The 144179-nt window shown below is 43.7% G+C and overlaps 2 protein-coding genes across 5 annotated transcripts; one reads left to right on the top strand and one right to left on the bottom strand.

Moving 5' to 3' along the window:
- Window positions 1-13891: 13891 nt before the first annotated feature.
- On the bottom strand, window positions 13892-82443 carry NGLY1 (N-glycanase 1). 3 transcript variants are annotated; one of them, XM_034760801.1, is made up of 12 exons: window positions 81828-82031; window positions 80614-80728; window positions 74687-74929; window positions 56704-56866; window positions 39697-39916; window positions 38443-38564; window positions 36648-36793; window positions 35534-35644; window positions 30043-30207; window positions 28515-28703; window positions 21399-21576; window positions 13892-14697 (listed from the first exon to the last, which is right to left on the bottom strand). In XM_034760801.1, the coding sequence occupies exons 1-12, from the start codon at window positions 81953-81955 to the stop codon at window positions 14690-14692; spliced, it is 1788 nt and encodes a 595-aa protein (XP_034616692.1). In that variant the 5' UTR covers window positions 81956-82031; the 3' UTR covers window positions 13892-14689. The 3 variants fall into 3 exon arrangements, with proteins under 3 accessions (XP_034616692.1, XP_034616693.1, XP_034616691.1); XM_034760802.1 differs by lacking the exons at window positions 13892-14697; window positions 81828-82031 and adding exons at window positions 19679-20900; window positions 82422-82443; XM_034760800.1 differs by lacking the exon at window positions 13892-14697 and adding an exon at window positions 19679-20900 and having other exon boundaries at window positions 81828-82030.
- Window positions 82444-85420: 2977 nt separating this feature from the next.
- OXSM (3-oxoacyl-ACP synthase, mitochondrial) lies at window positions 85421-93486 on the top strand. Of its 2 annotated transcripts, none has more exons than XM_034760803.1 (3): window positions 85421-85553; window positions 88361-89377; window positions 92158-93486. In XM_034760803.1, the coding sequence occupies exons 2-3, from the start codon at window positions 88392-88394 to the stop codon at window positions 92558-92560; spliced, it is 1389 nt and encodes a 462-aa protein (XP_034616694.1). In that variant the 5' UTR covers window positions 85421-85553; window positions 88361-88391; the 3' UTR covers window positions 92561-93486. The 2 variants fall into 2 exon arrangements, with proteins under 2 accessions (XP_034616694.1, XP_034616695.1); XM_034760804.1 differs by lacking the exon at window positions 85421-85553 and adding an exon at window positions 85794-86048.
- The last annotated feature ends 50693 nt before the right edge of the window (window positions 93487-144179 follow it).

Consider the following 144179-nt stretch of genomic DNA (forward strand, 5'->3'; position numbering starts at 1 on the left):
AAAACAGATTTATTTGGGTTTAGACCCCATTGGGAGTTGAGCATATGAGTGCTAGAGACAAGCACACTTCTGTGAGCTGTTTTCAGGTAAACTTGCAGCTTTGGGGCAAGTGATTCAGACCCTGGGTCTGTGTTGGAGCAGACAGGAGTGTCTGGTTCAGCAAGACAGGGTGCTGGAGTCCTGAGCTGGCAGGGAAAACAGAAGCAGGGGTAGTCTTTGCACATCAGGTGGCAGCTCCCAACGGGGTTTCTGTGATCCAACCCGTCACAATCTACCTTGGATGAAAGATGACTTCCAAGGTAGAGGAAATGATCGACATTCTCCAGTGCCACTCCATTGAGTCAGTCAGAATATATTCACATAATTGGTAAATAACAGGTCTAATTTTATTTGATGAATGACAATACTGTGAAATGATGGTTGCTTATTGTATCTTTATTGTCTTAACTCTGAATGGAATTTAGAGAACACACCCGTTATGTGCTTCAGACAAACTAGAAAGTTTATTTATAAGCGGAAGTTTCAGGAAAGAATATCATATTTGTGAGCATTGTTTTCTAGATGACTGCAGTTGTTTAACTCTTCACTGAATAATAATTTATATTAAGCAAACAAGATCTGGAAATGGCTGAATGTTAAACAGTTAAGAACACGCTGCCATTAATCACTTTTTATACCGTTAAACATTCCTAGCCTCCTGAGTTTTGATACTGTGTCAGTCCTAGTTACCGTACCACTCTCCTGACAGTTATATGTCAACTCAGATGACTGTCATATGCTGTTCTTGGGATGTTTCTTCTTTGTACTAATTCCGACCATAATTACTGGGTGGAAAAGATTAAGTGTCTAAGCCAAGGGTTTTGTTTTAGGTTTTGTTCAGTTTTAGTCTGAATGCTAGATCACCCTCGATCCAGATTGACTGCCAGAAGCATCCCTCCCTCTGCCACTCACAAAGAATGTTGACTCCTCAACAGTCACCTATTGTTTTGGGAATGTTACCTATAGCTTCTCTTCTTATCTATAAAAGGCAGATAAACTACTCCTTTAATCCTTAAAGTTAAGTATATGCTTCAGTGTTTTGTTGAATTTGGGCCTATGTCACTTTGCACTACCAGCAATTACCATTATACTTAGTGGATTTACTTCAAGTTATGTTATTATAAAAGATGCATAGCTATTTTCTTCAAAATAGATTGCCAAATGTACCACCTCTGCAGGATAGTCCCAGAATGTTTCACTCCATTCAGAAGTCCTGGTTTGGTAAGAACTCATGGAATTGAGTTATTCTAAATATAATGTCCAGTGAGAAATGAGAGAGGCTTCTCTGAGCTGCCAGTCTTCCACCAGGATCTCCTCCAGACCTGGAGCTGGTCTCAGCGACCAGGTCCATGGCGGCCGCCAGGGAGGGACGGGGAAAAGATCTTACGGAGCCCACAATCCCCAGCTCGGTGTTCAGGCGGAGTCCCTATAGGTGTGCCAGAGGTTGGTCTTGACAGGTACCACCAGCTTCGGAGATCTCCTGGACTATGACCGGAGGGACTGTACGGACTCCTAGCTACTCGGACAGAGCATGGGGCTCTCCATCCTTCTTGTCCCCTGGCGCATACTCCAGGAGGTGAGGGCAGCCTTGCTGACTGCTTCTTGGGCCTTCCTCAAGGTACTTCCTGTCCACCCCTTACCCCTGGCTCTCTGAACCTTGCCATTGGTCCCCTGCCCTGTGAATTCCCCCCCGGCCATCCCTCTGCATCACCCTAGCCTGCTGTGTGACTTCCTCCTATTGGGGGAGGGGGTGATTTTCATGAGCTTACGCTGTACAGTTCTCTGTGCAGTGCAAGACAATACAATTTTGGGTTTACACTACAGAGGGGGTGTGCACTTGAGTGCTGAGAAATTCCCGATCTCAGTCTTCCCACACAGAGCTGATCTCAATGTCTGTGTCTTTCTGCAACTGGGTGTGGCCCTAACCTGGGTGTGTGTTGAAGGAAGCTTGAGGGCCTGGCTTAGCAGGACAGTGTAAGGGAGCCCAGGCTGATGGAACAGGCGGGCTCAGTGGTACCCCAGTACATCAGGTGCATCCTGGAGTGGGGGGTAACCAGTCACAGGCATAACAAAAACATGGATGTTTTCATCACTTCCCATGTAAACTTTTTAGAATAGTTGAAGTTAACTACTATATTTTTAAAGCACAGATTAAGATTTAACTCTTTAAGGCTTTTAAAACTGGCAACATTGCATGGAACTAACATACAGCACAATACCCACATATAAATGCACCAGTCCATCCACACTAAATGCAAGAGGTAGTCTCAGTATCTCTTTAAAGGCCTCTAGAAACTGACTAAGCTATCCTCATGGTATTATCTGGAATGCTTACAGAACCTGTTGAACAACCCCATCTCTCTGGCACAGTTACATCCCTGGAGGCAACATCACACTTCTCATCAATCATGTGAGATCCCTATATGAACAACATGAAAAATAACTATGTTTACTAGGAGTAGCACAGACTAAGGGCAGCTTGCCAGACTATCCAGACCTTTTTACTGGTCATGGAGTGCACTAATGCCTAACTGATAGCTAGCTATCAGCTATGATCCAAGAACCACTCAATACCAGCTGGCCAGGGGGTTACAAAAATATCCTGATTCCAGTATGCACATTCTGGTTCACCAAAGAATGTCATGTGATGGGGCGCTGCCTCCTACCAGTTCTGGGGATTAGCTCTGCCAGGCCAATACCCCTTCCTGCAGTTGCTCTCTGTCCCTCCCTTTGTCGCTCTCAGTCCACAGTCCCTCTCTTGCTCCAGGTTCCTCTTTGTGACTCAGCCCTCTGGGGTACCAAAGTCTTCCAGCACAAATTGTCCTAGGCAGTCCTCTCTCCACTGCGTGGTCTGTGCCACATCCCCAGTGTCTGGTAGGGGAACTCAGTCCCATCCTGTACTCTAGGTTCCATCTCAGGGGCCCACCCATCAGCAGCTAAGGTCTGCCCTATCCCATACTTCACTGCTTTTTCCCCTGAGCCTTTCCTGGCTCTCCCTGTTCTCTGGATTTGCCAGCCCAAATTCCCTCTTCCCAGGGAGTAATGGTAGACCACTTGCCTCCAAACACACCTCTCTTCTACCAAGAGCAACTGCAGTATACTTCCCTACAGTCTCTCTCAGCTCCTGGACTTTACACAAGTCCCTCCTGTTCCTGTCCAGCTGAGCCTCTCTAATTAATCCCTGCTCCCTGGCTCCTCCTCCAGGTGCAGCCCAGGAAGTTAATTAGCCCACCTCACCACTTTAACCCCATCACAGATGTCTTAAATGAAAACCAAGGGCATACTGATCATTACTATCATTGTGAAATACATGTACAGATGCTACGTAAGGAGTTTATATATAAATAAAATATACAAACACACATATATGTTATCAAGGCAGACTTGACAAACAGGTTTTCTGTCAGAGATGGATGTTTATTCACCAGTCTCTCTGCTTAAATGTAAATTAAGTATTGTCCCATACACAGTGGGTCTCCCATTAACATCTAAACTGAATGCAGATGAAGGATTATAAGAATCTTAGATAGAAATAGGTAGAGAAACATAGTATGGGAAAAGAACCTTACCTTGAGATACACATCAAAAATTTGCTGGAGTATATTTGGGGAACAAAGAAGACATCTTGGAAGTAAACAGGCAGTGCATTTATGTTCATGAAAATAGGACCACAACCAGCTTTGGTTGAAGACACTGTTAAAGGTTTTGGGTGAGATAAACTTTATTAGACAGGAGGTAAGTCTAAAGAATAAAGGAAGAGAGGAGCCATCATGAAGAATCCCCTAGCTATTAGTCTCTAGAAAGCATGCTATGATTTTGTTTTATATGTGATCTTTTGTTTCCATTACCCTTACTCACTATCTCTTGAATCTTTGATAATAAACTTTGTTTTTTCACTATAAATATATCTCAGTGCTGTGATATTAAGCTAGGTGTTCATCCTAAATTGAATCATACAAGCTGGTGTGTTCTCTATTCCCTTGGGGACAGCAGACCTGGTATTTTTGTGATGGTTCAGTGGATAAGTGGCTGGACACTACAGGGGAATGCTTCAAAGGGGTTCACGGACTCAGCTGCACCTACTGTTAACCTGCAAGACACAATAAGGGCTAACATAGCCCAGAGGAAAATGCTTGGGTGGCTCACAGGCTGGTGGTGCCAGGGAGCTGACTCCCAATTAGGCACAAGCAAATCTCCCTCATGCTGGAGGCAAGGGGGTGTAAGGAACTGCCTCTGACAATCAGGCCTAGTGGTTGGAGTACAGGTCCCAGGTGGGCATAGGGTTGGGTCTGAGCTATGGCTGGTCCTAAAATTGAGATCTGGGGGCAGGCCAGGGTCAAAACCAAGATCAGAGTCTGTAGACAAACAAGAATTAGAAATGTAGTCAGAGTCCAGGTGCAGGCCAGAGGTTAAAGCTGAGTGGTCACAGTGCAAAGACAAGACAAGCTGATATAAAAGCCGGAGTCCAGATACACACTGAAGATTGAAACCAGATAGTCAGAGTGCAAAGATGGGAGGGGGGGACACACATAGGCCCCACAGTAGCAGAGCACCTCCTTGGCCAACATCCTCCTCCTGGTAAGATGGATGGCCACCTTGGCCAGTGCCAGGAGGAGGTTGACAAAGAGATTTTGCAACTTCATGGGGCCACAAATGGGGTGTGCAAATATCGGGAGGTGTGGGGAGAAGTGCAGCCAGAACCTGAGGAGAAGATTCTGGAGAAGCTGGAAAAGGGGCTGCAACCTGGTGTATGCCAGGGTCTCCCTCATGCCACAGAAGGAGCAAGTGTCGGGGGGAGGGGGGGGAAGGGAAACTGTGCCAGGTAGATAATGCACAGATTTTTGCCCCCCAGTTATGAATTGCACAAACTGGTTTAGAGAAAACAAAACCAAGTTTATTAACTACAAAGGATAGATTGTAAGTGATTATAAGGGTTAGCAAACTGATCAAAGTAGATTACTTAGCAAATAAAGCGAACATGCAAACTAAACTTAATACACTAAAGAAGCTGGCTACAAGATGTAATTTCTTACCTAAATGTTGTTTTAAGCAGGTTGCAGAGTTTCTGGAAGACAAACTGCTCTTGCTTGCAGCTTAGAACTCCAGCTATTCCTTTCACAGGCCAGACACCTTCTAGCCTGGGTCCAGTCTTTTCTTCCCCAGATCAGCCTTAGGTGTTTTCAGCAGTCATCTTGGGTGGGGATTCAGTGAAGAACTGACCCTGATTAACTCACTCCCCAGCCTTAAATAGGATTTACATATGGCGGGAATTCTTTGTTTCCCCGTTTGATCCCCACCCCCTACTAGTAGAAAAATACTAGCAGTCCAAGATGGAGTCCAGTACCAGGTGACATGATCACATGACTTTGCAGTGGCAAAGCAGCCATAAGTCCTCAGGAAGACCTCCCTGGATGTGGGAGATTAGCATATTCAAAGTCCTATTGCTCTCCCTAATGGCCCATCCAAACTGATTGCATTCTATCTGGTGGGCGTTCGTCAGATGTAAACCCACTTGTAATTGTTACATAGTCAATATTCCTAACTTTAGATACAAAAATGATACATACATACAAATAGGATAATCGTATTCAGTAAATCATAACCTTTCCAATGATACCTCACATGACCCATCTTGCATAAAATACAACTTAGTTATGTCATATTCATATCACAACAATATCTCTATGAAGAATATTGGGCATAGTGTCACAATGCCTACTAGGAAACAATAGAAAAGTTAGAATTTTGGGGGGGAAGAAGAATGGGTGGGTCATTGAGTGGGATGAAATGAGTTAGCTAGAGGGTGGACTCAGCTGTCATTAGATGTTGAAGAGGGAAGTGAGTGAAGTTGTGGAATAGGTGAGAGGAAGAGGGCTTGGTTCAATAGAATATAGACTTTTCTGGAAGGTGAGCAAGGCATCTGATTATATAAAACTGTCTAGTTCATCTTACTTTTCCCTGGTTAGTGTTGGATTCATTAGATTTTCTCACTTTCACATTTACTACAGTGCAAGTGGATGATAAATACTGCAAATGGGTGATGACTGTTTAATGACTCCCAGACATCAGTGAATGAACTAGAATTTGCCACAAATGAGTTTTCCATTCGTATAATATTAGTATTACCATAGCATCTAGGTAGGGTGACCAGAGGGCAAGTGTGAAAAATCAGGACGAGGTGGGGGGGTATATAAGGTGCCTATATAAGAAAAACCCCCAAAATCGGGACATCTGGTCACCCTATATCTAGGAGTCCTATTCATGGACCAAGACTCAAGTGCACTAGGCACTGTATAAATACAGAACAAAAAGATGGTCCCTGCCTCAAGTAGTTTACAATCTAAGTATAAGACAAGAGATAGCAGATGGCTGCAGATAGAGGAGTACAAATACACAGTGAGACAATGGATCACCATGACAGGCAATGGTCTCAGCACACCAGCAGCCTACACCTCTGTAAATGTTGCTCCGGTTGTGATTTAATGTGCAATTCTTGCAATATACTAGTTCTAATTTTTCTTTAAAATAGCTCAACTTATGCTACATGTTCTGTATCAGCACGTGTCGCACACTGAATTATGTTATTTCCTTTCCTTTCCCCTCCACCTACCCTATCTGTAGAATGATTTTTTAAATTTCTTTGAATCTGACTCACTCCTGTTTATTACCATATACATTGCCTGTGTGTCCCGTGGGAAGGTGGACTTTGTGCTGGTGTTTTGGCACTGAATATTCACAAATGGCTGAGCTACATATGATTTCCTTATGATCTGTTACCGATACTGCATGAAAAGCAAATGCAATAAAATACAAAAACTTTATAAAACATAGACAAAATTGCCTCTGGCCAGTGTTTCTTTCTGTTTAGTTGTTGTTGTTTTTTTTTTTCTGTTTTCAATCATGTTTTTTTGGGTCTGGGCAAATAATACAAGCAAAGCTTGTTATCCTCTGAAGGGTATTTATGCCAGGGTAGGCTGAATGCCTGTTCCTTTGCCTCATTTTGTCATTCAATAATTCCTTATTTATTAATAAAGAATTATAATATTATAAGACAGACACACCGTAAGTATCGCATTTTAAAAAGCGTCCTGGCAACAAGAATTTTTTCAAGTAGACTATTACTGTCTAGTGGTAGGAGATCAGGTAGCAAAGGAGCTACATGTGGGAAAACAAAGTTCTGAACAGCTTGTGATTTATATGACAAAGATACACTTCTGCTTTTGCTATAAAGCAAGGGAATTGAGAACTGAAGAGGGACTACATGTTCTTTCCCTAAAGAATTCAGAATCTGTGATAGGCATCAAAATTCTAACTGTGAAATATAGGAGTAAAATATAGATAGTAACAGCAAGTATGGCAAATCCCAAGGGGAGGTGGCCTCCTATTGGATCGGGCACCACCCACATGGATCTCTGCCAGTGCTTAAGTGGTCTGTCTTGATATTCAGTTTATGTCCATCACTGGCAATCTTATCGGGCCACCAAAGCTTTTGATGCCTATGGGATAGCAAGCCATGTAGCTACATTCCCTGGTATGCATGCCCTGGAATCTGTTGGTCTTCCTTTCTAATAATATATCAATACTAAGAAAGCTGCCAAAACTGAACTACTGCTGTTGGAGGCAGTTGCTGGATTTGGCTTTGAATATCCTAGTTTCTGAGCTTGTCCAGCCACCTGATATGGAGCAGCTGACAAAGATGGCAAGAATAAAAAATGTTAATCTAGTGTTCTTCAGCCTTCCTCAGCATTCATATTTTATTCCTAGGGGAATTCTGTGATTGACAAATTTAAATTCTGCTCCAAAAAAAGTAAAAATTCTGCACACAATATTTTAAAATTCTTCAAATATTTTATTTGTCAAAATAACACACTATAATCATGCTGGTTTCAATTATTTTGGTAATTTAAATAAACTACAATACAATGGATGGAGAATGAGAATGGGGCGCATTAGAGGAAATCCCCAAACCTCCTTTGTCTGATAGTAATGTAGCTAGGTTTGACCTTTATTTCTAGTTACGGCTGCATATATTTGTTGACTAATATGTTCAGGGTTACAACATAGGCAACTGAAAAGCAAGTGAGGGTTGGTGAATCAAAGTCACAATTTATATTGGCTACTGATGGTCTCCAGAAAGGTCAGTAGCAAACAGATCATGGAGCATATTTTGATAGGAAATGTTTTCAGTCCAATAATTTAGACCAGTGATAATCACTAAAGCACCATAAACATTTATAAGTCATACTGTCCTTACAATAAGACTCCTTTACACCACTGTGGCAATATAAAGGAGCTTTAAAACCTTTACACCTGTTTTACACCCCACGGGGATTCACAAAAACAATGGGAACAATTCACTAAGCAGGCAGGCTGCTACATTCTTCTCTGCCTGAGGGGAAAGAGCCTGCCCCATACCTACCTGCTCAGCCACACCCAAAAGCCCTGCCCCTCCATGCCAAGCATGCTGCAATAGCATGCAAGAGGGACAGAATGGCTTTCTCTCACACACATGACTGCCCAGCCCCACCCCCACCAGTGATTTACGTCTCTACCAGCTGCTCCAGGCACCCATATTGATGGGCCTGAGCTGACAGGGAGGGGTGCGTGACCACTCTTTAGGCTTCCCTTTGCTTCCCCATCAGAAGTCATTTTTCTGTGGAGTAGCAAAGAAATCTGTAGGGAACATGAATTCTGTGCCTGTGCAGTGATGCAGAATTCCCCCAGCAGTGATATTTTCAGTACTGTACAGTGGAGGTGGTATAACCATGGTTCTGTAGATTCACAGCAAGTAGGTAGTAAAAAACCAATCCTGAAGTCCTTACTCAGAAACTCCCATTAAAATATGATCCTTAGGTTTTGATCCTTGGTGAATGGTCAAATACTTTTACATTGAATTACTGATTTCAGTCACAATAGCTTTTCATACCAAAAAACGTAAAAAGTCATTGGGCTTGAACTGTTTCATTTATATGTATAGTGGTTTTCTTTGTAGGGTGCCATGACATTAACTTCCTTTCCTGCCTGAGAGAGTTGGAGTACTGACTTACTTTGCTGAACAAAAATCGGTTGTCATGTCAGTTTGCCATTCGATTTTCAACAACTTTTGAATGTAATCAGCTACAGGAAACAGTCCCCCAACCTCTTTTTCTCTGATATTTCTTTTGGGAATTCCAGTCTGTCATTTTACGTTTTGTTTACTCATGCTAGAGCTGCATAAACCATTACTACCCTTATGGGAGTTGCTCTACAAAGACGTAGGCAGCAAATTCTCAACAAACAAAACACTCAAACCAAAAACACTTTAGAACATCTTTAGTAACATACATAAAACAACACAGTTTATTTTCATACTAGATGGCATAATCTACAATGGGCATTATGTGAGGTGTGCCTCCTTGTGGCTGGATCTGGGAATTAGCTTATGCTACATCGGGCACCCCTTTCTAGTAGTTGCATGCACTGTCACCCTTCTCTCTGTGTGATGCAGGGTGTGCCCTCATAATGACTTGGCCCTCCAGACAGGTCACTATACAGTCCCCTCCTTCTAAGATAAAGTCCCACTGGATAAGCTGTCCAATGCTGTTTCAGGCAGTCTGTTGTTCTGACTGCAGATCCTGTGTCACTTTCCCAGTAACTGACAGGGGAACCCAGGCCTGCCTGCTACTTCAGGTTCCAGCAAGGGAGTTTGCTCAGTCTCAGTTGTTGTGCGTTGGGCTCCTTCCTACCCCACAGCTGTCTCCTTGACTATCTCTGGGTTTACCACTTGTGCTTCCTCCATCCCCCCATACCTACTGCATCCTCTAGGCCTTTTGTAAGACTCCCTATTCCAGGGCAGGACCCCAGGGCTTAACTCTCTCTCGGTCTTCCTCATTGTCCCTGGCCAACTCCCTTGCCCTCTAGGGTTTGATTGTAGATCTCCCTGGAACTTCTTCCTTCTCGCTTTTATACTCCCCCAGCTGGGCTTCATCTGCAGTTAGTGTTTATCAATCCCTGGATTCCCTCCAGGTGTAGCATATAAGATTAATTGGCCCCCTTTGACTCATATTAACCTGAGTTGTGGGGTGTTCAACTCACTACTTTTTCTGTAAAAAGAAGAATAGGAGTACTTGTGGCACCTTAGAGACTAACAAATTTATTAGAGCATAAGCTTTCGTGGACTACAGCCCACTTCTTCGGATGCATATAGAATGGAACATATATTGAGGAGATATATATACACACATACAGAGAGCATAAACAGGTGGGAGTTGTCTTACCAACTCTGAGAGGCCAATTAATTAAGAGAAAAAAAACTTTTGAAGTGATAATCAAGCTAGCCCAGTACAGACAGTTTGATAATAAGTGTGAGAGTACTTACAAGGGGAGACAGAGTCAATGTTTGTAATGGCCCAGCCATTCCCAGTCCTTATTCAAACCGGAGTTGATTGTGTCTAGTTTGCATATCAATTCTAGCTCAGCAGTCTCTCTTTGGAGTCTGTTTTTGAAGTTTTTCTGTTGTAATATAGTCACCCGCAGGTCTGTCACTGAATGTTCTCCCACTGGTTTTTGAGTATTTTGATTCCTGATGTCAGATTTGTGTCCATTAATTCTTTTGCGTAGAGACTGTCCGGTTTGGCCAATGTACATGGCAGAGGGGCATTGCTGGCACATGATGGCATATATCACATTGGTAGATGTGCAGGTGAATGAGCCCCTGATGGTATGGCTGATGTGATTAGGTCCTATGATGATGTCACTTGAATAGATATGTGGACAGAGTTGGCATCGGGGTTTGTTATAAGGATAGGTTCCTGGGTTAGTGGTTTTGTTCAGTGATGTGTGGTTGCTGGTGAGTATTTGCTTTAGGTTGGGGGGTTGTCTGTAAGCGAGGACAGGTCTGTCTCCCAAGATCTGTGAGAGTAAAGGATCATCTTTCAGGATAGGTTGTAGATCTCTGACGATGCGCTGGAGAGGTTTTAGTTGGGGGCTGAAGGTGACAGCTAGTGGTGTTCTGTTATTTTCTTTGTTGGGCCTGTCTTGTAGGAGGTGACTTCTGGGTACTCGTCTGGCTCTGTCAATCTGTTTTTTCACTTCAGCAGGTGGGTATTGTAGTTTTAAGAATGCTTGATAGAGATCTTGTAGGTGCTTGTCTCTATCCGAGGGATTGGAGCAAATGCGGTTATATCTTAGAGCTTGGCTGTAGACAATGGATTGTGTGGTGTGTCCTGGATGGAAGCTGGAGGCATGTAGGTAAGTGTAGCGGTCAGTAGGTTTCCGGTATAGGGTGGTATTGATGTGACCATCGCTTATTAGCACAGTAGTGTCCAGGAAATGGACCGCTTGTGTGGATTGATCTAGGCTGAGGTTGATGGTGGGATGGAAATTATTGAAATCATGGTGAAATTCCTCAAGGGCTTCTTTTCCATGGGTCCAGATGATGAAGATGTCATCAATGTAGCGCAAGTAGAGTAGGGGCGTTAGGGGACGAGAGCTAAGGAAGCTCTAAGATATAACCGCATTTGCTCCAATCCCTCGGATTGCGGTGTAAATTTTAATGAGCACCACCATATTGCCAGGAGCGGCGCCAGGGTTTTTGTTGCCCTAGGTGGCAGCGCTCCTTCTCTGAACATTCAGGGGGCCCCTGGTCTTCGGCGGCGGGGATCCTTCCGCTCCACATCTTTGGGGCACTTCAGCGGCAGGTCCTGGAGCGAGTGAAGGACCTGCCGCCGAAGACCCGGAGGGGAAGGACCCCCCGCCGCCAAATTTCCACCGAGGGCGGCAAAATGCCGCCCCCCAAATCCTGCCACCCTAGGCAATTGCATAGGGTTGCCTAGTGGAAGTGCCGGCCCTGCGTATTGTGCACCAACAGCCCTGTATAGACCCTGTTGGCATGCACTAAAAACACCTTAGTGTGTGTTAAAGGATCCACAGAGGCCAATTAGTGCACAACATTCTAGTGTGAATTAAAAATGTATGCCCCAGCTAGTGTGGACTAAGACACAGGTTTTTTTTCCTACATGGTGCCGTTCTCTGATTTCTGTTCATTGTCAAATACCTTTCTATTTGCTGAAAGACAAAAAGTTCAATCTAAATGATACATACCAGGATGCAATCCAGACTAATGTGTAGCTGTGTCACCCCTGCCCTGTCACTTGGGGTGCCCTTTACAATGCCTTGCTACTGTAGCCTACAACCTGGACTCCTCATAGCCTCCACCATGTAAGTCACTCCCAACTGTGACTGTGTATGCTGCAGTCAGCCAGCCAGACCTCGGCTCTTACCAGCCTACAAGATTACCACAGGGTGACCACAACACACTCCTAGTCCCAGATTTCCCCCCAGAAATGTATGTCCTGTACTGCCCAGCCCTCTCCTGGACAGTATAACTATATTAAGTCCATTATTCCTTTAAGGGAGTAATATGCATACAACTTGTTACCCAGACACTCTAACTTGAACACACTGGATTAGATAAAACCATAAAGTTTATTTACTACAAAAAGAGAGATTTTAAGTGAGTACAAATAATGAGGCATAAAAGTCAGAACTGGTTACAAGCGAAACAAAGATAAAATGCTTACTTGTGCCTCACCTAACTATATTGGATTCAAAGCAAAGTTTCTACATGCTTTCAGCAGTCTTACTGACCAAACTCTTTAGGTCAGAACCCCTCCCCTAGAGTCCAACGACCGCTTTCTTTGTCTCTTTAGGGGCAGTGAATGCGATGGGTAGGGAGAGAGAAAGGGGTATCTGCCCCTTCTTTTGTAGTCCTGTCACCCCTCTGAGAAGCATTTTCAGCTTGAAGCATGACGACAGGCAGTCTATGTGGAAGGGAACTCCATGCTGTTTCTTTGCTAAGATGTAGATTTTTGCTTCTACCCCCTTTCCTGACAAAGAATGGCCACATAGCAGGTAATGGCCCATCAGCGTTGTTTATACCTGGCTGAGGCATCAGCTTGCCCTTTGTCTCTGAGGAAATGGTTTAGCCACTCCCCAGACTTATCTGAAAAACATACTTTTAGTCATGATTTCAGCTTATTTTTATAATTTCAAATATAATGCTGCTACATGCATTTTATCATGATATTACTGGTCAGCAAATTGAGTCTTTAAATGATACCTGACAAGACATGGCTTGTACAAAAATTTTTACAATCGTGTATAGGGTGTGAATACTGGTATATTCTGGCACACCAAGCTTCACCAATGACCGGTAACTTGGAGCTGGGTAAAATCTCCACTGGGTTTCTTTCTGCATCACTGATCTCACTACGGTTCCCATATATCATGGAGATGATGTGCTTCAGTCAGCATGGCAAACTGTACAATAAATAACAGTGTGATCATTGGAAGGACTCCAGGAAAAGTTGTTTTGTGTTTATAACTTCTGACTCAGCATGTTTGAGAAAGAACTTGGTCACCCTTCCGTAACATGCCAACTCTTATAGTTGCACAGCTGCATCACTGAGTGAACCTAATTGTCAGATACCTGGCTTTTAACTTTGTGGCTTCTTTGGTGTTAAGATTTTTCATCTCTGAGTCATGACATCCATGTACTGGTGTGTGTAGCTGGTGAATTAAAGGCTACATTCACCTCTCATTGTGCATGCATAACTCCTTACCTTTTAATGAAGAATATTAACATAAGGACGGCTATACTGGGTCAGACTAAAGGTCCATCTAGCCCAGTATCCTGTCTTCCGACAGTGGCCAATGCCAGGTGCTTCAGAGGGAATGAACAGAACAGGTAATCATCAAGTGAACCATTCCTTGTTGCCCATTTCCCAGCTTCTGGCAAACAGAGGCTTGGGACACCATCCCTGCCCATCCTAGCTAATAGCCATTGATGGATCTATTCTCCATGAATTTATCTAGTTCTTTTTTGAACCCTGTTATAGTCTTGGCCTTCACAACATCCTCTGGCTAGGAGTTCCACAGGTTGACAGTGCAGTGTGAGAAAATTTGAGAATTTAAGGGAGTCTAGGGTAGCATCTCAAATTTGATGTTTTGTTTGGTTGTATATTGTATTTTGTTGTCTGTAATAAGAAGTCACCACAGTGTGAGAACTAGACCATGTCGTTCAGAGGCTAGGTCATCAGATCAGTTTCTGCTGCTGCTGCTGCCACTAACATGCTGGGTGAATTTGCGTAAATCACTTCTACACGTGCCTCACCTTCCTCATCTTTAAAATAGGGGTGATACTTACCCGCATTTGTAAAGTGCTAGATGAGAGTTGATGGTGTTCCTTTTATTATCTGTCTAGTTAGCATACAATCCCTGTTCCATCATTTTGAGTGCAGGCGTTAAGTAAAGATATTGTGATTTGGTTTCTGCCAAGTCAACAATGACTATTTTTATTCTCTCAACCTCACCCACAGTTTAGACCCTTTGCTCCTAACCCTATTATAATATGAGGCTGTACAATTCCAATATGGAAGCTGGTCCACATTAATGATCTACTAATACATTAACTGAACATCTGTCAGGAGACAGTAACATTGCCACAAATGAGGGCGGGGAGGGAGATGGGGGACTCTTGGTAGCTGACTGTCCTCATCACTGGCCTTCAAGGGAATTTCCATTGGTTTTCATTTCATGTTGTCAGAACTCTGCTGATGGGTGTTTCCAGGTTTCAGCGAGGGTACATACAGTCTGAGTGCCTGTTTTCATGTCATTGTACTGAGGAGACAAACATAGTTTATTTTCAGTGTTCTGTATTTCCTGATGTTCAGAATTTGGAGTGTATTTCATTCTGAACCAATGTGTGGAAAAAGCTTTTACTGTTGCCTAATATGTAAAGGCAACAAAACATCATTCAGGATCAGCAGGGATCATTTCCACTTTAGAGGACCGCCTGCTTCTCTATGTGAGCATTTAAGGATACATCTACGTGACAAATTTACATCAGAATAATTACATCTCTCAGGGGTGTGAAAAATCCACACCCCTGAGTGACATAGTTATACTGACCTAACCTCCAGTGTAGAACAGCGCTATTTCAACAGAAGCATGTCTCCCATCAACATAGCTACCGTGGAGGTGGATTAACCACACCAACGGGAGAAGGTCTCCTTCTGGGTGATTGGGGAACAAAATTGCAGATGAAATTCAATATTGATATGTGCAAATGAATGTACAGTGGAAAAAATAATCCCAGCTATACATACAAAATGATGGAGTCTAAATGAGCTGTTAACACTCAAGAGAGTCATTGTGGACAGTCCTCTGAAAAATATGCAGTGGCAGTCAAAAAAGCTAATAGAATGTTAGGAACCATTAGGAAAGGCATAGATAGTAAATCAGAAAATATCATAATGCCCCTATTTAAATTCATGGTACACCCACACCTTGAATACCGCATGCAGTTCTAGTCACCCCATCTCAAAAAAGATATATTAGAACTGGAAAAGGTACAGGGAAGGGCAACAAAAATGATTAGGGGTATAGAACAGCTAGGAGAGATAAACAAGATTTAGGCTGTCCATCTTAGAAAAGAGACAACTAAGGGTGGATGATATAGAAGTCTACAAAATCATGCATGGTATGGAGAAAGTGAATAAGGAAGTGTTATTTACCCCTTCACATAACACAAGAACCAGGGGTCAGCCAATGAAATAATAGGCAGTGTGTTTAAAACAAACAAAAAGAAGTACCTCTTCACACAATGCACAGACAACCTAAATACAAGTGGGTTCAAAAAATAATTAAATAACCTCATAGAGGATAGGTCCATCAATGGCTATTAGTTGACATGGTCAGGGATGCAACCTTCAACTGACAGAAGCAGGTGCTGGATGACAAGAAATGGATCACTGAAAATTGCCCTGTTCTGTTCATTCCCTCTGAAGCATCTGGTTCTGGCCACTGTCGGAGGCTGGCTAGATGGACCATTGGTCTGACCCACTGTGGCGATTCTTATCTTCTTATTGCCTGCAATGGGCTCCCTTCACATACAGTGCCCCTGGCAAGTAGAGCCCTGCAAATCTGCGGATATCCACATTGGTGGATGTGGATATCTGTGGACCATGATTTCAGATCATGGATCAGATGCGGATATCCTAGGAACTTACAGCAATGCAAGATATTACTTTTTGTTATTTCTTTGGTGGCCACAAGTGACTGGTAATTCCACAGCCCAACCTTGTTAATATTGTATTTTAACACAAAAAGACATATTATGATCAGCTATAAAGAGATATGTCATACCAATAAGGCAAATACTATCCAAGAGAGAGGGACTTTCTATTCAGGTTGCTCATGTAAGTCTTTGAGTAGCAATGGCATTTAAAATTATGTTTCAAGTGTTAATTTGGCTATTTTTGTGCTTATCAGAAGAACCTGTTCGAAAACATTACTTTTGTTACATTTCCATGATGCTTTGAAGGCAGTGTAGGTACGCCATGTAGCTATATATTCATTTTTGTATACAATTACATAGAGTCTGTAATAGGTTGAGGTCCTACATATATTATGATTTGGCCTTGCAGCACTGGAACCTGTATTTTTTTTTCTCTTCACACCCCAAACTCTTAAAAAGCCATGTAAACGGTGATTTCCATCTACACATGGCCTAACAATTTCCCCATTTAACTCAATCAAGAACACACACCACAGTCGTCACAAATTAATACCCATACTTTTGAAGCACTTCATAGCATGGAACCTTTTTACCTTACAATATTTTAAGTCCACTCTAGCATAAGGTTTTGTCAAGGAATCATTGATGAAAGAAAGCAAGTACTGTCACAGGAAGAAAATGGCATTTAAGTAAAAAAAATATTGCCTTTTTAATAAAAATTGGTCTGCACTGAAATGGAGATCAGAAAAAGAGGTCATTTAAAAGAATGTATTTGCTAAAGAGTTCAACCTATTCTACCTTACAAAGGGTACTTCAGGGACACAAGAGGGAGTTCAATATACACCTCTACCCCGATATAACGCGACCTGATATAACATGAATTCTGATATAATGCGGTAAAGCAGTGCTCCGGAGAGGCGGGGCTACGCACTCTGCCGGATCAAAGCAAGTTCTATATAACGCGGTTTCACCTATAACGCGGTAAGATTTTTTGGCTCCCAAGGACAGCGTTATTTCGAGGTAGAGGTGTAACTTTTGTATTTTACTTGTATTTAATCTTTGGGTTTTCCTCATCAAGTCTTTCCTAAAATAAGTATTTCTACTGATTGCTATTGCTATAATCAAAATGAAAGTAATACTTGAGTTGCAAATGTATTGTTGATTAACGAGGACGACAATATTTTAAATCTCCTCACTTCATTCAAACATTTTAATAGTGCACATTAAAGGCTGCATTGCTTTGAGTGGATGACTCCCTCCATAGCCACTGTTTTTAACCTGAGATGGTCTGGCCAACCCAGAGTCCAAAATTGTGTGTGAAAACTGAGCAGGCATTACTTTCATCTTACTAATATTAAATCTGATCCACTATCTGCTTACCCAATTACCAAATATGGTTACGGTTTTCTGGAATTCCTAATAACCCTCTTTTCAGTAACCTAATTATCTATATCTATAGATATAAAATATAATAATAAAATTTAGGATATTGAAAAGAGAGGACTGTGTATCAATTTCTGACTTGCAATAACAACCCTATCAAGGCAGCAAAGATTATAAAGTAGTAAGAGTTTTATTATCCAGTATCACTAGATAGTCTTTTCTTGCTTATTGACTTCTAGTAGAATATATGGCATGAACATTTTCTTTACTTGTTTTATCCTCAAATCTCATAATTAAGATCTGGTAGAAACTGACTAAATTTACATGGTTACAACACTGCAAACAATTTTGCCAATTAATTTTTGCACTAGGTGAGTCTTCACATTAATTTTTCTGTAAAAATAAGTATATGTTTGGGGTTTTTTAAGAGCTCCAAAATTTAAATTAGGTTGTGAAATCCACATCTAGCTATACATTTATTATTGAGATTATTCAAAAATTTTCACAGAAATACCCAGGCAGCCATTTTGGCTAACAATCACAATGATATCAATCTTAATTGATGGGGAGAAGGCTACTCCTCTTACTAATGCCCCTTGAGAAAAAGCTATGTTAAATGTGGACTAAATGCAGGGCTAAGAAGCAATAGGTTCCAAGTTCAGAGTTACTAACTCCTGTGATTGCAAGTCTCTTTAAGGTTGTTTAAAAACAATTCATGACATCAGGGAAAGCTGAGGATTTTCTTGTAACTCAACATTAACTCCCAGTGTGTGCCCTTTGTGAGTGACACTGCACTGCTCTTGCTCACCAGGGGAATGGAGACCTGCAGAGGAGTATGCAGTCTTCTGCGGATTATGTCTGCCTCCATAGATGAAGGAGGTTGTGAGGCTTTGCTCCCTCCAAAATACACTTGGTCCTCCAAACCCATTCTGTTATGGGTCTGTTTTATAGGAAACTGTGATTTTTGGTTTGCCTGAGCATCATCCTGCAGTAAAGGAATTTTTCTGCTTTTTATTAGTTAGTGATGTAGGGATGCTTCATCACTTCTATATCACCAGTCATCTTTTGTGTTACAAAACACTGCAAACCCTTTTCAATCCTCCTTATAATAAGCCCTGATTCAGTGCCATTAAAGTCAATGGGAGCTTTGCCATTGACTTCAGTGGGAGTTGAAGCCCATAATTTATAGAGAAATGGTCTTGTAACATGTCCACAAACATAATCAATTTATTTCCCCTCTTTACTGTGTACTGATAAGATCCTCATTGCTACTAGTTTTCCTCATAGCTTTGTAATTCTTGCTACTTCGCTGTTCAAGCAGAATGTAGAATATTCTACTCTCCGTTTATTCCTTCTTCTTTTGAGTATTTTCAATTGATTCTACTTGATAATTAGTTCTTTCGAAGTCTCCTATCTTCTGTACAAACCCTTTTTCTACATGGACTATTTCCTTACCCTTTAGCTCTGTCTTATACTTTATTCCTCAGTATTAGAACTTTTTGATTTTTTTTTTCTTTGAAGCTACAGGTTAATCAAGGCATGATGTCACATTGTACTAGGTGTGCTTGGGAGTATATGTGTGTATATTAATATTGTTCTGTTAGGTGCAATTCTGTGCATTTCACTTGTGTTGAGTTGCTCAAGTGTTCTCTACATAGGGAGTGCAGAGTATCTCTTCATAATCACCCACAAATGACCAGTTTAAATCCTGAAGTCTCTTCTTAGTTTGCATAACTACACAGGTAATAAGGTAGTCCATCACTTTTTAAAATCCCAACATAGTCCTTCAGATGTTTGTTTGATTGTGTGTTTGGGGAGGGAGAGGAGAAGGAGACAGAGTTACACAATTTCTTAATAGTTCATGGAGGCTGTTGAAATCAAGCAATCAATCTCCAGTGGCTCCTTATACTGCATCCACGGCACTCCCAGCCCACAACAGGCCATGGAGCTAGACCAGGATTGAAAATCGAAGTTTGATCTCCTGAATTATAGTGTTGGTTGTGTTTGGGGCAAAAAGTTAAAAACTGAATTCTATGGTCTGAAAATTTTTATGCATCAAGGGGGGAAAAAAGCACCTCATGTGGGGCATAGCTCAGTGGTTTGAGCATTGGCCTGCTAAACCCAGGGTTGTGAGCTCAATCCTTGAGGGGGCCATTTAGTGATCTGGGGCAAAAATCTGTCTGGGGCTTGGTCCTGCTTTGAGCAGGGGGTTGGACTAGATGACCTCCTGAAGTCCCTTCCAACCCTGATATTCTATGATTCTACTTCTAGCACCAAATCTGGTGCATGTGACTCAGACTGACACAAGATAATAGCTTCTTAAAAAGTGATTATGATCTATCAGCTCAATAAGCAACTTAATAAAAAGGGGAATAAATATGGATTTATACAGTATAAAATATGTATAACAAACTAGGCATTTTCCAGGATAAAAATTATGTGTTTTTACTCAATTTTAAATTTCTATTTTACATGATAGACCATAACAGAATTTCTAGGTACATGTTGAACATGACTTTCACATAAATGTATTACCCAGTATACTATTATACTCCAAAATATGTTTATTACTTAGACCAATACACACATATATCTAGGCCATCTTTAAAAACTGCCTTAATAGTTATCCAAAGCTCCTTTTCTGGTGTATCATGTAAAATAATATTGTATCTTTTAAAATGCCTAAATAGTATGTAGATTTAACCACAGGAGATGTTAGGGGCTAATATTATCCTTTATACAAGTCTTTTAAAATTAAAACAACATAACACATGCTGCCTACCAGACAACTAAGTGCAAATTTTAACTCCAAATAACAGCAGAGATTGTGAAACAAACCAGCCCCCAAATTCAAAGTTAAAACTGCTGTATGTTCCTCACTCAGTTTTGCTTTCCCATCATTATTTCCCCCTCTCACTATGAAGCAAGTTTAGGATGGAGCATCAGTTGTAACTCTGAATACCTTAATTTCCATGTTTTGGATGAAACATGTTTTTACTTTGGCATTTCCATATTTGCTATAAGTTTACACAAAAATAAAACCTTGAAAATTCCAATGTTTCTCTATGGTCCATAGTATAAAATTTATTATTTTCATGATGGCCAAATTAAAACTGGCAAATGGGAAAAGAAATGCCAGTGGTATGAACTATGGTAATTGACAATCAAGTCCTCACATTGTATCCACAGCATATTTTATACAATAAATCCCTGTTGCCAATAGCATTTCTCCTCTGTTTAGATTCTCAGAGACCAATGAGTTTTATAATTATCTCCAAACAATTTTCTCCAGAGTTACTTAAGCTCTCTCTAAACAGCTGGGTGTGCTGCCATGCAATATCACCATCCCCTCCACTTAGTTCAGCTTCCAAAATAACTTCTGTTGCATCAGAGAAATCTGAATAGGAGCGAAGAATTTTATCTGTTGGGGGAGAAAAAAACCCCAAACAATTAAAGTTCTGCCACAGATCATTTATGTTGCTAGAATACATGTTCAAGAGGCAATTTGTAATGAACATTAAAGTGTTTGACTTGCAGATAATCAAATTATTATTTTTATTTGTATTGTGGTAGTCTCCAGAGGCTCCAGTCAGGATTGGGTGCCCCATTCTGCTACATGATGTACAAATATAAAGACAATCCCTGCTTTGAAGAGCCCATATATCTCCTGTATCCACGTCAGGTTTTGCTGGATCCTAATTTTATTTTCCCCAAATATGGAAAAATGTGGCAGGTTGGAGTTATATATTGATTGTTCTCACATATTTCCTTATCCTTGGCAAAAAGCCTGAGTGGGAAAAGTCTTTATTGCTTACATTGTTTCTCCCACCTCCACTTCCCTGCGTACTAGTGCATTGCATTTGCATTAGCACTTATACCACATGATTTAAAAATAAAATCAATCAGATTTCACACTTACCTCCAGTCAGATCAACTTCTGCTATGTTGGAGCGCAATCTCCACCTTATTCTTCCACTGTGAAACGTCTGACTGTTCGTTCTAATGGAAACATTGTCTATTTTTAGATCAACTGACCCACACTCAAACTTCCAGCAGATGTAAGCAGAGGATGACCCTTCTTTTCGGGCTAAATAAACCTAAATGGAAAAACATCATGGTTAAGGTATTGAAAGATGGATGCTGAGCATAGATCAAATGAAATGTCTTTAACTGTTGTATAAGGGCACTAAACCTTGGCGTAAAAAAAAACTTTATTACGTTTTTTAAGTCATTGAAAAATAAGTTTGTACACAATAAAACTTTGCACAGAATGTCCTTCTAATGTTATTCCTGTTTTTACCGTGATATTGGGTAACTGCACATTTTCAGTGAAGTTTACTTCATTGAAATAGTAGGGGAAGCTCTTTAATGTGCTGCATGGTATTTTAGCGACATAGACTCATACTGTTTTAAATATGTAGGGTTCTGCTTTTAAATAAATACAATGGGCCAGATTTTCCATCCTGTTTTGGCTCCTTTGCCCTTCTATGGTAGCGCAAATGGGCTGGGAAAGCCTGTGTAACAAACAAAGAGATGTGTGGGACTCAACTGGTGCAGCTGGCTTTGTGCCACCCTTTCTAGGCCTTGGCATGCCAGGAGTCAAAGAGGGGATGACTAGAGTCCACTACATTTCAGCAATCCCAATCACTGTAATGATCCTTTTGGGGCCATCAGCAGCTGGCATATCTTGAGTAGACCTGAAGTTTCCTGCTTATATTACATAGCCTCCTTATTTGTGCTACCTTTATATACTGCTACCCTTTACTGAAAGAACTGCAAGCAGTCTGAATCTAGAAGGATAAAATCCAGTTTACATTCTTACCCATGAATGCAATTTTTTTTTTTGGAAGATGGTTAGTGTAGACTGTAAGAAAGAACCTGAGGATACAAGGTTTTAAAAACCCGATGATTTTAGATGAACAGGTTCTTAGGTTGCTCCTTACATTGTGCTTATTAGCACCATGTGCTGCAGATGGTTCTGGGGGAATTTGGCCTATTAAATTCTAGTTTTCTTCAGATCTACTTCTATGAAGTTTTACCTCAGGGACATGTTCGTTTACAGCACTGCAGTATATAAGTAAGATGGCGATTACTGTTAATTGGGATACTAAATAGAGGATCAGCAAATCCACTTTACCTGCATCAGTTTGCCTTTCTTATCTTTCTGCTTTGCACTGCAGTTGGTATCTCCTCTCTACAGCTTTGCACTGCAGTTGGTATTTCTTCTCTACAGCTTGTGGACTGAGATCCATAGTTAGCTTTACGTTAAAAAACAGTTACCTACCTTTTGTAACTGTTGTTCTTCGAGATGTGTTGCACATGTCCATTCCGATTTAGGTGTGCGAGTGCCCCGATCACAGCTGTCAGAGATTTCCCCCTAGTGGTATCCATCGGCTTGGCGCTGGTGCCCCCTGGTGCAGTGCGTTCATAGCGCTGGTATAAGGGGCCCCCACCAAGCCTGGGGAAGTCTGTCTTTGTCTTTGTTCATTACTTCCCACATGTTGTAATCATATCGACCCAGCAATGCCTGCTGGTTCGCTATCCTCAACTGGAGTCCCCCCATCAAATAGGCCTTCCTAACCAGAAGGTCTATTTTCCTGGGCTCCTTTGGATTGGGGGTAAACCCCGTCTGACCTTCGTGGTCCTTTTTGTTGGCAGCCGCCACAATGAGGGACCCCAGAGAAGGATGAGAGAACAAGAACTCACAGTCTTTTGCGGACACAAAGTATTTTCCTTCTGTTCTCTTTGCTGTGGGTAGAATGGAGGCAGGAGTCTGCCAAATGGCCTAAATTCATCCCAAAATGGATTTGTGTAAGGGCAGGGCCACCTTCGCAGGGGCTGCGGCCAACAGAATGTCTAGGAACCCATCTGATGGTTTCTTGACAACTTCTGCCTGCCAAGATTAGAGGCTACCCACTTTAACAAGTCTTGGTGGGCCCTTACGTCATCCTGCAGCGGGGAGAGCCCCTTGAGCATGAGCTCGTCCTCTTGAGACGATGAAGAAGAGGTGTGCGCTGCCATAGTGTCCACTGCAGCCTCTTCCTGAGGCACAAGAACTTGAAAACTGGTATTGGTTCTGATACTGGCATCAGTACCAGGGAGTATCCCTGCTTAGGCAACGGTGCTGGGACACGCTCTGGCATCAGGACCGGTACAGGGAGTTGGCTCTAGAGTTTCCCTGTGTGCCCCTGGTGCCACAACAGTCTCTGAGCGCACCAAGTAGGAGCACCATGAGCTGGTCCCTTGGCCTGGGGGAAGCCCCCACAGGTTCCAAAAGCCCCATTGTAGGGGTGCCAGACGCCATGGGCCCGGTGCCTTGGGTTATCCCGGCTCCCAGCATGCCCAATGGTACCACTGTCTGTGGGGGCTGACGCAGTGTCTCCCTTTGGTGCCGGTGTCTTGAATAGTTGGATCCCGAGTCCGGACTCGATGAAGAAGATGACGTGGAGGTGGAGGACCACGGTGGGGACGATCGGTGCTGTAGAGACATCTCTGGCGAGGCAATGAAGGGAGTTTCCCCCTGGAGGCAGGTCTTGAAACTGGCTTAAAGGTGGTTGATGCTGCGGCGCTACTGAGTGGCGCCATTGGTGCTGCGTCCTGTCTCCCGTCTGGGCTTGGTATCGACAAAGTCATCAGCTCAATAGCAGCCGTGTAGGCTTCTGGGGTCAAAAGCACTGCAAACTGGTCTGCCCGGTGCCAACCAGCTGGTTGGTTGAGAGCTAATGGGGTCTGTGGCGCCGGTGCCTCTGCCAGTGGTTGCCATGGTACCGGGGATGGAGAGCGGCCCAGCATGGATCTCGCTCTATCCCAATCTGCTCGCTTGTCTCCCTTCAGTGCCAGCAAGCAAGTTTTCTCCGGTGGCCTTGATGTTTCTTCTTCAGTACCAATGAGGAGGACCAGTGCCAAGAGTTCTTAGCCACCAGCGGAGCAAATTGTACTGACGCTGAAATACTCGGTGCCAAATACCATCTGCAGCCAAGTCTGATCTCTGCTCCAAGGCGGGTCTCAGTGCCAACTCAATAAGTAGGACTTTCAACCTTGCTGCTCTGTCTTCTGCATGTGTGCTTAAATTCCCAGAAGATGTTGCAGCGCTCTTTCCTATGACACTCTCCCAAACACTTGAGACAACTCAAGTGAGGGTCACTAGTAGGCATAAGCTTGCCACACGAAGAGCACTGGTGCCTGAGGCATGTCCCAGTAGCGGGGGAGGGACAGAGCGCATCTCCGAGCATGGAGAGGAGTCCCAGTCCTAAACTATGACTACTTAAATGTACTGAAACTACTGAACTATCAAAATCTAACTATTTACAATGAAAAATAGTGGAAACCACTAAACCACTTTGCTCAAGACAAAGAGGGGAAGTTCCAACAGCTGCACGGGCAGTCAGAAGGGACCGAGGAGCTTGGGCTCGGCGGGGGCCCCTTATACCGGTGTTATGAGCGCATGGCACCAGAGGGCGCCAGCACCAAGCCGACGGATACCACTAGGGGAAAAATCTCCGACAGCTGTGCTCAGGGTGCTTGCACACTTAAATTGGCATGGACATGTGCAGCAGATCTCGAAGAAGTACTTTACCTTTTGGGTAGCCTTTGTTGGTTTCCTCTCCCTTGATTCCAAATTAAAGGATGAACCTATTTTTTTTCTTTTTATTTTTTTTATGAAGGCTTCTCTGGCTGAAGACTTTCTTGGACAGCTGTTTAGCTGGACTCCAACTTCTTAAGCTGTACATCTGCTCAAGTTAAAAGACTGAACATTCCACAAGGTGGCATTCTATAGATCTGCCACATCATAGCTACAAGCCTGATGGGTATCTGGTCAGTTCTCCTACCCACCCCCAATTCTTCCAACTTCATGGAAGAGCTGCTTACTGCTGGTAAACTCTTCTTGCTCAGTCACACAAATCAGTGCTCCCTACTCCACTTGTTACATATACCCAGAGTAGAGAGCTGAGCAAAAGAGCAGATATATGTATTTGAACAGAACACTCCCCTGATTAGTGGCTAGTTTTTTCACCTGGCCCATATGTTTCTGGCAAAAATGGGAAGGCTGATTATATGAGTATCTGAAGGTGGGAGGTATAACCACACTGTTAGTAGATGTGGGAAGGCTGGGGAGTGCCTAGTCTGATCTCTTACCCTTCCCTGTTCTTCTTCCTCCACTATCCCACCCTGCTGTATCTTCTTTTACCCTTCATCTTCCCCTCTAGCTTTTTCTCTCCTTTCCTCTTTGTGCACTTCCCCATCCTGTTCTCCCATGGTGCTCTGACAAGCTGTTGTATACAGGGCCAGCACAGCAAATTTCAGAGTGAAATTAACTTCTCTGGTAAGCTTCATTTTCCATTGTGGATAGGAGGCAAAGCCTGGCCTATGTTGGTGGACTATGACTGGACAGAGGGAGCTGTCAGGCTAACAAGATGTTAGGGAGAGCAAAACAATAGTCACTAATATAGAATGCTCAGCTCCATACTTGGGGGTTGTTTGCTAGTAAATGTCTCCTTCCCCAGTTTAACCTCAATTCCTCTCCCTCTTTAGATTTGGAGTACATGATCCTTCTGTTGCTCAGTGTATCAGCAGATGGGAAGGGTTTAAGTAGGGTCTTCAATAATCTGGGTAACTGACAGCTTTTTCCCTTCTTGCAGATGGAGCTGTAATGTTTAGCATAAGGAATTTCTTCCTTTTTGTCTGTGCAATGAAGAGATATGATATACTACAAAGCTATTTCACCAATGCTGAAAAAACAATTTAGACGCTTTGAAAAGAAGTATTCCTTATTAATACATGCAGTATTGTGTATGTCCATGTGAACACAGAGGGAAGGGTATCAGAGGAGTAGCCGTGTTAGTCTGGATCTGTAAAAAGCAACAAAGACTGTGGCACCATATAGACTAACAGATGTATTGGAGCATAAGCTTTCGTGGGTGAATACCCACTTTGTCAGACGCATGTAATGGAAATGTCCAGAGGCAGGTATAAATATGCAGGCAAGAATCAGTCTAGAGATAACAAGGTTAGTTCAATCAGGGAGGATGATGCCCTCTTCTAGCAGTTGAGGTGTGAACACCAAGGGAGAAAAAACTGCTTTTGTAGTTGGCTAGCCATTCACAGTCTTTGTTTAATCCTGAGCTGATGGTGTCAAATTTGCAAATGAACTGAAGCTCAGCAGTTTCTCTTTGAAGTCTGGTCCTTTGAAGGTTTTTTTTGCTGTAGGATCGCTACCTTTAAATCTGCTATTGTGTGTCCAGGGAGATTGAAGTGTTCTACAGGTTTTTGTATATTGCCATTCCTAATATCTGACTTGTGTCCATTTATCCTTTTACGTAGGGACTGTCCAGTTTGGCCGATGTACATAGCAGAGGGGCATTGCTGGCACATGATGGCATATATAACATTGGTGGATGTGCAGGTGAACGAACCAGTGATGTTATAGCTGATCTGGTTAGGTCCTGTGATGGTGTGCATGGATTGGTTCCTGAGTTAGAGTTACTATGGTGCGGTGTGTGGTTGCTGGTGAGAATATGCTTAAGGTTGGCGGGTTGTCTGTGGGCGAGGACTGGCCTGCCTCCCAAGGTCTGTGAAAGTGAGGGATCATTGTCCAGGATGGGTTGTAGATCACTGATGATGAGTTGGAGAGGTTTAAGCAGAGGACTGTAGGTGATGGCCAGTGGAGTTCTGTTGGTTTCTTTCTTGGGCTTGTCTTGTAGCAGGAGGCTTCTGGGTACACGTCTGGCTCTGTTGATTTGTTTCCTTATTTCCTCGTGTGGGTATCATAGTTTTGAGAATGCTTGGTGAAGATCTTGTAGGTGTTGGTCTCTGTCTGAGGGGTTGGAGCAAATGCGGTTGTATCTCAGCGCTTGGCTGTAGACGATGGATCGTGTGGTATGTCCGGGATGGAAGCTGGAGGCATTAAGGTAGGCATAGCGGTCGGTCGGTTTTCGGTATAGGGTGGTGTTAACGTGACCGTCACTTATTTGTACCGTGGTGTCTAGGAAGTGGACCTCCCGTATAGATTGGTCCAGGCTTTAAAGGTAGGCATCCTACAGCAAAAAAACTTCAAAGGACAGACTTCAAAGAGAAACTGCTGAGCTTCAGTTCATTTGCAAATTTGACACCATCAGCTCAGAATTAAACAAAGACTGTGAGTGGCTAGCCAACTACAAAAGCAGTTTCTCCTCCCTTGGTGTTCACACCTCAACTGCTAGAAGAGGGCCTCATCCTCCCTGACTGAACTAACCTCGTTATCTCTAGACTGATTCTTGCCTGCATATTTATACCTGCCTCTGGAAATTTCCACTACCTGCATCTGATGAAGTAAGTATTCACCCATGAAAGCTTATGCTCCAATACATCTGTTAGTCTATAAGGTGCCACAGGACTCTTTGTCGCTTTTTACAGATCCAGACTAACACGGCTACCCCTCTGACTCAAAACATAATGTGGACGTCCTCATTACATACTGACAGCATAGAAACTTTCTTAAATCTAGTGAAATAGGCAGGGTATTGATTCCTTTCCTGAAACTGTCTAATTGAATCTGCTAACTCAACAGAACACCTCAACTGCTAGAAGAGGGCATCATCTTCCCTGATTGAACTAACCTCGTTATCTCTAGACTGATTCTTGCCTGCATATTTATACCTGCCTCTGGAAATTTCCATTACATGTGTCTGACGAAGTGGGTATTCACCCACGAAAGCTTATGCTCCAATACATCTGTTAGTCTATAAGATGCCACAGGACTCTTTGTTGCTTTTTACAGGGGGAAGGGAGGCCATAAACTTTAGTGTTCCAGCAGGGTTCTTGTTATCTGCAGAGAAGTCAGTCATCCCATTCTGAAAGGCAAGCTAACTTTATTTCCAATTTCTCATATCAGTTAACAATCTTATCTGAAGCGGGACAGTAAAATATGGCAACTCCAACTGAATCCTTAAGCATTAAGAGAAATTTGATGCAAAATATGCTTAGTAATATTAGACTTTATTGGGACTATTAATAATCTACAAAGTTCTACAGAAATTTCTTTAATTGCAATCCTTACCATTTTCCAATCCGTTTCAACCTTTCTCCATACAGACTCCGTCTTCCACACACCTTTCTCCCAGCCAGTGATTTTTTCATTATTATTGGAAACTCGTGTATAGCTATCTTCCACTATATTGTAACTGAGGTGGAAGAGTTTAGACGTCTTCTCTTTCCCAGATGGAATAAAAATGACTTCTTTTCTCATCTGAACAAAACCAAAAACTATACATTGGTGTTTTGCAATATATTTGAAGGGATCATGCTAATTTTATTTTTGCTTTTTGTTTAGCATAAACATCTGGCAAATATATATATTTGATAAAGTAGATCACCATGCCATTATCTATTATATAAGCAGTATATCAAAGAGGTTCACAGTTCTTTATGAAAAAATGTACAGCAGCCAATCTAAATATACTAGAATTTTTTTTGCCATTGAAAAATGTTTGCCCCACCTTAGAAATTTTACATTACTTTGCTAGAATAAATATAAATCTTCCACAGAGAAAGGGGAAGTAATTTATTTTAAAATAACTAATACCATGAATCTGTCTACAGTAAATAGTTGTTTACAAAAGAATTTTCATGCTCGTTTATGACAGGGGGCTGCAGGAATTAGGTGTGTTAATCAGATTTAACAGACTGACAAAAAAGCAAATTATTAAGCTGTATTAAGAGAGCAAGCATAGCTCAATGACTAATGCTGAAAGTTGCAGCTAACTATAGCAATTTACAGAACAATGCCTTTCTAAATCTGATAGGGAAACAAAAATAAAGATGGGCTTTCAAAATTAAGGTTAAGTGTGAATTTCATAAAGATAATTAGAAAACAAGGGAAAATGAAGTATATGCACTTAAAAATAGATTTTTAATCATCCTTCATATCATGAGATTCGTAGACAGAAATAAAGTCCCCTAAAATATGTATAGTTGAAATAAACACTAGTATCTCAAATCTGAGCATTGCTATGAAATCCATTAGTTCCACTTAACTAGCTCTAATTCGGTATTTAGATTGTCATCCTTTTTACATCAAATGACAAGATCACTCAGAAAAGGATGTGCAAAATGGCAGGAATAATTGATATCTTTGCGTACTGGCCTATCTAGAGGGATTGTTTTTAGGAAATTCTGTCTCTCCACATAAGGAATTAAGAACATAAAAAAACTCCACTTAGCCAAGAACCTTGAGGTTAGGGGGGATTATGTAAACATTAATTAATCTCATTTTGTGGGAGTTGCAGTTACACATTCACAGTGGGCCCTGATTTACATTTTACACACACACACACACACACACACACACACACACACACACACGTAGAAAACTGCTCTCAAGCTTAATTAGATTCCCCAGAATTCTTGAGGCAATTGTCATCAACCTAATGTGTTGATTTCCCAAACACCTTAATTTCAGTTTTCTTAAATTTCCTGCTTTTGTTATGTTGTAGCTTTAATCAAAAGAATGTCAGTCATGAGCCTATAATTAGGAGACAAACAATTTAGACACCCCTAAAATGATCACCAGTTCACAAATTAAATACCTCTGAACCAATTTCATCTCTGGCTACTCTCCAAGCCATTGAACCAGATATCCTTCCACCAAGTTCACCAGGTTTAGGAGTTTTGGGAGAAATGAACTCAACAAGCTCCACAATTATCCTCTCCAGGAGCACTCTCTTTCTGCTTTCTGACAAGGATTGTTGTCTCTGTAATAATTAAAAAAAAGTGCAAAAAACCTCAAAGAAAAAATAATCTTTCAGATTAGTTCCAACTGTATCTCAGTCCTAGAATGATACCATGCGGAAGTAAACATGAAAGAATCTAGATTTAAACTGATTGTTAAAACACTAAACTGGGATCACATGCATTAATAAGCCTCAATCCTAATTGTATAGTTACTGCATGGCATCATGCAGTGACTTTAAAAAAAGTTTGAGTGCCCTAACTGCATATGTCCACACTTTAATCTGTTTGGATTTCTTTTAAAGTAAACTCTAATTGAATTTCATGGTATTATAATGCAGGTTTTTGCATCATTAAAACATCCTTGTAATGTATTTTATTCTAAATTACTGATATGTACTCTCAATCTTAATGTATTTTTTTGTCTGGGAATAGAAAAAAAACAGGCTTGACCCAATAATCGTATCTTCTACATTGTGGACTATTCTGGTTACCAGAAGTCCTGGTTTGGTGAATAAGTCTAAGCATAAAAATCATATCATGCCTGAAAGAGTAGATTCACATTGATGAATGTCATTACAAATGCAGTATGAGTTGCATATTTTTAAGAAGCAATAGAATTGAGTAAAATCATACCATTACGTTTCAAGATAAATCAAGTGAGCCTAAAGAAGTCTGGTATGTAGAACAAGAATTATTATATAACATACTTTTACCATATGATTAAAAAGGCTGAGTTTTCTTGAGAAAGTGACTTTAAGATGCACTGGGAGTCTATTTTTGTCTCAATGATTTCCATGTCAAATATGCTAAGATGACATGTAACACTTCTTATTTCTTCACGGACAGTCCTGCAAGCAGCCTGAGAGTTGAGTCAGGCTGAGTTCTTCTCTCACAGCCAGTAAAAAAAAGTTCTGCAAAGTGAATTAGGCCCTCTCTTACAGCTATACAACCTTATGGTGTATAAAGTGCAAGCTGGTCTCCATATTGGAGGAGAAGGTTCGAGGGCTGGAGAAACAAGTATCGACTCTGCGTTGCATAAGGGAAAATGAAGATTTCCTGGACAGACGTCAGGAGATGCTTCTACGGCCACAATGTTCTGAAGATTCAGAGCAGGCGCAGCAGGGACAGAAGGATTGTGAGGAGGTTTGGCAGCATGTGACCTCCAGAAGGAGAAAGAGGAGCGTCCATGCACCAGCAATGGAGATACAGGTGAGCAATCGTTTCCATGTTCTCTCTACAGGTGCTAATGCGGAGAGTGGACTAGATGGCCCATCTGAGGGAAGGGAGCAGAAGGAGACTCCACCGATTGGAAGGCAAAAGATGCACTGTCCTAGGGATGGGGGTTCCACGACCACCACTCCCAAGAGGAGGAGGAGGGTGGTGGTGGTCGGGGACTCCCTCCTCAGGGGGACTGAGTCATCTATCTGCCGCCCTGACCGGGAAAACCGAGAGGTCTGCTGCTTGCCAGGAGCTAGGATACACGATGTGACGGAGAGACTGCCGAGACTCATCAAGCCCTCGGATCGCTACCCCTTCCTGCTTTTCCACGTGGGCACCAATGATACTGCCAAGAATGACCTTGAGCGGATCACTGCAGACTACGTGGCTCTGGGAAGAAGGATAAAGGAGTTTGAGGCGCAAGTGGTGTTCTCGTCCATCCTCCCTGTGCAAGGAAAAGGCCGTGGTAGAGACCGTCGAATCGTGGAAGTCAACGAATGGCTACGCAGGTGGTGTCGGAGAGAAGGCTTTGGATTCTTCGACCATGGGATGGTGTTCCAAGAAGAAGGAGTGCTAGGCAGAGACGGGCTCCACCTAACGAAGAAAGGGAAGAGCATCTTCGCCAGCAGGCTGGCTAACCTAGTGAGGAGGGCTTTAAACTAGGTTCACCGGGGGAAGGAGACCAAAGCCCTGAGGTAAGTGGGGAAATGGGATCCTGGGAGGAAGCACAAGCAGGAGAGCGCAAGAGGGGAGGACTCCTGTCTCATGCTGAGAAAGAGGGACGATCATTGAGTTATCTTAAGTGCCTATACACAAATGCAAGAAGCCTGGGAAACAAGCAGGGAGAACTGGAAGTCCTGGCACAGTCAGGGAACTATGATGTGATTGGAATAACAGAAACTTGGTGGGATAACTCACATGACTGGAGTACTGTCATGGATGGATATAAACTGTTCAGGAAGGACAGGCAGGGCAGAAAAGGTGGGGGAGTTGCGTTGTATGTAAGAGAGGAGTATGACTGCTCAGAGCTCCGGTATGATACTGCAGAAAAACCTGAGAGTCTCTGGATAAAGTTGAGAAGTGTGAGCAACAAGGGTGATGTCGTGGTTGGAGTCTGCTATAGACCACCAGACCAGGGGGATGAGGTGGACGAGGCTTTCTTCTGGCAACTAGCAGAAGTTGCTAGATCACAGGCCCTGGTTCTCATGGGAGACTTTAATCACCCTGATATCTGCTGGGAGAGCAATACAGCGGTGCACAGGCAATCCAGGAAATTTTTGGAAAGTGTAGGGGACAATTTCCTGGTGCAAGTGCTGGAGGAACCAACTAGGGGCAAAGCTTTTCTTGACCTGCTGCTCACAAACAGGGAAGAACTAGTAGGGGAAGCAAAAGTGGATGGGAACCTGGGAGGCAGTGACCATGAGATGGTCGAGTTCAGGATCCTGACACAAGGAAGAAAGGAGAGCAGCAGAATATGGACCCTGGACTTCAGAAAAGCAGACTTTGACTCCCTCAGGGAACAGATGGGCAGGATCCCCTGGGAGAATAACATGAAGGGCAAAGGGGTCCAGGAGAGCTGGCTGTATTTTAAAGAATCCTTATTGAGGTTGCAGGAACAAACCATCCCGATGTGTAGAAAGAATAGTAAATATGGCAGGCGACCAGCTTGGCTAAACAGTGAAATCCTTGCTGATCTTAAATGCAAAAAAGAGGCTTATAAGAAGTGGAAGATTGGACAAATGACCAGGGAGGAGTATAAAAATATTGCTCAGGCGTGCAGGAGTGAAATCAGGAAGGCCAAATCACACTTGGAGTTGCAGTTAGCAAGAGATGTTAAGAGTAACAAGAAAGGTTTCTTCAGGTATGTTAGCAACAAGAAGAAAATCAAGGAAAGTGTGGGCCCCTTACTGAATGAGGGAGGCAACCTAGTGACCGACGATGTGGAAAAAGCTAATGTACTCAATGATTTTTTTGCCTCTGTCTTCACACACAAGGTCAGCTCCCAGATTGCTGCACTGGGCAGTACAGCATGGGGAGAAGGTGACCAGCCCTCTGTGGAGAAAGAAGTGGTTCGGGACTATTTAGAAAAACTGGACGTGCACAAGTCCATGGGGCCGGATGCGCTGCATCCGAGGGTGCTAAAGGAGTTGGCGGGTGAGATTGCAGAGCCATTAGCCATTATTTTTGAAAACTCATGGCGATCGGGGGAGGTCCCAGATGACTGGAAAAAGGCTAATGTAGTGCCCATCTTTAAAAAAGGGAAGAAGGAGGATCCGGGGAACTACAGGCCAGTCAGCCTCACCTCAGTCCCTGGAAAAATTATGGAGCAGGTCCTCAAGGAATCAATTATGAAACATTTAGAGGAGAGGAAAGTGATCAGGAACAGTCAGCATGGATTCACGAAGGGGAAGTCGTGCCTGACTAACCTAATTGCCTTCTATGATGAGATAACTGGCTCTGTGGATGAGGGGAAAGCAGTGGATGTGTTATTTCTTGACTTTAGCAAAGCTTTTGATACGGTCTCCCACAGTATTCTTGCCACCAAGTTAAAGAAGTATGGGCTGGATGAATGGACTGTAAGGTGGATAGAAAGCTGGCTAGATCGTCGGGCTCAACGGGTAGTGATCAATGGCTCCATGTCTAGTTGGCAGCCGGTTTCAAGTGGAGTGCCCCAAGGGTCGGTCCTGGGGCCGGTTTTGTTTAATATCTTTATTAATGATCTGGAGGATGGTGTGGACTGCACTCTCAGCAAGTTTGCAGATGACACTAAACTAGGAGGCGTGGTAGATACACTAGAGGGTAGGGATCGGATACAGAGGGACCTAGACAAATTAGAGGATTGGGCAGAAAAAAACCTGATGAGGTTCAACAAGGACAAGTGCAGAGTCCTGCACTTAGGACGGAAGAATCCCATGCACTGCTACAGACTAGGGACCGAATGGCTAGGTAGCAGTTCTGCTGAAAAGGACCTAGGGGTCACAGTGGACGAGAAGCTGGATATGAGTCAACAGTGTGCTCTTGTTGCCAAGAAGGCTAACGGCATTTTGGGCTGTATAAGTAGGGGCATTGCCAGCAGATCGAGGAACGTGATCGTTCCCCTTTATTCGACATTGGTGAGGCCTCATCTGGAATACTGTGTCCAGTTTTGGGCCCCACACTACAAGAAGGATGTGGAAAAATTGGAAAGAGTCCAGCGGAGGGCAACAAAAATGATTAGGGGTCTGGAGCACATGACTTATGAGGAGAGGCTGAGAGAACTGGGATTGTTTAGTCTCCAGAAGAGAAGAATGAGGGGGGATTTGATAGCAGCCTTCAACTACCTGAAGGGGGGTTCCAAAGAGGATGGAGCTCGGCTGTTCTCAGTGGTGGCAGATGACAGAACAAGGAGCAATGGTCTCAAGTTGCAGTGGGGGAGGTCCAGGTTGGATATCAGGAAAAACTATTTCACTAGGAGGGTGGTGAAACACTGGAATGCGTTACCTAGGGAGGTGGTGGAGTCTCCTTCCTTGGAGGTTTTTAAGGCCCGGCTTGACAAAGCCCTGGCTGGGATGATTTAGCTGGGAATTGGTCCTGCTTTGAGCAGGGGGTTGGACTAGATGACCTCTTGAGGTCCCTTCCAACTCTGATATTCTATGATTCTATGATTCTATGATTCTATGGTCTTAAAATTATGGTCTCATTGAAGTTGTGCAACTCAACTGTTTGCACAGGTATAATTGATTAAATTTATTTGACATATCTGTTGATGCACGAGAGAGAATAGAATCCAGCTCACTTTCTCTGCAGAGCCAACAGAAGTAAAAGGTAATAATTTCCTTTTCCCCAATCAAAGTAAGGAAATATGACTGACTATGCAAAGAACAGACTGGTATAAGTAGGTGACACTTTTACAGTTGCTTCACAGAGGAGAACTACACTTTAAGAATTCTCAACTAACAAAACTGCTATACTGTGACTGGTCCTGAAGTGGTCTTATGTAAAATTAAAGAACGTATAAATAGCAACATTTAAATTCTTTGTAGTACACAGAGACCTTTATCAGGACTGGGCTCCCTTGTCCAAAGAATTTACATAGTCTGTTTCCAATACATGTCATTTTAACAAATCAGTTGAGGTAAAGCTACGTACCAGTTTATTAAGCCTCTCTATGGTTTCACGCAAAGCTGCTTCTTTGACCTGTGTCCTTCTAGAAAGTAATTCTTCGTGTTTACAGGAATATCTCCAGGTGACATCAACAACCTCAAGTATAAGTTGCAGAAGTTAAAAAAATACATATAAATTCTGCCTCTTAAATGTGTGTATTTTAAATAGACAATGTGATCAAGAGACTGTCTTCCCTTACAATAATCTAGTACAGGGGCGGGCAAACTTTTTGGCCTGAGGGCTGCATCGGGTTTCGGAAATTGTATGGAGGGCTGGTTGGGGAGGGGGTCGTGGCCCAGCCCTCACCTCCTATCTGCCTGCCGTAGGACTCCTGCCCCATTCACACTCCCCCGCTCCCTGTCCCCTCACCACCCCCGGACCATCGCCGTCCTATCCAACCCCTCCTCTCATGCCTGACGGTCCCCTCAGGACCCCTGCCCCATCCAACCACTCTTTCTTCCTGTCCCCTGACTGCCCTCGGAACTACTGCCCCTGACTGCCCCCTGCCGCCCCATCCAATCCCCCCTCCTTCCTGAATGGCCCCCCTGGGACTCCTGCCCCCATTCAACCCCCTATTCCCCCCCGACACCTATCCACCCCCTCACCCCCTGACCCCCACCCCAAACTCCCCTGCTGGCTCCCCCACCCCCCCCCCCCCGCTCCGTGTCCCCTTACCATGCTGCCTAGAGCACCGGTGGCTGGTGGTGCTACAGCCACGCTGCCTGGCTGGAGCCAGGCCACGCCGCCGCCACCACCACCACGTAGCACAGAGCACTGGGTCAGGCCACGGCTCTGCAGCTGCGCTGCCCCAGGAGCTCACAGCCCCGCCACCCAGAGCATTGCGCTGGCGGCGGAGCGAGCGAGCTAGCTGAGGCTGCGGGGAAGGGGAGACAGCAGGGGAGGGGCCGGGGGTGAGCCTCCTGGGCTAGGAGCTCAGAGACAGGGCAGGACTGTCCCGCAGGCCAGATGTGGCCCGCGGGCCATAGTTTGCCCACCCCTGATCTAGCAGATCCAATTAAAATGGTATATGATGCACAGCTTCTTTCTCAAGGCAAATTTGTATTTTTATTTCATAGCATATTATTATCCCTACCCCTACCTCATCCTTGGAGAATGCAATTACATAGGAGAGCTTCTTTCCCCAGCCAATCTCATAGAGAAGAGGTTTATCACAGACATTTTCACAAGGGTCACAATGAAGCCATCTCTGCTGGGATGAAGAATATACCTCAGTCCACACATGATCTGCATGAGAGACAGGCGAGGAAAACTCTGAATGTTTTAGATTGGTTTTCTATTCTTACAGTTTGAGATATTTAAACTCTTCCAAATCAATTAAATGGGGAGCATAACATTACTCTTGAGGGCATTCTGTGCCAAAACATTAAATTCTGCATAAAAAAAAATTAAAAGTTCTGTGCACAATATTTTAAAATTCTGCAAGTTTTATTTGTCAATAAATAAATGCAGAGGCTCCAGCATGGCAGTGGGGAGCACAGGCCACTGGCTGCACAAAGGTTGGGAGATCACCCTGCAGCCTCCCCGCTCCCTATCCTCGGGACATGCACTTAGGGGTGAGGCTGCACCCGACCCTGACACAGCATAAGGTGTGGGCCTGCCCCAGAAACACCCTGGGGCACTGCCTCTTTGCATGAGGCACACCAGGCTTGGAGCAGGCAGGCTCAACCAGGCAGGATCTAACTTTGGAGGGGCTCAGAGTGGGGTGAGAGGATTCTGTGTGGGACAATCTGGGTGTAGGCAGCTCAATGGGGGATCTAGGTGTGGGGGGATCTGGATGCACAGAGTCTCATGGGGGGTTGAGGGGGAGCAGTTCCAGGTGCCATGGCAATAGGACTCTGCAGGGGCTTCCAGTGAAGGTGGTTGAGGTTCAGCAAAGGGTCTGGGTGTGGGGGTCTCATCAGGGGCGTCTGGGTGCTGGGGAAGTGGGGCTTGTTGTGGTGGGGGTCAGTGGCATGGGGGTCTGGATGTCGGGGTACAGGGGGTGGGGCTCTTCAGGGTGGACATTTAAGTGCAGGGAGCTCAGTTAGGGGTGGTCTGGGTACAGCGGTGGGGGTTCGAAGGCAGAGGGTCTGGGTGTATGAGGTGAGGCCTGGTGGGGGGTGTCTGGGTATGGGAGAGTTGGATGCACGGGGGTTGGGCCGATGGGGGAGCAGCTCCCTGTACAATGACCCCTCCCCTGCAGCTGAGCGATGGGGGCAGGAAGCAGGGGAGAATGCTGAGCTTCCTGCAACTGGGGGAGAATCCTGGGGGTGAGTCTGACACAGCCCCAGCCACTCAGGATAGGAGCCACTGGCTGGGGTGTCCCAGCCCTGCGGTGATTTACCTCTCCGCTGCTGCTCTGGGTGCATGAAACAATGTACCTGTGCAGCTAGGGAGTGGTGCGTGACTGCTCTTGCAGCTTCCTTTTGCTTCCCTGTCAGAGTCATTTTTCTGCAGGGAAGCAAAGAAATCTGCGGGGGATATGAATTCTGCGCATACGCAGTGGCACAGAATTCCCCCAGGACTAATAACATGGAACTGTGAAGAGGGAAGAATGCATTTTCTGTTCATATTCCTTCAGAAACATCTCCTTTTAAATATGAAAGCAAAAATAATGAATTCTGCTTATTTTTATTGAAAGTAGGAGAACCTGAATGTAATATGTAATGTAAGATATAAAGATTTCATCATGCTGAAAACAGCAGTCTAACTTCATTTGTAGAATATTTCATGTAATCAGACAAGATGGAAATTTAACCTAGATTTTGTTCACAAAATACTGTGAAACTTCAGAGGTTACCAGTTAGCTAACATGAACACACACATCTAATGGTTGTAAATCCCATTTTTATGCATGCTTATACTAAGTTTAAGGTGTTCTAGAGCACTGATACCTGTTGAATCCCAGACATATCTTGCTTCGAATCCTATAGCTCTGCAGCACAGTGTAAAACAGTTAGCCCACTCTCCACAACGCCCACATCTTGTTTCCAGAAGTTTCTCAGGATTATTATACCTAGAAAAATTAAACTTTATTCATTGTAAATTATGTGCTTTGTACATGTTAATGGACTTTAACAGGAATATATATTTCCCCCTTCTAAATCTCTGAACCATTATACAGTAGAACCTCAGAGTTATGTACACGAGAGTTACCAACTGACTGGTAAACCACACTCCTCATCTGGAACTGGAAGTATGCAATCAGACAGCAGCAGAAACAAAAAGAAAAAGAAAAGACAGTACAGTACTGTGTTAAACGTAAACTACTACAAATAAAGGAAAAGTTTAAAAAAAAAGATTTGACAAGGTAAGGAAACTATTTCTGTGTGTTTCATTTAAATTAAGATGGTTAAAAGCAGCATTTTTCTTCAGCATAGTAATGTTTCAAAGTTGTATTAAGTCAATGTTCAGGTGTAAACTTTTGAAAGAACAACTATAACGTTTTGTTCAGAGTTATGAACAACCTTCATTCCCGAGGTGTTCATAATTCTGAGGCTCTACTGTAGTCCTCTTGATTAACAGGATATCTGTTCTCAGTGCCATTGAGTTCACACTCGTTGCTGAAGATGATTGTTGCACTGGACAAAATTAACATTTGGCTGACCATCTCCTTGTTTCTAAAAGAGCTAAAATTTACATGACTGTTCTTATTTTAAAAAAACCTCAACGTAAGTAGGATTTTTGTATCCTAACCTTATTGACAGATGTCAGCACAATTCTGAAATTAGTACATATCTAGTGCTACAGTCAGCAGAAGTATGCCCTCTTTTGTGGGCTCCCAAAAAAAGTACAATCGTTTCTTTCTTTCATTTTAAAAACCACTTTGATAATGGCATTTATTAATTAAAATCATTATATACAGAAAATACACTTTGTAAGATTAGTCAAATATTTAGTATAAAAACAGGGCCTTCTTTTTAAATGCAATATTTTTTTTTAAATTAAGCATTCTAGGCTGATTGGTGATAAAATATAAATATCAGAGCCCACAACAACCCCATGTTACTGCTTAAAATGATCTATGTATGTATTATAGTAGGGTTTTCAATCTATGTAAAACAAAATACAAGCAACAAACTCCCAATAATTTACAAAATACACAAATACAAAGTAGCATTTTAGAAAATCCAAGGTTATGTGCTTACCTTGGGAATCTATTGCTGAACTGGCACTGGTTACAGTGATGATTTTCAACTCTGTTTGCATTCCATCTCAGATCTTCATCGTTAGGTGATAAGATACCTTTAGATTCTGTCTGACCACCACACTTGCTGCAAGGAAGGCTATTCACCCATTGGAAAAATTCACCCTTAAACCACTGCAAGAGCTCCAACAATAAAAAATCATCTTCATTCACTTGGGTTCCTATAACATTAAAACATAGTAATTCAAACAACATTAATCAAGTTCAGATTCATTTGACCTTTCCAATATCTACATAATTATGATATCTGGACCTTTATCATAACTCAGAGTTGAAGTATCAACCAAGAAATTATTATATAGATGGTATTTTTCAAAAAATTAGATTTTAAAGACTGAATAATGGTAAATAATGTTTTTTAAAAAGACAAACAGCCAAAAAGAAATTAGAATAAGGAATTGAACAGAAAAGGATTGAACACAGAGAAATTTAGCATAGAACGTAATAACTCTTATATTTTTCCAAAGGTATGGAAAAAACGGTTACTCACTTTCTCGTAACTGTTGTTCTTCGAGATGTGTTGTTCATGTCCATTCCAAGCAGGTGTGTGCGCGCAGTGTGCACGCCAGCTGGAAGGTTTTCCCCTAGCAGCGTCCATAGGTCGGCCTGGGCGCCCCCTGGAGTGGTGTCTTCATGGCGCACAATATAGGGCCCCACCGACCCTCCACCCCCTCAGTTCCTTCTTGCCGGCTACTCTGACAGAGTGGAAGGAGGATGGGTATTGGAATGGACATGAACAACACATCTCGAAGAACAACAGTTATGAGAAAGTGAGTAACCATTTTTTCTTCTTCGAGTGATTGTTCATGTCCATTTCAAGCAGGTGACTCACAAGCCAAAGCTCAGGAGCTGGGGTCGGAGTCATGTACAGATTGAAGCACCGCCCAAAGGCCGCATCATCTCTGGCCTGTTGTGTAATTGCATAGTGCATCGTACACGTATGTATCGAGGACCACGTAGCTGCCCTGCAAATTTCCTGAATGGGGACTTGCGCCAGGAACGCCGCCGAGGAGGCCTGTGCCCTTGTGGAGTGGGCAGTAATCGTCGGGGCGGGCACCTCACCAGGCCTTAACACTCCCTAATGCAAGATGTGATCCATGACGAGATACGCTGAGAGGACACAGGGAGACCTTTCATTCTGTCCGCCACAGCCACAAAAAGTTGGACGGACTTCCGAAACGGCTTAGTTCTTTCTATGTAGAAGGCTAAGGCTCTACGTACGTCCAGTGAGTGCAGCCTGCGCTCCCTATCGGAGGAGTGTGGCTTGGGGTAAAACACTGGGAGGAAAATGACCTGGGCCATGTGAAACTGGGAAACAACCTTAGGGAGGAAAGCAGGGTGAGGTCTAAGTTGGACCTTGTCCTTATGAAAAACTGTGTAAGGGGCTCAGACGTGAGGGCCCTCAACTCCGAAACCCTCCGAGCCAAGGTAATTGCTATGAGGAAGGCAACCTTGAACGAGAGATACAACAAAGAGCAGGTGGCCAGTGGTTCAAATGGGGGGCTTTTAAGTCTGGACAGGACTAGATTGAGGTCCGAGGCTGGGACAGGCTGACAAGTATGTGGGAAGAGTCTGTCCAAACCCTTGAGGAAGGGACTGGCTATAGGGTTTGCAAAATCGAGAACCCATCTGAGCTCGGATGGAAGGCGGAGATGGCGGCTAAATGGACTCTTATTGATGACAGGGACAGATCTTGATGTTTTAGGTGCAGGAGGTAGTCCAGTATGAAAGGTATGGGGGCGAGGAGAGGCGACTGATGGCGTTGCTCCACCCAGATGGAGAATCGTTTCCACTTGGCAAGGTACATTGCCCTGGTGGAAGGCTTTCTACTACCCAGGAGGACTTGCTTGACCTGGTCCAAACATGACAGCTCCGCGGCCCTTAGCCATGGAGCATCCAGGCTGTGAGGTGAAGGGACTCCAGATTTGGATGCCGGAGTCTGCCTAAAGTGGGTGCCTACCGACATTTCCAGGAGCGAGGTGAACCAGTGTTGGTGCAGCCACACCGGCACTATGAGTATAACTCGAGCCCGATCCCTGCAGATCTTGAGGAGCACCCTGTGGATCAGCAGGATAGGTGGAAAAGCATAGAGCAGGTGGCCCGCCCAAGAGAGAAGGAAGGCATCCCTGATGGACCCCAGGCTGTGACTCCCGAGGGAGCAGAATGCCTGACACTTCCTGTTGCCACAAGTGGCAAAAAGGTCTATCTGGGGAGAGCCCCAGAACCGGAAGATTGAGTTCACCACATCTGGACGAAGGGACCATTAGTGGCCCTGGAATGTCTGGCTGAGGCTGTTCACCAGCGCGTTCTGAACCCTTGGGAGGTATGACGCCTGTAGGTGGATCGAGTATTCTACGCAGAAGTTCCACAGCGCGAGGGCTTCGCGGCCCAGGGGAGAGGAGTGTGCACCCCCTATTTGTTGCTATAGAACATCGCCGAGGTGTTGTCTGTGAGGACTGAGGCACACCTGCCCGTTATGTGGGCTTTGAAAGCATAGCATGCCAGACGCATCGCTCTCAGCATTTTGACATTGATGTGTAGAGCAAAGTCCGTCTGAGACCAGAGGCCTTCAGTCCTGAGGTTCCCTAGGTAAGCGCCCCAGCCCAGATCCGAGGTGTCTGTCACCAAAGAGAGAGAGAGGGCTGAGGGCTGGCAAAGGGCACTCCCACGCAAACTACTCGCGGGTCGAGCCACCACAGAAGGGAGTCCAACACAGGGCGGGGCAGGGTTACAATGCAGTCCAGAGCGTCTCGAGCTGACCGATACACCGACGCTAGCCAAGACTGGAGTGGACGTAGTCTGAGCCTGGTTTGCTGCACTACGTAGGTGCACGCAGCCATGTGCCCCAGTAGTCTTAGGCAGTTCCTTGCTGAGGTGGTGGGGAACTGTCTGAGGCCCTGTATGATATCCCGAAATGAGCAAAACCTGGCTTCTGGGAGGTACGCCCTGGCTCGGGTAGAGTCCAGGACCGCGCCTATGAACTCTATCCTCTGCACCGGGGACAGGGTAGATTTTTCCTCGTTTAGGAGAAGACCCAGTTCGAGGAAGGTCCTTCTTATAAATTCTACCTGAGCCTCCACCTGTGCTCTTGAGCGTCCCTTGATTAGCCAGTCGTCGAGATAGGAAAAAATTGGTATCTGGCGTTTGCGCAGGAACGCCGCAACAACTGCCATGCATTTCGTGAATACTCGGGGGACGGTCAACAGTCCAAACGGGAGGACAGCAAACTGATAGCGGCCTCTGCTGACCACGAATCTGAGGCAGCGTCTGTGATGTGGGACTATTGCGATATGAAAATACGTGTCCTTCAAGTCGAGGGCGGCATACCAGTCCCCTGGATCCAGTGAGGGGATAATGGAGGTTAGTGAGACCATGCAAAACTTGAGTTTCTTTACATGCTTGTTGAGCTGTCGCAGGTCCAGGATGGGTCTGAGGCGCCCCCTTGGCCTTTGGTATTAGGAAATACCAGGAGTAGAAACCCTTGCCCCTTAGCTCCTGAGGAACCTCCTCCACTGCCCCTACCAAGAGGAGGGACTGCACTTCTTGAATTAGAAGTTGCTCATGAAAGGGGATGGGGAAGGGGGTAGGTGAGGTGAGGGGGTATAGAATTGGATGGAGGACCCAGTGATCTGAAGTAATTCGGGACCAGGCACGGTAGGTAGAAAGGGGATAGACAGGATGAGAAGGTAAGATGGGAAGGTGTGACGGGTTGGATCACAGAAACCCCCTTGGGAGCTGCCACCCGATGTGCAAAGACTACCCCTGCTTCTGTTTTCCCTGCCAGCTCAGGACTCCAGCACCCTGTCTTGCTGAGCCAGACACTCCTGTCTGGCTTCAGACACAGATCCAGGGTCTGAATCACCTGTCCCAAAGCTGCAAGTTTACCTGAAAACAGCTCGCAGTAGTGCGCTTGTCTTTAGCACTCAGATGCCCAACTCCCAATGGGGTCTAAACCCAGATAAATCCGTTTTACCCTGCATAAAGTTTATGCAGGGCAAACTCATAAATTGTTCGCCCTCTATAACACTGATAGAGAGATATGCACAGTTGTTTGCTCCCCCAGGTATTAATACATACTCTGAGTGAATTACTAAATAGAAAGTGATTTTATTAAATACAGACAGTAGGATTTAAGTGGTTCAAAGTAGTAACAGACAGAACAAAGTAAGTCACAAACAAAATAAAATAAAATGCGCAAATCTATGCCTAATCAAACTGAATACAGATAATCTCACCCTCAGAGATGCTTCAGTAAGTTTTTCTCAGACTGGACACCTTCCAGGCCTGGGCACAATTCTTTCCCCTGGTGCAGCTCTTGTTGCAGCTCAGGTGATAGCTAGGGGATTCTTCATGATGGCTTTTTCTCCTCTCTGTTCTCTTCCCCCCTTTATATATCTTTTGCATAAGGCGGGAACTCTTTGTCTCTCTGGGTTTCCACCCCCCCTCACTGGAAAAGCACCAGGTTAAAGATGGATTCCAGTTCAGGTGACATGATCACATGTCACTGCAAGACTTCATTACTTACTTGCCAGCACACACATATACAGGAAGACTCACAGGTAAATACAGCCATCTGCAGACAATGGGAGTCATCAACATTCCAAACCATCATTAATGGTCCACACTTCACACAATTACAATAGGCCCTCAGAGTTACATTTTATATTTCTAGTTTTAGATACAAGAGTGGTACATTTATACAAATCAGATGATCACACTCAGTAGATTATAAGCTTTGTAATGATACCTTACAAGAGACCTTTTGCATGAGGCATATCCCAGTTACTTACATTCACTTATTACCGTATTTTCTCTATAACTATCTCAGTTACATTATATTGACTTATTATCAAGTTTTTTATAAAACCATATAGACTGCACAACGTCACAGAAGGATTGGGGGAAGGATAGCTCAGTGGTTTGAGCATTGGCCTGCTAATCCCAGGGTTGTGAGTTCAATCCTTGAGGGGGCCATTTAGGGATCCGGGGCAAAAATCTGTCTGGGGATTGGTCTTGCTTTGAGCAGGGGGTTGGACTAGATGACCTCCTTAGGTCCCTTCCAACTTTGAGATTCTATGATCCAAAGACCGTACTGGAAAGGCGTCCCACTGCACCCTCAAAAGGGTGGTCTGGGCAGGTGGGGGTTTTGGCTGGCCAGAGTTTTGCCCAGAGGAGGAAGGTTGTCTCCTCCTAGTACTCCTGTTGCGCCAATGTGGAAGATCCTGGTGGTTTTGTGGTTGATAAGGCTGAGGGGCAGGCTGAGGCCTAAAATGCTGGCGCTGAGTAGCCGGCATGTGAAGTCCCAGCAATCAAAAGGTAGCTCTCGAGTCCTTCAAACTATGAAGTCTCTTATCTGTCTTTTCAGAGAAAAGAGCTGATCTCTCTAAAGGAAGGTCCTGGATGGTCTGTTGGACCTCGTGTGGTAGTCCAGAGACCTGCAGCCAGGAGCCTTGTCTCATCACTACCCCTGTGGCCAGAGTGCGGGAGGCTGCATCCGCCGCATACAGAGCCGCTTGTAGCGATGCTCTGGAGACCAGTTTCCCCTCCTCCACAAGCGTGGAGAACTCCACCCAAGTTTCCTGGCAAACTTAGCCATAGACGAGCAGGTGTTATGCCCGTAGCGGTTTACTATAGCCTGCTGGTTGGCTATCCGGAGCTGCAGGCCCCCCAGTTAAATAGACCTTTCGGCCAAATCGGTCCAGTTTCTTGGCGTCCCTGTTTTTTGGGGTGGAGCCCTGAAAACCTTGGCGTTCTCTCTGATTGGCCGCATCGACCACCAAAGAGTGGGGGTATAATGATGTAACCCTTAGAAGGAACGAAGTAGTGGCGCTCGGTTTTCTTGGCATAGGAGCCAGAGAAGCAGGGGTTTGCCACAGATTCTTAGATGTGTCAGTTATAGTTTTAATCAGTGGCAACGCAACCCTGGATGGGCCGGAGGGGGCCAGGATATCAACGACAGGGTCTACATCCTCCTCCACCTCCTCTGCCTGTATCCCCAGGCTTTGGGCGGCCTGCATTAGGAGCTGTTGAAGAACACGGTTGTCCTCCAGAGATGTCAATGTAGATGTCCCTGCAACCGCTTTGTCAGGCGAGGAAGAGGATGAGAGAACAGGTAGCAGGCTCTGTTCGCTACCCTCGGCACCCCTGGGGTCCCTTGGCACCCAGTGTTCAATCCGTGGGGCCGGAGCTGATGGAGAGTTTGGCATCGCTGTTGGTGCTGGGGCCGACAAGTCCAGCAGTACTGAGGTTGACGGTGTCGGCTGGGTTGGAACTGGAGCCTCCAGCGGTGCCATTGTCTGGAGAAACGGTGCCGAAGCTGGTTAAAGTATTGGTGCCAGAACTGTCTGAGCCAGCGGTGCTGCTCCTCCAAACGGCGGTGCCGGCGCTGACTGTGGGATGAAGGATGCCAACAACACCGATGCAGTTCTGGATCACGGACCATGGACTTGGCCCTGGCTCTGATGGTAAGCCCAGGGTGTCCAAAAGGGCTATTGGGCAGGAGGATGCCATTGTTGTTGCCACGGTGCTGGGTATGACTGGTAACTCCACCACGACCTGGACCTCCTGCTCCGCGACCTGCTGGAGCGATTAGAGTCTGCCTCCGACTCCGAGGTCTCCGAGTTAGGACACCGATCGTTGGCGACTCAGGTTACTGCTTCCATGGAGGAGCCTGAGTCGCCAACGATCGGTGCCCCGACTCCGGAGAGCAGTGCGGTTCTTGCATTTGCACGGGCGGTGCCAGAGATGGAGACCAGCAGGCCATCATGGCCGGTTTACCCCTCAAGTGGAACAGGGGGTGTGCGGTCGCCGGCGATTTATCCATCATTTGTGGGGAGGACGGCACCGGGAGGCACATCAAGTCCGAGGCTGCCTCGAACGCCTCCTGTGTCGCTGGTGGCCGTATGTCCCTTTGGTCCGGTGACCGGGGGGGCAGGAAGAGGTTTGGTTTGGACTCGACTGGACCCCAGCCGGGGCAGGAGTCAATGAAACCCTGGGCGGGAGCAAGGAGGAGCGGTCTGTCCCAATCCGCTTGTCGATGCCACCGATTCTTTAAGTTTCGGGAAGGGTGAGCGGCACATCACTGGCCTCTTCTTTTTTACTGGCACCAGAGATGGTGAGTGGTGCTATACTGAGGCCGACCCGTGGCGGTGCCAGTGGGCTTTAGAGTCTTTAGCCGGGCCCGTTTCGCGCGCCGTTGGTGCCGGAGCGCTGCACACCAAGGAGGAGGTGCTCGGTGCCAGGTAAGTGGGTCTTGGTTGGACTGTGGCCGCAACGCCACCTCCATTAGCAGGAGTTTTAGTCTCTGCTCTCAGTCTTTAAGCGTTCTGGGGCGGAAACCCTTGCAAATGCGGCACTTCTTCTGGTGACTCTCACCAAGGCACTGCAGGCAGGAAGAGTGAGGATCACTCTTGGGCATAAACTTGCCACAGGCCTCGCAGAGCTTAAACCCCGGAGACCTGGGCATACCCGAGGAGGGGGAATGAAACGTCCTAACAACCAACTAACTATAACTATAGGGAAACAACTATTAACAAACTGAGAACTATATACAACTAAGATCTAGCAGACACTGCTAAGGCGCTTGCTGCGAGAGTGAGCAAAGTTCCAGCTAGCCGTCACCAGCGGTAAGAAGGAACTGAGGGGGTGGAGGGTCGGCGGGGCCCTATATTGGGTGCCATGAAGGTGCCACTCCAGAGGGTGCCCAGGCCGACCCTACGGACGCTGCTAGGGGAAAACCTTTCAACTGGCGTGCACGTGGTGCGCACACACCTGCTTGGAATGGACATGAACAATCACTTGAAGAAGAATAGCTTTTAAGCAACGAATAACAATTATTTTAACTCCTAAATCCCAAAGGTTTTTTTTTTTACCAGAAGCTAGTGGCAAAAAAATGTGCCAAATATGTTTAGTAAGAACAGACTTTTATAAGTTGTACAGCACTGTGCATATTTTCCAATAATTAAGGTTTGTGAACAAAGTTTTGATTTCATTCATAATTCATTCTTAAGCAAATTTGTCCTTTCAGTTCAACTTATCCAAACTAGAAATTTGCTGTCTGGCCCCATATCTTTCTATTGTCCAGCCAGTTCTCCTATGCTTGAATAACAGAGCCTTCTGTCCTGTTTTTCTGTCTATTTGCAGCAGGTGGTAGAGCCTTCTCTCCTACTGTTGATATCCCATCATCTGGAACAGCCTCATTGCACCTAATTGACTGATTTTTAAAATCCAATTTTGAGACCCATCTCTTCTTTGTTCTGATTCCTCACCACCTTTAACTTAAAAATATTTTGAATACTATGCCCTGAGTCTTCCTCTGTCCCCCATTCACAAATGTTCTCCATAAATCTGATATTTGCTCCTTCATAACCTAGATCACATCACAGTCACAGACATTAATGCCTATACAATATTTTATCTGTTTGCTTGTTTGCATTTACAAATTGGACTAACTGTAATATGATATTTTTATAGCAAAGATGCTATACAAAACCAAAGTTGCACTCTATTTTCAACATTCTGAAAAAAAGATGTGGTGTGCAGAGATGATCCATGTTGGTGAACTAGAGTGAGTCGTACTAAATGAGGATATTGATATAACAGGCATCCCAGAAACTTGGTGGAATGAGAATCATAGAATCATAGAATATCAGCATTGGAAGGGACCTCAGGAGGTCATCTAGAACCCCCTGCTCAAAGCAGGACCAATCCCCAAACAGATTTTTTTGCCCCAGATCCCTAAGTGGCCCCCTCAAGGATTGAACTCACAACCCCGGATAATCAATGGGACACAGTAATACCAGGGTACAAAATATATCGAAAGGTCAGAACAGGCTGTGCTGGTGGGGGAGTGGCACTATATGTGAAAGAAAGCGTAGAATCAAATAAAGTAAAAACCTTAAATGAAACAAACTGTACCATAGAAGGTACCATAGAATCTATATAGATAGTAATTCCATGCTCAAATAATAAGAATACAGCAATAGAGATATACTACCAACCGCCTGACCAGGATGGTGATAGTGACTGTGAAATGGTCAGGGAGATTAGAGAGGCTATAAAAATAAAAAGCTCAGTAATAATGGGGGATTTCACCTATCCCCATATTGACTGGGTACATGTCACCTCAGGACAGGATGCAGAGATGAAGTTTCTTGATACCTTAAATGACTGCTTCTTTGAGCAGCTAGTCCTGGAACCCACAAGAAGAGAGCCAATTCTTGATTTAGTCCTAAGTGGAGCACAGGATCTGGTCCAAGAGGTGACTATAGCTGGACTGCTTGGTAACAGTGACCATAATATAATTAAATGTAATATCCCTGTGGTAGTAAAGTTAGTTAAACAGAAATTAAAAGGTACAGTGCCAAAAGTGAAATCCCTGCAAGCTACTTGAAAACTTTTTAAAAACACCATAATAGAGGCTCAACTTAAATGTATACCCCAAATTAAAAAAATATAGTAAGAGAACCAGTCTGTGACTAAACAACAAAGTAAAAGAAGCAGTGAAAGGCAAAAAAGCATCCATTAAATAGTGGAAGTTAAATCCTAGTGAGGAAAATAGGAAGGAGCATAAACTCTGGCAAGTGAAGTGTAAAAATATAATTAGGAAGACCAAAAAAGAATTTGAAGAACAGCTAGCCAAAGACTCAAAGTAATAGCAACAAATTTTTTAAGTACATCAGAAGCAGGAAGCCTGCTAAACAACCAGTGGGGCCACCGGACGATCGAAATGCTGAAGGGAGCACTCAAGGATGATAAGGCCATTGCTGAGAAACTACATGAATTCTTGGCATCGGTCTTCACAGCTGAGGATTCCCAAACTTAAGCCATTCTTTTTAGGTGACAAATCTGAGGAACTGTCCCAGATTGAGGTGTCATTAGAGGAGGTTTTGGAACAAATTGATAAATTAAACAGTAATAAGTCACCAGGACCAGATGGTATTCACCCAAGAGTTCTGAAGAAACTCAAATGTGAAATTGCAGAACTACTAACTGTAGTTTGTAACCTATCATTTAAATCAGCTTCTGTACCAAATGACAGAGGATAGCGAATGTGACACCAACTTTTAAAAAGGGCTCCAGAGGTGATCCTGGCAATTACAGGCCAGTAAGCCTGACTTCAGTACCAGGCAAATTGATTTAATCTATAGTAAAGGACAGAATTGTCAGACATATGGGGGGAACATAATTGTTGGGGAAGAGTCAACAGGGTTTTTGTAAAGGGAAATCATGCCTCACCAATCTACTAGAATTCTTTGAGAGGATCTTCAAGCATTTGGCTAAGGGGCATCCAGTGGATATAGTGTACTTAGATTTTCAGAAAGCCTTTGACAAGGTCCCTCACCAAAAGCTCTTAAGCAAAGTGAGCTGTCAGGGGATAAGAGGGAAGGTCCTCTCATGGATTGGCAACTGGTTAAAAGATAGGAAACAAAGGGTAGGAATAAATGGTCAGTTTTCAGAATGGAGAGAGGTAAATAGTAGTGTCCCCTAGCGGTTTGTACTGGGACCAGTACTATTCAACATATTCTAAATGCTCTGGAAAAGGTGTAAACAGTGAGGTGACAAAATTTACAGATCATACAAAACTACTGAAGATAGTTAAGTCCAAAGCAGACTGCAAAGAGCTACAAAGGGATTTCACCAAACTGGGTGACTGGACAACAAAATGGCAGATGAAATTTAATGTTGATAAATGCAAAGTAATGCACATTGTAGTTCTCTGAAAACATCCACTCAGTGTGCAACGGCTATCAAAAAAGCTAACAGAATATTGGGAAGGAAGAAAGAAGAGCAGCAAAATACAGACCTTAAACTTCAGAAAAGCAGACTTTGACTCCCTCAGGGAACTGATGGGCAGGATCCCCTGGAAGGCTAATATGAGGGGAAAAGGAGTCCAGAAGAGCTGGCTTTATTTTAAAGAAGGCCTATTGAGAGCGCAGGATCAAACCACCCTGAGGTGCAGAAAGAATAGCAAAGATGGCAGGCGACCAGCTTGGCTTAACAGAGTGATCTTAAACACAAAAGGGAAGCTTACAAGAAATGGCAACTTGGACAGATGACTAGGAAGAAGTATAAAAATATTGCTTGAGCATGCCGGGGTGTAATCACAATTGGAGTTGCAGCTAGCAAGGGATGTGAAGGGTAACAAGAAGGGTTTCTACAGGTATGTTAGCAACAAGAAGAAGGTCAGGGAAAATGTGGGACCCTTATGAATGGGGGAAGCAACCTAGTGACAGATGATGTGGAAAAAGCTGAAGTACTCAATGCTTTTTTTGCCTCCATCTTCACAGACAAGGTCAGCTCCCAGACTGCTGCACTGGGCATAACAGTATGGGGAGAGGTGAGCAGCCTCCTGGTTAAGGCAGGGGTGGGCAAACTACGGGCCACGGGCCACATCCAGCCCATCAGACCTTTTAATCTGGCTCTCAGCTACCGTCAGGGAGCGAGGTCAGGGTCTTGCCCCACTCTGGCACTCTAGCGCAGCTCCTGGGAAGCAGCCGGTGTGACCTCCCTCCGGCTCCTACATAGTATGCGGAAGAATGGCCAGGGAGCTCTGCGCGCTGACCCATCCGTAGGCGCCGCCCCCGCAGCTCCCATTGGCCGTGGTTCCCGGCCAATGGGAGGGACAAGGCAATGTGTAGAGTCGCTGGGCTGCGCCTCCGCGTAGGAGCCAGACGGGGGACATGCTTCCGAGAGCTGCTTGAGGTAAGTGCCGGCTGGAGCCTGCACCCGAGGCCCTCCTGCGCCCCAATCCTCTGACCTGATCCCCCTCCCGCCCTCTGAACCCCTTGGTCCCAGCCCGGAGCACCCTCTTGCTCCTCAAACACCTCATCCCCAGCCCCACCCCAGAGCCTGCACCTCCAGCTGGAGCCCTCACCCCCCCGTACCCCAGTCCTCTGCCCCAGCACTGATCCCCCACCCACCCTCTGAACCCCTCGGTCCCAGCTTGGAGCATCCTCCTTCACCCCAACGCCCTCAACCAACTGGCTAAGTGGCAGTCCTGCAGAAAAGGACCTGGGGATTACAGTGGATGAGAAGCCAGATATGAGTCAATACAGTAGTGTAGGTGGGCAGGAACAGGGGAGCAGCTGCTCCCGCACCAAGCACAAATGGCGCCTTTTTAATTTTACTCACCCGGGAGCGGGGTGGGGGAGGAGGCGCCACCCACTGTGGCGCTTTTACTGACGGGGCGGCGCTCCGGGTCTTCGGGACCTTCACTCGCTTCGGGTGTCTTCAGTGGCACTGAAGCTTCATCGCCGAAATGCCGCCGAAGACCTGCGGAGCGAGTGAAGGTCCCGCCGCCGAGGTGCCGCCGAAGACCCAGAGCGCTGCCCCGTCAGTAAAAGCACCACAGCGGGTGGCGCCTTTTTTTCCCCCACTCCCCCTCTTCCCTCCACCTGGCTACGCCACTGAGTCAACAGTGTGCCCTTGTTGCCAAGACGGCTAACAGTATATTGGGCTGCATTAGTAGGAGCATTGCCAGAAGATCAAGGGAAGTGATTATTCCCCTCAATTCGGCACTGGGGAGGCCACATCTGGAGTATTGCGTCCAGTTTTGGGCCCCCCACTACAGAAAGGAGGTGGACAAATTGAAAAGAGTCTAGCGGAGGGCAACAAAAATGATTAGGGGGTTGGAGCACATGACTTACGAGGAGAGGCTGAGGGAACTGTGCTTATTTAGTCTGCAGAAGAGAAGAGTGGGGGGGGGATTTGATAGCTGCTTTCAACTACCTGAAGGGGGTTCCAAAGAGGATGGAGCTCGGCTGTCCTCAGGGGTGGCAGATGACAGAACAAGGGGCAATGGTCTCAAGCTATAGTGGGGGAGGTCTAGGTTGGATATTAGGAAAAACTATTTCACTAAGAGCGTGGTGAAGCACTGGAATGGGTTACCTATGGAGGTGGCAGAACCTCCATCCTTAGAGGTTTTTAAGGCCCGGCTTGACAAAGCCCTGGCTGGGATGATTTAGTTGGTGTTGGTCCTGCTTTGAGCAGGGGGTTGGACTAGATGACCTCCTGAGGTCTCTTCCAACCCTAATCTTCTATGATTCTATGAATCATTAAGAAAAGGATAGATAATAAGACAGAAAATATCATATTGCCTCTATATGAATCCATGGTACACATCTTGAATACTGCATGCAGATGTGGTTGCCCAATCTCAAAAAGATATATTGAAATTGGAAAAGGTTCGGAAAAGGGAAACAAAAATGATTAGAGGTATGGAACAGTTCCATATGAGGAGAGATTAATAAGATCGGGACTTTTCAGCTTGGAAAAGAGACGACTAAGGGGGGATATGATAGAAGTCTATAAAATCATGACTGGTGTGGAGAAATAAATATGGAGGTGTTATTTACTCCTTCTCATAACACGAGAACTAGGGGTCACCAAATGAAATTAATATGCAGCAGATTTAAAACAAACAAAAGGAAGTATTTCTTCACAAAACGCACAGTCAACCTGTGGAACTTCTTGCCAGAGGATGTTGTGAAGGCCAAGACTATAACAGGGTTCAAAAAAGAACTAGGTAAGTTCATGGAGGATACGTCCATCAGTGGCTATTAGCCAGGATGGGCAGGGATGGTGTCCCTAACCTCTGTTTGCCAGAAGCTGGGAATGGGTGACAGGTATGGATCACTTGATGATTACCTGTTCTGTTCATCCCCTCTGGGGCACCTGGCACTGGCCACCGGCGGAAGACAGGATACTGGACCTTTTTAGCATTATACAAATTTAAAATGTTCCATAAATGATTCAACAGAATTAGCATCTACTGCTTATATACTGGAAATGCTTTGAGTCTATTTTACTGCTACCTTTTCTCTGAGCTGTTTGCCAGAAACTAAATGAGGTAATTTCAATCGAAGGACAATTTTTCTTTCTGTTGGTTAGTGGTGAATATAATGATGCCCCTCTATGGAAAGAAAATATATTGTTCTCTGGGTTCATAAAGTAAATCCTGCATAAAAATAATGACAAATATGATCTGTTTCAACAAGAAATGATTGTTTGAAAATACCCAGATATCACAGAAGTTAAAAGTATACACAATTCTGGTCAATTTACATTGCTAATGCCGGTGGCCAATGAGGATAAAGACAAGCATTGTAATCTCTTGTTCAAATGACCATAACTTCATCAGAGTAGTCTTTATGAGCCAAAATGCCTATGACTTTTACTTCTTCTTCAAAATCCCAAAGGTTTTTTGGATCTGCCTGTAATAACTGTTCTCCGACAAAATGGTAATTTCTCCAGGTGGCTGTCTTAATACAACAGTGTCAGATTTACAAGGAAACAGGAAGGGTAGATTATTTCTCAGCAACAGTAGCTACTCCCTTCCTTACAGCCCATTCTCAATGGAGTCTGTCTTTCCATACAGCTTTTAAAATTAAAGTTAACACACTACCTCTGCTTTTAAGTTGTCATTACCTAACAAATGGCAACTTTTTCCCCATATTCTTTTACACCTGAGTTTAAGGTGCAAGGTCTGAAACCTTGAGTGCTGCTTTGGACACTTCAGCTGTAGAAGCTGGGATCACATGAACACAAGCCCCATCCCCCCTTAAAGCAGAGTGGATAAAAATCATTATTTTAAAAAAAATATCTAAAGCATCAATTTTTTGGTTTAAATCAACTTTTTAAAGTTAAATAATATTTATTGTTTACATGTTACTAGTTACTTCTTTCCCTCCATTTTAGTCTCAAATTGCTATAGCGGATGTTTTGTAGTAATTTCTTTAGTTTCCTAATTGTTAGAAGAATTTCATATTTTACTTAGTGATTTCTTTCTTTTAGGTAATTCCATACTTTAAATGCTCAGTGAAAACATTTTAGTAATATTATTATGAGAACACAATCCCACACATGAGACTTATAAGCGAATACCCCATCCTGTATTTGTAGGGCCATACCAAATTCACACTCCATTTTGATCAATTTCACACTCATAGGATTTAAATCTGAAATTTCATGGTGTAATTTTAGGGGTCCCAAAAATGAGTTGTGGGGGGGAGGGTCGCAAGGTTATGTAGGCGGGATTATGGTACTGCTACCCTTACTTCTGCACTGCTGCTGGTGGCTTTGCGGCCTTCAGAGCTGGGCAGCTGGAGAGTAGCGGCTGCTGGCTGCGAGCCCAGCTCTGAAGGTAGAACTGCCGCCAGCAGCAGTGCAAACGTAAGGATGGCATAGTATGGTATGGTATTGCCACCCTTACGTCTGCACTGCTGCTGGCAGTGCTGCCTTCAGAGCTGGGTGCTTGGCCAACATCTGTCGCTCTCCGGTTGCTCTGAAGGCAATGCAGAAGTAAGGGTAGCAATACCGTGACCCCCCTGCAACTCCCTTTTGGGTCAGGACCTCCTATACGAGAAACACTGGTCTCCCCCCGTGAAATCTACAGTATAGGGTAAAAGCACACAAAAGACCAGATTTCATTGGGGGTGGGGTGGGAGGAGGGGACACCAGATTTTACAGTCTGTGATGCATTTTTCATGGCCATGAATTTGGTAGGGCCCTATGTATTTGTAACCAACATAACCTTGTAATATACTGAACTTCCACAAGTAAAGAAAGCTGAAATTCTCTGATACTCTTCCATCAGGGTATGCAGTTTGAAGTCAATAGGACTTAGGAACATAAGTCACTAAGGTATTTTTGAAAATCCCACCTTTTGGTGCCTAAATCTGGGTATGGAAGGCTAATTTTACACTTCTTTTTAGGGGGAATTTTTTGGCTTGTGTGCATAAAAATTCAAAATAAATTTCTTAACATCTTGAAAGTCTAACTTTTCACTGTTAAAACTGAAGCAGTTTTGTTTTGAAGTGACAAAGATTTTATGCCACAAAGAGTAGTTTTTATTAAAATACCGTTTTAGATCCTGATGCTGCAAACACATGCATGTTCTTCACTTTAGGCATGTAATCAAAAGGATTATTCATGTGAATGAAGTCACATACTTGTTTGCAGGATCAAGGCCTTAACTTCCATTATTTTGGTTTTTGCCTATTGTATTTCTATAAAATTTAGAAAAGACAGACTACCAAAAGTGGTATTTTAAAAAGAAACAGCATTTGTAATTTAGTTCATTATACATTTTAAAATAAAGTTAAAATAGAACAAGTTTTCAAATTAATTTTACACTGTCTCAAGATGACCCAAATCAATGATTTAAAAAAAATAAACAGTGATTTTAATCAATGATTTAAATTGCTCTGCCTTTCCTTAAAAACATACATTTATTATCTTCATTCTACTCCAGATGCAAGCAGCTAAGCAATATGTACAGAATCCTGCTGCCTCCAATGCTATTTGCTGCTAGTTCAGAAATCTGGATTCAAGTACCGTAAATTTCCTTTGCTCTCTCATCCCGCCTCCCTTCCCCAGCCATGAACAGATGGACAGCAGATGGACATAAAAGAAAAGCATGTAAAGGAAGAAAAAATACAAAATTTAAGATATCAGTGAACAGAGGATGAGGAGAGGACAGATGAGAATGGAAGACAGGACAGAGGGTTAATAAATTTAAGAAATGGTTAAGCTGAACTTAATTTATGAAACCTCTCAAAGCCCCATCTGTACAGAATACAGTACTTTGCTTCAGCCCTGTGCACACATGAATTTTGAATCCATATGATGTGCTGGTACTCAGCAGGTTAATCTAAAGGACAGAAGAAATGTGAGCCTCAAAATTTCATCTAATATGATTTTAAACAGAGAAAACAAACCTAAACTAAGAATTAGCATTAATTCTCCAAGCACTTTTCTTTTTTGACAAAGAAGATAAACTAATTGAATAACATGGCATACTACATACATTCTGAATACTAGTGTAGTTTAAAACTAGTATTCTGAACTCACAAAAATATGACAACAATCCTAGTCTATAAACATGCACATTACGCCCAAATGTTTAACCTAATATTTTTAGTGTCTCGTAAATTGTCAGAACTAATACCTTCATCCACTTTTTTGGCTTGTGCTAACTTTTCTTGAGCTCTCTCTTTCAATGCTTGGACTGGAATAGAAGCCAATGCTTTCTTCTGAAGAGACTGGTTCTCATACACTTGCACATGCTGAAAGTTTGATTGAAGGGTTTTAAAGAAGATTGTTTCAGCCTCCTAATATGGGAAAAAATATAGGTATTATTACAATCTATGCAAACCATTTTCTAGTAATTGGATGATTTCAAAACATCTGGTCTTGGTTCATTAATGTGTAAGCTTGTTTGTATATTTATTATAGAGTTTCTGATCATGACTCCATAGTTAAGATTGCATTACAGATTTCAGTTAAAAGGAGTTTTAAACTGTAAAAATATGAATAACATGGCTAAAATTAAAACACAGAATGTAAACTTTAAGCACTATTTGAATTTTTCATGATGGTTTGATTGAAAAATGGACTGGATACAGAGAGAAGTAAGAGCTCAAAAATAACTCTTTTGGCAATTTTTCACTGGATTGTCTCACTTTTCTTTGTATGCCCTTTCCAAGGAATCTAATATGCTCAGATTGTGGGATCTGTCCTTTGTGCACATTGTTGCTCCTCACGTGCTGATTCCCAGAGTACCAGTTATACACAGCTGTGCTTGACTAGAGAGCGTTTTATAGCTTTTTAGCCATAATGGAAAATGTATGTGTCAAGCTGAAGCTGCTGAATTTGACAACATAGCAGCCACAGCACAAATAATGTGGTGAAAGAGAGTGAGTTAGCATACCTCTATAACCCAGGGGATAATTCCCTGAACTAGGAAGGAGGAGACCAAGAGTTTAAAGCTAACTGTTCTTTGTATTTCCATGCAAGTCACAACCAGCAAAGAATGGCTGAAAAAACCTTTATTGGAAGTAGTGATGCCTATTGTTAAGGCTTCTGAGCACTTCTTGTTATAAGACCCTGAGTGCTGGAATGAAACTCAGGAGACCTGGATTCTAATCCCAGATCTCCCACACTCAAAAACCAGTGGGAGAACACTTTAACCTGTCTGGTCATTCAGTGACAGACCTGTGGGTGGCTACATTACAACAGAAAAACTTCAAAAACAGACTCCAAGGAGAGACTGCTGAGCTAGAATTGATATGCAAACTAGACACAATCAACTCCGGTTTGAATAAGGACTGGGAATGGCTGAGCCATTACAAACATTGAATCTATCTCCCCTTGTAAGTATTCTCACACTTCTTAACTGTCTGTACTGGGCTAGCTTGATTATCACTTCAAAAGTTTTTTTCTCTTAATTAATTGGCCTCTCAGAGTTGGTAAGACAACTCCCACCTGTTTATGCTCTCTGTATGTGTGTATATATAGCTCCTCAATATATGTTCCATTCTATATGCATCCGAAGAAGTGGGCTGTAGTCCACGAAAGCTTATGCTCTAATAAATTTGTTAGTCTCTAAGGTGCCACAAGTACTCCTGTTCTTCTTTTTGCGGATACAGACTAACACGGATGCTACTCTGAAACCTGTCACCCTCAGCTTGTTCACTGTAGCAGATTGACTAAACCAGTTTTGGTTATTAACCACTATAATTTCTAACCACTATAATTGCACTCCCCTTTTGTTGGGATTCCCTCTGAGACCTCTTTCCACTCGGCTTTCCTAGAACTTAGTTCAACTTCAGATTCTGTCACTCATATTTTTAGTTGGCATACAGCAAAGCTACGCTGAGATGATCACACTCAAGCATAGTGGGTTGGTATAGGGCATACCACACATCCAAAGTTACACTGCAAACCTCTTTCTTTATATACATTTATACATTATATTGCATTTACTATACATTGCAGCACATATTTTGGGGTTTGACTTTGTAGGAAACAATCCCTGAACAGCACACACTGTCCATACATGATTTACTCTTTACCTCATCTTATATTCCAGGCTCATTTTAGTTACTTATTTTATCCATTATAAATGGTTTTCTGGGGTCCCCCCTTGTTTTAGCTAGTACAGACATTCTGCTTTCAGCCTACTGATCCTAATCCTGTCTCCCAAAAAATGAAGCCAGGTCTCCACTTTTCAGAGCCAAATACAGAATCCAGGATTCCTGATCACCAATATTCTACTGCTGACTAGTAAACAGTTGTGTCAGCCACTCAGAAAGCACGTCAAGTTCTCATTCAGTGACTAATCCACAAAGTGGCTAGCAATTATTAGCCACTGAATTGGCCTAAGATAGCAATTTGAAGATCAAGGGGTTCAAAGCCTGCTGCTGATTTATACGGGCAGATGGCACTGTGTGGTTCACACAGTGAAAAGACTTCTTTTAACTTTGTACTTAAATTCAATCTATAAATTATGGTGGGAATCAACAAAATATATGTTTCACATTTCAGCTGTTTGTCACACATTTTGCTTGTATGATGCACTGGTCAATGTGTGGGTTGTGTGCCTCTCCATGCCCAAGGCTCTGAGTCTGATAGCTCTGAACTTCAGAGGCTAGTTCTTCAGCATAAACTGTAACCATTCATGTTTTTAGCTCTGGAGTTCAGCCCTGGTATCAATCACGATGGTGGTTGTCACATATTGGCAGGTTTGAAGGTTGAGAAGCATGCTCCAGGCATATCATAGCCTCTCACACCCTTCAGGAGGGTCAACATAGTCAGGGGCAGCTTTAGCAACACAGCTTCTCCTTCCAATTCCCAAGCAGCTGCAGCTCCCTTGCTCCCTGATTCTTGGCAGCTATCCACTGAGGTACCCTAAAGCCTATATAAAAACACCTAGGAAATCAACTAACAAAAACAATGTTTAGTTGCAATTAAGGGCACACCGCAACCACTTAGAACCTTAAAAGCATGGATATAAGAAGTTACGGTAGAAGTCTCTTGTATGCTCTGCCACCTTCATTGCCTACAACACAGTTGATAATGGACTCCAACACACAATAAGGCTTTCACTTCCTCATCCAATAAATACCCAAAAGCAACATATGTCCCAACTTCATCAAACTTGCACTCTTAGGTATATGCATATTATAGGCATTAGTAACAACATTACTAATTTTCTTTCTTGTCACTAGGGGAAAGGGTGTTTGACAGTTATTCTAAAAGCAAGACTAAAGCCTACAGCAAGGCCAGCATAGTCCTAGAGCTGAGGTGCAAGCGATTTGGCATTGACAAAAGTGGTTCATGGCCATTGCCACAGTCACAATGGATAGGCGTTACATACTTCTTCCTTTCTGAGAGAGAGCTCAGATTAGAGGTCCATTTTCCCATACTGTATGAAGGAAATAGGAATGGGACTTAAGGAGCATGACCTTGTTCATTTTTGATAGGGCCCCTGACCTGGTCACTATGCCCCCTGGTCCACAAAGTATGGAGTATCGAGAGAGAGAGAGAGAGAGTGTGTGTGTGTGTGTCATCAGTTGATGCAGAACTCATATAAGTACCAGGGCATACAGATACTCATGTCCTTCTGTTTCATCTATTTGTTGTGTGGGATAGGGTGAAGATTACTGGGGTAATGGTGGGAGACTATCAAGCTCAACATTGCATTTTCAACTGTCTCTTTTGGCTCAGGAACTAGCAACATGGCTTGGGGCTGGTCTCTGCTGGTGCCATCTAGCTGCTAGATTTGACATTTACTAACAATGAAGGATCAACACTGAATTAGCCTGCGTGGCAATTCCCATATTATTCTGTCTACTTTAGCCTTCCTCCCCCCACAACAACCTTATGTTTTGTGTGGCTGTTCACATCCTTCCTTTCTCCTCTCCCAGCTCCAATAAAAACCAACCAAATAAATAACCCATAAATAAATTTAATAAATGTTCACATTAAAAAAAATGAACAAAACAAAACTGGAGATGGATATTTGACTGATTAATTTCAGCATGCTTTTGGACTTCAGATTTGTGTTCTTATGCCTCAACATCTATGGTGTCTTTGCTGAGATGCTCCTTCCTTATCTCACATTTGCTGTCAGATTGCATCTGTTCCTTCCCCTCTTTTGCATAGCTTTTTTATGGCTCTGCAGGAAGGAATGATGGTTGAATCAGAGGGCTCCTCCTTTAGGAAGGATTATAGGGCACAGTATGCTTCAGGGGGCTTTCAAGAGGGTAGCAATGTATTGGCCTGCATCATAGATGGCCTTCATCTGGGGGACATGGTTAGTTTTGGTGCATGACCAACTTATCTACAATTTCAGCATCAGCACTCGCTCATATACATTAAACCTCACTGTCCCTTGGCTTACAGACATCAGTGTGGTTGTGGACAAAGACATTTAAGCTAGTAATCTAAAGCACAAGTGGGTCTTCTGCCTCCACTGAAAAAGGCTGTTACATCATCTGTACTACTCTATTAGGCAATCTGCTGTTAGTTTGGTTAGATACATGCAAACTGGTAGTTGCTTGATCAAAAATATCATCAAGTTATGAAAGCTTTTTGCCCATTCAGCCAGGAGCTGTGGATGTTGATGCAGAAGAGCATCCCTTCCAATTACCTCCAACTATTGGGTCTGAATGAAGTACATCTCTTGGATGTTGGGAGCTGATGTCATTATTTCCATGGTTTATTTCAGTGCAATGTTCTACTGTTTCTCTTTTTGGCTTTCATATCTAGCTAGAATCCAACTTCTATAAACTCATTCTGTGTCCTATACATAGAATTATATATTTCTGAGATTACCTGTTTGTCCTAACTCCTCCTTAATTATTTTGTTCAATCTGGCTGTTTCCTAGGAAGATTCTGTCCTGAGTTATTGGGCTCACTTTAAAACAAAGTCCTGTGTAACAGGATGGTTTGCTCCTTCAAGGGTCAGAGCATCTGGGGCCAGAGGCTCTTTAAAAACAGGTGTTTGGGCCTCGTAGAGGTGTTATCAGACCCAGCTGGGAAGGAGTCAGGTGACAGTTTGATGAGCACCGGATTCCCATAAAGGCTGAAAGAGCTCAGTTAAGGAGAACTATAGAAGCAAGCTGGTGCTTGTTCTGGGGGATGCCTAAGCAGACTGTTTCTAGACTGGAGAAGAGCTGCCAGGAGGAAAACCTCTGGGTCGGGGAAAGGTTGAACTGCTTTTTTGGGGGAATCTGCTAAAGACTGTCAATACAACCAATAAACAGTGCTCTGACAAAAGGGCCTGACGAGATGCTAGGCGGGGCATTAATCCTTTCTGTGATGGGAAGACAAGTCAACAGACTACATGCTAAGACTCTTTAATAAGGTATCTAGATTACGGATGTTATTGCTCATGTCTGGACTGTATGAGTATTCACAAAGCACTCATTAAACTCTCTGAAGTCCTGTCACAGTATGCACTAGGCTCACTGCTAAAACTAGAATTAACTTCCTTGGGGCAATCACTTATTCAATTGTTCTTGGTAAGTAATCTGGAGAGGATAGTCCCTCGACATTATAGGCAGCAGCAGTTTCTCCCTGCAGAATGGAATTTAGAAGTTTATCAAAGCAATTCAATGAGCTCTAGGTCCTGTGCAGTCAGATCTGATTCTCAGCTGCCATTCAGTGTTCCACTGACTGAGATGTAAACTTCTGGCAAAAATTAAATAGTGTTGAAGTGGATTATCTGGATTTGAGTTGTTGGACATCTTGCATTGGCTTTCATTTGTTCTGAATGACTTGCAGCCAGATTTACATTCCATAACACATGGAAGCACAGTTGGTTCCTCCAACCATTCTGTGGCCTCTCTCCCTTGTTTTGATCAGCTTCCTGTAACTTTGAGTATGACTTATTCTTGCCATTTACATAGCTGATGCCATATGACACCAAATCTCTATCTTGAAGGAATTCCTTGGTGTCTCCAAAGGATTCTCAGCTCATGACCTTGGGAAAGTTTTTGATTCCTTGAGAGAGATTGTGCTGCCTTAAGGAGTTGTCTTATTACCGAGTGCTAGCTTGAGCAGGTATTATCTCCATGAGAGATGGTCCCTTAACTTGAGTAACTTCTAACCTCCAGGAATGTCTCAAGTGAGCCACCAGTATTTCTGGAGTGCATCTGATTGGGGCTACATTTAGAGATGTATTCCAGAATGTTTTGACTTAAGTGTCAAGAGATGCTGAAACCTCTTTAACATTTTAGTGTACCCTATTCTGAGTGCTAGATAGCTTGTTCTCCCCTCAGTGTGTCAAGCCCTGAAGGCGTGCCATGGTGGTAGTTTCAGCATCGTTCATGCTCTGTAAATTGACAAGGAAATTTAATGCTGAAATCTCTCTGCACTTTGACCTAAAAACAAGACATTCTAATAGGCATGTCTCACAGTTTGAGTAATTTAAGATCAAGTAGCAGCTGAGCATGTTTCCTTTACTGTGTAAATATAGTTAGAGTTCTACACTATTACAGCAAACAAGATATGCAAATTAGGTGTCAATTGCAATTAACTGAGGAAAAGTGCTGTTTCCTCCTGGCACAACATGCAGCATTGATTGTGTACATTATGGCTCTTTCATAATGTGGATTGTTGAGCCAACCAATTGACCTTTAGGCAGAATAGTGTGCATTGCTGGTATGCCTCTCAGGAAGCTGCTGAGCTTCACTGTTTGAAATATGTAGATAAAATAGAGTTCCAATTCAAATATAGGTACTTGTATCCATGGATGCCAGGTTTGTATAATTTTTGGTGGTACCCAAAATGAGTCAAAGCAGAGCTGTTCCACCCATAGGATGGACTAGGGCAACCACCCTGGGCCCCACGCTTTGGGGGGCCCCGTGCTTCAGGGGGACACAGGGTCCAGGGCGGCCCTGGAGGTTTAGCGGGGGGCCTGGTGCCAGCAGCAGCAAGTGACCTGGCTCCAGCCTGCCCTGCCCCACTCCACCCTGGCATCGTTTGGAGGAATGACATCATAGCTACAGATTTGGGACTGGTTAGAGGTCGTCTCAATGGACAGTTGTCTCTCTTTCCCAGCCAATCAGATTGGTCTGGAGAAGAACTACGGGACAGCAATTTTGTGAGCATTCTAACCTCAGATCACATAATTTTGACTTTAATAAGGATGGTTTGGGGTTTTTTTTTTCGTTTGTTTTTGTTTTTTTGGTGGCTAGCAAATTCTACCAATCAAACACTGGAGCCACTGGACTTTAAGAATGTAGCATTCTTACAGCTTATTGTTTAAGACAATGGCAGGTGAATAACTTTGTCTTCAGCATGAGGAAGACTTGTGCGAAAGCCTCAGAAGTTCATTAAGCAGACAAAATATCAGCTATGCAAATAGTAGGTAATATCAATCTCAGTATCAAAAAGGAAACAATGTTTGTGGTGCTGGACTTTTCCCTTAACTTTTTTTTGGGAAGCTGCATGTATGACGCACTAGTAAGTCAAGGCAATATTGTGTTATGATACCTCCTCATGATGTTCAACAATGTAATTGAAAGTGACTATATCTAAAATGACTGCTTAAGATAGAGTGAGTTTTCACCTTACATAGGGAACATTGACTGTCTTGCAATGGGTGGGAAGGCCACCTGTTCACACAGGCCTAATAAGTGAATATTGGATCAAATCAACCTGTCCTATCACTTAAACCCACTCAATTTAGCTGCTCTGAATGGCCTCTGTTCTCTAAGCCTCCACTATGGCATTTGTTTTCCACTAAGCTAGATATAAAGAGGAACTGGTTTATGACTGTAGAAGCAACTCCCTGTATGAGCTCAGAGCTGCAGACTTTTTTCTCCATAGCTTTATTTTCGCCTCTCTGACTAGTATGGTCTGTTTTTGCTGCTTTTCACTCAAAATGATCATATTTTCCAGAGTTATTTTATTACCTGCTGCCTACGCTGGAGTCACACTTTATGCTGTTTTTTATTGAAGTTGATTGGGTCTTGGAGAGAGTGTCACAAGTGAGCAGAACTGTTAAGGTCAAATGCTGTCATCTTGGGTCATGCAACCTCAGCATCTCTTTATTCACCTCCTGTAAGTTCAGTATGTGCATCTCTCACAGAAGAGAGATGTGTGGATTCCAGCATTCCTCCTGTAGCTCCCATGCCACCGCATCAGTTTATTCAATACTTCTAATGCAGCCAAACAGATTTGAATGATGACATCATAAGCACTTTCAGTTCACTTGTGCAGATTTGAGGAATGCTCCTCTGATCAGCACTTAGCTGAGTCTGAGTTTAGCATGTTTCAGACAGACTGTTTCAAACAGAGCAGGGGTGACTTTTTTCCACATACCCTTGTCTGGTAGAGGATACTCTCTGGCCAGGACCAAATGCTGTGGCTGAAGAATGCTCAGGTGAACTTGATCACTATCTAACTGGCTGCTTGTCTATCTCACATGCCCTAATTGATCTGGTTAAGAAATTTTTCCTGATATCCAAATTAAAGTTCCCTTTGTTTGCATTCATTCCATTACTACTAATTAGCACCCTCCCCACCCCACCCCCCAAGCCTTCCTACACAATTCCTTTACATCCTTCCAGTATCTGGAGATTATTTTCCTCTCCCCTTAGTCACTTGGCCAACCAAGTTATACATATCTTGTTTACTCACTCTAATTAATTCCCCCCCCTTATTTTAATTGCTTTTCTCTGAATACTTTCCAACTTAACATCTTTCTGGTGATAAAGCATTTGGACCTGGACTCAACACAGTAGCTGTGGTCTCACTGCTGGTGTATGTAGTACATCCTTGGCTCCTGCTAAGGCTGATGATTATTTGGTAAATTAGAGCACACATGGTTATTTTTAGCATAAGTCATCTTTCACAAGTGCCTTTAATGTACTAAATTAACTGGAATAGGTAAATTGTCTGCCAACAAACCACTGCATTAGGCAATTTAGCACAGGGACATAACTGATAGGAAATGCAATAGTTATATAGAGATTGATCTTGTGAAAACACCTTGAGCATGATTAGATGCATTAATAATTTGTCACCATGATGATAAGAAACTGCAACTTGCTAAGGTAAACAGAATTTGCTAAGGGGAGGCTTGGTAATGAAGTATGGAATCTTTTACCATTCACTAGTCAAAAACTGCCTAAATGGGCAGTGATCAAGTGTTTTTTCAGGCTAAGAAAGCTTGTTAACTGAGTTGTCCATGGACTTCCTACGGTGGAGTTGCATCATAGGCGCATTTAACTTACGCAATTTTAACTATATGCGCTCGGCAGAACAAAAAACAAACAAACAAAAACAAAAAGAGAAAAATAACAAATACTATACCTGTAGTGCGGGCAATTTTGCCCACCATTCCATTCAATGAGCCTTTGACTATATGCGATTTTCGCCTTACGCACTGACTTCAGAACCTAACCCCCACGTAAGATGTGACTCCCCTGTATTTGCTCATCAAGTATGGTTGTCTAATACAATGCTTTTCCACTTTTTAAAGCTATGTGCATGCCCCAATTGTATGTATGTTCTCAGTTAGTCCAGGTGTAAGCAACCTATGGCACGCTCGCCAAAGGCGGCAATCGAGTGTTTTTCAGTGGCACTCACGCTGCCCGGGTCCTGGCCACCAGTCCGAGGGGCTCTGCATTTTAATTTAATTTTAAATGAAGCTTCTTAAACATTTTAAAAACCTTATTTACTTTACATACAACAATAGTTTAGTTATATATTATAGACTTATAGAAAGAGACCTTCTAAAAACGTTAATGTATTACTGGCACGCAAAACCTTAAATTAGAGTGAATAAATGAAGACTTGGCACACCACTTCTGAAAGGTTGCAGACCCTTGAGTTAGTCACTAGCTCGCCTCCATTTCTGAAAGCTTGTCAGTAACGTTCTAGGTTCTCAAAATGCTCTACCTTATAATAAATAGAGCGTGATGTTATAGCTAACTAGACAGGGGACCAAGATGTGTTGTATGGTGAACCTTCTACTCTAATAAGGAAAGATTGAGAGTTTTTTGGTATTGAGCTCAGAGGTGAAAGTAGGAGAGTATGGAAGGTCGCTGCTGTCTGTCATCTAAAACCAACCTGACATTTGGATGCAAGGAAGATTCTTGTATGCTCCTTCCTTCTAGAGGCAAGTGCTACTCTGACATATACTTAATGAGTGCACCCAGGATTTTTTTTTTTAGTAGCATATCTAACCAAACGGGAATTAATTCGGGCCTGTGCTATCAAGGAGGTCAGACTAGATGATCACAATGGTGCCTTATAAATATAATCGATGAAGATTGGTCTCCCCCAGTCAGTTTCGCTAAGTACCACTTAACAGCAATTACACCCCGCTACACTGATGGCACCTTCTTTTCTAAGGTAATTAGCTGAGGAATTTAGCAGAGTAGTAGCTGAGCAGACAAAAGCATTCCCTGCCCTCCCATTTGGCATAGCAGGACAAGGAAAGAGATGGGAGAATTAAGTTAAGGGCTGTCCAGCAGGCAGCAAGTCATTCAGTTTTTGCTTTTCCAGACCAGATTTTTGGTTGCTCCAGTTTTCAGCCAATAGACTTTTTCCTGGTCTAAAGTGATTACTATTTAATAGTTATATGAGGAGCTATATAAAATTTGTGGCCACATGAAGATCCTCTGCAATAGCTAAGGTTTCATGTCTGGGCATGAAAACTAAACTTATGTCAGAGGCTGTCCTTCCAGAATATGGTTAAACACACTCAGGGAAGCATGCAATACTACTGCTGAATCTTTTCTGAGACTAGAGCATTCTACAGTGGTGTTAATCTAGCATTTTTCATTAGCACTGAGACCCCTATGTATGTACTCCTAGGGGAATTCTGTGCCGAAAAATTAAAAAATCTGCGTACAATATTTTAAAATTCTGCAATTTTTTTTGTCTAAAAAACACTACATAATCACGCCAGTTTCAATTATTTTGGTAATTTATTTCAAAACCTGTCAGCAAGTACGTTTGTAACAATACAGAGAGACTCAAATTCCCCCAGGAGTAGAGAGTTAAAGAAACCCCTATGACAACACAGTTCCTGCTTCTCTGCCCCCTCCATCGCAGAGCCCAGCCACAGGCCTCCCATCCCAGATTCCTGTACCCCTTCCGCCTCAGAGTCCAGCTGCAGGGCCCCCTAGCCCAGATACCTGCTCCCCCTCCGAGCCCAGCCATGGCCCCCACCACGGATCCAGAGGGAGAAACAGCCTGATGCTGGGTCCCAGGCTTGCAAGGAGTTTCCTGCGGGCTGCTGTCTCCTTCCCTCAGGGCGTGCGGGGAACTGCAGCTGCCAGGAACCCTCTAGCTCTCTCCCCAGCAGTGTCTTCTATGTGCAAGCTGGGCTCTGCCAGGTCCAGCAGCCCCTAGTGGCGGCCAGCAGCACTGCAGCCCATTTCTGTGTGGGAGAGGAAATTCTGCACAAAAACCATTAATTTCTGCAAAATTCTGCATTGCTCAGTGGTGCAGAATTCCCCCAGGAGTAATGTATGGGAAACCAAGAAAAAAATGTGACATTGTAGGTGGGTAGGAGAATCCCAGGACGATAGCTTCCTTCATAGCCTTATACTTAAACTCGGGAGTGACCCTTTTGCTGCAGGACAGTACTACAGGACCAGTCCGAACTTTTCATAACTATTGAAACAGGGCGGAACTGGTTTCGCTCTTCCTGGAGCTCATCAGCTGTAGGTAACTGGTTTAATATAATGGGCCAAACTGTGCCCTGATTCACCTCAATGCAGTTGCATGGAGCATAAGTCATGGTAGAATTTGGGAAGCATGTATTCTCCACCCTCCCAGGGATGGCATGGTATTGACCAGAGAGAGTTTTCAAGCCGTAAAATCATGGTTTTTACCACCTTGGGAAAAATTAGTTAGTCCCAGTTTAAAACATTTTCTATTTGATAAACTGTTTCATTAAAGGACACCACACTACACTTAGTCTTAGTTATATAGTCAAATTGTGGTGACATAAGGCAGTAGATTCATAGATTAATTTATGGTTACACAAATAAGTAAAATGGAAGTGGGTGTAATACTAATATATGTAACTAATACTGAACATCTGAATGTCTGTATACATTTTGGTTTGGTATTTTCTCAAGGAAGTTACAAGTCATGACTCATTTCAGTTTGCGATATTATATAAACAAAAGTCATTATGTGAAAATGACAACAATGCTGAGTTGTAGGCTTGAAACTTTAAGCAATCAGAAGCATGCAGAGTTGCAGACTGCCAGTGCAGGTCCATTTGGCCACATAGCAGTCTGCAGCAGCAGAACAACTTTGATGTAATAGACAGACCAAGCCTATTCCTCAATTTTAAATAGATGTAGCCAATATTTGAAAAGATTCATTCTATGCTTGCTGAACTTGCTGGACATTGGTAAAATAATTGCATCAGATTCCCTGTTTCAGGCGGTTTTACCAGTGCCCTGTCCTAAACTAGTTTTTCTCCCAGGAAATAGCCAACCCTGTACCCACACCTCATGGCCTCATTAGAAGGTTTTTAATAACTTATTTTAAAAAGCCTGTTAGTCTGTAAATGGTTAAATATTGTAAAGTTTTTGAAAAAAGCTTCATTTATAATTTAATATTTTATTATTGTATTCAGAAGATGTTCCATCCCAAAAACAAACATTTCAATGCAATCATATGCACTGAGAGGTGAAGGACAAAAGGAATCTAGGACTCCTGGTGGTGTACAGGATTTCCAGATGGAAACACAGTCAACTTTCCTACAGGTACATACAGAGCTGCTACTTCCCACCCTAGTTTTGGAATCCCCAGATTCCATGTCTACAGTGACCAACCTTCACAGATCACCTCAGTAATACAGTAGCACTTGATCTCATGGCCTATGTGGAAACACTTGGATTTTCACAGGCATTCCCTGGACCTATATATGCAATTGGAAATATGCTGGATCCTATCTTAAACCTAGGATTTGGTACTGGTGACATCAACATACCACTCTTTTGGTATGATCATCACCTCATCTAGGCAGAGATCAGAGCCATCCTGCTTTCCCACTAGAGGAGTGAGCAACCAAAACTATTCCAGCCCTGAAAATTCCTAAAGTCTGTAGGTTTTCAACTCACCCTAGGAAAACAAACCACCCAAACACAAGGCAAGGGTGCTGATGAGTGAGTACACCAAAACAATCACTTGTCATCCACTACCCTGGCTCCAAACCATCCATTTTCCCCCACATCGACTCTGAAGATCACCAAGAACTATGGCAGGTGAAGTGCAGAAGCAGAAAGCTAGAAAGCAAGTGGCACAAAAATCATTCTGAACCTGTCTGGAAGCAGCACAAACAGTCACAGGACTGTGCTACTGCAGTAAAGGAAGCAAAACAAGCCATCCATTTTTCTGCAATGAGTGCAACAGAACCACAACCAGCTGAACTATTTTGCAGCGAACTGTCTAATCAGCCCATATGGCATAGCCCAGACATCAGACCCAGAACTGACCACTGTGAAGAGCTCTCACTGTATTCCACTGATAAAAAAAAATCAAATGTGTATGGAGCTAACTTGGAAAAAATTCCACTTTGACCAGAGAATATTATCTACCCCACCACCCTTGACTTTGGCTCCATCACTCAAGACAAAGCTCAAGAATTCTTAAGAAATATTAGAGCCACAATCTGTGAAATGAATCCATATCCCTCCTTATGGAAATAGTCAAGCCTCCTTCAGAGAAGCATCTACCAAGCTCCTGGAAAAAATACAATAGTTCACACAATCCTCAAGAAGCCAACACTCAACCCTGAAGATCTCTCAAACCACCATCATGTCCCAACCTCCTGTTCCTGAGCAAAATAATTAAGGGTACGTCTTCACTTACCGGAGGGTCCGGCGGCAGGCAATCGATGTTCTGGGATCGATTTATCGCGTCTAGTTAAGACGCGATAAATCGATCCCGGAAGTGCTCGCCGTCGACGCCGGTACTCCAGCTCGCCGAGAGGAGTACGCGGCATTGACGGGGGAGCCTCCGTGCTGCGTCTGGACCCGCGGTAAGTTCGGACTAAGGTACTTCGAATTCAGCTACGTTATTAACGTAGCTGAATTTGCGAACCTTAGTCAGAAGTGGGGACTTAGTGGGGACCAGGCCTAAGAAAGTAGTAACTACCAAGTGCCAACATCCTGAATGCCTCACAATCAGGTTCAGACCAAGGCACAGCATAAACTGCTCTTATGGCACTAAAAAATGATTTCTTCATGGCCATGGACATATGAGTCTTCGGCTCTTGTTTGACTCCTTGTTAAGCCTGGATGATCAGGTAACATCACAATTTCCAGAAATGCCTTCTTTCACCCCCAGCTTGCTAGGAAACATCGTCCCTTCTTCCCTGATGAGTACCTAGCCACAGTAATCCATCTATTTGTCACCTTCATGTAGGATTCCTGTAATTCACTGCAGCTGAATCTGAACGTGAAGGCTGTGCACAGACTCCAGCTGGTACAGAATGCATTTGCCCACCTTCTCCATGGATTAAGACATTGTGAGTACACCCAGGCCTGTGCTCACGACGTTCCATTGGCTCCCAGTCAACTTTTGATGCCAGTTTAAAGGCCTTGATCCTAATTTTCAAAACAATCAACAGATCAAGCCGCAGCTACATCAAAGACTAAATGTCGATCTATGAAACATTGCAATAGCTGCACTCTTCTTTATGATCTACATTGTCCCAGATCAGGATGAAGCATCTGAGAGCTGGGGACAAAGCATTCTCTGAGAGGACCTGGCTATGAAACAATCTTGCAGAGATCAGGCAATCTAGTGTCTGACCATCTCCTGAGGGAGCAGGCCTTGACTTCAGCTGAGCATTGCTCTCTCCAACAATAGGTAGCTGAATGCCCGTTGCCACAGGTCATCAGGGTAGCTAAGTAATATAAGGTGCTGCGTTCAGGTTGCAGCCTCCTCCGGACGCATGGGTTTGTATCCCATCCCAACGTTATAAGAACACTCTCTCAGAGAGGAAGCTTTTGCACCATAAGTGACACTTGCAAGTTGAACACCCCCGCCAACTCCTTCTGTCCCATCACTTCCACCAAAAAAAGCCTACCCAAAACAGAATTCTGACTGTATAAAGGGTGAAGAGAAAGAAAACCCATGAATCTACTAGAGACTTTGCTAATGATTTTACCTGGAAGATGCTCAGATCCTACACCAATGTGAGGCAGTATAAAACCCTAAGGTAGGTAAGTAGATAGTTCTTTGTATATTACCTCATCTCTTTGAGAATTAAGCCATTTGGTACTTAAATTATCTAGGTCCTTTTTGTAAATAAGGTAGAGCAGAAGAGCTAAAGTCAGGACTTCTTGGGTTTGGTTCTACCATTGGGTGAACTTAAGTAAGTTACTTAACCCCCACTGGGTTTCTGTTTCTTTATTTGTAAATAGGTATAATACTCTATGTACTGGCATATTATAAGGTTTAATTAACATTTATAAAATCAAATAATCTGAAATGAGCTATACTATTATGGGGGGGAGGGCAGGATAGCTCAGTGGTTTGAGCATTGGCCTGCTAAACCCATGGTTGTGAGTTCAATCCTTGAGGGGGCCACTTAAGGATCTGGGGCAAAATCAGTACTTGGTCCTGATAGTGAAGGCAGGGGGTTGGACTCTATGACCTTTCAAGGTCCCTTCCAGTTCTAGGAGATAGGATATCTCCATTATTTTAATTTATTTATTTAACTATCATTGACCTTTTTACAGAAGCACTGAGTTTTGTGCATCCTTGGTGCCTTTTCTAACTATAGTCAAACTGACTGCTTTCCATGTGAATGGACATTTAGGCATACACTGACTGATAAAGCTTAAAGATCTGATATTCACCTGCAGCTTCCATTTACTTCAGAGGGATTTGTGGGTGCTCAGCACTTCTGAAAACCAGGACCTTAAATGATCTTTTCTGGGTTGCTTTTAATTAGCTCATGAAGAGGTTTGTAAATCAGTAGAAGTTCCCTGAACGTTTGAATGTCAAGAATGAGAGTAAGGACAATTCGGACAATTATGGTCCATCCTCTTAATCTCACATGCAAAAGTTGGATTCACTTTGTCTGAAGGAAACCACTTAAGAGTAGGTTGTTGTGAAAGTGAAAGGGGCTATATTCAACATTTGAATCACATCCCAGAAAAGCCTTCAGGGGGGAATTAGTCTCAATGTATGAATAAGAAAAAATGATATAGAAAAGAAAGGGGCTTTGGTTTCAGGCACTGAAAACTTTTAGGGAAGGTTTCCATCTTAACCAAACTGCTGGCAATGAAGTTAAAAAGGGTGGTGGGAAGAAATTTATTAGAGAAGATTGGAAAACAGAATAAAATTTTAATAAGCAGAAGTCAAGTTACATGTTGAGTAGCATGGGAATCAGTTAGCAACAAACAGTTGCAACAGAGAAAAGGGAAGGAAGGAAACTAGGAGTAATTCTAGCTAAACTAGCTATATTAAAATAAGCACATATTTACAAACATGAGTCTGTTCATTTACCAATGAGAAGTGAAAATGGATGAACTAAAATGTTTGGCATTGGGGAAAGGACCTCTACATAACTGACACTTTTGAAATATGGTGGAATAAGAACCATCAATGGGATACTAAAATTCCTTGCTTCAAAAACTATACAAAGAAAGGATAGTTAGGTTGTTTTCCTGAAAAAGATCCTGATGTAAAACAGTATATGGCTATATATGCAAGATCTTAAAAATATGAATACAAGAGTGGGGGTATACTATCAGGTAAGGATATGATTTTGTTATGGAGATCATGGATTCTGTGACTTTAACGGACCTCTGTGACTACTGCCCCCACCGCAGTCCCCAGGACTGGAGCAGCAGCCGACGGGACTCAGACTGTTAGTCCCTGTGTCTCTCTGGTATTTTTAGTAAAAGTCAGGGACAGGTCACAGGCTTTAGTGAATTTTTGTTTATTGCCTCCGACCTGTCCGTGACTTCTACTAAAAATACCTGTGACAAAATCTTAACCTTAACTATCAGTCTCTAGATTAGAGCAGCAATGATGAAGTTTAAGACAGTTTAAAGAGGCAATAAAATCCACAACAGTAACAGCAACATCCAGCCAACCCAATATCGTACAATGGTTGAAACATCACTTATAAACACAGTTTGGAAAAAATTTCTTTGGGCAGCTTGTTCTGAAGCATATAAGCGGAGAAGCGATTCTAAACACAATCCTTAGAAACAGACTTGAGTTAATTCAGGAAGTGTAACTGAAATTTAAAGAATGGGGACACAGATTTTTAAAGAACTGAAGTTAAAAAACCAAGATTACCTGAAAAGCTAAGCGTCCTCCATACTGATTCCACTAATGTTAACTTCTTAAGAGTTAGTCTTAGACAATGTAATACCCCAGGGCAAAGCATAAAAATACCCTACAGGGTACACTTCCACAATATATAGTTAACCAACTTGTGGAATTAACTGGTGGTTAGTAGAGAGCTGGCTAATCACATGATGTTGGCTGTCTTCATTTCCCGCTGGTATATTACATACAAACGAGTTAAAAATACATAATACCGTCTTAATATTTACTTCTTGATGTAATTGCTGTACACAATTATGTATATAATTATGTAATTATGTATAACAAACTAATGTTATGAATGCAAATGCTAGGGAAAGTGACCCATAAGATAAAAAGATAGGTCCACACTATAAAAAAGCGGAGAACCTCTTGCCTATCACAAACAGGATTTTTTTTAAATTTGACTTTTCTTCTGAACTATTCTGCATAGGTCATTCTTGGCTAAAAGTTATTGAGCTGGATGGACTATTGATTTGTGGAAATTCCTTTGTTACTTTGGAAAAGTTTTCCATCTAAAAAACAGTGAATCCTGTTCTGGAAATTGCACACTTAAAGACCTTTTCTGTTGTGTCATTTGTTTGTGCTGGGCCCATAGCACATTCAGCTTTAAGGCTGGATGTAGAACTTCCACAATCTCATTAAGGTAATGGGAAAAGATGTTCCCAAGAAAGTTATCAAGGGAATCAAATTTTCAGCTGTCCCCAGTATTCTAGTTATTTCTACTTCTGCCCTCATGAAAGTTTCTCCAAGTCTTATAAATACAATCCCTTTTACAGGATAGGTATTATAAGAGGGTTTTAAAAGGTACTTACCATTGCAGCAGATTGTGCAGTTGATGTTTGTAGTTGCCTATTGACAGGGATTGGGGTTGAGTCAACAGCTGTTGAAGACTGAGGTACAATAGGCTGCATACTGGTTACAGTTTGAGATGATCCTGATCTTTGGGTTTGACTTGATTCACTTAATCTGCTATTTCTCTCTCCAGCAATCAGATCTCGGATTTTGTGTAGTTGTTCAATTGAGGCTTCCTTAGGAAAAACAAGATGAGTTTCTCCCTGAAATGTAAAAAACATAGGAAAGTTAATTTTTCTGTATTTAGTGCATGCAAATAGAACAATGCAGTTTAACCCTTTCTCTTCTGGCCTTGCTGCAGAGAGAAGAGGCATCCTTATCCATAGAGACCCAGGGAAACTGGAACAAGATCTCAAATGTTTCTAAAAGAATTTGCCTATCTTCAGGTTGGATTAAGAGAGGAGGAGGAAAAGGGCCTCATGTTTTTATTTTTATCTTATTACTCCATAAGTAAGGGGAAGTGTCCAGTTTCTCCTCTAAACAAGGTCTTGTGCAGTAGCTGTGCAATGGGAAGGCTGGTAAGGAACTGCCAAGCCTGAAACGAAACCCAGAAGCAGTGAAATGACCATGGTGCGAACATGAAGAGTGCTGAGCCAGAACAGCCAAAGCGAGATGGGGTAACTGTAACTCTGATTTCTTCCCCTCTCCAAACACCTGAGAAAGCTGGACTAGCATACAGAGCTGGAACATACACACCCTGCAGATGGCTACTGAAAATAAGTTTGTGACCGCCAACCTTGATTACCACAACTTGTATAGAGATGAAGCAGCATACTCTCAAAGCTCTAACTCATACAAAATACAGCAGCAGTTTAACCAGTAACGCAGGTTCCCAAACACAATCACTGTGGAGTTCAGTTATCTACACAGATTTTCCATTTAATACTGTGCCATTCAAGGTGTTATCCTGGACCTCTTCATGAGATTAGCCCTAGAAACCTGAGACACTACCTCTTCCTCTGCAATCAGGTTCTCCCATGACAGCTACTTTCCATCAGGGCAATATGTGACCAATAGAGGGAGGCTCAGAAGTGCAAAAGACAGAGCTCCCACCAGCACTGGACCTAGATTAGAGAACTCAACCCCACAAGAGATAAGAATGACAATGGAACTAGCCAAATTCAGCTCTGAAAGCAAAACTTGTTTTTTCAGCTTAGCTTTCCCTCAAATATTCCATACACAAATTAAAACTAGAAGCTATTTCTACTTCTATTTCTGCTACAGTGATGGGGCCATATTAGCACACAAGGGATGAAATCCTGGCTCCACTGAAATCAATGGTAAAACTTCCATTGACTGCAATAGGGCCAAGATTTCACTCAGGATGTTTTTTTTAACCTTAACTCTACAGATTTAAGATGATGCTTTCCTTAACTTTCATGTTATTTGGCACTAGATATTTATGGACAAAGTAAAGATATGCAAAATGAAAGGAAAAGTGCTACTTAAACTGCAAGTGGCCAGAAAGTAGAATCTGATGGAGTCTCCAGTCAAGCTCAACGGATGAGCTAATCACTTGTTTCAGGTCCCACAACAAGACCATAAACCAATTCTGAATCTGCAGCTCCAGGTGAAGGCAATTGTAGATTAACATGCACTGTTTTTAGCTTTATGCCTCACACATTTCTCCTTGCTTGCAGCAATTCAGATCATGCGCTAAAAGCTCCCAGATGTTGAGGTCAACTCTGCAAGATTGGCGTTTGGCCCCTTTCAGTGTTTTTGTAATATTTTCTTGGTCTGCCTCTAAAATGCGTTCCAGTCTGCAATTCTCTGTAAAAGACAGCCTTTGGTATTCTACTGTCAGACATGCGGACCATATGACCACAGCATCTCAGTTGTGCTCTCACTATAAAAGCTTAAATGTCCGATGTTGCAACACTCAAAGACCTCAGTGTTTGGACTCAAATCTTGCCATTTAATTCCAGTTATCTGCTCTAGAAATCGTAGAGGGAATTTGTCCAAATGTTTTACGTGGCATTGATAAGTTGTCCATATATTGCAGCCATAGAGGAGAGTAGTGGTGGTGATACGTAGTGGTGGTGGTACATAGTGGTAAACATCAATTATAGTTTGCCGTCTGACACGGTGCTCATGCCAGAGACAACGCTAAAATTCTCTGAAGGCATCAGTGGCTGCACCAATACATTTCGTAATGGTATTATCATTGTATTTCAAAAAACAACACTGTGTAGATAGCAAAATTTATCAACAACCTTGAGTGGTACATAGTCAATAGGCAACAGGAGCAGTTGCAGTATTTACCAGTGGAGCCTGGACTGTCACTTCTGTCTTCTTTAGGCTGATTGTTAAGTCAAAATATTTTGCTGCACACACAATCAATGAGCAATTGAATGTCCCTGAGGTTATGGGCCACTAAAGCACAATCATCAGTGATAGTAATTCATGAATAGTAATCTTCATAACTTTTGTCTTCTCACACAGGCAATGCAGATTTAAGATACCTCCATCCATATGGTACTTCATATAAATACCACAATCAATGTCTCTGAATGCATCTATTAGAACAGCTGCAAACATGATGCTAAACAATATTAGGGTAAGAACACAACCTTGTTTTACTCTTTTGGTGACAACAGAGGAAGATGAGAAGCAGCATTGGTTAAGGACATGAACCTGAATTCCTGCATGAAAAGATTTAATAATGCTGACAAACTTATAGTGCGAAAACTGAACTTGTGGAGTCTACAAGCCTTCTCAATTTACAGAGTCAAAGGTCTTAAGATTGACAAAAACTACATATAGGTCTTGATTCTACTCACAACATTTCTCCTGTATTTGCTGGAGTGAAAAGATCATGTCTGAAGTACCATGCCCAGGATGGAAGCCACGTATGCCTAAACGCCAATCTTCTCCAAGTTGATCAGTTAGTTTCGTATGACTCAGACGAGTATCTTTCCTGCAGTGGCAAGAAGTGAGACACCACGATGGTTATTGCAAGAAGCATGACTGCTTTCCTTTTGTAAAAGTGGATAATGTTGGCCTCTTTCAGCTCCTGTGAAATAGCCTCCTCTTCCCAAAACTTTAAGCAGAGGCCAGTGAGCTTCCTGATCAGCTGTCTTCAAGTCCTACAATTCTATGTCCCTCACATTTTGAAGATCTCTGCAGGAATACCATCTGTACTTGATCCGTTGCTGTTTGACAGCTTTCCATACTTCAGATATATTTCGTGGAATTGAGAATTGGTCTAGAATTGCAAATTGTTCAAGATCATCAAGTGCTCATGCTAATGTGGTGTCTGGGCAGTTCAGAGCCTTATTAAAGTTCGCCTCATCATTGCAGAATTTGTCCACGATCAGTCAGTGACAGTGAGTCATTTATATTCCAGATAGGGGTAGCCCATTAGATTGCAAGTCATACAGTCTTCAGCTCATCAAAAACCTGTTTGGAGTCTTTTTTGTCTGTCACTGATAGCTGGTGGAAAATGAAGCCAACCACCTTCAATCTTTCATGTGGCGAAGCTTAGCTTGCACATTACACTTTATATGTGAATAAGCCATCTTTTTTAATAGATGAGTTTTTATAATTTATCTATGTGTGAAGAACATGCATGGATCTCAAGAGTTGCTTTCTCAGCATCATTTTTGTCAAAACATTCCTGATGCCCCCTCTTTAGATGCATTGAACACTGTTTCCTTAAAAGATGACCAGACAGTCAGCATTTATTATGTCTGACTCAAAGTGTGATGAGAACTTCATGACGTTTTTTAAACACGCTTTGTACGCGTGAGCTCAGATTTCAACACATGCACACTGAGCATGGGTACTGGAGATTGACAACATCTGCGCTGTTTCAACTGGAGGATCAATGTCACTTTACATCTCATGAGCTGACATCAGACTGCATGCAGCTCCCTGCATTGCAAAGGTGATTTTGACATCCCAACAATTGCCTTGGTATACAATGGGGGATGCATCCATGTTGTTTTGCATTTCACTGCTTGTTGAAATATCATGTTTGTGGTGACTAGCTAATTCTCCATGCACTTTTGTGAGGAATAGTGTGCCATTTGTACCCACACCTCGTTAACCAATTTATTTTAGGCAAAGCTTTGTGATTGCAACCAATCTGGATGTTAAAAGTGCCTAGGATGATTAATTTGTCGCACCGATGAGCTGAGTTTATGGCACTGTCAAAGTCTTCATAGATTTTTTCTTTGACAATGTCAGAACATATCATCATCGGTACATATGTACTGTTACATGACATGCAGATGTCAAGCTGAGGTGAAGGACAATCAGACAATCAGATGTGTGCGTGCAATAGACATCCAAATAGCAAAGCCCACTCCCAATAGTCTCCACTCTTCTGCGGACTTGCCTATCCAGTAAATGTGTATCCAGCACAGACCTCTTCAAGTTGGGACTTGCCTGGGAGATATAGCTGCACCAAGTGAGACACATCAATGTTGTATTTGGCAAGTTCTCTTCCAAGGAGTGCAGTGTACTTTCCAAGTCCACCAACATCATCAGAAGAGTGCAGACATTTCTAGGTTTCAAAGTTCAGTGTTATGTGCATGATGCTGCTTTTTAAGCACATACTGCATGACCAGCTAGTCATAGCATACTAGTAAATTGATAATGGAATATGAGAGAGATATTTAGGGATCCATTTCTCCCCCTTCCCTGCATTAGGGAGAGCAGCACTATCTTTAAAGAGAGCTGATCTGTCGCATGAGAAGGATATGGATTCCAAGATCACTCCAAGTCAGCAATAAACAACCATTATACTGGCGCTGCCTAACTGCATGTTTGTGACTAGGGACCCCCCTGTTCCCATCACCACACTTTCCTGTCACCACAGGACATTCAAAGAACAGAATGAGTGAAGAGATAGCAAGGAATAAGGGCTATGGACCTGCACAAAATTGTTTAAAGTGATACTAGGTTGTGCATGATTAGTCACACTCCCGTCCTTAAAAACAATGAGGAGTCCTTGTGGCATCTTAGAGACTAACCAATTTATTTGGGCATAAGTTTTTGTGGGCTAAAACCCACTTCATCAGATGCATGGAGTGGAAAATAGAGTAGGCAGGTATAAATACACAGCACATGAAAAGATGGGAGTTGCCTTATCAAGTCAGGGGTCAGTACTAATGAGCCAATTTAATTAAGGTGGAAGTGGGCTATTCTCAACAGTTGACAAGAAGGGGTGAATACCAAGGGAGGAAAAATCACTTTTGTAGTCCTTGTTGGCCATTTTGTCCACTGGTGCAGAAGACTGCAACGCGTGGATTGACAACACAGGTCTTTGCAAGGTGCAGGTGAAACAAAATCGAGAAAATTGCTTGCAGTGGGGGTTGGATAGAGGGCAGGGGAGTTCAGGGTGGTGGTCAGGGGCAGGGGTGTGGATAGGGGTCAGGGCGGGAACAGGGGGTTGAATGGGGGTAGGGGTCCCGGGGGGGCCATCAGGAATGAGAGGAGGGATTGGATGGGGCGGTGAGGGTCCGTGGGCAGACAGGGGTGTGTGGATGGGGCAGGGGTTTCAGGGAGGTCATCAGGGAATAGGGGGGGTTGGATGGGGCAGGGTCCCAGGGGAGGGGGTGAGGGGAGAGGCAGCTAGGAGGTGGGGGTCGAGCCACAACCCCCTCCTCTAACCAGCCCTCCATACAATTTACGAAACCTGATGCAGCCCTCAGGCCAAAAAGTTTGCCAGCCCCTGTACTACAGCATAGCTCTCAAGGTCATTGGAACACACAAGCCTTTCCACCATGTTAAGGTGCAGCCCTAGAGAAGGCCCTATAGCTTTGCAATTGTAAAGTTAAGCATGAACCATAAGGACAAATCACCTATTATACTGTAGATGGAACACTGCTGAAGTTACAACAGGATAAAACAAACCTGGAAAACAAACATCTAGAATACTCACCTCTTCAAATCCCATTTCAAACAAACATTCAACTGCTCCTCTGACAGGTAACAACCGAGTCGAAAATGCTGGATTTCCAATCCGAATAGACCTATATTTTTCTTCATTTGGGTGTCTGATAGGAATAAAAAAAATTAAAACAATTATGTCATCAGCTAAAAAACTTGGAAACTTACAGTGTGGGTAGTGACACCTCTCACTGGATTTTTCAGGGTGTTAACATTTTTTAGAAGCTAAGAAACTTAGACTTGCTTTTATATACAGAGTGTAGGCAGCCCATGAAAGGTCATTTCTAAATCTCCATCCTACAAAAAACTTGACAAAGGTTAGGTCACTGCTGTGCTGACATCACTGTTCATAATACTAATACTCTCTCATTGTTTCCTTGTCCTCCCCAATCTGTGTCTATCTGTCTTACATTTACATTTGTACTCTTTGGGCTAGGGGTCCTCTTTGTGTGTGTGTGTACAGCACCTAGCATAATAGGGTCCTGCTCAATGACTGACTAACTTGGGATGAATGGCTATTTACTGTACACTCCCCACCATGTCCCACATAGCAAAATACTGTGCAATACATGAATACCATGATGCTAGAAAACCACAGTGATAGGCACCATTTAAACACCCAAACGCTCACAGACTGCACGTGCACCTGAGGGACAGGTGTGAAATGCACAAGACCTGCACCCTCAGGGTGGGAAAAGCCACTGACTCATTCAACGTCAATCTCCTGCCCTCACCCTGTCCAGCCCCAGGAGATGGGAGTAAAGGGCTGCCAGGTGGGCCCGTCCAAGCGGGTGCCAGGGCAGTGGCGAGGAAGCAGGTCACAAGGCCCAGGCCCAGCAGGACGTGGCAGCCAGAGGGCAGCCCCGTGCGGACATAGCAGCGACACGCTGCTTGGGCCGCCACGGCGTGGGGTGGGAGGGGGAAGCTCTGCCCCCAAGCGGGAGCTCTGCTCTCTAAGGGAACAGCGGGTGCAACTGACCCAACGGGGGACAGAGTTCTGGCGGTCAGTGACTCAGCACAGGCTGGGCTGGGCTAAGCCGCCGCCGCCGCCTCCCCTGCTGAGTCAGCAGCTCTTCCCGCTGGGTGCCCGAGCTCAAATCGTGCCCTCCCGCGGCACCCCCCACCAGCCCGCAGACCGTGAGTCCGAAGATTTATACCCCCCACGGGGACGGTGCCCTGCTTCGCGGGCCCGTCCGCCCTGCTCACCTGAGGATATTGTCCGCGTAGGTGAGCAGTAGCCGTGAGGCCTCCAGAAAGGTGTCTCGGGCGTTCTGGCAGAGCTCACTCACGGCTCGAGAGTGGGGTGGCGCGGAGGGACCCCCCGCGGCCGCCATCGTGCTACTTTCCTGGGGGCGGGGGATGGGAGGGTGTCCTCCCCAGTGAGCGGGCGCTGCCGTCTAGCGTGCGCGCGCCCGTTCGCTTGCTCCCAGATCCGGGACCTGCTGAACCACCCAGCGGCTGAACGTGCAGCGGGCGGGCAAGTTTCCCTTTCAGTTTCTACAGCGATTATAGTCTCACAATCAGTGCCTTCATAGCTAAATTGCATTGAGTTTTTCACTTAACTCTAGGATTCAACGTCTTTGTTTTCTAAGAAAAATATAGTGCCTCTTTCCCCAAATTTACCGCACATAAGCTGAGTACATTTTGAATTTTCTGAGCATTTTTCAAATAAATCTGTTAGATTGACTTACATTTAATTAAAAATGGGTCCTTTAAAAATATATTCTGGTGAGTCTCACCCTTTTTTTACCCCTTTAGCTAAACATTTATTTTATGGGTCTGATTTTCAGATGTACTAACCTTGTGCAAGTTTCAGAGTAGCAGCCGTGTTAGTCTGTATCCGCAAAAAGAATAGGCAGTTTCCCTTGAGGTTGCAGTGTGTAGCCTCTCTGAAAATCAGGCCCTAGGTGTATGTAGTGCACAAAATACAAAATAATTTATCTTGGTCAGTTTCTACATGGTGTGGTCTGATTCCTTTGCTTTTAAAGTAATGTTGAAGCTGCTTATCCTTTTCTAATACTGTGGTCCTATAAAGCCCTAAAATGGATAATGTGCAAGTACCCTGACTAAGCCCTGGCTGGCATGATTTAGTTGGGACTGGGACTGGTCCTGCTTTGAGCAGGGGGTTGGACTAGATGACCTCCCATCAGTATGGCACCCCATTTAATAACTTTTGCCAAAAAGCAAGTACCAACAACGTATACATATTTCACTTTTGTCTGTTTGCATTGAACCTCTAGGGCAGGGGTCGCCAACCTGTGGCTCCGGAGCCACATATAGGCACCGACTCCAGGGCTGGAGCTACAGTCGCCAACTTTCCAATGTGCCAGGGGATGCTCACTGCTCAACCCCTGGCTCTGCCACAGGCCCTGCCCCCACTCCACCCCTTCCTACTCCCTCCCCTGAGCCTGCCGTGCCCTCACCCCGCTACCCCCAGCCTCCTGCATGCCAGGGAACAGCTGATCAGGAGGTGCTGGGAGGGAAGGCGCTAGCAGCGGGGATGCTGATAGGGGGCTGCTGACGTACTACTGTAGCTCTTTGGCAATGTACATTGGTAAATTCTGGCTCCTTCGCAGGCAGGGCCGGCTTTAGGCCAATTCCACCAATTCCCCTGAATCGGGCCCCGCGCCTAAGAGGGCCCCGCGCCCAGTGGCAGGGCTGCCGGGGTGGGGGCAAGTGGCCAAGAATCCCTTCCCTGGCTAGATGCTCCTTTTTAATTTTTACTCACCCGGCAGCGCTCCGGGTCTTCAGCGGCACTTCACCGGCGGGTCCTTCACTCGCTCTGGGTCTTCGGCAGCACTTCAGCAGCAGGTCCTTTAGTGCCACCAAAGACCCGAAGCGAGTGAAGGACAAACCACCGAAGACTATGAGTGCTGCCCGGTGAGTACAAGCCCCACATGTTTTTTTACGTGGTTTTTTTTTCAGTCATCCCTGCCGGGGCCCCATCAAAACTGTTCGAATTGGGCCCCGCACTTCCTAAAGCCGGCTCTGTTCGCAGGCTCAGGTTGGCTACCCCTCTCCCCCCTCCCCCCCTCCCCCTGCTCTAGGGATAGTTGTACACACAAGTTTCTTCAGATTCTTCTCCCAGAAAGCCAAAGATCACCAGGGTCTTTGAACTAGAGCAGCTCATTTACACACTTGAGAAACTTCCTCCTACCAAATAATGTGCATTTACAGGTGCTTTTATCCAAGAATCTCATAGTGTTTTATAAACACAGCTTGGTTTATTAATCATTAGCACCCCTGTGAGGTAAAGTGATCCCCATTTTATAGATGAGTAAACTGAGGCAAGAGCACAGGGTGAGTCAGTGAGTTTATTATAGGCAACGCAGATAGCAACATCCATCATTTTAACGTTGCCTGGCCACTTTCCGTTATAAAACCCTGTTTTCAGTTGCTTATAACTTTGCCAAATGTAACCATTTGGGCTGAAATTTTCCATGCCGGGGTGCCAGTCTCAGGCTGAACTATTTTTGGAAAATTTCAGCAAAAACAATTCTGTTGTTTCTCAGAACAAAATTTTATGGAAAAATGTTTTGCCCATGTTTAAAAAAAAAAATCTTATGACCATTTTGATGAACAACTCTAGTGCCTCCATACTTTGGAGTAAGGACATGAAATTTGGTGGGGGCAGGTTGCCCTGGTGTCAGGGATGTGCCTTTTTGCCATCCCCATGAAAATCTGCCCAAATTTGGTAAAGTTATGAGCTTCTGAAAATCTCAGTTTGCACACGCTCAGGGGAGTTTGGCAGCTCATGTCTCTGAAGATTCTATCTGCTGTGGGCAGAGTCCACCAGAGGGATGCAGAGGCTGAGCAGGACTTTCTCAGTTGGTCCTCCCAACAGTTGGACATTGCTGAAGTGTCAGGCACAGGAACTGAGAACAAGGATCCTGGCTTTCCTGTGCTTTTAATGCCCCTCTGCTGGCATCCAGGCAGAGAGGAGGAGGAAGCTTAACTACCTGTCTGGAATATGGAGGAATAAATTGCCAATCCAAGGGAGTTGGTGAAGTGGAGAGGGTGGGGGTGGGAGAGAGAGGACTGGGATGTGACGCTAAGGGATCTGGGACTGGAATGAGGAGCTGATGCAGGGGTGGCGTGTTAAAATGGGACTGGGGGCATGGACATGCTGTGCAACCTTAATTTGGTCCCCTTGTGCATATACTTTATGATCCTATGTAACTGTAATTAAAGACTATTTTTGTGAAAAGCAATATTAATTCTAGCATTTCCTAACCAGAATTTGTAACCCTAATGTTCTTTTTAATATAGTTTTATGTGTGTAATACTAAATAAGATGATGTGAAAAAAATAAAAAGTGAGGGAAAGTGAATTTTTGAGTTCTTGGTGCTCTCTTTTGCATGTTTTCTATTTCTGGATGTGACTTTTTTGAGAGTGCTTGGCTCTTTTTTTATTAATTTCCTTTTCAATATAACTTTATTCTGTGTGGTTTTTTTGAATCTCGATGACTCCTCCTTCTAAGGCTCTGCCTTGCTGTTTTTGTTCTGACTCCTCTTTTTGGTCTCTGTAGATAATCCTAATAGCTCTTGGATTCTGCTCATGCTGTGCTCTAAGATAAGTAGGGAGGATATTTCCACCACCTAAGAGCAAACTGAAGAAAGGCTCCGCTTATTGTCATGGGTGGGAGTCTAACAGGTGTCGCAAGCAGAGTCTGTGAGATAAACACACCACCCATCTTACCCTGCCCCAACCTCACAGATAAATAGGCGAAAGCCAAGGAAGCAGCAGGTCGCATGCCCTACCAATCCAGCGCCGATTTCTAGATTGGTGCCGGCGGTTCTGACCAATCGAAGAATCGGCAGTCGATTATCAAGTTGTCGAGGTTTGAGATCCCCCTTTTTTCCTCACGTGGTTTAGCCCACCGCCATTGGAGAAAGGGAGGGAGACAGAGCTGACCACAGAGGAGAGGGGAAGGTGAGATACAGATGTGCGAGGAATGTGCCTGTTTCCGCGCCTGTCTCCGGGGTGGGATGGAATGAAAGAAGGAGGTTCGGGAAGGGCGCGGGGGGAAGGATCTTGCCCCCCCCCCGGAAATGGGCCAGGGCTGTTTCCCTCTCTCCTAGATAATAGGGGCGGGGAGTTTGCCCCCGGATGGAACGCGGCTGGGGCGGGGGGGAGGGGGTTGTACTCACACCCAGGAACAAGCCGGGAGGCTGAGCGGCGACCCCCGGCCGAGCCCCCGCGGCAGAGCTCTGCCATTGCTGGTGCGGGAGGCGCGGTCCCAGCGTCTCCTGTGCTCGCCGGTCCCCTCTGCCCGCCAGGCATCGCGCAGCGTTAGAGCTTGAGCTGGAGTCAAAAAGATTAATCTTGTATTCCTGGAGACTCCAGGACAATCCTGGAGGGCTGGTAACCCTATTTGCAATGCTGTGCCTTGGGGCTGGCAGTGGAGCCAGGGGAGGGAGCAAAACGGTAAGATATCCCCTAGTTTTATTCAGTTTGGAGGGCTCCACTCCTCCTTTGGTGAATCGTTGAGGTTGACCCCCTATAACAAAATAGTATTCTGTGTAAAATCTCAGCTACTCTAGCAGTATTGCTAACCCCAAATGTTCAAAAGACATGAGTCAGAGACACCAAAATCACGAGATTGGCTTTAAAATCATGAGATTAAGTAAAATAATAGCTTTGGTATTTGTTTTGTGTGTGTGTACTGCTTTATGAGCCTTTAGGGTGCACTGGGGGGTCACATTTTGAAGCTTTCTCCACAGCCAGAAGGGCTAGAAACTTGTTGGTAGTGTAACACAAATAAATAAGAGCCTTCACTTGGGTATCCCTCACTTTGCACTTTTATAGAGATTTATACTTTCAGTAGGCTGTAAAAAATATTAACTAATCCTGTGAGGGCCCTTAATGTCAGTTTAACATTACTTTCTTTTTATAGAATATTAATAGCCATTAAATTAAGGTGGTGATTAAGCATTGTGTTTTTAGAATGTACCTTGTTATAAGGTTTATTCTGACAATATCTTCAGTGGTTCTCAAACTGTGGGTCAGTCAGGTCACTGGGGCTGACTTAGGCTTGCTGGGGTCTGGAGCCAAAGCCCGAGCCAAACTATCCAGGGCCAAAGTGGAAGCCCGAGCCCAACTGCCCAGGGCCAAAGCCAAAGCCCAACAACTTCAGCCCTGGGCAGCAGGGCTCAGGGTACAGGCCCTCTCCCCTTCTGCTGGGGTGGTAGGGCTCCCACTTTGGCCTTGGTCCCCCCACCTGGGACAGCAGGGGTTGGGCAAGCTCAGTCCCCCCTTCTGGGGTCATGTAATTTTTGTTACCAGAAGGGAGTCGCGATGAAATGAAGCTTGAGAAACCCAGTGTATTATGCCACATACTGAAGTCTGGCTGCCAAATATGCTGACTGTTGACCCACAGCAGAATATAAAAAGGAAAGCAGCAGCCTTAAAGTTACAACATGCTGCTGCTGTGAATTTAAAACCAATAGTGTTTTTCAGCCTGTTGTCACAGGAAATAAAATTACCGTACTTTCAGTTTTTCCTCCAACTCATTCCAACTGGAAAAGATATTTACCAAACTTGAAGAAGCTACATGCAAAATATAAAATAGGTTTCCCTGTCCTTTCAGTGCTCTTCATTTTTGCCTTTGGCCATATGTATGAAGGAGAAACATTATAAGAAAAAAGTGAGAAAAGTTCTACTATTACTTGTCCTTGGCAAAAACAACAACAAGGCCAACATTCAAAATATCTAGTGTTATACAATGACATGTTTTTACCCATATAAAATAACATCACACCATTAAACATTTGGCACAATAGAAATAAAGGGACTAGAACCAAATGCTGTCACAGGATTAATACTCTCTGTTCAAAAATAACCATCCAACTCTTTATCTAGCAGCAGGCGTACCTAACAGCATTCTATTACAGTGATGATATCTCCAAGTGCAGTTCCCCTTGGAAAAATTATTTGGTAAAAAAATGGCATGGGGTTCCAAGTTTATTTGTTTCTCATGGATGTCAAACCAAATTTGCTCCATTTAGAAGAGAAAATGGTTATTTTCTAATTGGAAGCCCTGCAAACTCTACTTGGACACTTAATAGTCAAGTTGGATTATTTCTTTCTTGTGTATCATCACGGGTAATAAAGTTCCTGCAAGCCAAATAATACCCTCATGGGCACCCACACAACAGGAATACAAATTGCCAAACCAGATCAGACCACTAGTCTAGTATCTAATTCTTTAACAGTGATCAATACCAGATTCTTCAGCTGACAGTGCACTATAACATTAATATAATAATGCAATGTTTTATGATGCTAGATATGGTTATTTTCAAAGTGAGAGCTATTAATCCTGTCACAGCATTATATTCCAGTGCATTTATTTTCACTATACCAATACAACTAATGGCATAGATGTCATTTGATGAAGGCAAATGCCATATGTCTCACAATCAAATGTGTTTTGGAGACACTTCAAATAATTGCTTAAAAAGAGCAAATGGCCATGTTTCATGGCTTTCTAAATCTAAACAGAATCCAAGTCTCCCAACTCCCAGTCTAGTGCCCCATCCCCTAGACCACGCTGTCTCCCGTAAAGGTTATGATGAGGTCCTTGTCTTACTGTAATAAATAGCCACGATAGGGTACAGGGAACACCATTCTCTGCAATTTAGAAAACACATGCCTTTAAAAGGCAAGTCCTAATTTTACTGTACCTTAAATGCTTTTTACATCAGCTATTTCATTGTTACCTTTTTTACCTGTTACAGAAACGTATTTCAGGTTATCCTGCTCTCCACCATGATCTCACAGTGCTTACCAGATTTCTTAAAAATTGTAAATTTTCATCACCGGAGTCCCAAATTACATCAGTGTTTAAGAAGTAGCAAAAATGGTTTCAGCACCAAGTCACTTTCCAAACGTCAAAGGCGAGTAGTTGTCACAGGTATTGGTTTAGTGTCTCCTCTTGGCGTTGGGACTCAATTCGTGTGGAATCGCCTTCTCCAAGGAGAAAGTGGGATTATCTCTCTGGATGGGGAAGAATATACAAGTGTTCCATGTAGAGTGGCTGCTTGTGTGCCGAGAGGAAATGGCAAGGGTCAGTTCAGTGAAGAAAACTTTGTGTCAAAATCAGAAAGCAAATCCATGTCTTCTGCCACTATCATGGCCTTGGGTGCTGCAGAGCTAGCAATAAAAGACTCTGGCTGGCATCCACAGTCTGAACTGGATCACTTAACTGCTGGTGTGGCAATTGGAATGGGAATGGTTCCACTGGAAGATATTTCCAATACAGGCTTGATGTTTAAAACAAAAGGTTATAACAAAGTCAGCCCATTCTTTATCCCTAAGATCTTGATCAATATGGCAGCAGGTCAGATCAGCATTAGATACCAACTGAAGGGGCCCAATCATGCTGTATCAACCGCTTGTACCACAGGAGCACATGCTGTTGGAGATTCCTTTAGATTTATAGGCTATGGTGATGCTGATGTGATGTTGGCTGGAGGAACAGAGGCTTCTATTAGCCCCTTGTCTATAGCTGCATTTGCAAGAGCTCGGGCACTCAGCACTAACTTTAACTCAAGCCCTAAACTGGCATGTCGACCGTTCCACTCACAAAGAGAAGGATTTGTAATGGGAGAGGGTGCAGCTGTGTTGGTGTTGGAAGAATATGAACATGCTATGCAAAGAGAAGCCAGGATCTATGCAGAAATTTTAGGTTATGGACTCTCTGGTGATGCTTGCCACATAACAGCACCTAATCCAGATGGAGATGGTGCTTTTAGGTAAGAATTTGTAGATTAATTTGACAGATAAACTATTAAGCTATTATTTTCTGTTGGTCAATATACTATGTAAATTTGTCTAGAGAAATATTGTGCACCTCAGCATGAATACCATCCACATATCTTTTAACTGATGTGGGAGTGTTTAAAATACAATGGTAAACAGATTTTCAAAAAGCCTGAAAACTTAATCTGAACAATGGAAGATTTTTGTAAGGTTTTATCTTATTTTTCTTGTGGGAAGGTAGTCTCACTAGATTCACCCTTCTTATGTAATATTATGAAAGCTTTATTGAATGTGGAAAATATTTCACTTTTACTTTTGATGTACACAGCTTTCACCATAAATGACTCCCAACTACAGCCAGATGTTAAAGGCTCTCTGAATACAATAAAACCTTTTGAACCTCTGTATTTAAGAGGAGAGATATTCAGCTATGAAAGCAGGTAATGCTGCTACCTGTGTTCTTTAGGAATGCTATTTAATTAGCCCACATTGAACTTCCAAATAGTACATTAGAAATTGTGTAATAGTTGGAGAATGTCAATTCCCAGAATAATTACCTTAGATATTATCAGTGTGAATAGTTAAAATGCTCTCAAAAAGATTTAGGACTTGGTTTGAACAAGTTCCGTAGATGTGTCTATGCAAAGCATATGATTAAAATAGAGGCATGTTTTAAGTATCTTGCTTTGTTGGGGTCTTAATGCAGACTCAGCGCCTTCAGTGTGGTATTGGTGGAAAAGGTTAGAGTTGGTGGATGTAAACAGCAGAAATGCACTTTGGATTTTTACTTTGGTATGTCCTCAGATCCCTGTTTGCCTAGAATTAAGATATTTTCACACTGTAGGCTGACTAAATGTCTTATTTTTTATAGTATAGAGCCATTTTTCAGCAATCTTTTGCCAGTCTTAAAATAAGCCTGCTTTACATGGGATATCTGTGGAAAAGAAGGAATGTTGCTCTATCCATTATTGAGATAGAAAATCTTTATGAAGCTAGTTTACACACAGTTTATATCTTTTTACTGTTTCACTGTTTTGACATTTTTGTTTATATTGTGTATATAGTGTAAATACCCTATAATTAATTAAATTATCAATGAAACAACTTACCTGTATATATGTATTTACTGCTTGAGAGCCTTGTGTAGGCTGACTATAGGTCATTGCTAAAGATCACAGGTACAGTAGTAGCTTTACTAGCATTCAGAGTTTATTGTAATATTATACTAAAAATGTTACATATATCAGTTCAAAGTGACGGTTTTCATAGCAGCTGTGAAGCCCTTTGTGCGTATGTCATATTATTGTTACCATATGAAATGGTCAAAGAAAAAGCGAATATGGGAAAACAATCCAAGAATACAGACTAAATAAAAAGTGAAAGCATGGATGACAGTGACACCTAATCAAAGCTAAACCTATTTGTCAATAATCTGGGTTTGCTGAGTGTGCCTATGTGAGCCAGTGCATTGTACTGACCCCATTAGAATTATTATTGTAGTAATAGTTCATAGTCAGTTCAGTTCTTCTGTTCTTAATATACCATGGCTCCCAGAATTTTTTCCTTTGTAAGGAAGAACTGCCCTGGCAAGGAAATGGACTAAATGACCAAACAGGTGGTTCTCCATATTTTATGTTGTTCTGATGTCTGTGTTTAATACCATATCTTTGCTCGGTTAACAGATTTTAAAGTAGAAGACTAATTTACCAGTTTTCTCTTTATAGTACTTGATTCATACTTAATTGCTTTAGACATTTATTTAGAATTTAAGACATTTATGATGAGATACTGAGATTAACCATGAACTTTCTCTCAAATTACAGATTTTTTTTCACCACTGAGCTGATATGATCACACATTTGTAACACAGTTTTCCTATATGCATCTTATAATTTTGTCAGAATATGAATTAAATTCACAACAGGAAATAGAAAATTTTATATTAAACATTTTAAATTATGAATTGTTATATATTTTACGTTAGCAAAGAAATCTGAAATGTATACACTATACTTATTACCATATATCAATTTGCTTCCCAATTTATATAATGTCAAGGGCATATAGTTTCTGTGAGATTTTCCTGCCCCTCTGGATTTTTTCCAGGGGAGAAAGCAATTTGCACTAAAGTTCTGAATAGTGGTGAGGATGCGTCTAGGGATGTTGTGAGCAAAAGGGAATAATATAAACATGAGGGATAAAAAAATGTAAAAATTAGGAAACTGTTTAATTTACTATGATCAAGATGGTTGCTGTAACCACTAAGGAAACTCTGCTTTTGACCTGGTGGCTAAACTAGAGAAACTTCAGCAAAGGGTAATTGAAGTTGTAAAATAGTTGGGAAAAATAATGTTTAAGATAATAAAACTTATTTTAGAAGGAGACTGATTGACCTTTGGATTAAAAACAGACATCTAATGGACAATTATATCTGTGATCTGTGGCTTCATTCATTATATCCCCTTTTTCAACCTGTGGTATAACAGTTTTTCCACTGTAGACTTTAATTCCAGTCAATATATTCTATAGAAGAATAAAATATTTAAGATGACCAAGATCTAAGTATGTATATTATTCTTCTATTGCTGATAAAGTGAATGAGTCTCATTCTGCTCTGCCTTGCATCTTGTGTAGTCATTTATATTGGAGCAAAGTGCCTGTGAAATGCAACCATTCTGATTTTAGCATTTAACAGCCATTTCCACTCTGAACAGATGGCGGTGACTACAAAAGACAGCAGGAAATCAAGCTCTCTATTTTTCTTTTTCCTTAGATGTATGTCTGCAGCAATAAAAGATTCTGGAATATGTCCTGAGGATATAACATATGTCAATGCACATGCCACTTCTACGCCACTAGGAGATGCTGCTGAGAATCAAGCCATAAAGAGACTTTTTAAAGAGCATGCATACACTCTTGCAGTTTCCTCAACAAAGGGAGCAACAGGACATCTCCTGGGGGCTGCAGGGGCTATAGAGGCAGCTTTTACTGCACTGTCCTGTTACCATGGAATTTTACCACCTACTCTCAACCTAGATAGAACCGATCCAGACTTTGATCTCAATTATGTTCCGCTAACAGCCCAAGACTGGAAAAGTGAAAAACGACGCATTGCTCTCACTAATTCATTTGGCTTTGGTGGTAGTAATGCAACACTGTGCTTTGCTAATGTTTAGGTTACAATGTGTATGTGTGTGTAAATACGACAAATGCAAATTGGTAAATGCCCTGAAAAGTGATTTGTGGTACTTCATTATGTTTTGTTGTACTGTGACACTTTTTACACATCCTTTTATTCAGTCACATTGGAGACTTGCTTATTTTTTTCTTTTTTAAGTCTTACAGTCCTTACCTATTTATACTTCAGACTACAAAAGAATGAGTATTGCTCCTTTAGAGTCTGATCTTCCAAATGCTAAGTGCTTTCTTTGATTTCATTCACTTCACTGGGAGGTTAGGATGCTCTGCACTTGGCAGGATTTAGTCCTTAATATTACAACTCCTGTTTGATCAGCAACCCCATTCATCTCATTCTCCCCTTTAATATATTGTTTGCATTACTTCCGGTTATGCAGAACTTTGAAATACCAAATTCAGCACTTTAATTAGGAATGTCTTATTTTAAAAAGAAAGGTATTAAAGTTGGAAATGCTCTAAAATCTTTTATATTAAATTAAATATGCAAAAGTACATACCACTGTTAAAAAACCCTATTAATTGCTCTCTCTGTTTTTTTTTTGTTGGTAAGGTCAAGAATGTAAAAGTAGAATCTAAATGGAATTGTTCTTGCAAATGGTTTGGTAAAGATGTGGCTCAGTTAGATAGAAAAATAAACCTATTTCAGCTATTCTAAGTGAGGGGGAATCTGTTAAAACTGAGGGCTTTATTTACATCAGTGCTATATCTTTTGCAACATCAACCAAGTAGACTCAGCTGAATTGCCTTTTCCTCAAAGGATTTAACAGTGAACAGAAATTTATTTGATTTGAAAGCATGATGGTTTTGTGTTTTCTTTATATGTATTGGTAATCCTGATTTTGTTTTATATTTTAATAGAAAGATTTAAAATAAATAAAAATTCCCCTACTCTGTTCGCAGTTCAGATATTCCAGATCCTGTCTGTCACTGACTCGTCTATTTTAATTTTCCATCATAATTGATATACAAAGGTATATAGCATAAATAGTGAAAAATAAATTATATTTTGAAAATTCAGTTTTAATAACCTGTGCTGTTAATGTGGGCTATATTGCTATTGAACTCAATGGGTGTTAAGTGAGTTCAGCACCTTGCAAGTTACGGTGCATAGGAACGCAGCTTCTGTTTTCTAATAATGTCATGTTTATCTTGACAGTGTTCCTTTAACTTCATAAACAGAGCTTTTTTGATGCATTGAATTCAAATAAAATGAAGTGCTGAATTTATAGCTGCTGCATGCCTTACATGGTAACATCATTTTGAATCTGTCAGTTTGACTTTATGAACAACTTAGTTGTTCAGTTAAAAATGAATCAAATATAAAATTTCACACAGAAATATATTTACCTTAGAAACCTTTTACACTTGCTCCTCGTATCATTAGTACAAGATTTGAATTCAAAGACCTTCATCACAATGAAATTACTCTGGTTATACATGTGGATATCTATTTAATTTAGTAAATGAATATATGAGGTTAAACAGTCTCACAGAAAGACAGATGGAAATTTGTCCTTCTGTTGTGCTATAATGCCATGTAATAAGGTAGAACTTTCTTGTTGGATCAGAAAAGTGGTCCATCTAGTCCAATCCTGTCTCCAGCAATGGCCAGTACCAGCTGCTCTGGGGCAAGGTGCACGAAATCATGCAGTAGGCTGTTACAGGGAAAATTTCTCCCTCCCTCCACTCCCAGTTCTTAGAGATTTGCATATGATATAAACCATCAGGGTTTATGTATCTTCCAAATTTTTTTTCATATTTACTATTATAATTCTAGATAGTCTTATTATAGATATAAATGTCCAGTCCTTTTTTGACTCATGCTAAGCTTTTGGCCTCAATGATATGCATAAAAGGACTGTTAAGTGCACAGAAATATTAACAGCAGTCATTGAAAACAAAGGCTTGAACTCATGGTCTCCTGAATACATCTCTCTCTGAATACATCTTCGTGCTAGCCTAGAGGATATTTTTATTTTAGGAATTACATAGAGTGCTTTTTGAATAGATCTCAGAGTGCTTTACAGTAGTGAGTAAGTATCATCCCTATTTGGTTTGGTGATAGGGAAACTGCGGCACAGAAAAGATAAGGGACTTGGGCCAAGCTTACATAATTGAGAACATTACTGGAACTGGGAACAGAAGCCAGGTTTCCCATTTCAGTTACTGTGACCTATCCGGACTGCTAGTTAATGGATGAAAACATGGATCCTAATGAAAGTTGTATTGATTCTCACAGCTACAGTTATGCACCATGTCAAGTTATGGATAACTAATTTATGGGGAGATAAAGAGTGCTATATGAGGATGGACAATATTTAACAGTAAAGGGAGAGAGATGGAGGTCCTAACATGATAAAATGTACAATTTTTAAGAAGTGTTAATAGTGGGCAATACAAGATACTGCTGAAAGAATAATATTGAATTGCATTATTATTTGTATTACCATAGTAGCTAGGAACCTAATCATTGACCAGGACCTCAATGTGCTAGGTGCTGTACAAACACAGAACAAAACAGCATCCCTGCCCCCAAGGGGCTTACAATAAGTGTCAAAATCTGATAGATGCAAATGTGAAAGTTGTGTTTTAAAGCAAAAATTATAAGTATAGTGCAAGGTACCCACATTATGCCAATACTAGTAACACATTGATCACTCTGCCTTTTTACTTAATTAGGGTAGCTCTTTTATATACTCATTGCACTAAAATTACTTAGAAATGTTTATACAGCTGAGGGAGGCCCATTAAAAATCCGGAACCCTGTATACTGTATGAGAATTGATGACTCTAAGATGATGGTACAAGGTATATTAATGAACTAGTCCCCTATAGGCACCTGCTACATTTGCATCTGTCTTTCCTCCCTGACATTGTTTTTCCAAATATTGTAGACTTACAGACTTTTCCGCACAGGTAATGTTCAAAAGTTTCTATCTTGTAGCTCCTCTTCTTCTCATCTTTGCTATAGAATTTATCATTTCTTCTGAGATGTGTTACTGGAAGCACCTTAAATCCAGGCAGTGAGACTTGGTGAAGAGGTACATAATTATAGGAGCTTTATTGATCATGTCTCCACTTCTGCACTGCAAGAGTATTCACACAGCACTGATAATGCTCATAAGAAGAACATAAGACATAAGAATGGCCATACTGGGTCAGAACAATGGTCCTTATAGCCCAGTGGTTCTCAACCTTTCCAGACTACTGTACCCCTTTCAGGAGTCTGATTTGTCTTCTGTATCCCCAAGTTACACCTCACTTAAAAACTACTTGCTTACAAAATCAGACTTAAAAATACAAAAGTGTCACAGCACACTATTACTGAAAAATTGCTTAGTTTCTCATTTTTACCATATCATTATAAAATAAATCAATTGAAATATAAATATTATACTTACATTTCAGTGTATAATATATACAGCAGTATAAACAAGTCATTGTCTGTATGAAATTTTAAATCCTTCAAAGGGAACGAACAAAACAGGGCAATTATCGAGTGATCCATTCCCTGTTGTCCAGACACAGCTTCTGGCAGTTGGAGGTATAGGGACACCCAGAGCACAAGGCTGTGTTCCTGACCATCTTAGCTAATAGCCATTGATGAATACATCCTCCATGAACTTATCTAATTCTTTTCTGAACCCAGTTATACTTTTGGCCTTCATAACATCCCCTGGCAATGAATTCCACCAGTTGAGTGCTTTGTGTGAACAAGAACTTCATTATTTTTTTTAACTCTGCTGCCTATTAATTTAATTGAGTGACTCCTGGTTCTTGTGTTATGTGAAGAGTAAATAACACTTCCTTATTTACTTTCTCCACACCATTCATGATTTTTTGTGACCTCTATCATATCGCCCCTAATAGTTGTCTCTTTTCTAGGATGAGCAGTTCTAGTCTTTTTAATATTTCCTCATATGGAAGCTGTTCCATACCCCCACTTATTTTTGTTGCCCTTCTCTGTACTTTTTCCAGTTCTAAATATCTTTTATGAAATGGGGCAAACAGAACTGCATGCAGTATTCAAGGTATAGATGTACCATACATTTATAGAGTGGAATTATGATGTTTTCTGTTTTATTATCTATCTCTTTCAAAATGATTCCTAACTGTAGTCAGGCATGGACTCAGCCCTGCAGCGCCTCCTGCTGGTCGTCTCGGGAATTAGCTCACCAGCCTCTGGAGCACCCTCTGCAGGCCTGTGATCCGCCTGTCATTGGCCCCCTGTGTCCCTCCCGGACCCCAGTGCCCTTGGCTTAGGTGCTGCCCCCCCTGGCAGTACCCCACTCTCTCTCTGGGTCCCCCCCCCAGGGGAACCCCCACCTCCTATCCCAATGTCGCCTCAGTTGTGACTACTGCCAGTCACCATCTAGTCCCCGCGCCCTGGGGCAGACTGCAGTCTATCAGCCAAGTATCACCAGCAACAAGGGGTTTGGACTGGCTGCCTTTACCCACCCTCTGGCTGCCCCTGTGCAACCCCAATACCTATTTGGGCCTAGGACCAGGCCCTGCAGCCTGGGGAGTTGCTGGCCTAGGGCTTCCCAGCCCCCAAGGCTTTTCCCCAGCCCTGCTTTACTCTAGGTCCCCAGGTGAGCTCCCTGCAGCCAGGGCTGTCTCTCTCCTGCCAAAGAGAGACGACTCTGCTCTGGCTACCCTGGCCTTCTCATAAGGCTGAGTGGCTCAGTTTGGGGCATGGCCCCAGCTGCAGCCACTTCCCCAATCAGCTGGGGTTTTGCCCCTTTTCACAGTCCCAGCCCTCTGCAGGGCTTTTCCAACCCCTTCAGGGCTGGAGCGGGCGTTCACCCCGCTACACAAACATTGTTAGATTTTTTTAACTACTACTCCACATTGAGCAGATATTTTCAGAAACTATCCTCAATGACTCCAAAATCTCTTTCTTGAGTGGTAACAGCTAATTAGGCCCCATAATTTTGTAGGTATAGTTGGGATTTCCACCCCCCAATATGCATTACTTTGCACTTAACATTGAATTTCATATGCCCTTCTGTTTGGTCCTTTTACAGCCTCCTGTCCCAGCATGCACTGGACTTACATGAAAATCTGGAATAGAATCTTTAGGGAGTAGTCTGTTGTTCCAAAGTTTTGGTCTGGACTAGTAGGTGGGTATCATCAAAACATGACACTTGGGATCTGAATAAACTATGCAGAAAGGAAAAGAAGGTTAGTACTGGCAGCTGTAGTAATCAAAGGATGAAGAATAAAGCCATTCAAAATTGGGAAGCCAAAGACAATCTTTCAGGAAACCATAGTACTTAAAAAGGGGGAAGGCGAAAAACATATATATATATATATAAGAGAAAAAGAGTGCGGGTGGGGGATTGAGTCTAGAGTTATACTTGGGAACTGACTTTTTGATACTGTTTTATAGGATCTGGTAGGGAGCATTCTGGGAAGGTACAACTGAAAGATAAAGGATTGGTCTAGACAACAAACTTACGTCGGTGTAACTATGTTGCTCAGGGGTGTGGAAAATTCACATCCCTGAGCAATGTAGTCATACCAACCTAGACAACACTATGTTGGCGGGAGGGCTTCTCCTGTTGACATAGCTACCACCTCTTGGGGAGATGGAGTACCTACGTCAACAGGAGAAGCTCCTACCTCCCATGGGCATAGGTAATGTATTCATTAAGCGCTACAGCAGCACAACTGCAGTGATGCAGCTGTGCTGCTGCAGCACTGAAAGCGTAGTCAAGTCCCTAGTCTGTCTCCTGATAGCATCAGCAGATATCCTAGTTACCTAGCTCTTTGCTAGTCTTTCAGAATATTGCTGTCATGATAAGTGAGGCCATAGGTGCTGGAACTATGGGTGCTGGGAGTGCTGCCACACCCCCTGGCTTAAAGTGGTTTCCATTATATACAGGGTTTACAATTTGGTTCAATGGCTCTCAGCACCCCCTCTATAAAAGTTGTTCCAGCACCCATGAATAAGGCAATGCGGGAAAAGGTAGACTTCAACTGTTCAGTATATTAAAAGACATTTCACAAGATTTCTTATTGGAAATTCAAATCTAAGCCTTAGATCTGTGTAAGTGAAGCAGGATTAGCATGCTGGGTTTAAAATGCAGGAAATATAGGATAGCCATACTGTAAAACAGAGGTGGGCAAACTACGGCCCGCGGGCTTCGTCCAGCCTGCGGAACCCTCCTGCCCGGCCCCTGAGCTCCTGGCCCAGGAGGCTAGCCAGCCCCTGGCCCCTCCCCTGCTGTTCCCCCTCCCCTGCAGCCTCGGCTTGCCCCGCTGCTGGTCAGGGCCGGCTCCAGGCACCAGCCAACCAAGCATGTGCTTGGGGCGGCACCTGGTAAGGGGCGGCCAATCTTGGAGTGGCAGGGGGCAGCGCGGCGCTGGGCGGGGGGGGTTCCGGTGGCACAGCGCTCGGCGGGGGGTGTTCGGAAGCGCGGCGCTCTGTGGGGAGGCGTTCGGCAGCACGGCACTCCGCGGGGAGGGGTTCGGCAGCACAGCACTTGGCGGTGGGTGTTTGGCGGTGCTCTGCGCGGGGGTGGTTTCAGCAGTGCGGCGCTCTGCGAGGGCCAGGGGGGTGTTCGGCAGCGTGGCACTCGGGGATGTTTGGCGGCACGGCGCTTGGCGGGGGTTTCGGCAGCGCGGTGCTCCATGGGGGGCGGGGGGTGTTCGGCAGTGCGGCGCTCGGGGATGTTTGGCGGCACGGCACTTGGCGGGGATTTCGGCAGCATGGTGCTCCACGGAGGGCAGGGGTTTCGGCAGCGCGGCACTCGGCGGGGGGTGTTTGGTGGTTCTCTGCGCAGGGGGTGGTTTTGGCAGCACGGCGCTCCGCGGGGGTTTCGGCGGCGCTCCTCATGGGGGGGTTTTGGCGGGGCGGGGCAGCGCTGGGGGGGGCAGCACTTTTTTTTGCTGCTTGGGGCGGCAAAAAAGTTAGAGCCGGCCCTGCTGCCGGTGCAATGCTCTGGGCGGTGAGGGTGTGAGCTCCTGGGGCAGCGCCGCTGCAGAGCAGCGGCCTGACCCCGTGGTCTGTGCGGCGCGGTGGCGTGGCTGGCTCCAGCTGGGTGGTGCGACTGCCTGTCCTGGTGCTCTGGGCGGCGCAGCTGTAGCGCTGCCAGCCACCAATGCTCCAGGCAGCCAGTAAGGGAGCAGGGAGAAGGAGGGGTTGGATAGAGGGCAGGGGAGTTCCAGGTGGTGGTCAGGGGGCGAGGGGTGTGGATAGGGGTCAGGGCGGTGAGAGGGTGGAGAACAGGGGGGTTGAACGGGGGGCAGGAGTTCCCAGGGGGCAGTCAGGAATGAGAGCAGGGGTTGGATGGGGCGGCGGGAGGCAATCAGGGGTAGGGCTAGGGGCGGTCAGGGGACAGGGAGGAAGGGGTGGTTGGATGGGGCAGGGGTCCAAGGGGGGCAGTCAGTGGGTGAGAAGCAGGAGGGGTCGGATAAGGGGTCATGCCTGGCTGTAGGCACAGCCTCCCCTAACTGGCCCTCCATACAATTTCGGAAACCCAATGCGGCACTCAGGCCAAAAAGTTTGCCTGCCCCTGAGGTAAAAGAACATTTTAATGCTGGAAACAGATTACTAGTGGGCTATAACAAGGATTAACAGGATCACAAATGCTCATATTTTTATATTATATTATTTTTATTATTTTTAAATTATCATATTTTTATATTATCATATTTGTCTTAAATTATACTACTGAACAACATGATTTTTACATTTTCTCCTTTTACTAAATAGAGATGCAGAGAGAATTAGATTATTTCAGAAGCTGAGCAAGTATGGAGAAATGCAGTCCAAAAGGGATGAATGAATACAAAGTCTGAAAGAAAAATGCAAGAGGTAATATATACTGATCGAAAAGTGCAATTGAATACTAATTAGAAGAGAGTTTGGGGAATTATCTAATAGCAGCAAGAAAAACAAACAAGGATCTGGGTTGCATACCACAGAAGACAGGAACAAATAAATCAGATATGATATTAGTATTCTACTGCTAATACTGCATATGATACCCATAAAGGAGTTAATTTGAAAAAGCCTGTAGCAATGGCCCAGATTTTTGGAAAGTTGTAACCCATGTGTATTATTTTATTTCTGTTAATAACATTTTCATTTTATGCACTTTTAAATTAACTTGTTCTGAATCATCTCTTTGCAACTTCTACCCAATCAACTGACCAGTGACCAGCCAGCCCCAGCCCACCCTGTAAGGTAAGTGCCCCCCCCCCCCCCCGGGTAGCAGCAGCAGCCTGGGGCTCTGGGGGCTATTTAAAGGGCCCAGGGCTCCCCTGCTTCTACCGCCCCAGCCCTGTAAATAGCTGCGGGAGCCCTTGGGAAGCGGTGGGGCTCCAGCAGCTATTTAAAGGACTGGGGCGGCAGAGGCAGCTGGAGCCCCGGGCCCTTTAAATAGCCCCTGGAGCCCCCCGCTACCCCTGGGCTCTGGGGGCTATTTAAAGGGACCGCGGCTCCCTTGCTTCTACTGCCCTGGCCCTTTAAATAGCTGTGGGAGCCCTGGGGAAGCAGCAGTGGGGCTCCAGCGGATATTTAAAGGGTCGGGGCGGTAGAAGCAGCAGGAGCCCCAGACTTTTTAAATAGCCCCGCAGCCCTACCCCAGGGCTCCAGCAGTGGGGCTCTGGTGGCAATTTAAAGGGCCCGCGGCTCCAGCCCCTGCTGGGATCCCAGGCCCTTTAAATTGCCCCCCGGGCAAGCCGGGCTACCCCGGTATGGCAAACCAACTCTTGCCGGTACGCCGTACCAGGGCTTACCGGCTTACTTTCACCTCTGGTGACTTCCATCTTTTAATTACTGGTTTAAAATGATGTGATACATTATAGAAAAACACATTCCAGAAGTAAGTTTAAAGTTAATTTAATGTGCATCTTTTGTTGACTTCATCAAAATATTCATACTGCCTGCCCCACAAGACTGGAGAAAGAATTTTGCAGCTTGGATTGGATATGCACATGAGCTCTGTAGGTGACAATTTAAATTTGAACTGGATTTTCTCTTCATTATGGCACAGGTGTGCTTTTATGACTCCTTTCTTGGACTCATGCATCCATATCCTGAATACGCAAAAAGAAGAAATACTGTTTTTTTCTTACTGTGAGTATGTGTGAATTTTCGTGAATGAATAAAATTTCTGCCGCCCCAAGCAAAAAAAAAAAAAAAAAAAGCCGCGATCGGTGGCGGCAGTTCAGCGGCAGGTCCTAGAGGGAGTGAGGGACCTGCCGCCCCCGAATTGCCGCAGGAGCCACCCCTCTCCCTTGGCCGCTCCAAGCACCTGCTTGTTAAGCTGGTGCCTGGAGCCGGCCCTCTAAACAGGGAAGCTCCCTTTTGCCTCCCTCTCTTTTCTTTTTCCATCCTCTGTCTCTCATTTCCTTCCTTGCCTGTTTTAAATATTGTTCCCATTGTATCTTGCTATTTGGAAAAGAAAAACGTCTTGCGGTATTTAGTCAGTTTTGGTCTCAAAGCCTTATGATTTTACAGCAATACAAATAATAAATAAAATAGCTTGGAACATAAAAAAAAAGCTGCAGATAGCTAGGAGAAACATGGTGTTAAATGCTTTCATAAAACAAGTGGAATGGCTTTTTGTGCTGCAGAGAGTGAACCATTAATTTTTTTTAGGGGAAGGGGAAAAGCCTGATCAGACTAGTTTTTCTGGATTGTCTACATTCAATGGATTTCCAGAGCACCACCCAAGCTGCCTTTTGCAGACTAGAACAGGAAGGATGGTTCAATGGTTAAGGTGCTAGGCTGGGCCTTAGAATGCTGGGGTTCAATTCCTTGCTCTTCCTGTGCTTAGGTGCTGAAGTCTCAGGTCTAGTTCCACTCCAGTCCACAAAACTCCTGCCAAACTCTGTAGATACCTAAACTTACTCAGCACCTATGTTTTCAGAGTGAAAGTTCCATAGGTGCGAAGTTTCAGCCTCTGGGCACGTAGGTGCTAGAGCTAAAGGTGCCAGGGGTGCTGCTGCACCCCCTGGCTTGAAGTGGTTTCCATCATGTACAGGGTTTACAGTTTGGTTCAATGGCTCTCAGCACCCCCCACTATACAAATTGTTCCAGTGTCCCTGTCTGGGCATGCATACTGCTGCCTCACTTTAGGCAACCAGCCACCTGTCTCCCACATAAGCCCCACAGCGATTCACAAACCAGAGGAAGATAGGCATTTGGCCGCCTAAGTTGGGTGTGAGACAAATCCAGTAGACATGCTTAGGCACCACCTACTAGAATGGGTCGCATTCAAAATCTGGCAAGAGGAGGTGGTGCTGCCCACCTTATAACTTTTAGCCCAGTGGTTAGAGCACTTGCTTGGGATATTGGAGACCTGGATTCAGTTGCCCCCACTCTGCCTGAGTCTAGGGTGACCAGACAGCAAGTGTGAAAAATCGGGACGGGGGTGGGGGGGTAATAGGAGGCTATATAAGAAAAAGACCCAAAAATCGGTACTGTCCCTGTAAAATCGGGACATCTGGTCACCTTACCTGAGTCTGAGAAAGGATTTGAACAAGGGTCTCCCACGTCTCAGGAAAGTGCTCCAACCACTGAGCTCTGGAATATTCTGAATGGGGCTCCCTTGGTCTCTCTCAGTGAAACTGTTCCACCATTGCATAACTAATGAAAGCAGGGAGACTGGACCCAGGGGGCTCTAACCGCTGGCCTATAGAATCATTCTCTCTCTTCCTTTGCCTGGCCAAATGACTATTTATTCACAGCAAAACAGTCACTGGGCTTGAGAAAGAGCACATGTGAGACTGACTCTGAGGTCCAGTGGTAGGAGCCATTTCCTGATAGTCGTAGACCCCTATTCCAGGCCTTTCTTCCCCTCTATTAGGGAGAATTGAATCTGAGTCTCCCACATCTCAGCTGAATGCTCTAACCCCTGGACTAATAGTTATAAGGCAGGTACTAGTTTCCCTCCCTTTACCACAACCATTTTGTGTGGAGTGAGGCAGGTTCCTAACTCTTTCCCACAAGGCACAATTTGTGCCTAAGCTGCCTGACTCCAGATGGCTGATTCCAGTTCATGGATCGGTAAGTGGACATCGGTGCCTCCCGGCACTCTGGAACAAGGTGCCTACCTTCGAGAGACATCCTTGTTGTCGGCCTCTCCATTGTCTAGTTTAGGTGGCTCCCCTCCTAGCATGCTGGCTGTTGTGGATCCAATTCTAAGGCACCCATCTCTCCCCAAGCACTGTATGGGGATCCTAAGCACCGGACTCAGCTTTGTGGAACACAGTGTTATTCCTGTGATTTTCTAGGCACTCCATGATGCTTAGCATTGCAACACTTCAGTCCCTTCATGGATCCCACACTTCATGTTTCTGTACTTCAGTTCCCCATTTGTAAAATGGAGGTAACAGAGGATAAAACATTAAAGATTGTGAGGTGCTTAGATACTATCGTAACCAGGGCCAGATAAGTACCTAAGCTAGATAGATAGATTTTGCGAAGTAAAATATATGGAGGTTGCAGTTTGCATTTGCCAGAGATAGAGAATAGTGACAAAATATCACTTGGTTGGGTTTGTACTGGATATTTCTACCTACATGGAAAGCACTCTGAACTTAATGTACATCGCGTTCTCTGTGTGAATGAGGAATAACAGGTTCTCTGTATTACATATTAGCTATACACTTCAGTCCTCTCTTTGAGAAGAAAATAGGGTCCTTATTGATTTCTGAGAATAGCATCACTGGGATAAGAAACATAGATGAAAGCAGTTGCATAACCCAAGCAAAGCATATAATAGATTCTGCCAAGGCAGTAGACATCATTCCAACTTCTGTAACAGGGGTGATTAATTTTATCCTGCTAGAAAACCTATTTTCTACTAGCAGTCAGTGAACGGTAAAGAAATGTGTCAGTATCTATTCCTTGGAATCTCAGTGTCTCTGCGTAGGAGGCACAATAATTTTACTATGACAACTAATATACAGGAATACCAGCTGGTAATATAGAAGACTATTGCAGCAAAAGGTGAAAATAGGACTAAATAAAAGGGGTTGAACAAAGATGTATGTTTATAAAAAACACTGAAAATACAAAATGTCAAGGGTAACCGAAAAGGAGAGGACTGGTTCATGAAACAGATTTTATAATTTTTTTAAGGAGTTGATGTTAAATAGCTGAACATCTAGAAGTTCACTATTATAATTTTACAGTTTCATCATAATGTCAGCATCAGGATATCAGAAAATGTCAGTGGAGAAAAAAAATTAACCTAACTGCATGTAAGTCATATTGCCATTAGTATAGACAGTGATCTGTCAGGGTTTCCATTATAACTTCCTGTTTTCATGGGTTTAGAACTCTATCAAAATTTGCTCTGGGCTGAAATATGGTATTACCATTATCCTAGGAGCACAATTTATTTTTAGAAAACTAATTATCAAAATAATCCAGTTTGCTGAGGAAAGCAAAAGTAAATGACTTACTGATTTTTGGAAACTCTGTTGGTGCTCTTGCCACTGATTTGATATGAAATTTTAATATAAAGTTTCCAGGTGGTTAGTTCAGAAAGAGCTTCTAAAAAGAATAAATAACCCTGTCAACTATTTTAAGAGTTAAAGAGGAGCCACCACTACCTCATTCAAGCCCCTCCAAAACCTTCTCCGATGAACCCCACAAGAAGTGAGTTATTGGCCAAGCAAAGTAAGGCCTTATACTCAACTGGATGGCTTTTGTCTGTATATAATAGGATAACATTTGAACTCAACATCCAATCAATTCCAAAATCTCAGGGAATATTCTAGACATCCATGGGCAGAACTCTATTGGTTTTGGTGAAAATTGGAAAACCAGAATGGGGAAGTGGAGGACATGCAGAGTCCCTGCCATCTGGTTATTAGACTCATCCACTTTAACCACCTCAGTAGTTGTCTATAGGTAGGTAAAATAACTGGTTGATGGCAGTCATTAACACATTCCAGCATAACAGTATTACCAATTTTAGATCTGCCCACACAGTTTAAAATATCTCTCAGACAGAAAGAAAAGAAATTAATGGTGGAGGGAAGAGGAGAATGGGGGCACACCCAGAGCCTCTGGCATTGGCAGCCATGAGAGAACTGGGGACAATGGTATTGTGGGAGAGGGACATGGGGGGCATACAGAGTCCCTGCCATAGTGGGGATGGGAGAATGGGGGGCATACAGAGCTCTTGCCATGGAGGGAGGGAGAATGGGAGACCTTGGTATGGGGAGTACAGAGAGCCCTGGGCATGAGGGAGGGCAGGTGCTGCAGGGAGTCCCTGGAATGGAGTGGGATGGGAGTGTGGCACAGAGGGAGCTTGTGCTCGGTTCATTGCATTGGTGGCAGCATTTAAAAGGTTTGAAATGAATGCTTGGCCAACGAAGATGGGGTCTTGACGCTGCTACTTTGCCAGTAACAGGAGGGATCTATGTGCTTTTCTGTGAATTTTACAAATATGAATACTTACTCTATACAACTTTCTTCCCATCAGGGCCGGCTCTAGCTTTTTTGCTGCCCCAAGCAGCAAAAAATAGCGCCGCCCCCCAGACCCCCCGTCGAGTGCTGGGCCGCGCCACCTCCCCCAGCCGAGCGCCGCGCCGCCCCCCCGCCGAGCACCACCGGAAAACCCCCCCCCCCTGCCAAGCGCCGCCGGAACCCCCCTCCAAGCGCCGCGCCCGCGCCGCACCCCCGAGCGCCGAGCCCCATGCTGCCCCCTCGCCAAGCCCCGCGCAACCGGAGCCCGCCCCCCCAGTGCCGTAATGCGCCGCCGGAGCGCCCCCCCCCGCGGAATGCCGCGCCGCGCTCCCCCCACCGCCCCTTACCAGGTGCCGCCCCAAGCATATGCTTGGGTGCCTGGTGCCTAGAGCCGGCCCTGCTTCCCATTCACACTGTGGGGTTACAGACTGCAAGGTGACTTATAAGTGGACTCGATGAAGGAGTCTGATTCAGAGCTGGGAATAAATGCAATGAATTCTTTGTTCTCTGTCCCATACCTAGTCAACTAGACTCCACTATCTCAGCTGTTCAGGATAGGAGTCAGTTCAGTTGTAGGCATCTGGCTACAAGAGGAGGGAAGCTTCTGTGTCATTCCAGTTTACTTTAGATATTTGCCATGGCGAAGCTCAGACCTTGAATCGTAAAATCCCCAAGCTCTGGGAAAGCTCAGATACTGCTCTGGTTCAAAAAATCTCACAGCTAAGGACCATCTCTGATTTGATTCCTGTGTGGGTTTTGCTTTGATGTCCAGATCCACTTCATCTGTATAAAAACATGAGGGATGATTATACGTGAGAAAGAGAGAGAGACCAGAGAAAGAAGAGCCCGTTTGGGAAAGCAAGATATTGAGTGGGTATATCATAGCCAGTATCTGGTTTTTGACAAGGCTATCCATACAATAAAGCCAAGTAAGATATGAAACTACCGCATGCTCTTCTTAATGGATTAGGCTGGATGGAGCTTATGAAGTTGAAGCTCATATTTAATTCCTTTCCTTTTCACAGAAAAGCAACAGGAAAATGACCTTTATTTGAACCATGCTATATTAATTTTGAAGAGTCTTTTATAATAATATTTAAAAGTCAGGAGGACCAATTTGGCTATCAAGACTCTTAGCAAAATGTCCATTAGGGATTTTCCTGCTTTAGCACAGACAGGGAAGAGGGAGTCTATGCTAGCAGCAGGTTTAGAGGCATTCTTATTCTTGCTCCTCCCCAGCTCAGTAATAGGAGAGGCAGGACTAGAGATAGGAATGAAAACAAGTGACTCCTTCATTCTGTATCAGGCAGATAAAATTCCCCCTGGGAACCCTGGGAGAAGGCATGCCAGAATGGCAACTACTGCAACCTTCAAAAGGATGCAGAATGCACTTCCTCCATGCCAGCTTTGGTGTACCAATACAGAAAGGGTGGGGCCATCACTGGAGGCAATACCCTCCACCCTCTTACTTGCTATCTGGGGGGAAAATGCAGGTGTGCAAAGAGGAAGGGGCGGAGGTAGAAGAAGACTCCTTGGGCCCTACCTCTCCCATACAGGACCAGCAACAATCTGGCCCCAGAAGTTTAATTTTATAATGTACGTTGTGGAAGGGTTCCCCCCTCCCTTTATTTTGGGTGTTTATACAGGATTAGGACAGCACTCTTCTGTATAATAGAAAAAAAGAATGAATTTCTATTACACAGAGATCCCTAAAGGAAAATGTAGTGTCTCTGAATCAAATAGGAACCAAACTGTCTTGCTTCCGAAACTAAAATCTACCGAAACCTGGCAGTCATCTCCATCTTTACTGGGTGCTGTGACTGACAGTCCTGGAGAATGAGGTAATCTGTTTATCCAAAGCACACCCATTATGTTTGTACCAGCTTCTCTACACTGTCCCTCAACCCTGACCTAGAGCAACAGCCTCTAAAGGTGAGAGAGTAATTCAGGCTTCGTTCATTAGTCTTTGTCCCCCCTCAGACTGTCAATGAGGGGGCCAGTTACAATGGTTATATTTCAGATACAGTGTGGACAGCTGTCTCCATCTCTCTGCTTACCCTCGGGGTGGAGAAGAAAGGGCACAAGTGGGGGATCAACTGGGCATGGGCAAAGGTGCCAAATACCTGCCTACCCACACTACAGAAGCCCTTAAATGTGGTTAAAATACAGCTTTGGTTAGGCCCACATAGGTCCATTTCAGTCACTACATCTCAGCCCTTTTCTCACAAATACAGGCTAGATCCTACCTTGTTATCACAAGATCATAACCAAATCAATCACAGTTATTCTAAACAGATAAAACCATGTTATCTTTGGGCAGAATCAGAATGACCACATGATGGCACCAAAACCTCAGTAGTTGGGTGGCTATATGTGGTATAGACTGACTCGGAGAAGTAACTGATCACGTCTCACCTCAATTTAAATAATCACTTCTCTTTAACACAGCAACAACCATGGCATTAGCTATAGAGAAGGAGAAGGGAAGGGAGATGAGAGCAAGGAAGAAGGAATACTGCAGTAAGCAAATTTAATAAAATCTCTCCCCTCCTCCCCTGAAGAAAGCTCATTTCACTCAGCCACATGAGTATACAGCAGCCACAGGGCCATCATACTAACTGAAGAGGCTTGGGAGTGAGTGAGACCTGGGAAAGCTGTATTGCTATAAAATGAGGAATGAGAGGTATTGGCAGAGCTATGAGTGGTGGAAACTCTGCCAGTGAACTTATTTCCTAAGGATCAAATCCACCCATACACATAAAAGAAAGGGAAAAAACAAGATTAAAGAGAATAGAGGTGGCCTAAGGTATGAAATGTCTCTGAGCATAGGTGTTTGCAGAGAGATACACCCCTATAGTTTCCAGCCCTGAAGGAGCTTTAAGGTTTGAAAACAAAACTTCTGCCACGTTATTGAATTTCTGGCACAGACATTGTTTAGAAAAGGAAATAAATCTCTATATACTTGAAAGGCTCATTTTCAGAAATAGTATCCAATAAAGCATGTGGTCTAGTGCTTTATTGTGCCTCCGAATCCCCCATATTTGGAGGTACCTTAGTCTTCCCGACTGTGAGACCCAGACACCATACAAATGGCATAGCAAACAGTTAGAGGCCTTCCATCTGCGGTCTCTGTGTGCCATTATGGGGATTTGCTGGCAGGACAAAATTACCAACCTGGAGGTTCTCCAAAAGTCAAATGCCATAAGCATCGAAGTCATGCTGATAAAAGCTCAACTACACTGGGTTGGACACATCATTAGGATGGCTGAATATCGACTCCCCAGAACAATTTTCTATGGAGAATTGGCACAAGAACATGCCCCAGAAAGCACTACAAGGACAAAACAGCATACACTTTGGTGCAATAAAACCGAATGATCTCGAGAAGGCTGCATTACATAGATCAGCATGGCAACACACAACACTCAGATCTTTTCAAACCTTGAAGAGGACAGAAATCATCGATTGTTAGTTTCAAGGGGAAAGCGTCATACTACTGCTATAGCTACCAAGACGCTCACCAATGACTTTGTCTGCCCAGTGTGCACGAGCATGCACGTCACGGTTTGGACCACAGAGTCACTCCAGAATCCACAAAAAGAGATAGTATGAAAATGTCATCGCGAACTGATGGACTACACACACAGTCTCCAGGGAAGATTGAATATATATCTCTCCCTATAAATTTCCTTGCTCTCAGTTTTCATCATTAATATTTTAGCACCATTAATTTCCTGCAGAATACCAGATCATTTGTTAAACAGAAATAGATGTAGCCTTAAAGTTCTTATCAACTAAGTAGTGAATGTGACTCCATCCTTAAAGTTACTTATTACGTACTTGTTTCCTTCCACCTCCCTCTTCCTCTCTGCTCCCTGGAGAATTTCTCAAATTGCTAAGCTTGGTGTTCTGTAATGAAACAAAAAGAAGAGTCTTTAGGGGGACTTGAAAGAAAGAAATTTCAAATCACATCCATAGATGAATGATGATACATACTGCTTAATAATCAGCTAGAGTGAAAGAGAAAAGCAGATTAAAGACAGCAAAATTGCAATAAATTCTGCCAGATCTTTCCTGTCTCGTACCTGATTTTAATGGTGCTGGAGAAACCAACCTTAAGTGTTGGTTTAGAAAATCATCCAAATGTTCAGGGTGGTTATCTGACTCCCTGAAAACTGAACTGATGTCTTTTAGAATTTCATTATGGGAAGTTCCACTTTTGAAAGTAACACTACTGATTGCCTAATTCTATGATGTCCGCTCCAGAAGTGCTGTACCACTTTGAAGAATGGCTCTCCCTTCAGAAATGCTGTGGAAAATTACAGCCACTGACAAAAATGTATTTACCATTAAAGATGGTATCGTGTATACCTGCCAATGCCTATAGCAACAGATGCTAATTCTGAGTGCCTTGTAAGCCAGCAACTTTCAACATTTTCCTCATCAGAGATGAAATCCTGAAGTCAGTGGGAGTTTTGCCATTCATTACAATGGGGTCAGGATTTCACCCCAAGTTACTGTCCTTCTGTAAGAATGTAATAATTTCTCAGAAATCCAGTCAGTCCTTCTGAGTGTTGCTACTGGAACAATTGATTTGCAGTTTGTAAAGTACAAGAAGCATCTTGAGGTAGAAAGAGAAGTGAGGGATTTTTTTTTTTTTTAGACATGCAGGCTGCATTACCAAAAGAGCACTTCTCCTCTGTACTTTTATGCAAAACAACATATTCAGGACACAAGCCTGACTTTTTAGTGAAAAGGGACAGAGAAGCCTTATAACTCCAAGTGTGAATTAACCCTGCTATATATAGAAAGCAATATTTAACAGCCTGACTTCACCATTGATGACAAGAAATAGATTTATTCCCTCATTCAAGCCTCTTTCTACATTGAAACAGTCATAGAAATGGCAGGTGCAATCAGGGAGACAAACAACTTCTTGTCAAGCAAAAGGTTGGCTTTATTATACAGACAGCTAGAGCCAATTAGAATGAGGTGAAATAGACATCTTTGTGCTAAGTGGTATTACCACTACCCCTGAAATGTCTGGGGGAGCCAAGAAGCCATGGTCTTCATTCTCAGTCCTTCATCTTCCTCATCTCTTCTGCCCTTTGATTGACAGCACCACATCTGGAGGGAAAAGTAAGCCATCATATCAGCTTCTGCCCTTTGTTATTATATTTTTATTTATTGCAGTGGTGCTTAGAAGCCGCAATTGAGATCATAACTCCATTGTGCAAGGTGCTGAAGACACACATTCATCTTCCACCCTCCATCCAGCTTCTAATGATCAATGAACTACTCAATTAATCTGCTAAAAATTATTCTAAATGAGTTTGACTCTTCTCAAAGCAGCAAACACTCTAACTCTCAGGAGAATGGCAACAGCTAACCCAACTTTTCTCAGTCCTATATTTGTGAAGGGTGGGTGAATCTTGATATTAAGAACCAATCTTAACATCTAAACTTAATATACTTGGTCTGCAGTGCTCCTCAGATGAGAATTTTAGGACCCTAAGTTCTTCCCACCTACTTCATACATAGATAATAGGTAATAGGCACCCTAGTGTCTGTGATTATAATTATCTGGCTAGAGGTGCTTTTCTTTGTAATCATTATTTAGGGTTAGCTCTAAGAGGCAAATAACAAAACAGATGAAGTATTGGATTCTGAATACTAATTTTCAGAGAGCTGTCTGATTTAGGCCCATTGCTGCTGCTGGAAAATACAATAGATATTTATGGAAGTAGTCTTCAATAGGAAAATACTTTATTTCACTAGTATGTCAGGCCTGAATGTACCGTGCACGGCATGTCATTCGGCACTCTAGGGATTAGAAAGGTTTCTATAGCGCGGCTACATTTCTCAACATTGTTTAAAAAGCCTTTCAGGTGAGTAATTTCTCTTCCCTTAATACTACCTTTTGAAGCTAATCTTCTCTTTGCTTAGTTTAATATTCTAGTTTGAACAAAGATTGATTGGGTCAGAAAGAGTACCAAAAACAAGCAGTTAGACTTCGTCATTTGAAAATGTTACTGGTTCAAATTCATCTCCTATGTAACTCTAAATCTAAATGTGATTTACATTATGTGTGTCTGATTCTGCTCTGGTTTGCCAGGTGTAAATCAGGAGTAATTCCACTGGAGTGGAGTTGACCTAGTGTAAAGCTGGTGAAAGTATTGAGTGATCAGAACCAGGCCCTGTAAACCTAATGTGCTTTCCCCCAAGCCCCAGTATCTCCAGCTCAGTACTGTAAATGAGCAATTAAAGCATTTGGAATTGAATAATTTTCTGACTCTTCTAAAAGTCTCTGAACTTGGTTCCAGTGAATTGGTTGTAGAGCAGCATGTTGCCATGAGGGAGAGCCTGCATTTGGAAATGACATTAGGATCTCCACCTATGAAGAGGGGCTGTGTCACAGAAGGGAAGGTAGATACCAGTCACTATCTTCTACCGTAGCACTGTCAATCTTGTGTGTATCCAAGAGGTCTGGCTGGAGAGTAAGTTCTATTATAGCATTTGACAAAAGAGGGAAAGGGAGAAAAATTTGGGCATAATCAAGATAGTTGCTCATCCACTGGCAATACCTCAACCCCACCCTACATTCAGTGATCTGCTGCAGAGCTCAGCTTGTCAGCACAAAGACTTTGCACTGTCACCTGGCACTACACAGAGCAACTGCACTGTTCTTTTAAGATCAGTGCTCTCTGCAGCTCTCACTTGGTCTGGGGATTTGGCAATATGTGCTTAGGCTATTTCACCTGTAGCAGAAACAATCGCAAGATATTTAATGTGAAAGGGAGACATAAAGCCATTTGATTGTGTTAAGAACATTATACACACATATAAAATAGCTAGTAAGGAAAAATCATTAAAGTAATCCCACTTGTATTCCTGTGATGTGTGTGTCAGATTAGTAGTGTTTACTGTGTGTCAAATCCTGGTATCTGGTCACAGCCTTTGTAGGCTATTATTATTATTTAGTATTTATATAGCTTCAACAGAAAGATATGAAGAAAAAGTTACTTTACTTAATAGTCTGTACAGAGGAGTAGGGGAAGGAAGCAGCAGCCAATGAAGTAATTAAGAATTGTGCTTTTCTTGCAATGTATCCATTCTACAATTTTTGTGGCTGGATTTTTTTTTTCTCACCACCTATTTGGTTAATTTTGGATGGGGTTGAGCTAGGGTCTATGCCTTCAGGAAGATGTTCAGGGAACTTGTTTTAAGAGGGAACTTGGCAGAGGAGAATTTTTCCAGATTGGGTCAGGAAGAGGAGTTATAAGAAGATGTATCCATTTGGAAGAATGGACGGAAGTGGGAGAGGACAACAAAGGGGCAATGATTCCAGTAGCTTGGGCAGAGAGATGGGAATGAGTGAAAAGTGATGAGAGCAGAGAGGAAGTGAGCGGCTAAATTCTGCAGGGCCGGGAAGGCAAGTACAAGGAGCTTACATATGAGGAAGAATACAAGGAAACCCCACTAAAGGGATTTGGTTTCCATGGGCTGTGCACAGGGGAGCTTATGGAATCCTTCCTACTCCCCCCAAATGGGGGCAGGGTATGAATTACCTGTAAAGTCCCTCTGGAGATATCACAGCAGTCTCAAGCTGCATTAGTGTCCATCTTGCACTGTGTAGCCCCTACATATGGGATTCAGTCAGTGGATTTTCTTAGGTCTTATCTAGACCAAAAAATGGCACAATTTGAGCAATCAACGTAACTGGTTATGGTCTGTGCTTGTCAGCTAAGCTCAATTGCAGTCAGTACCTATTTAGCTGAATGAATTACTGACAAGCATTGGCTGAAATAGCGCTATTACCTAGCATAAACAAGGCCCTAGTTACACTCTCGCGCCTCCCTGGCTGGCCCTGAAAATTCCCATTCTCTACAGGCTCACTGGCAGGGACTCCAGGTGTACCCTCTCTGTGATCTGGTCCCTAGCTGAACCTCATAGCCTTCTGCAGCCTGGATCTGGGTTGGAGGATTTAGCCTTCTGTCAAAATTGCTCATTCAGTTAAACAGTTATTTCTACAATGTTCAAGGAAATGAATGTAAAGTAGCTACTGGGACATCAGACATAAGGCATGGAAATACATATGAAAATGTACATATCCAGCGAAAATGTAATATTTCACACAAAATACCTTGAGATCCTTATCTCTAAATCTGAAATTAGGGTGACCAGGTGTCCAGTTTTCGACTGGAACACCTGGTCGAAAAGGGATCTTGGTAGCTCCGGTCAGCACCGCTGACTGGGCTGTTGACTGTCCGGTTGGCGGCGCCATGCAGTGGGGCTGGCAGGCTCCCTGCTAGCCTCCGCACTGCGTGGCTCCTAGGAAGCAGCCGACATGTCCGGCTCCTAGGCTTAGGGGCGGCCAGTGGAGTCTGCATGCTGCCCCAATGGGGCGCAGCTCCCATTGTCTGGGTCAGGGCAGGGGACGAACTAGCACAACTCGTGAGCGCTCAGTGGCTATTGAAGGGTTGTGGTATGTGCCTCTCCCGGTGCTGCTGGCCCTCTTCTCCTCCTCGCGCTCCTCCTGTGGCTGGGCTTGAGCTGCAGCACGTGCCCTGCAGCGAACCGCAGTCTGTCGCCCTAGTGCCGGCACCCAGGAGTTCGAGGTATGTATCCCCGTCTCTGAGTGCTGAGAATGGGGCTGCTGGAGGGGAGGGAAGGAGAATGAGACGAACCCAGTGCCCAGCCCTGCTCGACCACGTCAGGGAGTCAGGGCAGGCCCGGCCCGGCAGCACTGCCAGGGCATCCTTAGGATTTATGGGGCCCTGTGCAGTATTATTAAACTGGTGCCCTTATGCCCGATGACCGACTGGGCTCGCATGTGTATTTTAGATAATAGTGGTCTTTTAAAGGATTTATTTAAAAAACTATATATCTGAAGATCCAAGCATTAAAGGCTAAAGATGAATACTCAGATTGTGCATCTAAAAATTTATGCAAGGATTTTTTAGAGATGTGATTTTATAATCTTCAGCAACACACTAATGAAATATTTTTAAAGCAAATTTTAAACTAAGGTCCTGTAGACTAACATGTTCTGAGTAAATATTACAGTAATGCACAACTGTTTTTGTCAGTAAATTCAGAAACTGACAGTATATACCTGGGGGTTGGCAAATGCCTGTTAAATGGTTTCATTACCACTTGAATGGCTCTTTAACAATTTCAATGTTGTGCTAATAGGTCTGGCAGGCTGGAAGGCTTTTTCATTTTTAAGTACTAGATCCCCTCCTGAGGACGACTCCCTAGGCTGTAGCAGCCAGCTGTGGTGGGAGCCTGCAGGAAGGGTCAGAACAGGGATAGGAAGAGGCCGGAGGGTGGACACTAATTTTCTGGTGCCCTACGCAGCCGTGTATGCTGCGTATGCCTAAGCAGGGCCGGTTCTAACTTTTTTGCCACCCCAGGCAAAAAAAAGCACCGCACAGTCGTAACACCCACCCTGAGCACCGCGCCACCGAACCCCCCCCCCCCTTCCCGAGCGCCGTGCCATCCAAACCTCCGACGAGCACTGCGCCGTTGCCCAAACCCCAAGTGCTGCGCCGTTCAAACCCCCGCCAAGCGCCGCGCCGCACCGCACCGCACCAACCTACACCCCCCGCGCCGCCGAAGCCCCCCCCAGTGCCGCCCCGCTGAAACAAAAACAAACAAACAAACAAACAAATAACCTCAGTGCTGCCCCACTGAACCAAAAAAACAAAAAAACCCGAGCACCCCCTGCCACCCCAAGATTGGCCGCCCCTTCCAAGGTGCCGCCCCAAGCACATGCTTGGTCAGCTGGTTCCTGGAGCCGGCCCTGTGCCTAAGGATGGCCCTGTGGGCACAGCAGCACTGCAGCCCCCTGGGCGAGGGGCCCGCAGGCATGGGAAGTCTCCTGCAGCTAGGGTGACCAAGTGACAGAGGGAGGGGGATGGAGTGAGCGGGGAGTGAGGCCTTGGGAAGGGGCAGGGCCCCAGGGAAGGGGCAGAGCAGTAGGCTGAGCAAGGGTGTTCGGTTTTCTGGAATTAGAAAGTTGGCAACCCTAATCTGAATAGTGATCTGAAGCTCAAGGAGGCAAAAAAAAAAGACATTTATTTTCTTACACTACAATGGACCTGTGATAACAGTTTGACTACATCACCCACCTGCATGTGTTCTAAAAGTGGAAAACAATCTTGGAGTAACCATAAATATTTGAGCAAAAGCCTTTGGTGACTTACTGCCTTTACAGCCTTTCTGCTCCTCTGGCAGACCAGGAAGAACAGGTACTTTCTTCCTATCACCCTCTCTACTTTCACACCTCTCATTTTTTCGGGGCATTGTTTTCAGTGGCAGGCAAACTTAAACATTTTATGTAGATCCCTCAAAGCTCAGGTATTCCTTTGGAACCTATCCACATTTTTTCAGGTCTCCCTTCTTCACTTATTCCTAGATTACAAGGCCAGAAGGGATCATTGTGATCTTCTAGTCTGACCTACTGTATAGCACAGGCCAGAGAACTTCTTCAGAATAATTCTCAGAGCATCTATTTCAGAAAAAAAAACATTCAATCTTGGTTTAAAAATTGTCAATGGTGGAGAATCCACCACAACTCTTAGTAAATTGTTCCCATGGTTAATTACTCTCACCATTAAAAATGTATGCTTTATTTACCTCTCATCCTTCTCCCTATCCTATCTATATTGCTCTTCCCCCCACACCTGATCTCAGTCTTTTGTTACCTTTACCCTCCCAGATTCCTTCTCCTCACCCAAACTGAGCCCCTGATTCACCACTGAAAATATAACTCCTCTTTTGTAGTCCTTATCCAGCTTCTGTTTCTTGGCTAGAGCTGGGGGGGGGGGGGGGGGGAGTAAAAATTTGACAAGAATTTTTAAAGTTTTTTTTTACTGTTTTTTCAAAATTTAATCTCAATTTTTCTACTGTGAAAAAAGAGCTGGTTGAAAAAAATGAAATTTTTTAGCCTAAAGTTTTGTTGAAAATTTTCAAGTTTAATGTTTTCTTGAAAACTTGAAATTTGGGACATTTTGACTAGCTCTTGCTTAGTGATATCTTCCTGGTGATGATGGTAGGTGCTTCTCAGGTCTGTTGCTCTCAGTGCTGGTAACTGACTTTTCTATACAGATCTAGTGTAATCTAGGACTTCCTACGGTCAGAAGTACTGCAGAAAGATATTTACCTACAAAGGTTTAATTTCAAACACTTTATTTTATTTTTTCATATTTTTGTCAGAAGGCATAGCTCCCACAGACCCAGGAGAAGCCCAGGAATTCACAAAACTTGAAGGCAAGCAACCAGTCCTGGACTCTTAATGGACTTCTTATATTGTAGGAAAAGGTCTGTGTGCAATTTGGGAATTAGGCATAGGTTCCGATCTAGATTTGCCCACTTTGAATTCGTTTATGTTAATATATCAAGAGTAAGTGGGCAAGGGAGCAAGAGCAATAGCTTAAGAAGTGAATGTATGTAAGATCATAGGTGAAGTTTTCTCATCCGTGTGCAAGCCCCCAAAAAATATTGGCTGAGGCTGCTTAGCTGGTACATATAAAATCAGAAGTGGCCACATGTGTGATACAGAACACGTGGTACAGCTGCTGATTCTCTTGCAGTACATGCATGTTCTTTACTTGCCACGGATCCATCACAGAAAGGAAACTTCACAACCAAAAAAAGAAACCTTATTTTCTTCTTTCACTGCTCTCCTGATTTTCTGGAAGTTTTCATTTAAGGATAAGCAGGAGTGCTGAATGTCAAAGAGACAAGACTTCATCAGACTCTCTTATTTAATCCGGGTTTTTAATTAGAGATAGGTGAAAGAGTGTGGAAATAAGAACTGACCAGAAATTTCATCTAGAACTCAAGTGAATTTTTTCTTGGTCGGAAAGGTGTAAGTATTAGATAACATTTCTACCATTGCATATTCAGTTTTTATTTGTGTGTGCCTCTGTTTGCTGGTCCCACATGGGATCAGAAGTAAAAATGCTGAAATGCAAGTAGGGTGACCAGACGTCCCGATAAAATCGGGACCGTCCTGATAAAATTTTGTCCCGATATCTGCCGGCAGCACAGTGGTTTGTTTATTTATTTATTTGCTCAGTCGGCGGGCACCCCCGCCCCATATTTTCTTCCCCTCATCTGGTCACCCTAAATGCAAGAAGGATTTTCCATGGGGTCTTACTGGCCCCACCAGTACAGAAAGCACTGAAAATCTTGTGAGAGCAAGGTTTTTTTAGGTGCCTAGAAGAAGAGCCAGAGATGGAGGAAGACACCAAGGGGGTGGGGTGCCCAGTTTTGAAATCTGGAAAGCATCTGAACTTAACAGAGCTCTTCAGAAGTCTCTTCTGTATGTGCAGCTGGGACTAAGAGCTGCCTGGCATGGAGAGCTTTCCTTTTTGTTCTTCTCCTATCTTTCTCGCTCTCATTTTTATACTGAGCCCACCACTGTGGTTTCTGGGTGTCTCACAAATTTACCATTGCTTTTTTGTTCTATGGGGCAAAGGCCAGGACACATTTGAACCCTTTATTTTATTTTGTATGAATATTAAATTCCCTAGAACTCTCTGTAAATATTTTTAGCTGTGTTATATGTGTGGCAATGAATCGGCATATTATGCAGCAAGTTTAAATTTAGCATGACAGTCTGGCAGGCACAAATTTCACACAGACCCATGCAACATTGTATCTGCCAAACTGACACTAATAACTGCCAATTATTGCACAAAGAGAAGCTGCTTGTTCAAAATATAAGACTCTTTCACTGTAATAAAAATCTAAGGTGAAATCCTGGCCCCACTGAAGTCAATGGAAGTTTTGTCATTGACTTTTCTGAGGTCTGGATTTCACCCTTTAGCTATAAATTTTGAACAGAAAATTGAATAGAGAAGATATTTACTTACAAAGATTTAATTTCAAATACTTTATTTTATTTTTTTCATATTTTTGTGAAGTAAATGAAGTATTGTCTACTTTTCTCAGATTTACCCAGAGGAGACTTTGATTCAGACTAGAGCTATTTTTATATTAAACAAAAATTACACCCTCTCTCTCATTACACAAAAAAAGATAGAGACTTTAATGTAAGGCCTCAAAGCCTCCAGCCAGGATTATAAAAGAGTGGTGATATCTGTTAAATAAAAATTGGTATAATTTATTGTGATCCCTGTTTCTAATGGTGTTGTTTTGTTTGACTTTTTCATGTTCTGCTTGTGGGTGAAATCCTCCCATTGGCCTCAGTCGGATTTCACCTTGTATGTTTTATTATTTTTATTATTGTATTTTAATCATGCAGTGCCTGATTTCACATTAGCATGAACATTGGCATTATTCATTTTATTAAAATTATTTATTAATATTAGTCAGCGTTTCCAAACTTGGATGCCTAATATGGTTTCTGCAGAATTAAAATTTTCTGCAGGAAAATGTTAATTTTCCTGAAATTTTTCAGTTTTCCACTGAAGAAATTTAAATGAAATATTTTATGTCATGTTGACCCACATCAAAGCATTATAGTTTGTCAAACCTAGTCAAATGCTTTGTTTCAGGTCAATTCACAATTAATCGGTATCCATCTGAGTTGCTGTGGTGCTGCATAGGAATTGTAGTCAGGTGGTTCTTGTCCCCGTTTTCCTTGCTGGGCTGCATTGCCCACACACAGCAGCTCAACCAGAGGAGAGTGTGCAGTGCATCTGGGAGATGTAGTCTGGCTGGGGAACCTGGTCCAAGTGGGAAGATGGGGGCAGAAAAGACCGAACCTACAATGCTTAGTCAAGGGTATTTGTAGTAAAAGTTGTGAACAGGTTATGGGCAATAAACAAAAATTCATGGCCTGTGACCTGTCCATGACTTGTACTATATACCCCTGACTAAATCTTGGGGAGGGGGGCAGCCTGGGGGGACACCACCAGTGCTTGGGGTGGGAGGGGGGAGCGTGCCCTGCTGATGCTGTGGGGAGGGATGGGTGATGGCATATGGCCAGGGACCCGCGCTGGTGCTGGGGGGAGTGGGGTTGGCAGAGCTGGTAGGCTCCCTACCCAGCTCCGCGCCTCCACGGAAGTGGCGACATCCCTCAGCTCCGGCAGAGGTCTGGCCAGGCAGCTCTGTGTGCTGCCTCCTCCCTGAGCACAGGGTCTGCAGCTCCCATTGGCCGGGAACTGCAGTGCCTGCAGGCGGAGGCAGCACGCAGAGCTCTCTGGCTGTGCCTCCCCCTAGGGCCTGAGAGATGTCACCGCTTCCAGGGAGCCCCCTGAGGTAGGCGCTGCCCGAAGCCCTCTGCTGCAGAAGTCCCGGAGGTCATGGAATCCATGAGTTCTGTGACCTCTGTGACACACTTGCAGCCTTACTCATGAGATATTGCAATGGCTCAGGTGGATGCAGTTTAATGTCAAACCATACCTAAACAAAGTATTTTGACATTTCCAAATCAAAATGTTTTGAACTTTTTATTCAGTGAAAAATGTCAATATTTCAACTGTTCATCCCAATTCGCGATGAAAACAAATGTCAGCATATCCAAATTTCCCATGGGACAGAGATTCTGATGTTTGATCAGCACTATATTTTATGATATTGTCAAATCCTTGTTTTAATTAACTGGGTTAGTTGTGAGTAAAACCAAGAAATTAGAGCCGACACACTGTGCTTTCCCCCATATTACTGAACCTTTTTTTAAAATTTCTGGTTTGGTTTTAAATGAATTGCAATTAACGCTGATGTTATTTGACTCTTTCACCTGGAGACGCCACTTCAGTAGCCTGCTGGAGCTGCTCATAGATCAGAGTTGCAGCTAATCCATTCACCCTCCTGTTCCCCCCACACACACATACCTAGCCTTTAGGTTGCTACTTCAGCACTCTCGGCATGCTGTGCTTTGAACTCACCCCATGGCTGACTTTCCACCCTGCCCTCTGTTCCATCTAACAACCTCTTTTCTCCCCATTCTGTTTGTCTCTCCACCAGGCATCCAGGTATGCTCTTGGGTTCATTGGGCCAAATGGACTCTGTCTGGGTGTTGAGCATTGCTCGCCTTTGCAGAATTTCTAACTGTAGGTCTTATAGCCTTTGTTCCCATTGTTCTGCTAAGTTCTTGTGGCTTCTGTTATTTTAGAGTGAACAGAGCTCCTTTCCTGTCTATCTGCAAAGACATTTCTGAATGATACTCTCACTGAGTTTTACCCATCGCACTTTCATGTACTGCTGTGTCAACTAGATTAACTGATTTGTCCTTTTTGTTTCTGCTTGTTTAAATGCTATAATCAATCTGAAATGGAACAATTCACAGGTTCTCTTTAGAGCCGGTTGAAACATATGGTGTTTCATCAGAGCCGAAACCTTCCACAGAGGTGTACTGGTTTCAACTAAGTTTGCATTAAGGAGAGTGAGGTGAGCGGGGAGAGTGTGAGAGAGAGATTTCATGTCACACTTGATTGCTTGGTGGTGAAGGCACTGGCCTGGGCTGTGGGAAGCCCTGTTCTGCCTGATTCAGACTGATCTGAGATGAAAACCTCTGCCAGCAGAGGCGGCTCCAGGCACCAGCGCACCAAGCGCATGCCTGGGGCGGCAAGCCATGGGGGGCGGCCTGCCGTTCGCCGTGAGGTCAGCAGTCAGGCTGCCTTTGGCAGGTCCGTCCGTCCCGCGGTTTCAGAGGCAATTCGGTGGTGGGTACGCCGAAGGTGCGGGACCGACGGATCTCCCACAGGCATGCTGCCAAATCCGCATTACCAGCGGACCTCCCGCAGGCGTGCCGCCGAAAGCCGCCTGACTGCCATGCTTGGGGCGGCAAAATACATAGAGCCGCCCCTGTCTGCCAGTGGCCTACCCACCAGGGTACACAAATACACACCCCTCCCCAAATCAAATGGTTCAGGTTTTGGTTCAAAAATGGACATTTCAACACAATTCCATTTTTGCAAAAACTTTTGAAAGGTTTTGTTTTTGTTCCAATCTGGAAAGAAAACATATTTTGAAATCTCAGAAGTAGTTGTGAAATAGAATTATTGTCCTCCGGTCAGCTCCAGTTCTTACACATATATTCTTTTGCATAGAAATTGCTGATGAATCACTAGCCTCCTACAGCAACATTACTAGTGTGTATTAAACCAGCAAACAAATCTCAAGCCTTTTTGTGAATGGTGCTATTAATGATGAAAAGAATTTGACATTAAGAATACAGATTGGATTTGTGGTCAATTGGCTGTGGTATGTGTATCATTGTTGTCTGCTGAATTGTTGTCTACAACCTTCTTGTTGAACTGCTAGTGTGTTATTATAGTAATAGGTAGGGGTGTGTGAATTTTAAATGTTGAGTGACTGGAATTTTTTGGCCCCATAGCCGTGATTGGAAAATGTACTGCTCCTGCAAAGTGTTTTTATCTTTGGAAGTGTGTGGAATATCAGACTTTTACATCACATCTTTATTATAAACATTATGCTTTTTCTCCTTCATTATATTTCCAAAGTGAATTTAGCAGTCTCTATAGACCACTAGTTAGGATTGAGGGCATGCTTTTCAGAAAGTTGAAGCCCACATGCATTTTCTGTGACTATTTTATTTCAGCAATTTGCACAATTGTGCTTGCAAATTGGGCATTTTTCACTCAAAGGGGTATCTGTGAAAGGGCTAACTCATTGCTGGCGCCTCCTCATGGTCAGGAGTGGAGTAGCAGCTCTCTCTCTGCTGGGGTCTTCTGATGGTGGCTGCTCCACTTCCACGGTGGCTTGCCTCTTTCTATGACTAGACCTTCTGGCAGGATCACTTCAAAGTCTCTCCATTTCTAGGGTAGTCCATCTTGAACAAAAAGCAAGAGGAATTAACACAAACTGAGTTAGTAAGAGATAGAGGGGAATGACTTCCTTTCAGGGTCCATCAGGATCTGGCCCTTCCTTCCCTTAGGGAGGGGCCTTCAGGCAGTGATTGTCTGGGAAGTTCCTGCCTTCGGTCAGCCCTTTCCTCAGGAGCAGAGGACTGAAGGCCTAGTCTGTTCTCTTCCCTGGTCTGCCTACAAGTGAGCTGCTCTGCTCCCCTTTTAAACTCCTCCCCGAGCCTGTTCATGCCTTGCAGGTATGGTGGGATGGAGCTGGCTGAGCCAAGAGCAGTTCCTTAACCCTTTCTTGTCCACTGTGGGGTTTGTATATCCCATTGCAGTATCAGATGCCAAATTTGCAGTTTCAGTGAGAATATGCAACCTCAGAACCTTATAGGGCTGGACCTTCACCCACCAACTCATCCTCTCACTAATTAGTGAGCAAAAATCCCAAAATGTCAAAAGTTATAGATACTTTTAATCTGTCCATGAATCTGTTACTCCCATGGCAGCTGTAATTAAATATGCAGCTAGACATTCAGTAGAAGGACTCAATGGAGGTCTGATTCACTTGAAACTGTATGTTCTGTAATTATCTATCCTCGCACATTTTGGATAGTTAATCCATTTTTCTAATATCTGTTGCATATATAATCCCTTCTTTCGACACACTAGAATCCTCTTAATTGGCACATACCTTGGTGGAAACAGAAGTGGTCCAATTAAAAGCAAAATCCTAGATATCTAATGGAGCATCTTATTTGCAAACTGTTTCTGGTGAGCAGACGGGTTACCTAGTGAAGCAGTGGCTATGTATGAAATGTATTCATTGTATAACACATTGAATCTGTTTCCTGGCAAATATACCAATTATGCCAACCTGATATGCTTCAGGGTGCTGATTAAATTGATTTCACTGTATTACTAAAAAATTCTTGCTTAGATAGTAAGATGTTGAGTTCTATAGAAAAACCTCTCTTTTTCAAAGTCTTTGCCTCACTTATTTCTCTGCAAATTTTAAGAACTGTTCTCTCCATAGTAGGTGCAAAATAATATAAACCCACCTTGTATCTCCTTATCCCAGTATTATTGAAATAATCATTTATATAGCACCATAAATGTACATGGGACAAAATAGTGAAAGTTCTTGAAGGACTGGCAAATGAGGAATACAAGTGAAGACAAATGGAGCAAACAGAGAAGAAATTGGCCATCAGAACTTGTATGCTTCATGAAATAAGTTGGTTTTTGTTTGTTCCTTGAAGGAGGAAAATAAAGGAATTTGGTGTAAACTAGCAGGGAGATTATTCCTGTTAGCTGGTAAAGAGGAAATGGGGGTAAAGATGGAAGTAGAGGAAACAGACAAGGGAGGAAGCTTGGGCAGAACTAATAAAAGTTGCCGGAGTGCAAGAAAATAGGCTTTTCTTTTTGTTTTCTTTTCACTGGGAAGTTTCTTCATCTATAAATCCAAGATGATGTATTTTTGTAATGAATTGTGTTCATTATTTTTCCAGTAGTATACTCTATGCTGAGTTTAGATACTTCTGGATCTTTAGCTGATAATTCATAGGGTCTTGGCTTAATAAGGAGCTATTCCAGTTTTAACCTGTGGTGCTTAGTTTTTTGTCTCAGATTTCTGGGACTTTAGGATTAGTATGATAAGATTAAGCAGTGATGTAAAGAAACAGTTGTTTTATTGAACACTCGCTTCTTGCTAGAAGTCTGCAGTACATAAAACCTAGTGATAGTCGTGAAGTCATTTCCCAGAATCACTGAGTCTATGTAAAAACCTGGACTGAAATCCTGACCCTATTGAAATAAATGTGTGTTGTCATTGACTTCACGTTCCATCCTAGGGGTAAAATCCTGGCCCTCACTGAAGTCTTTGGACTTTGGCAAAACTCTTATTTACCTCAGTAGGCAGTGGTGCTGGAACTAGGGGTGCTGTGGGTGCTGTCGTACCCCGTGGCTTGAAGTAGTAATAACAAACACCAAATACATGGTTTCCATCATCAGCACCCCCACTATAAATATTGTTCCCGCACCCCTGTCAGTAGGTCCAGACTTTCACCGTGGGATGGATTATGAAAGAGATATTTGCAAAATATTACTACACATCTGAAAAGGATTCTGCATGTTAGTTTAGGTAACAGTGAAAATCACTTGGGAAAGCTTCCTTTTGGGTCAGTGTCGTCCTCTATCTCTTTTGTATTTGAAGCCTACAGCTATTTGGGATTATCTATTTTACCATTCAAGAATGAAGATACTCTTTTCCTTGCTTCCAAGATAAGAGCTTGGAATGCCTAGAGGCTATGTTATAGAGAGAGAGAATATTGAACTAACTCACAGACCATTTGTATTGTACTCCATTATAAATCTTTCATGCTAGCTTATATACATACAGTATATCCCAAATGTTGCTGAGACATTGTCGATCTTGATCCAAGTATCTTATGCAGTGTTGCCAAGTCTTACAATATTTGATATTTTTCTTAAAGCTCCAGCTCCTTCTGTCCTATATTTATGTGCAGGGCCGGCTCTAGGTTTTTTGCCACCCCAAGCAAAACATTTTTTGGCTGCCCCCCAACCCCAGCCCTGTGCTCTCCCCCCCAACCCCACCCGCACCTCCTGCTGCCCCAGTGCTGGGCTCTCCCTCCCACCCCAACTGCACCCTCTGCCGCTCCAACTCTGGGCTCTCCCCCCCACCCCACCCTACCTGCACCCCCTGCTGCCCCAGCGCTGGGTTTCCCCCCACCAGCACTGACTCTGCCCCCCCCTCACCAGTCCAGCGCTTTCAGGGTCAGGGTAAGCAGGGTCCCTCCAGCCGGGGCTCCCGCCTCCAGGACCATCCGGGACCGGGGAGGACAGAGCCGGGGGACTGCTTAGGGGGCTGAGGAGCAGGGGCAGGGCAGCCCCAGAGGGAGCGAAGCCCCGGACAGCGGGATGCGGGCTCCGCACGGCAGCGCCCCGCCCTCTATGGCCCTGCTCCTGCTGCTGCTTCTGGCCACCTTGCCGCAGTCCCTGGGTGGCTCGGGCTGCTTCACCCAGCCCCGGCTGCAGCGCTGGGGGGCGGCCGCCCTGCGGCACCTGCAGGCAGCTCCGTGTGCCCCGAGGGGCGGCCCCCAGCCCGAGTGTCCCGCGCTCAGAGTCTGCCCAGTCATAAGGTGCAGGCGCTGCTCCCCGACGCGAACCGCAGCAGCCCCAGGGCACCCCCGGTGCAGGACACGCTGCTGCTGCCAGGGCCGGCTCTAGATTTTTGCCGCCCAAGCACAAAAAAAAAAAAAAAAAAAAAAAAGAGTCTGGCTGGAATGCCGTCCCTGAAAATGTGCCGCCCCAAGCACCTGCTAGGTTTGCTGGTGCCTGGAGCCGGCCCTCTTTATGTGAGAATTCAGAAGGTAATTTTATACCCTTCATGACGGTAGAGAAAAAGCTTGAAAACATTATTCCAAAAGGCTCAAAAACCAGCAGGCAAATAAAAAGAAATGAAAATGAATTATTTTTAAGATCTCATTATTTGTATGCCAAGCTCTTGATTTTTAGGGCCTGACTCATGAATTTTGAATACTTGGGGTTGGCAGTACTGCCCATATACTTTGGACCTCAGGATGGCTGAATTGGTTCAGATTTTAATAAAAAGAGCTGGCATTAATTTTCACCTAAATCTCAGACCAACTATACCTTTCTCTGAGATTCTAAAAAATTCAGTAAACTTTATTCAAAAACATTTTTCAAACTTTTGCATTACTTGGAGTCAAATAGGACAGGAAGTGACAACATTTAAATACCAGGAGAAGATATTCTCATAATTGTTCTTACCTATTCAACATTAGGATGTATAGGAAATCCCATATGAGCATCTGTTCTTATCATATTTATTTAATCTGAAAAATTGGGGTAGAAATATATTATCTCTATTTTGATTTTTTTCCCCAGGTTAAAGTAATTTGGTTACGTGTTCTTGAACCTTTTGAAGTTCACTCTCCAGCCATCACTATTTGGCACCCAATAAATTGCCAAAACATATAGAGAACTGTTGAAAATGGAGACACTTCTATTTGAATTTAGGTGTCATGATGATCTTTAATCTTGTGTGATTCATTTGTGAAGATTCTTTTTAAAAATCAAAAAGACTTATTTATTACCCTGCACAGTCTTTAACTGTCAGTAAATGGGTGAAACATTGCTCTTACTAATTATACATAAGAACTGATTTCCAGTCTGATGTTGAAATATTTCCTTCCACAGCACACATGGCAAAGTAGCACCCTTTATGAACATCACAGTGCCTTAAAGATCTTATTAAAAATAAGCAAATTTATCTTTACAAAATTGTGTATATATGTTTGCTTGCTTTAACCTGACAGTAATTCTCTTATTTCATTTTCCTAGTTAATAAACCATTAGAATTAGCTACAGGTGTTGTCTTTGGTGCAAGGTCTAGGGTATCAATGATCTGGGGTAAGTAACTGGTCTTTTGGGACTGGAGCAACCTGAATATTTTGTGATTTGTCACTAAGTTCAGCTGCCTGGGTGGCAAGACAGACTGGAGAGTGTAAGAGGATTGTCTGTGATTCCATGGTAAGACTGTTATAGTGATCCAGGAGTTCACATTAGAGAGAGAGAGAACATACCACCAGTTTGGGGATGTCTGCCCTGTTTTTGACAGTCTGCCCTGAGATAGGCAGTCATGGTGGTGAGCCATTCCAGACAGCATGACACACAATAATAATCACACATTAAAATAAATGTATTTGGTTTGGTTTAATCTAATATCCATTAATATGAATTAGCAGTCATGGAAAATCTCAAACACAATGTTGCATTGGGTATTTATTTATTTATTTAGTTTTATTTTTGTATTCAAGAACATAGGAGGTATACTTATATGATCTATGTATAACTTCTGCTGTCTGAATCAATTTGTTGTATCCACCTGTGATGACTTGTATAGACCCCACACTAGGGAACCAAGGGTTAACAAGGCCCCACCCAACCACACCTTCTGGGCACACTCTCAGTGGAGGCAGAGCTCAAAAGGGAGTGGCCCATCTCAGTCAGGGTGGACAGAGCAAGGCAGAAGTCCTATGCTGGTAGCTCCTGCAGAAAGGCTGCTAGAGCTCCATACTGCCTAGACCAGACCCTGCTGCAGGGCTACCACTGACCCCTGTGGAGACCAGGAATGGATGACTGTTACTAACAGAGAAGAGCCTCTGGGTCAGTGAGATCTACCTCAGTGAGTTCATAAGTTGGCCCCTGTTGCGACTTTGGAGGGGGCTGAGAACGTGGTAGGAAGTGACCCAGGGAACAGGCTTGGTGGTATCTGCCCTTCAGGCTGCATATCTGACCGGCCAGTCGTAGTACCTTGGGTTGGAACCCAGTGGAGCAGGGAGCACCTGGGTTCCCCTATGGCTTGGTGGTATGGCTATGGACCCTCGCCACTAGGTGATACTGCTGGTCTTGGACATCAAACCCCCCAACACCACCATATTTTGATTATAAGCTCTTCAACTCTTTGGGGGAAGGGAGTGTCTCTTTGGCTATGTCTACATTTAATGTTTCTAACTTTCTACTCGCACAAAATGAAACACCCCTGCCTCACCCCTCCTCTGAGACCCCGCCCCTTCCCAGCCCCTTCTCTGAGTCCCCGCCCCCGCTCACTCCATTCCCCCCGTTGCTCACACTCCCCAGCCTCACTTACTGGCTCATTTTCACGGGCTGGGTCAGGGGACTGTGGTGTGGGAGGGGGTGAGGGCTCCGTCTGAGGGTGTGGGCTCTGGGGTGGGTTTATATACAATTGTTCTTGTGTTCACATTGGCACTTGTGACGTTATCAGATTAAATATGACCATGTAGATCATTGTTGCTACCCCTGTTATATAATTGCAACAAATCAATTAAGTAAGGTGTGTATGGAAAGGATATGATTTGCTGAATATGATTATGCTATTTGTATGCATGTATCGTTTTTGTATCTGAATTTATGAATATTACTATGTACCTATATTTCAAATGTGTTTGCTCATGTAGTAACACCCACAAGGTATTTAGCCAGCACATCGTGAAGGGACTATTCAAGTTAAATGGTCCATCAAGGAACACTTAACTCCCAATGGACCATGGAAGATGCCCATCCACACCCGATGAACTTTCCTGTGAACATTCTAACTAGAGTATGGGTGATGGCCTTTGCTATGACTAAACGAAGCAGGCATAGACATGTGACTTGCCCAGGTGAGTCCTAAATCCATCTTGTTACCTGTAATTTTCCACAAACTAAAACAATGGGTTTCCCTTTCACTTGGCAGAAGCTATAAAAGGCCCTGGAAATATCTCCATTTTGCCTCTTTCCAGCTCCAACCTCTGGACTATGGACTTATACTAACCAAAGGACTGAGGACCTTCCAATGATTTGGAAGCAACCAGAGACTTAACAAGCCAGCAGTTTATTCCATCATAGCTACAAGCCTGATCCAAGAACCTTGCCTTTATTGTATGTATTTGATTCCTTTAACCAATTTTAACTTCTTTTTCTTTCTTTCTTTCTTTCTTTAGATATTAGATACTAAGGGATTGGCAACAATGTGATTATTGGGTAAGATCTGAGTTATATATTGACCTGGGTATGTGGCTGGTCCTTTGGGATCAGAAGAAGCCTTTGGTTGATGAAATTGGTTTTAAAAAACAACTCATCATTAAATCTAGTGTTTTTGGTGGTGATACAAGGACTGGAATACCCAAGGAAACTGCTTTTCTGACTTCTGCCCTATTTCTCAGTTTGTCCTTGAGCAGTTTCTCAGTTGTGGCCCACTGAGGCATGGTGACAGCACTTAATTTAAATACTCCTCTCCCTCCTTGGTATTTATCTCTCTGATGTGTATATAGACAATGGCAGCTGGTGAAAATATTCTTTCAGGGAGCTGAATCAGCCTTGCTCTCCCCCCACAGCAGCACTCTCCCATTGACTCTTGCCACTTGCAGATTTGAAGGACCCCATTGCAGCATCACTTGACTCTTGCATCAATGCACAGGCAGGGCCCTACCTCAGCCCCACTCCCTTCCTGTCCTTAGTGTGACTAGACACGAGGCTGGCAGAGTGGCTCAGAAAATAGATTTGGGGGCCTGAGCCCTCTCTAGCCCTAGACATCTACTGCCTATGTGTACATACTGTAGCACTATGACTGTAGTGCTTTATAAATGATTTGTTACTGGCATTAGTTAACTCATAGTCACGTGACATCCTTTTCTTTTAGTTATTTCAATTGCCTTTAATATTTATTGTTAACCTTGGCATAATGTTGAATGGCTTACAATTATAGTTTTGACCCAAAGATCATTCAGTGTTTATAGTCTGATCTCTCAGGAATAGCCAAATGATTTCCTGAAGAAGAAAAGTCCTGAAAATGATTCTATGAAATCTAATACACTGCACTAGTCCCCTGCTTTGCTCTCCATCTTTCCCTGGGGTAACCTTACTTGGGATGAATTTCCATCTTCGTGCAGATGACTAGTTCTAGTTTGGGCATAAGGGGCATCTTATTGGTTGCTTATCTTCAGAATTGCTTCTCAGCCATGCAGAATTGGACTGCTAATATTATTCTACATCTTAATGCATTTCAAGACTTAATTTACTATGTAACTTCACTCACTCCTGTAAAATAGAGCCATCTTGTAACTTACGTTGAAATATATTCAGCCTTCATTCCCATGGAGTCACTCAGATAATATTTTATATTTTAAAACCAATTTATCTGACACATTAATGGCCATCTATTAACATTTATGCAATATTGCAAAAGCTTGGTCGTACCCTCTCCACTAAGATTATGCAGAAACGCTTATTCACTCTTGTGTTTAGCCATTTTTAGATAATTGCTGGGCTACTCATGTCACTGCCATAACTGTATTTTGCAGGAACTGAGAGTGCTCTTTCACTCTCAGTTCCTGCAAAATACAGATGGCCAGTTATTAAGAGGGTTGCATAACTTGATTTGTGAACTTCATTAGCTTCTCTTTAGACCTCAGCTCTAAGCTTGCATATTTCCCATATTTCATATAATTAAGTTCCTGCACTTGTGGGCATCATTTTGAAAAGTAACATGATAATATCTCTGAGATCAGGATTAAGACCTTAATATATAAATTTCTTTTTTTTAAGAGAGGAAACAAAATACCTTTATTGAAACTCAGATTTAAATATACATGCATCATAATAGGTAGGAAGATAAGGCCCAAAAACAGAGATACTAATAATGATTAGAGATACTAATTCAAAAGGAGTGTGAAGAAAAAACAAATGTAAATGAAGTACACCTCTACCCCTATATAACATGACCCGATATAACACGAATTCGGATATAACACGGTAAAGCAGTGCTCCGGAGGGGGGCGGGGCGGGGCTGCGCACTCTGGCAGATCAAAGCAAGTTCGATATAACACGGTTTCACCTATAACGCGGTAAGATTTTTTGGCTCCTGAGGACAGCGTTATATCGGAGTAGAAGTGTATAGGGTTCAGAATGTCACTTTAACACTTACAAGTCTGATTTTTCCTCTCACACCAATGTAAATTAGTAATAACTCCATTGAAGCCAATGGTGTTACAATAGGTAAGACTGAAGAGAAGGGAAAATAGACCTATAATTCACTAAAGACTGTCCAGATGGCTTTGTACATCTCAGTTGCTAGGTTTGGTTTTTTTCTTATAAATCAGGAATCCAGAGGTATGTAACTCAAGAACTTTTTTATGACACAAGAGCAGAGACAGTGGCTGGAGATACTCAAAACATAATAGTTGGCTAGCCATTCACAATCTTTGTTTAATCCTGAGCTGATGGTGTCAAATTTGCAAATGAACTGAGGCTCTGCAGTTTCTGTTTGAAGTCTGGTCCTGAAGTTTTTTTGCTGCAGGATGGCTACCTTTAAATCTGCTATTGTGTGTCCAGGGAGATTGAAGTGTTCTCCTAGCACCTCCTTTATCAGCCTCCATGAAATAAACCTCAATGCCAACTCTGCCCACATATCTACATCAGCGACACCATCAGAGGACCTAACCAGATCAGCCACAACATCACCGGTTGATTCACCTGCACGTCCACGAATGTAATATATCCCATCATGTGTCAGCAATGCCCCTCTGCTATGTACGTCAGCCAAACTGGACAGTCCCTATGTTAAAGGATAAATGGACACAAGTCAGATATTAGGAATGGCAATATACAAAAACTTGTAGGAGAATACTTCAAACTACAAAAGCAGTTTCTCCTCCCTTGGTGTTCACACCTCAACTGCTAGAAGAGGGCCTCATCCTCCCTCATTGAACTAACCTCGTTATCTCTAGACTGATTCCTGCCTGTATATTTATACCTGCCTCTGGAAATTTCCACTACATGCATCTGACGAGGTGAGAATTCACCCACGAAAGCTTATGCTCCAATACATCTGTTAGTCTATAAGGTGCCACAGGACTCTTTATCGCTTTTTACAGATCCAGACTAACACAGCTACCCCTCTGATTCAAAACATAATGTGGACATCCTCATTACATACTGACAGCATAGAAACTTTCTTAAATCTAGTGAAATAGGCAGGGTATTGATTCCTTTCCTGAACTGTCTAATTGAATTTACTAACTCAACAGAACAGCCATATTTTAGAAATACTGTTTTAAGGACTGCATTATTAGACAGACAGTGGATGGATGCAGCATTACTTTTCTTTCCACATTTGATTCAGCAACTCAAATTATCAAGAATGTGGTTAAACTTCAATTGATAAAATGTTACAATTTTACATTTTTGTGTGTGATGGGGTGGAGAGGCCCCGCACTGGTACTGCATGGGTTAACCCTTCATTCCTAGCAGAGGAAGCCCCGCCACTGAGGCTCTGCTGGGCATACTCCAACTGGAGAACAGGTATAAAAGCCTGTGGAGCTGCTCAGTTGGGGCTGACCACCGAAAGGGAAGGAGGCATGCCGCCAGCTCCTGGGGAGGGACAGCCTGTGCTCCAGGATCCAGAAGCCAGCCAAGCCGAGACGCGCTCCGACATCCAGATGGAGCACGTCGCCGCAGGGGAACAGAGCGGAGGACCCCTCAACAAGGAGGGCCCAGAGGTTCTGGTAGGAAGTGACTCAGGGGAACTTTAGAGGAAAAAGTGGGGGGGAGGGATAGCTCAGTGGTTTGAGCATTGGCCTGCTAAACCCAGGGTTGTGAGTTCAATCCTTGAGGGGGCCACTTGGGGATCTGGGGCAAAATCAGTACTTGGTCCTGCTAGTGAAGGCAGGGGGCTGGACTCGATGACCTTTCAAGGTCCCTTCCAGTTCTAGGAGATGGGATATCTCCATAAAAAAAAAAAAAAAAATTATGTTAAAGCTGCACAGGGGCTCGGTGTGTTTCGGGCTGATCCCCACCGAGCTGGTGTCCAGGGAAACTTGCCACTACCAGGGCCCTGGGTCGGGACCCGGTGGAGAGGGCAGGCCCAGGTCTCCCTAGCCTCCCCCAGCCACTTGCCCCCTCCTATGGGAGTGGCTCATTACGGGAATTATATGAACTCCGGCTGCTAGGCCGTGCTACCCCGCTTGTGAGGGGGATTATATGGACTCTGGCCATTGGGCCACACTGCCCTGACACTTGAGGCGAGCCACATGGACTCCGGCTGCTAGGCCACACTACCCCGCCTGCGAGGGGGGTTTATATGGACTCTGGCCACTGGGCCACACCGCTCCGACACTGGGAGCGAGTTATATAGACTCAGTCAGGCTAGTGGGCCCTAGCAGCTGAAGATTGCCTGGAGGGAGGCCATCAGGCTGCATCGGGCCACCCACAGAGAGGCGAGCATGCGAACTTAGGAGTGGCGAGGTTCCGACACCCCATTTCCTCCCCACTTGCCCCAAAGGGGCAGTAAGGTGCCAGGCCCGCTACAATTGGTGGAGAATGCGGGTAATGATCAGGGCCTGAAATAAAGACCCAGACACCCAAGATGGAGCCAGAGAAGCTCCTGAAATGGCTGCTGGACAACCAACAGCAGCAGGTGGCACAATAGCGGCAAGCACAGTTGCTCCAATAGCTCGCAGCACAACAGCAACTGCAGGTGGTGTAGCAGCAAGAACAGCAGCAGCAGCTGATTCAGGAGCTGACTGCCCAACAACAAGCAAACCAGGAGCAACTATTTCAACAGATAGCAACTTTGCTAAGACACGCACCAAGTCCTCTCCCATGCTTGGCCAGGGGCGGGGCTGGGCATGACCTCAGGGGACTACTAGTGCGACTAACAAAGATGGGGTCTGGGGACGACCCCAAGGCCTTTCTCGTGATTTTCGAGCGGGTTGCAAAATTGCCGTCCAATGGCCCACCACACATTGGGCCACTATCTTAGCCCCTTACTTAACTGGCCCAGTGCAATCTGCATATTGCAACCTCAAGCCTCAGGAGGCGCTGGAGTACTCTAAGGTCAAGGCAGCCACCTTGGACCAAACAGTCATCAACCCTGAGACTTACTGCCAGCAACTTCACCCAGAGCAATACCCGCCAGGGGCCAGGCCATGAGCTGTGGCACAGCGAATCTGCGACCTCTGTTGGCGGTGGCTAGAACTAGAACGCTGGACGAGTGTTCAAGTAGCCAAGACCATGGCCCTAGAGCAGTTCCTTCAGTCCCTAGCTACCAGGGGGAAGGAGTGGGTGTAGTAGCACTGCCCGAGCACCCTCGCCGACACGACCTCCCTAATGGAGGATTACATGGCAATGGAGGGAGGGGAGAAGACTAGCTCCAAATTGGGGAACTTGGGTGAATGGAACCCAACCCCGGCACAGGGGGGCGTGCAAGGTAGACGGGGGGAGCTCCCGTTTGTATACCCAGCCATCGGGGACCCCACCAACCTGTAGTGCAACAACAGGGGCAAACCTCACACAGGGCCAAGATGACTTGTCGGGAATGCAGAACGCCCCCCCCAAAACACCCCACCCGGAGAAGGAAAGCGAGACCCGTGTTACGAGTGCGGACAGATAGGGCATTTCCGGAGGGATTGCCCATACATGGATTGTAATTGTGGCTGCCGGTTAACGCGCCTGGAAGTGGGAGCCAGGTAAGATCATTGTACTGGTGAAAGTGGATGGGATGTCTACCGTGGCCTTGCTGGACTCAGGATGTAGCCAGACATCAACAGCAAGGCCCCCATTTTGAGATCCATAGTGACTTACTCTATCGGGTGGCCCAGGAGTCCCAAATGAAAGAAGACCTGCACCAACTCTTGGTCCCACAGCGGTTCTGGCGGAACTTACTCCACTTGGCTCACTCAGTGCCTTGGGCTGGACATATGGGGAGGGAGAAAACACTGCAACGGGTTGCCCAGAGGTTCTTCTGGCTGGGCATCCATCAAGAGGTGCGGGATTACTGCACCTCTTGCCCCCAATGCCAGAAGGCCAGCCTGAAAGGGGTACTGAAAGCCCCCCCTTGTGCCCTTGCCAGTGATTGGGATGCCCTTCGAGCGGATTGGTCTGGAGTACATCCTCGTTGTGATCAACTATGCCATGCAGTACCCAGAAGCAGTACCTTTACAAACCACCATGCCCCTGGTCATTGCCAAGGAGCTCCTGCAGATCTTTGTCCGTGTCGGTCTGCCACGGGAGATACTGATGGACCAAGAGACTAACGTAACTTCTAGGTTGATGGTGGAGCTATGCTGGCTGTTAAATATCCACGCCCTTAACACCTCAGTCTACCACCCTCAGATGGATGGTTTGGTAGAGAGATTTAACGGCACCCTGAAAGCCATGCTGAGAAAATTCATGAAAGACACCCTCGACACTGGGATAAGTAGCTCCCAGTCCTCCACTTCGCCGTGCAAGAGGTGCCACAGGATTACACAGGGTTCCCCCCCTTTGAACTCCTCTACGGGAGGAAACCCCTGGGAATCTTAGATCTCCTAAGAGAAACATGGGAAGAACAGGAGACCCAGATCAGAGGATCCATTCAATATATTCTCCACCTGTGAGAGCGGCTCCAGGAGTTGGGAGCCTTGGCACAAGAGAACCTGGTGCAGGCCCAATGTCCTCAAGAGGCTCGGTATAATAAGGGGGCGAAGATGAGGAGTTTTGACTGGGGACTGCATCATCTTGTTGCTACCTTCCTCCGAATCTAAGCTGTTAGCAAAGTGGCAAGGCCCCTTCGAGGTGACCAGACGAGTAGGGCCTGTTGACTACGAAGTTCAGGTGTTGGGGCGAAGGAAAGACACTCAGGTATACCACATAAACCTCCTCAAGGCTTGAAGAGACTGGGAAGGCCTGATTGCTCCGTACCCTCCAGAACCTGAATTGCGGCCGTTGGCTGGCAAACCGGTGGAGCCAGGGGAGGCAGCCATAGGCCAGGAGCTCGGCCCAGTACAGCAGGAACAGGTATGACAGTTGATAGCCTTCCCCACTGTCTTGTCAGCCCAGCCAGGGAAAACCATATTGACCAGCCATCATATTGCCACCATCACCGGACACAAAGTGAGGGAGAACCACAGCTCACTCCCCAAGAAGATGTGGGAGACTGTGCGGAAAGAGCTCAAGGTGATGTTGGCCCTGGGAGTGGTCAAAGAGTCAAGGAGTGAATAGCAGAGCCCGATAGTGCTAGTTCCCAAGCCGGACAGAACTGTAAGGTTCTACATTGATTTCCGTAAGGTCTCTCACTTTGATGCCTATCCCATGCCCCTGGACGAGCTGCTGGAGTGACTAGGCAAGGCAGAACTCATCTCCACCCTGGACCTGACAAAGGGATATTGGCCAATCCCTTTGACACCCGCTCCAGAGAAAAGACAGCTTTTCCAGCACCATTCGGTCTCTACCAATTCACGATGATGCCTTTTTGGTTGCATGAGGCCACAGCTACCTTCCAGCAGTTCATGAATCAAATGCTGAGCCCCCACAGTTCATATGCCACGGTGTACATCGATGACATCGTCATTTACAGTACCAACTGGGAGGAACATCTCCAGCACCTTGCCAATGTACTACGAGCTCTGGGCAAGGCAGGCCACACCATAAACCCATCCAAATGTCACTTGGGCCAACGAGAAGTGACCTACCTGGGCTATACAGTGGGACTGGGGAAACTACGCCCTTTGGTAGATAAGATGGAAGCCTTGAAGAACTACACTACTCCCACGACAAAAAGGCAAGTACGACAGTTCTTAGGGCTGGCCGGATACTATCGATGATTTGTACCTCATTTTGCTATGCTTGCCACCCCCCTGACGAGATGCTCCCAGCCAAGGAAGGTCCAGTGGTGGGAAGATTGTGAGAATGCCTTCTGTGCCCTGTGGGAACAGTTGACCCGGGAGCCAATACTGACACAGCTCAACTTCACAAAGCCCTTTATCCTGCAGACCGACACCTCAGAGGTAGGGCTGGGAGCAATGCTGTCGCAAGAAATGGGAGGAGAAGAGCACCCCATTTAATACCTAAGCTGTTCCCCCGAGAAACCCAGTATTCCACTTTAGAGTGGGAGGCCCTTGTGGTAAAATGGGAGGTCAATGCCCTGAGGTACTACCTATTAGGGAACCCCTTCTCAGGGCTGACCACCGGAGGGGAAGGAGGCACGGCGCCAGCTCTCGGGGAGGGACAGCCTGCGCTCCAGGATCCTAAGCTGGGACGCGCTCTGATGCCCAGACAGAGCATGTCGCTGCAGGGGAACAGAGTGGAGGATGCCTTGACAAGGAGGGCCCAGAGGTTCTGATAGGAAGTGACCCAGGGAAAGTTTAGAGGAAAATGGCATTAGAGCCGTGCAGGGGCTCGGCGTGTTTCGGGAGGATCCCCGCAGACACAGCATCAAAATGAGGACAGACACATGGATGGATTTAAGTGGCAGGCTGCAACTTTTAGTAAACTTTAACCCCGGAGAGAGGCACTACATGTCCATCACCCATACTGTCCAATAACAGGCATCTCATTGGTTCCAGAGCAGGGGTTACAGGGCTCTGACCATATAACCTGTAACTCAGGCTGGGGTTTCCTCAGTCTACCCCCCAGGACTCAACTAATGAAAGAGCTCCACATGGCCCCTGTGTCAGGTTAAATCCTTGGAGCTGGAGAATGCTGGCCAATCAGCACCCCTTCCCCAAGCTGGCCAATGGATGCCAGCTTCTCCCCCACCCTCTTGGGAGTCTCTATCTGGTGTCCCTCAGGAAGTGTCTCCTTCCTCACTGCAGGACTGTCCCCTTTCATTGCTAACCCCACCAAGTTCCCCACCCACTGAGGCAGGTGATTGGCACTTCCTTTCGTGGGAGTTCCCAAAACAATACTCTACTTTGGCTTTCTCAGCTTGTGCCTCTTACTAAAGTTGGGGTATAGATTTTTCTCAGCCTTTAGTAGAAAGGGAATGAGCTGCTACTGCTCCTTCTGACAGCTGAGGGAGACTTCCCATTACCCTGAGCGGCAGAGTTGCTGTTTAGTATCCAGTTAGTTCAAGTTCTAGCAGTGACTGAGTCCTTGTACATTCTAATAGCTTATTATAAATTTAATGAATACATTTGCAAAGCAATCCATGGGGACTTAGCCACACAATCACTATTAATTTCATTGAAAGCCTTCTGGCTCAATTCCTACTTCCACATCATATCTTATTTGCAAACATATATAGAAACTTTTACATTATTTTTAGATTTCTGCATTCTGTATTTATTTTATAGCATTTTGTTATCTCATTATAGATGCGTCTTAGGAATAAAACTGGTAGGGGAATCTAAAATGAAATAAATCATAATTATTTCATATCCCCAAGTCCATACTGGAGATGCTCACTGTTCAGTTAGGTTTGCTTAATAAAGCATTTCATTATCATTTTCAATAAACGTTTACTAATCAGGCCTGTAGTATTTGTAAATTACAGCAATCTAAAATGAAAACAATGCATGTTTTAAATGTAATCTTCCTCTATGTCTGATTTTGTCCTTTTCTTTTATAACTTCAGAAGCTAGAGCAGAGAAATTCTATGAGGTACTCGAAAATCTTTCACCTATAATGCAGGAAGAAGATATTCAAATTCTTTACTGATGTCTCATCTACTTCTAAAAGGTAAATTTTTAAGGGTGAAAAATAATAAAGAATTTACCTATTGGTACAAGTGTAACAGGGGCCCACCACTGCCCCAGTCTTCTCTGCTTCCCACAGACCACTGAGAGATTTTCCTTTTTGTAGACACCACCGTGCAGTTTACTTATAGTGTTTCCCTCCATCACCTTTACATACTAGAACAGTCATGGTATTTCCAATGTTTTCCAGCTTCACTACCCCTTCTTCTCAAGGGGGTGGGGGGAAGGAAGGTAAAGGCAGTGGTGCCGGAACAATTGTTATAGTGGGGGTGCTGAAGGCAGAAACTATGTATTTGGGTTATTACAACTGCAAGCTAGGGGGTGCAGCAGCACCCCCACATCCCTAGTTCCAGCACATATGAGTAAACATGTCTCTGCCCAGAAAATTCTCTCTCTCTCTCTCTCTCTTTCCTGCTTTTCCCTTCCTCTTTCACTTCCTGCCTGTGCTCTTTTATCTAATCTCCTTGTTAGTGGGCTAACTAGTTAATTAGCTTCCTAACACCAATCTAATCTGGTAATTAGGAACTCCACTCCTTAATCGGGTCCTGCCTGGGGCCTAATTGGTTAACCAGTGACCAGAGTGCTGGTTCAGTTGCTGATTCCCAGCACTCTGTCACAACAATGCTACATCTACACTACAGCACTTACAGCGGCACAGCTGCACCGATGTAGCTGCGCCACTGTAGCAGTTGTGGTGGAGACGCTCTAAGCCGATGGGAGAGAGCTCTCCTGTCGCCTTACTTACTCCACCTCCCATGAGCAGCAGTGCTATGTCGGCAGGAGAAGCTATCTGACTGATATAGCGCTGCCTCCACCTGTGCTTAAATCGATATAAGTTATGTCCCATAAGGGTGTGACTGTAAGTTATACCGAAGTAAGTTGTAGTGTAGACGAGGTCCAAGACTTTATCTGATTTAGTGGTTCTATTACTGTTGTAGATCATAACTAATGCCTATAAAAGAATACAATTATAAATTACTATTAGAGGATTAACATTTCATGAATTTAACAAATGCTCTCATTGTTACTATAAAATCTGATTCCCTGGCCTAATAGGTCATCTATGTCTGCTTGGTAAGTAAATATATATATTTCAGTTCAGTAATGCTGGAGGAAAATGTTAATTAGGATACAATCTGAGCTAAAAAAAAATCTGAAATGCTGTAATATTGTAGTGGTGCAGGGCCTAAATCAATTAGTTGACTGCATGTTAAAGAGAATAACCCACTTGTTCCAGTGAGCAGGACTGGGAATGTCAGGTGATTAAGAATAGATACATTGGATATGTAACAAAGTCAATGTATGATTTTACATAGTACAACACCTGTTTTGGCGCTTGTTAGGAACATCCTCAATAGTGACCACTGAAGACTTAGTTTTAGTAACTTTATTAAACTACGGTTCTATTCTGAACAGCCAGTTTGTAAATGTAGTAGTATTGTCTCTCTATCTCCATATCAAATTTACTTACCTTATAAATAAAAAGATTTTTCTAATTGCCAGTTTGCTGAAACTAGAACTTGAAAGTGAAGCTGGGTTCTTTTTGTCCCATGCATCAGCATCAAAAAAATTCTGTATTCTGAACAAAGACACTCATGCTACAAAGGCTGAGTAAATGGGACTATTTGTGCTTGAATTTAAGCCTGTGTGAAAGTCTTTGCAGGATTGGGGCCAAAGTTCTTGATTCAGCAAAGCATTTAAGCACGTACTTAAGTCCCATTGACTTCAAAAGGACTTAAGCACACACATAAAGTTAAGCGTAGCTTAGCTGCTTTGCTCAGTTAGGGCCTTTGTTAACAATACTGTTGACATGAGCCAGTAGAATCTAATTCACTGCATTGGCTCTACAGTGCTAACAAGCAAAAATAGTAATGTTTCAAATGGAGTAGTAAAATAAGAAGAAATGTATTCATGTTTCAGAGTAGAACCACATTTCTAAAGATCAATGTGGTTTCTCCAGGGCTATTGCAACATTTGGGTTAACCAGTTTGGATAAAGTTAGTAAGAACTATTCTAAAATTTCATCTGTCGCTGGAACTGAACTTTTTAGAGCTCAGAAAGGTTGGGTACATAGTTTTTTTTTTTTTAAATCTGTGTTTACAAAATTGCTTTTCTTGAGTATATAACAAACCAAAACACTAAAGTCAAAAGAAAAAAAGGAAAGGGCTGCACACACAGGAAGGAGCTGCCAGTGCAATTCCTTCAACAAACTCTTTTTACCATTTAAGAAATGCTACATTTTCCATTACTGCAGGTTTTCATGGAAATCACTACGCTCCCATCTTTGCTTCTTTGAACTTTTGACAACTATTTATCTGCTTCTTTCATAAACTAATCTGTGCTTTCTTCCATTCTGCCCCTTGGAACACATTCCCTAAACCGATCCACAAGGCCACTATCCTCTCCTTCAAATCCCTCCTTTAGAGGCCTACCAGAAATCAACCAACTAATAATGGCTTGGTTGAATAGCTGGTAGTTATTGATTTATTTTAAAATAACTTTTAATTGATTCAGAACCATCCACTTGTGCATATAGCTGAGTTCCATAACTGCATGATCTTATTGCTGTTATCCTCATGTGAATTTCCTCGCACTTAACTCCTGCTGCATCTTGTTTCAAATTAGACTGTCTTTTTATAGCACCTGGGATAACGGGGGACCTGATTCTCACTAGTGTGAGAGCAATAACCTGTCTGACCCTATATAAAAGTGACAATCTTATATTTTAAATGAAGCTTTACAGTAATTTCACTCTATCAAGGTGAAACTTCAGGAGATATTTGATCTGTAGCTCAGATTCAAATGTTAATGTACATTTCATAGAATCATAGAATTTCAGGGTTGGAAGGGACCTCAGGAGGTCATCTAGTCCAACCCCCTGCTCAAAGCAGGACCAACACCAACTAAATCATCCCAGCCAGGGCTTTGTCAAGCCTGACCTTAAAAACCTCTAAGGAAGGAGATTCCACCACCTCCCTAGGTAACGCATTCCAGTGCTTCACTATCCTCCTAGTGAAAACGTTTTTCCTAATATCCAACCTAGATCTCCCCCACTGCAACTTGAGACCATTGCTCCTTGTTCTGTCATCTGGTACCACTGAGAACAGTCTAGATCCATCCTCTTTGGAACCCCCTTTCAGGTAGTTGAAAGCAGCTATCAAATCCCTCCTCATTCTTCTCTTCTGCAGACTAAACAATCCCAGTTCCCTCAGCCTCTCCTCATAAGTCATGTGCTCCAGCCCCCTAATCATTTTTGTTGCCCTCTGCTGGACTCTTCCCAATTTTTCCACATCCTTCTTGTAGTGTGGGGCCCAAAACTAGACACAGTACTCCAGATGAGGCCTCACCAATGTCGAATAGAGGGGAATGATCATGTCCCTTGATCTGCTGGCAATGCCCCTACTTATACTAAAGTATGCTGGCAATGCCCCTGTCTTATTCTAAAACAGAAAGATTAGTGTAAATTTGTCATATTTTTTCATATTTATTTTTAATTTTGTTGCCAGGTGAGTGATTGGTTGTTGCTAAGAATGTGTGTGCGTGTGCGTGTGTGTGTGTGTGTGTGTATACACATATATTAATATATTTCTGTAAATTGACATACTGTCACCTTAAGACTTTTTTTTTTTTTTTTTATAAACATAAGGTTATGCCAGCTTCCTCAAAGGTAGTTTCATATCTGGATTTTTGATATTTTGTGAGGTCATGAATGTTCTATCTCTGTGGGTTGTAAAACCCCAATGATTCATAGATTCATAGATTCTAGGACTGGAAGGGACCTCGAGAGGTCATCGAGTCCAGTTCCCTGCCCGCATGGCAGGACCAAATACTGTCTAGACCATCCCTGATAGACATTTATCTAATCTACTCTTAAATATCTCCAGAGATGGAGATTCCACAACCTCCCTAGGCAATTTATTCCAGTGTTTAACCACCCTGACAGTTAGGAACTTTTTCCTAATGTCCAACCTAGACCTCCCTTGCTGCAGTTTAAACCCATTGCTTCTTGTTCTATCCTTAGAGGCTAAGGTGAACAAGTTTTCTCCCTCCTCCTTATGACACCCTTTTAAATACCTGAAAACTGCTATCATGTCCCCTCTCAGTCTTCTCTTTTCCAAACTAAACAAACCCAATTCTTTCAGCCTTCCTTCATAGGTCATGTTCTCAAGACCTTTTATCATTCTTGTTGCTCTTCTCTGGACCCTTTCCAATTTCTCCACATCTTTTTTAAAATGCGGTGCCCAGAACTGGACACAAAACTCCAGCTGAGGCTTAACCAGAGCAGAGTAGAGCAGAAGAATGACTTCTCGTGTCTTGCTCACAACACACCTGTTAATACATCCCAGAATCATGTTTGCTTTTTTTTTGCAACAGCATCACACTGTTGACTCATATTTAGCTTGTGGTCCACTATAACCCCTAGATCCCTTTCTGCCGTACTCCTTCCTAGACAGTCTCTTCCCATTCTGTATGTGTGAAACTGATTTTTTCTTCCTAAGTGGAGCACTTTGCATTTGTCTTTGTTAAACTTCATCCTGTTTAACTCAGACCATTTCTCCAATTTGTCCAGATCATTTTGAATTATGACCCTGTCCTCCAAAGCAGTTGCAATCCCTCCCAGTTTGGTATCATCCGCAAACTTAATAAGCGTACTTTCTATGCCAATATCTAAGTCGTTGATGAAGATATTGAACAAAGCCGGTCCCAAAACAGACCCCTGCGGTACCCCACTCGTTATGCCTTTCCAGCAGGATTGGGAACCATTAATAACAACTCTCTGAGTACGATTATCCAGCCAGTTATGCACCCACCTTATAGTAGCCCCATCTAAATTGTATTTGCCTAGTTTATCGTTAAGAATATCATGCGAGACCGTATCAAATGCCTTACTAAAGTCTAGGTATACCACATCCACAGCTTCACCCTTATCCACAAGGCTCGTTATCCTATCAAAGAAAGCTATCAGATTGGTTTGACATGATTTGTTCTTCACAAATCCATGCTGGCTGTTCCCTATCACCTTACCACCTTCCAAGTGTTTGCAGATGATTTCCTTAATTACTTGCTCCATTATCTTCCCTGGCACAGAAGTTAAACTAACTGGTCTGTAGTTTCCTGGGTTGTTTTTATTTCCCTTTTTATAGATGGGCACTATATTTGCCCTTTTCCAGTCTTCTGGATCTCTCCCATCTCCCATGATTTTCCAAAGATAATAGCTAGAGGCTCAGTTACCTCCTCTATTAGCTCCTTGAGTATTCTAGGATGCATTTCATCAGGCCCTGGTGACTTGCAGGCATCTAACTTTTCTAAG

The sequence above is a fragment of the Trachemys scripta genome, chromosome 2 (genome assembly GCF_013100865.1).
Source record: "Trachemys scripta elegans isolate TJP31775 chromosome 2, CAS_Tse_1.0, whole genome shotgun sequence".
Lineage (NCBI taxonomy): Eukaryota > Metazoa > Chordata > Testudines > Emydidae > Trachemys > Trachemys scripta.

Coding starts and splice junctions, on each gene's coding strand:
- NGLY1 (XM_034760800.1), bottom strand. CDS start 81,955: ATGGCGGCCGCGGGGGGTCCCTCCGCGCCACCCCACTCTCGAGCCGTG. Junction 39,917..56,703: donor AGCCAAAAAAGTGGATGAAG/GTATTAGTTCTG, acceptor TTAATGTTATAG/GAACCCAAGTGAATGAAGAT. Junction 21,577..28,514: donor TTGAAACGGATTGGAAAATG/GTAAGGATTGCA, acceptor TTTTCCATTTAG/GTTTATTTAGCCCGAAAAGA.
- OXSM (XM_034760803.1), top strand. CDS start 88,392: ATGATCTCACAGTGCTTACCAGATTTCTTAAAAATTGTAAATTTTCAT. Junction 89,378..92,157: donor GATGGAGATGGTGCTTTTAG/GTAAGAATTTGT, acceptor CTTTTTCCTTAG/ATGTATGTCTGCAGCAATAA.